The sequence below is a fragment of the Vigna unguiculata genome, chromosome 10 (genome assembly GCF_037176805.1).
Source record: "Vigna unguiculata cultivar grain cowpea cultivar isolate G323 ecotype 2 chromosome 10, ASM3717680v1, whole genome shotgun sequence".
Lineage (NCBI taxonomy): Eukaryota > Viridiplantae > Streptophyta > Magnoliopsida > Fabales > Fabaceae > Vigna > Vigna unguiculata.
Genome location: NC_140801.1, coordinates 31,564,186 through 31,708,364, shown reverse-complemented (window position 1 = coordinate 31,708,364; position 144,179 = coordinate 31,564,186). Strand labels below are relative to the sequence as shown.

The window sequence follows — 144,179 nt, the reverse complement described above, 5'->3', positions numbered from 1 at the left end:
CATTTTTGTAATTTTGCTGACCATAATGGCATTTTTGTAAATATTTTGGTGTGCATGTGACCACGAGTTTTAGGTCTTCTTTTTTATAGACAGCCACCATCATCTTTCACACACTCTATATTTACGTTTCTTTGCTTTGTATGGTGACCATGGAGGCACCTACTAATTTTTAGACGTTTTTGCACTTTAAATCAGCACCCATTTGGGGATTTTGACATTCTTGCACCTTGGAACAACTTGGGTATCATTTTATTGAAGTATTGTTAAGTTTTTCCTCTATTTTTGTTTATAGCTCATTCATTGAAGCATTTTGGTTTTCATTTCTGCCATTTTACGTTTTCATTGCTGCCATTTACATTTTGGTATTGTATTATGCATTGAGAGGATTATTATGTTGTAGCTCCATTTCTATGGAGAACTAATTTTGTGATTTATTCACTAAAGAGAATGCATGAGCTTTGAAGTTCTTTATTCCACAATGTTGATTGGGTTCTGTTTTGGTTCACTTTTCATCTTTTAATCTCCTAGGATAATTCAAAATCTGTATATGCTTAATATGCAGTGATAATTTGGTGTTTAAGTTAATCTGTATTCATGCTTAATGAATGTGGGTTGCTTGTTCAATGGTAAGATTAATTGATGTGTGCATTACTTTAATATATAATGAAGCTTTTATTAATCTTCACTTAGTTGATTATGAATGAGTGGATTAGGAGTTAATCTGACAAAGCTCGAATGCTCGTGACTGATCATAAGTGGAAGTGCATTTAAATCAGGGAATCAACATGTTTTCATTATTGCTTGATTGAATTAAAAGTGTGATTTTGAATCTGACAGCCTTCCCTCCTTTTTTTTATGTTGGATTGCATCTAGAAAGCTTTGAATGAAAGGTTTGGTCACTAGGAGATGACCTTGGGTTAAATCCTTAGTATTGCATTTATATGTTCTATTTGGTTTGGTACGACCTCGATCAAGAGTCCTGGAGTTTCTTTGTCATTTGATGGAGAAGCTTCATCATGATATCTATAGAGCATTTCATTACATCCATCACAGGCATCTTGTTAAGTTAGTTTGCTTAAGAATTAATTCTTAAGACTGAACACAGACGACCAGTTCCTCACAAAATTACTAAAGAAAGGTTCTTGCTATTAATGTTGGACAGTTGACGCCAAGTGCAACCTTTATTTCATTAGTGAAAACATCCAAAGCAAAGAAGTTTATGAGGTATTTCCCTACATGATATATGTATAAAGGATATTTTGCATGCATAGGCCAAAATAGAAAATAAATATCAACCCTAGGCTCAATTTCCACTGTTATGATTGGTAGTTAAGGATAAATAAGAGGTTCTAAGAAATGCATGAGATTGAAATGTACAACCTCTTCACTAAGAGGAGGCAGAATATCATGTATATTTAGCATATGCCAGGTCCTTGGTTTTAATTGTACAAGGGTTGTGCACAAAGGAGGCCATTGTCATCCTTTAATTAGTTTCTGACCAAGGTATATTGTTATAGTTTGTAAGGGTACTATTAGGTCAAGCATCTATAGGGTTAAGATGCCTATTGTGGTCTGATCATTTATTGGTTGGTCTTCTATGATTAGTTGTAGGTCATAAGTGATTTCTACAAGGGATGCTATTGGTGAATTATCCAGAGATGTTATATGGTATTTACAAGCTCTTCTATTGTCTGTACAAGGTTATCTACAAGTGATGAGAAACTAAAAGGTGAGAGGGGGCTGATACCTCTATAGGCTAATCATCATTTGATGATTGCTCTTGTAGGATTAATCTTCTCTTGGGAGTTCTAACTACTAAAGAACATTTGTTTCTTTTGGCTTGTCTTATTATAGGAGTATCTTTCCTTTTGAAAACTATTAAGGCATCCTTAGAGAGATCCTCACAAGTTTTCTTTACTGGAACATTAGTTGTTATCCACTTTTGTTCTTCAATTCTTTAATTCCAGATTAGGTTAAGGAGATAGAGAATAGTCATAACCTTCTTCTTTGATCCATCTTTTGATGATCCTCTTTTAGCTTCCTCGCATGTTCTTTAAGAATTTCAAAACTTCCATAATCACCAATATGAGGATTCTTAAAATTTTCCACTTTACGAAGAATAAATTTTTCTAGGTTCAAAGGTTCAACATTTTTTAGTTGTAAGGGTAGCTTCAAACTACCCGCTTGATATTCTCTATAGTAAGCAGAAGCTGTTCCAGATAGTAAATATCTTTTATTGCTAAATCTGACCCTTTTATTTTGAACACTTTGTCATACACTTCTTTTTTCCACAACAATTTCTTGATCAAGGTTGTGTATCATGTTGGCAACATACCTCTCCCTATATAGATGTGAAGGTTCACCTTTAGAAGCTCAAGAGAAGAAGAGAGGTTAGCTTAACAAGAAAACCAAATAGGAACACAAATACATAACATATTCGAATTGAAATGAACATGAAGGGAAGAAAGATGTTAAAGATTAAAGACAAGAAGAGGGGAGGGGCCTCAATGGTGATGGCACGCCAGTTTAGGGGGCACAAGGCTCACTAAGCTCAAGATTAGTAGTGTATGCCACAACTTGAGGGTAATTCTCAAGATAAGACAAAGAGAAGATGACACTCCTAAGATAGCACTTTCACAAATAGTCAAATAAATAGTGTATAACTTCAAAATATTCAATCCCTAAATCGTCTTGGAAAGCCCCTTTTATATGTGCGGAAAAGGGTCTCCTTGCAAAAATATAAAGCTAAGGATAAATGTGTAATAACATAAAACTAAGCTTATAGAAATTAGGTCTAAAGAAGGTGTGTTCAAAAGGAGACAACCCTAGCTTGGTCTCCAAGCCTTCATATGTGGCATGTTTGACCTTATAGCAGAGAAGGTCAAACTTGCTCTCTAATCTCTCCAAAAATACTCCTAGCATGTGTGGTCCCAAGTGCAAGCTTGTCCCTTACTCCAAGTAGTGTTATCCTCCTCCAAGATGGGTCTAGTTTATTCCTACATAACAAACAACCAAAGCGTAAACATTTCAACTTAAGTCAAGTTTACTAAGGTAAACAAGTCAACCAAAGTCAAGTCAACATAAGTCAACTTTAGGAAAGTCAACATAAAACTAAATTTGAAACATTGTCATGTGCCTCTATCCTTGGTAGAGGTTAAGGGTTCATCACTTATTATCTCCATATTCTAGGTCAAATCATTCGCAATTAGTGTGAAGACAATTTATCTGCTTTTTTCATCAAGTGGCTTTTGGGATTATACCTTGATTCAAGACAACATTGTATCTTAGCACATTTGACATAGTGTTTGTAGTCTTTAGTAATAGTAGAGTTCTTCCAGATTTCCCTAACTAACTTAGGAATAAATTTTTGAGGTTATTAGAACAAACTTCTAATTCCACACTTTTTAGGGTGTTCAGAGAAATTTAATCCATATTTATCAAGCTCTTATGGATACATGACTCATCACCCAGGTCTTACATAGAGCACAATTTTACAGTTTTAAGGTTTTTTATTTTCGAAAATCTTTTGGGGTTTTGAGAAGTATAGATGTTGTATTGTTTAGGAATTTAACTAAATATATCTATCTTAGCTTGTAAGTGAGCAAGTTGCAGTATGAACTAGTGGTTTAGACAATAGCTTCTAAACAAGTTTTAACCCGTTCGAGGTATGTTGGATGTCAATTATAGTGTGGGGCGTAAGTTAAGCATAACTAGATATGCTTGTGTCTTTAGGAGTTGGATCTTATTCTGTGATCGTAGTTGAAGGTATGTATTTAAAGAAATTTATCCCTCACAATTTCTCTATTTTTAGTTTCTTTTTCTATGCTTTTCACATTTTAGAACATTATGCCTTTGATGAATTGTTTAGTTGTGCTGGTGCTTTTGGTTGGGCTCAAGAATAAAAAGGTGTGAAAGTTATGTGTTATGAGTATAGCTAATGTATTATAATATCTAAAAGTTGGACTCATGACAAGTATTATTTAAGGATGAAGCTTTGTGGAACTAAAAATATTTTGAGGTTTTAACAAATTATGAGTTAGGGATGAGAGGTGATGATTTTAATGATACTAGAAGGACAAATTTGGGTTGTGGTGTGGTTACATGAATATTTGAGTATTAGTTTTAAGATATAGTTAAAATTTGTTCATAGGTGTTAATTAATGGTAAAACTGTAGTTATATCATTTTTAGGGTATTATGTAGTGGTGAAATTTTGGAATAATTAAGAAATATTAAATTATTTTATACAATTTTTTAGCGTTTAATTTGAGAAAAATTGGGATAATTTTCATTGTACTTTTGGACTATGATGAAAGGTTGTTATGAAATTTTATGAAGAGATGGATAAATTTATAAACATGTGACGTGAAAGGAAAAATATATTTTTGGGTTACTAGAGATTATGTCTTTATGGCTTGGGTTCAAACTTGATTAAGCTTAAATTGTAATGTTTTGTTTGAAGTCAAAGGTTAATTATATGAGTTAATGATAATTGAGTTTCACTTTGATATAATAATTTATTAATAGAAATTGCCACTTGTGTGTGTGAAGTTTGCTATTTGTAGTTTAAAATTATTATAGTATATAATCTTTAAATGAGTTAAAATACTATTTTATCTTGGCTGGTGGCCTTTTATTTTACTTTTTGTAGCAAACAAAAATTTTAGTTGTTGTGGTTACTGTATAGTGATAGTAGTTAATGTTTCGTTTGACAATTATCGGGTAATGTTTATTAGGTTTTCCGTTGCAAAGCTAATGTAAGAATGCGACAGTTATAATAAGATAAACCAAGGATTTTTTTTTCAAATAGTGTTAATTTAGTAAGATTAAATTCATGAATTGGTATTGTTTTATTTATAAATGTAAGACCCACTTATCTTTCTGCCCCAATGTTTAAGGGTCTGCCCTAATCTATTGGGCCTAAGGCTGACCCATAAGGTATCCAAGACCCCCCTTACAGCCATTTGTTCCCTTCATTCTGCACTTTGCCAAAAAATAGCTCTCTCACTCACTCTCTTTCTCTCCAACAGAGCTCTGCTAGGGTTTGGCTTCATCCCTCTTCAACCTAGCTCAACCCCATTTATACTTCACATAAGTTGGTCTTCAACCCTTATCCCCTCTTCTCTAGTCTTATTTTCGTGATTCCAATAGAGGTTCATCTTGATAACCTCGTTACCTATTTGTGCCATTATTTTACAGCTCACGAATATGCTCCTATAGTTGTTGTGCTCAACTGTTTGGGTGTCTAAGTCTTTTGCTAGCCTTTTCCAGGTAAGGGCAGCTAGGGTTCATGTGCTTTTTACTATATTTTGCCTGTTTCAGCTTATTTCATGTCCATATGAGTTGTATGCTGCTTTGGTTGTATGAAATGCTTGGCAAATGTTGTTTGGTATGAAAAGTCTATTGATGCGTGTTTGAATAGTGGCGAGATCTGATATTTTTGCCCAAGCGAGCATGTCTAGCCTAGGCGAGAATAGTAGAACCTCACCATGGTTCTTACTCGAGCTCTCGCTCAGGCGAAGAGCTTTCGTTTTGAGAGAGGTACTATCTCACTCAGGCGAGAGGGGCTCACCTAAGCGAGAAATCGTGGGAGCCGGACGCATTTCGCTCCAATTGTAGCTCAGTCGAGGAACCAAACCATTGGGTGAGGGGTGGTCTCGCTCAGGTGAGAAAGGCTCGCCTAAGCGAGAACTCGTGAAATCCTGCAGGGCTCTCTGTTGGCAGTCTCACCTAAGCGAGGGCATGTAGCTTGAGCGAAAGACCTTTTTCGCCTTAGCGAGTGTCCATAGCTTGAACGAGACTGGTGTAGGGATTTTCTATGTGACAATTCTTTCCTCTGTTCTTGGTTGATAATCACATGTTTGTTTGAATTACTCTGTTAAAGCTTGATTTGGGTGATTAAGCATGTATTAAATGGTTTATGGGCTGAAATTGATGAGTTTGGTATGATCTCTTGTATGGAACATGATTGGATGGTTAGTTATATATATTGGCATGAGATTGATATGCATGAAAACTCTATAGTTGGTTGGTGAAACATGGATAAGGTATAAGTAGGACATAATTCCATGACCCTCCTAATGAGAGTTCATGGTGGTGCCTCATCTAATGGACGTAATTCCATGAACCTCGTGGTGAAAGTTCATGGTGGTGCCTCATCTAATGGACGTAATTCCATGAACCTCTTGGTGAGAGTCCATGGTGGTACCTCATGTACGAACGTAATTCCATGACTCTCTTAGTGAGAGCTCATGGTGGTGCCTCAGGTAATGGACGTAATTCCATGATTCTTGAACCCTATAAGAATCTTATCCCCAACAATGTAAGAATCCCACTTACAAACCTAGAATCACACCAAGAACAACATAGAAGCACAAGAGCAACCAAACCTGATGGAGGCTCTCCCTAGCCAACCAAACACGTGTTCTTCTAGCTTCAACCAAGAAAAATGCTTTCAAGATCGACCAAGATCTTTAATCAAAAGTTAAACATTATGTAGTCTAGAGAGGGTTTTCCAAATTCGTATTACTATTTTTTACGCTTAGAAATCTTAAACTGTTGCTTATCTCTCTGAAATCCAGCTTATATAACTTGGTCATAAGTGAATCCAATAGGTTGATTTGTCCGTACAATTTGTTGATTTCACTTGAATTAAGTGAAATAAGTCGATTGAATAACAATTCAACTGATTGAATACATTCATACCAAAACTATATGCAGTAAATCTTTTAACCTGTTAAAAAACATTTTAAGAGATTAAAAAAGGCATACCTAAGACAAAATGACATCTAACCTATGTCATATAGTCTACAAATACAATACAAACAACAAGCTCCATGATCTTTACATTAATTACAGATTGATCATCAATGCATCTTCATCAATTCTTCATCAACCTCATATGATCTCATGCACTTAGTTCATCAAATCCATGCACCAAGGTCACTTGTGCTAACAATTCTCTCTCAATTTCTCTGCATTTTCCTTTCATAGAGTGTTCTTGAAGATATGACCACACAATAGATGTGATATCAAGAATCCTCCTTCTATGTGTGATTTCTTCCATTTTCCACTGAATATTATTGTTGTAAGTGTGTGTGTGTAAGAGAGAGAGAGTGTAACTTAAATCAGATTGATTTCTTCTCTACATGATTTCTTCCAATATTAGTTATAAATCTATAACATCTAATGTAAGATTTATAAGCGATTATAGAGAATTACACAAGGTATTTTCATAAGGTTTTGTCTGATAACCCTAACTACATTCAGTTATTCATAACCACAATCAAATTCTATTGAGGCAAATTATTGCTACAAGATACAAGTATTATTTGTACCTAATCATTTTGGCTAAATAAACATGTATTCTTTTGACAAGTTTCACTAACTAAAAGAGATAAACATTGTAAGACATAAATAATATTAAAAGTAAGAACTTTGTAGAAGAATCATAGTAAATTTAACAAAAGTACATTCTCAATTAAATATTACTATGTCATATATGTTTATTCTTTTACCTCTAATATCAATTAGAAAGATAATTAACCAAAATACATTCTTGATTAATTCTTGTTAAATTTTTAACCTATAATCAAAGTACATTATCAATTATTGGCAAAAATCTATCCAATCACATGAAAGTTTCTAAATTTAATCAAAGTACATTCTCAATTAAAATTAAAAACCCTTGGACTTATATGATTAACATGCATATAGATTAAAACATCTCACTAATTAGCTATGATGTAAAACCATTAATTGTTACATGAGTTAGAAATTAAAGACATAGATGAATGAAAACCAAAACAACAATCAAACAAACAAACACATTGTTTTAATCTAACCTCAGAATCCATAATGAAATTATAGTACAACTAATCCTAGAAGTTTAGCCCTCCGTGGAATCAAAATAACATCATAACAAAAAAAGGGTGCAGAGAAAAGACGATATTAGGCCCCCCTAAAAGGTTCCTAAACTTCGATGTTCGAACTTCACTTTTTCTACTTCCCCTTGGACTCCCAATTAGCTTGGTGGTTGTAACATCCCGTCCGGATATTACAAATTTAAATAATAAAACAAAACATAATAATAATACTTCATTTATTATAAATCCTTTCCCAAAAACCGCGGAAATTTAAATCTTTATTACACTGATAGAACCAACTCAAAACCAATTTTATTTAAACACAATACATAATAAAAATTAGTCTCCTTATGAATCAAGTTCTATAATTCAAATGATTACAGTAAAATCCTTAAAACTCATCAATTGATAAAATGCTGCCACAAAGTTTCCCAACTAGCCAACGCTTCGGCTTTAAGCTCCACTAGAACCACCTGCAACATCATTTGCTCCCGTGTATCACGTACACGATCATCGCCAAACACACGTAGATAGGGTGAGCTAAAGGAAAAAAAACACTCATCCATAATCAATTTGTATAACAACCACACACATTAAAGGAACTTCATCCTTTGGTCTCATCACACATGGCACCACCATGTAATCCATGTTCTACATCTTTAGTTGATAATCTCAAGCTATCATTCTTGTTGATGAAGGATTGACCCCAACCAAGGATGGAGGCACATGCTTAAGAAGACTAAGCATGTTTAGAAAGGAAGTTCACTAATTCTTCATCCCTTTCATTTGTGTTTGTTATTTTTGATTCCCTAAGTTGACTTAGTTGAATCAACTTTAGTTGACTTGTTGACCTTTGACTAGGTTTGACTTGTTGACTATAGTTGACTTGACTTAAGCCAACAGGCTAATCTATGTTTATTTGCTTTGTAGGTTAATTAAGAGTAAGAAAACAATACTAGGTGGTGCATGGTGATTGGGGAGCATAAATGATGTGGAGGAGAGAGTAAAGCAAAGGCATAAAGCATAAAGTAAAAGGCATAAAACAAGGGTAGCTATGTACCTTTGGTCTCCTTTGTTTTTTACACACTTTGGCCACTTTTTGGAGACATATGAGACACATTATTTGTCTCCTTTTGTGCTAGAACGAAATTAGCCTTGCACACACCATAGTTAGCTCTTTTGTCTCTCATTTTTGTAACCTTATTTGACCGAGTTTTTAGAAACTAGGGTTAGGTTTTTGTAGAGACATCCTTATATATCTTTTATTTGCTTAGAGACCCCTAAAATCTTCTATATAAGGGGTGCTCTTAGACATGTAAAAGGGTTTACCATTTTGAAGTAAAAACACTCTTGTGTCTCAACCATTTGTGAGATTTTCCTCCCTTGGGAGTGAATACTTTTAAGCCTTATCTTGCATAGCAAGTGGCGGCACACATCCACTCATCTTCAAGGTTGTCATGGCTTCTAGCCTGGCCTTGTAGTGGCGTGCATCTCACATTTTTACCATTCCTTTCCTTTCCATTTTATATTTTCTTCTTCCTTTAATTGTTCTTGGTTTTCTATGGTTTATGTGATTTCCATTTCCTTTTTGTTTTGAATCAATCCATCATCTTCTTCTCTTGAGCTTTGTGAAAGGAACCTTCACATCTAGATAGCTTGCTATCTTAATGTCCAGTGGGGATTTCACTTAGCTTTCTTAATCAACTCACACCATATTCAATAATCTTGAAAAGGAACAAGATAATCCTTCATCATTTGTCCAACGTACAAGCCACACTTGTAGAACACATGCGGTAACACTCGCCATTCCGAGCCACAACTCAAAGAATGCTCGTGTTACCCTTCATCCTGGCCACAACTCCAGGAATACTCCAGCATATAACCTTTGTGATATCGCCCAAAACCTAGTAGATCACGCCCTTCAAATCACAACCGAGAGTTTGCCACTGTATTATCGCCTGGCATTGCTCCTGAGCCGCTAGGAGAAATGCAGCTTCAGACCACCGGGCAGAGACCGCAACCCGCCAGGTGCCACGCGATTACATCTCTCTACCAACATTCACCGTCTGGCGGAGCCTCTCGTGCCGCTAAGCCTCACACGGTTCTAATGACCACGCCACTATTTTCTGCCCCTATCGCTTGACGGCTCGTTACTTAAAACCCTGCATGAAATTTCTAAATAATCACGCCTAAACACAACACGAGCAAACCCACTTGGTGCATATAAATTTCTGGGAAAAACCCAGATTTTCCAGCACCTGCGCACACCTTCTTCTCTGCAATACGCATCATTCCTCTAATTATACACCCAACATGTTGTGGTGAGGTACTTAGGTTCACAACAATAGAATTAAACCACAATTTGATCCCATAAGTTATAATTCATACATATACAGGCTACTCAAAAAGCAATTAAACTTAACACACACAAGTAGCGAGTTCTAGCTCCCCTAACCTGGATTCCTTTGCTTAGTTTTGGAATGTTTTTCAAACTCTTGTGCACCACAAAACAATCCAGCCCTTGTCTCCTTCTGAGCTTGCTTCCAATCCTTGCTATCCACTCCAAAATCCAGAATAGTCTCTCCTTACAACCCATTCCTTTGGCAGCTCCAAAAACCCTCCCTTTCTCCCTCAATTGATCACTTAATTAGGTGTTAATGAATGTTAATGTTCCTAAAACGAATTTTGGCATTTAAATTAGATTAATGGTCATTCAATGGTTGTCTTATGATGGTTTTCCAGCCCCCCGTTGGTTGCTAGGTTTTATGACTTTTCATATTCATGCCAAAACTAATTCTAGCAAAAATAAAGTTTAATGTGAAGCTACCAAGGTTTGAACCCATAACCATGCCAATGTCCAAGCGATGCACAACTATTTAACCAATTCTGTTTTTGTGATAACTCTTATAATTCTAAGGTTTTATTATCACTCAACATGATCATGCATAACAATTAAATAACACATAAATGACATACTTAGGACTCGAACCCAAGTCCTCTCACATAAGCAAGTACTCTCAACTTAACCACTTGAGCTAGTCCTTTTCCACATCATAACAATCTCCATTAAATGCCATAAAGGATCCCCTACCCGTATTTATTAAATAATTATTTAAATTTCATTGGTCTTACATTCCCCTCACCTTATAAAATTTTTGTCCTCGAAAATTTAGCTCACCCAGGAAAAATGCAGATAGGACTGCCTCAACTTCCTTTATCTTGAAATTCTCCCTTCTTGGTCCCTACCCTTTTATTTCAGCCTTCACCTCATACGTTTCCCCACTTTTAACTCTTCCACTCTACCACACACACCTGCGTTGACACCTCTCCTTATTCTAACTTTTAAATTCAATTTCTCTTACCAAACTTGTAGTGTTTAGCCCCAAGAACTTATCCTTTAAAATCCCTCTACCAAACGCGTTGATTCCGAGTTTCGAATTCACTTCTTAGGCTCAAACAAACCAACTTATCTTTCCTTGCCCAGCAAGATATCCTTATGCGTACTCACATCTTTGATCAAGAGATTTTCTCAAAGGTCCTACCTAACCCTTGCAAAACAAACATATCAAGTTTGACCTTGATTCTGTAGTCAGCCACTACAGATAACACACACATATCACAAAAAAACGCAAACCTTACAAGAAAGCTTTAGGAGACAAACTCAACCTATCACTTTTCTCTCTTTTACCAAAACCTTTAGAATTAAGAAAGGAAATTATCTCAGATATAGTCATGAGTGTGCACCCTCATCACTCTATTAAGATAAATTTTGTTCTTAATACTTCCAGTTTTTACATTTTTCTTTCTTATGCACCAACGCATCTTTGGAAAGAATTCCTCCCCTTGCGTACCAACGCATCGTGAGTGAAAAAAAGAAATAACCCTTACCTGCTCACCAAAACCCGGTAAGAGCATTACTTTCCTTAGGTCTTACCAGTAACCACCCTTGCCTACTCGTTAAAACCCAGCAAGAGTACTTCCCTTACCTACTCACCAAAACCTGGTAAGAGCGCTGCTTCCATTAAGACCATCCGCAACAACCCTTGTCTGCTCACCAAAACCTGACAAGAGCACAACCCTTACCTGTTCACCAAAACCCGGTAAGAGCATTGCTTCCCTGAGACTTACAAACAACCACTATTGTCTCCTTAACAAAATTCGATAAGAGCCCACCCCTTACCTGTTCACCAAAACCCGGTAGGAGAGTTGTTTCCCCTAAGCCTCACAAACACGACTCTTGTCTGTTCAACAAAACCCAACAAGAGCCCAACCCTTACTTGTTCACCAAAACTCGGTAAGAGCATAACTTTTCCTTAGGTCTTTTAGGCAACCACCCTTGCATGTTCACCAAAACCCAGCAAGAGTACCAACCTTACCTGCTCACCAAAACTCGATAAGAGCACTACTTCCACTGAGACCCATAAGCAACAACTCTTGCCTGCTCACCAAAACCCAACAAAAGTATCACCCCTACCTGCTCACCAAAACTTGGTAAGGACGTTGCTTATCCTGAGACTCACAACAACCACTCTTGCCTGCTCATCAAAACCCGACAAGAGCCCACTACTTACCTGTTCACCAAAACCTAGTAAGAGTGTTGCTCCCCTTGAGTCTCACAAACATAACTCTTATTTGTTCAATAAAACCCGACAAGAATCCCACCCTTACCGTTCACCAAAACCCGGTAAGAGCTTAATTGTTCCTAAGCCTTACAAGCGACATTCCTTGCCTGCTCAACAAAACCCAGCAAGGACATTGTTACTAAGCTTAGATCAAAGTCTTAAGGTAAACCAAAACTCCCTTTTACCCCACTCCCCCAAGTCTTCTGAGTAAAAGTACAACCTGGTTTTACAGGTGTGAACGAATTTCGAGCATACATCACACCAACGAACATAACATGCTTCACTACCCCAAAAGGCAAAAATTCAATTCGAATTTTACCTTATTGTTGTCGTGGCACTTCAGACTTCCTTCGTTCAAGGCAAGATTTCACGTAATGTGTAACATCCCGACCGGATATTACGGATTTAAATAATAAACATAAAATAAGAAAAATAAAATCTCATTAGTTATAAATCCATTTCCTAAAAATGCGGCAAATTTAAAACTTATTACATCAGTAAAAGCAACCTCAAATGTATAAGTATAACTCCATTACAAGATCAAAGTTTAGTAACGAAACAGTTTACAATTTATTCCATGATATAATAAAAATCTAATAAAAACTCTTCCCAAGTCTATCCCTGCTCTGTTGCTAAGCCTTAACGAATCTACATGTAACATCCTCTACTCACGTATATCGCGTATACGATCATCGCCACACATAAGCAGATAGGGTGAGCTAACAAATTAAACATATATAACACAATCACACCAAAGGAAATTTCATCCTTTGATTTAATAACATATGGCCACAACCATGTTAATCGTGTTCTACTTCTTTTAGTGAGTACCTCCAGATGTCTTGTTGCCAACCGATAGAGCACGTGTGGGAAACCATGCTACGGATCACACACTGTAACGCCAGGTGGAGTTCCCAAATATGAACATAGTTCGTAACGTCCCAAGACTACCAAACTCGTCAGCTAATTACTGAGGAGGGTAATCTACCAAGACCTATTCGTACTAGCCACAACTAGCACACTCACACTGGCAACACTCGCCAACCTTAGCTCAACTCCAGGGTTCCTCATGTTCATTAGCCATCCTGAGCTCATCTCGAGGGATGCCATTCCGAGCCACAACTCAAGAAATACCACGTGTTTCACCCCTATCCCGAGCTCAACTCAAGGGATATGTTCCGAGCCACAACTCAAGGAACACCAGCAAGCCACCTTTGAAGCATCACCAAAGCCTTGTAGATCACGCATACAACGCTAGCAACCCAATGCTACTACAACAAGAATCGCCTGGCGCAGGTCACGAAGTGATAGGCGCTTCCACTTTCAGATCGCTTGGCGGGGGACGCGTACCGCCAGGCGCCACGCGCCTAAAGACTCACTGACCTGCAGACTCTGCCTGGCGGGACCATCCTCATCGCATGACGCCACTTCTCCCTAAAGCCCACTATTTGTCCACTATCGCCTGGCGGGTCAATCACCACCGCAAGGCGCCACACCAGTACTTGCACAATACTGGTTTTTGGTCAGTTTCAGGCTCACTTCACACAGATTTAGATCCTCAATCCAAGCATCAAAACTTACGATGTTTTTCACCAATTTAGTTGAATCGCTTTTCAAGTGACTAACTTAATATCAAGTTTCCTACTTCCATTTAAGTTCAACCATCCAACTTTACAAAATTGGCTTTCTTAAAGTTAACTTTATTCACCCCTACCATACTACAATGCACTCATATTGCTTATTCCTTAACCTCGGTTCTAGTCATTACAGCCATTCTCAACTTATCCCAAGTCCACTCCTCCTAGATAGATCACAATTCACTCTCATTCCAAATATTAGTTTTGGGTTTAATTTCCATTCCCTACTATCTAGATGTTTACCAACAATTCACTCATAAATCTAACCCAAACCCAAATAGGTCAAGTTTCTGGACCCCCTTTTTGCATGACTTGTCCAAATCCACAATTTATATACGTAAGTCTTAGAATAGCTAATATCATCGCATTCTAAGTTAAATCGCCCTCTTTAATTTATGCCTTAGGACTTTATCATCAATTTGTCAAGGACATAACCCAAATCCATTTTTCCAGTTCCAAGTAAGACTGCAACCGAACCCAACTTAGTGCCTGCCATCCCAGCCACGCACTATCACTGCTCCTACGTTGGCGCCTGGTGGCAAGCCCTGTGCCGTCAGGCGTTACATATATTTCTGGCAAATTTCCAGAATTTCAGTAACTGCAAGGCGTCCCTAACACTCCCCAACTGCTCTCCTCTGCTTATCTTAGCGATTTCGCACATGAACATGTTAATAGCGCCACAATTATTACAGTATCAAAATTTCCAACAACAATTTTCAGTGTAACCACGCCTATTACTCCCAATTCATCCAAAATCCCTAATTTTGTCAACTCTCATATTCAAATATAGCTATTTTCACTTAACTCTCACGCGCCACCATGCAATTTCACTATTTATGATCCCATTTCCATTAACTGATAATTGCAACTCCATTTCCACTGAACACAAAGACCCAAAACCCATAAAACAGCCAAAATCTAGCAAATGTGGCTCGCGTCGCCTGGCGTGCAACTACCACTGCCAGGTCGTTCATAGAAAACCCAGAAAACTAGGTGACATGGTCTGTGCCGCCTGGCGGACAGGGATACGTTGGCAGGCGGTTCCTCTGCAAGAACCCAAAAATAAGCACAACTGATGAGTCGCCTGGCAGTGCTTCATCGTCCCCCAGGAAGTTTCTGGGAATTTTCCAGAAACCCAGAATTTGCGATTTAATTCATAGGAAAGCATGTAAATTTATATTATTCATCATGCTATTAACAAAACGCTTAAAGTTTTGGGTTCAAGTCCTCTAACCTGTTTTCCTTAGCTTATTTGGAATTGTTGTGAGTTTCCTCTTGATCACCAATGATCTTCCTTTGACTCTCTCAATGTAGCTCCTTTCCTCACTCTCTAAGCACAATGACAACCTTGCAAAACCATTCATCTAACCTAAACTTGGCCTTTTAATTGTTCCTTAATGCTAGGTAATGACCAAAATATGAAATTTGGTTTTAATAACCCGATAATTTCTATTCAATGGTTGATTATAAACAGTTTTCCAGCCACTTCTTGTTTGTTCCTTGCCAGCTAGGGTTTTCTCAACCCTTTCATATTCACGCCAAAGTAATTTTGGCAAAAAGAAAGTTTAATTTGGGTTCACCAAACCCATACCAAACCAGTTATCAAATCAATGCATAACAAATCAACCAATTCATGTTTCGTTATTATTAATATAATTTTATGATTATATCATCACTCAACAGGATCAAGCATATTGTTTAAAAATAATAATAAATTAAATAACACACAATAGGCATACCTAGGACTTGAACCCAAGTCCTCTCACACAATAATACCTTTCCACGGGCTAATACCTTTCCACGTCACATCAATCAATATTAAATGCCATAAAGACTCCCACTACCCATATTTATTAATTAATTAATTATTTAATTAATTAATTTTCACGGGTCTTACAATCCCCCCACCTTAAAAGTTTTCCTCCTCGAAAATAGAACTTACCAGGGAATAGGTATGGGTATGACTTCTTCATGATATCCTCCATTTCCCATGTCATTTCCTGAGTGGCCTCGTCCCATAGGACCTTTACAATCCGGATCTCCTTCCCTATAAGTTGCTTGACTTGAGAATCCGGGATTCTCACTGGTCCAACTCCGATCATCAAGTCTTCACGCACCTAGACATCATCCTCCTCCAACACATGAGTAGGATCCGCAATGTACTTCCTCAGCTGTGATACATGGAAGACATTGTGTAGGTTTGCCAGGTGAGGTGGCAAAGCAATCTCATACGCCGTTGGTCCAATCCTCCTAGTGATCTGGTATGACCCAATGAATCTAGGAGTCAGCTTCCTTGACTTGAGAGCTCTCCAAATACCTGTCGTCGGGGTAACTCTGAGGAATACATGATCACCAACTTCAAACTCAAGTGGCCTTCTCCTCTTATCTGCATTAGACTTTTTCCGACTCTAAGTTGCACGCATCCGATCCTATATCACCTTCACTTTCTCAGTGGTCTACTGCAAGAACTCTGGCCCAAGCACCATTGATTCTCCATCCTGCTGCCAACACAATGGTGTCCGGCATCTCCTACCATACAACGCCTCGTATGGTGCCATCCCGATGCTGGAATGGTAATTGTTATTATACGTGAACTCCACCAATGGCAACATATCACTCCACGTACCCAGGTGGTCTAACACACAAATCCTCAGCAAATCTTCCAACGATTGTATTGTCCTCTTAGTTTGTCCACCTGTCTGAGGGTGATAGGCTAAGCTCATTCTCAACTCAGTGCCCAGGGCTTTCTGTAGTGATTGTCAGAACCTCGATGTGAATCTCGAATCTCTATCTCATATAATACTCGCAGGCACCCCATGTAGTATGACCACTTCTCTGACATACAACTCTGCCAATTTGTCCATAGACATCTTCTGATTAATTGGCACGAAGTGAGCACACTTCGTCAATTTGTCTACTATTACCCAGATCGAGTCATGCCCCCTCACTGACCTCGGTAGATGTGTAACAAAGTCCATGGAAATGTTGTCCCATTTCCACTAAGGAATGTCAAAAGGCTTCAACGTGCCACCCAACCTCTGGTGTTCAATCTTCACCTTTTGACATATTAGGCATGATGCCACAAAATCTGCTACATCAGTCTTCATACTTGTCCACCAGAAGGTTGCTTTCAAATCTTTATACATCTTAGACATACCTGGATGTATGCTAAGACAACTCTTATGTGTTTTCTCCAAGAGCATCTTTCTCAGTACCGACAGTTAACTCCAAGTCATGCGTCGGATAATTTCTCTCATACACTTTCAACTGTCTCGACGCATAGGCCACAGGTCGTTTATCTTGCATCAGCACACAACCCATAACTTGGTATGAAGCGTCACAACACACTTCAAATGTCTTAGTTGTGTTTGGAATACGCAGTATTGGTGCGATTGTCAACCTCCTTTTCATGTCTTCAAAACAAGTCTCACGCTCATCTGTCCACGAGAAAGGCTGGTCCTTTCTAGTGAGTTGTGTCAATGGACTCACCATCTTAAAGAACCCGTCGACGAATCGCCTGTAATATTCTGCTAAACCCAAAAAACTCTTCACCTCTGTAACTGTTTGTGGTCTCTCCCACTTCACCATTGTTTCAATCTTAGTCAGATCCACTACTATTCCTTGAGATGAGATTACATGGCCCAAGAATTGTACGTCATCCATCCAAAACTCACATTTTGACAGCTTCCCAAAAAACTAATGCTCTCTGAGAATTCTCAACACCACTCTCAAATGCTCCGCGTATTCTTCCTGGCTCTCAGAATATATCAGTATGTCGTCAATGAATACCACGACAAATCCAGATACGACCGAAAAATTTTGTTCATGTAGTCCATGAATATGGTAGGAGCATTTGTCACCCCAAAGGGCATCACAACATACTCATAGTGCCCAAAGCATGACCGAAAAGTTTAACTAGGATCTAAGTGATATCCAGACCTCAAGCCAATTTTAGAAAATACAGTTGCTCCCCTTAGTTGATCCAACAAGTCATCGATTCTTGGCAGTGGGTACTTGTTCTTAATCGTCAACTTGTTCAACTGCCGATAATCAATACACAGTCTAGAGTTGTCATCTTTCTTCTTCACTAAGAGACAAGCGTTCCCCAGGGTGAGGCACTCGGTCGAATGAACTTCTTCTCAAGTAGGTCCTCAATCTGCTTCTTTAGATCAGCTAACTCTGCTAGCGCCATCCTGTATGGTGCCATCAAAACTAGGCCAGCTCCAGGGATGATATCAATAGTGAAATCAACATCCCTACTTGGCAGCAATTCAGGAATCTCGTCTGGAAAGACATCCGCATACTCATCCACCACGGGTATGCTTCTAATCTGCTCGGCTGTATTCTTCTTCTTCCTTTGAGCCACTATCATGAAGCAAGTAGCTCCATCTTCTACTTCCTTCATCGCTTGATTAGATTATATAAGCTCCAATCCTTCTCTATCTGAGAACACTACTTTGCGCCGTCCGCAATCGATGACAATATCGTTTCTTGACAGTTAGTCCATTCCCAGAATCACGTTCAAGCCCTCCATTGGCAAGCATATGAGATTCACCTTGAACCTGTGGCCTGCCACAGAAACAGAGCTGGTGGATACTTCGCCAGATGTCGGCATATCGACTATTAACTCGCACCCTAGCTCTCGCATCACAAGTCTGAGCGTCCTCACACATTCATTGGATACGAATGAATGGGTAGCTCTTGAGTCATACAACACAACCACACTGTTACCAGAAAGCAAACAAGTATTCTACACCAAGTTACCCGACTGGGTTGCCTCGGTGGTCGTCAAGGCAAACACACGTCCTAGTTCTTTGGGCCGCTCTCCAACTGGTTTCTTAGTTGGTGCACCTCCAGCTGGTTTCTTCTTAGGGCAATGTCGTGCATAATGTCCAGTTTGATTACACACGTAACACTTGTCAGTGTTACTACTGCCACTCGAGTTGCCAGAGGGTTTTGGACAGTCCCTCCTAAGATGTTTCCCACGATAGTTAAAACACTGTAGTTTCTTGGACGAAGTTAGTGGTCTGTTGTATGGTTTCTTCTGTAGTATGGAGTCTGAAGTAGTCTTTTTTGGTCGTGCCACCCTGTTGGGTCCTATTTCCAGCTACTCGACCACCTTGGCCTACTCTACTAAGATTGGAAGCTCCCTAATCTAGAGTGGTACTATAAATCGGCACAGCTCATGTTTCAGTTCGCCCTCGTATTTTTTGCACCTCCACTCCTCGGTGACAGCGGGTGAATAGAACCTTGTCAGGTATTCAAACCTATTTATGTATGCCTATACAGTTAGGTTCCCCAACTAGAACGTGAGGAATTCGGCCTCCCTCTCATGCTTGCCACTATACGAGAAATATTTCTCCAGGAATCGTGTCCTGAAGTTAGCCTAGGTTATCGCCTCTACCCGGGTCTGCATCAGCTGCTACATTCCTACCCACTAGTACTCCGCATCAGCCACCAGCAAGAAGGTGACGAAGGTCAGTCTCTGTGCATCAGTCCACTCTATCACTCGATATATTTTCTCGCACTCCCTCATCCATGCATCTGCCTCGTCAGGAGTGGCCTTACTAGAGAATTTTGTTGGCCTGTGCCTCATGAAGTCCTCCATGGTCATAGGGCAAATGCGTGCCACCATGACTCTAGGTTGTGCTGCGATAGGCTGCATCGCATCGACCATTCTATGTATAGCATGAGCGATATCATCAGCTCCAGCAGTATTCCTCCTCCTTCTGTTAGCCATTGCCTGAGCACGCCAGTTCTTCAGTTGTTCACACCAAACAACTTAAGTCATGACTATACAAGCCAAAAATTAACATAAAACGCATCAAACAGTCATGCAAACGTAACACGATAAGCTCAATCCCCAAAGATCGCAAAAATCATTTCAAAAACCTTTGCTCTGATACCAAATTTAACATCCCGACCGGATATTACAAATTTAAATAACAAAACTAAAATCTCATTAATTATAAATCGATTTCCCAAAAACGCGGGAAATTTAAAATTTATTACATCATTAAAAGCAACCTCAAATGTATAAGTATAACTCCATTACAAGGTCAACGTTTAGTAACGAAACAGTTTACAATTTATTCCATGATATAATAAAAATCTGATAAAAACTCTTCCCAAGTCTATCCATGCTCTGTCGGTAAGCCTCACCGGATCCACCTGCAACATCCTCTGCTCACATATACCGCGTATACGATCATCGCCACATAGAAGCATATAGGGTGAGCTAACAAATTAAACATATATACAAAATATTTACATATATAACACAATCACACCAAAAGAAATTCCATCCTTTGATTTAATAACACATGGCCACAACCATGTTAACCGTGTTCTACTTCTTTTAGTGAGTACCTCCAAATGTCTTGTTGTCATACCTATCGGCCACAACCAATAGAGCATGTTTGAGAAACCATGCTACGGATCACATACCTTAACGTCAGGTGGAGTTCCAAAATACAAACATAGTTCATAATGTCCCAAGATTACAAAACTTGTCAGCTAATTACTGAGAATGACAATCTATCTAGACCTATCCGTACTGGCCACAACCAGCACACTCACACCGGCAACACTCGCCAACCTGAGCTCAACTCTAGGGTTCCTCGTTTTCATTCGCCATATCGAGCTCATCTCGAGGGATACGTTCCAAGCCACAACTCAAAGAACACCAGCAAATTGACCTTTGAAGCATCACTAAAGCCTTGTAGATCACGCACACAACGCCAGCAACCCAATATTGTTGCAACAAGAATCGCTTGGCGCAGGTCACGTGGCGACAAGAGCTTCCAGTTTCAGACCGCCTAGCGGGGGATGCGTACCGCTAGACGCCACACACCTAAAGACTCACCGGCCTGCAGACTCCGCCTGGCGGAACCATCCTCACCACCATGCGTCATTTCTACCCAGAGCCCACTATTTGTTCGTTGTCGCCTGGCGTGTCAATCACCACCGCAAGGCGCCGCACCAATACTTGCGTAGTCCTAGTTTTTGGTCAGTTTCAGGCACACTTCGCACAAATTTAGATCCCCAATCCAAGCATTAACACTTACAATGTTTTTCACCAATTTAGTTGAATCGCTTTTCTAGTGACTAACTTAATATCAAGTTTCCTACTTCCATTTAAGTTTAACCACCCAAGTCTACAAAATTGGCTTTCTTAAAGTTAACCTTATTCACCGCTACCATACTACAATGCACTGATATTGCTTATTCTTTAACCTTGGTTCTAGTCATTACAGCCATTCTCAACTCATCCTAAGTCCACGCCTCCTAGATAGATCACAATTCTCTTTCATTCCAAATATTATCATTGGTTTTAATTTCCATTCCCTACTATCTAGATGTTTACCAACACTTCACTCATAAATCAAACCCAATCCCAAATAGGTCAAGTTTCTAGACCCCCTTTTTGCATGACTTGTCCAAATCCACAATTTATATACGCAAGTCTTAGAATAGCTAATAGCATTGCATTCTAAGTTAAATCGTCCTCTTTAATTTAGTGAACAAGTCAAAAATAAGCACAGTTGATTAGTTGCCTAGCAGTAGTTCATCGTCTGCTAGGTGGTTTCTGAGAATTTTCCAGAAACCCAAAATTTGCGATTTAATTCAGAGGAAAGCATGTAAATTTACAATATACATCATGCTATTAAAAAAATGCTTAAAGTTTTGCGTTCATATCCTCTAACCTGTTTTCCTTACCTTATTTGGAATTGTTTTGAGTTCCCCCTTGATCATCAATGATCTTCCTTTGACTCTTTCAATGCAGCTTCTTTCCTCACTTAATCCTCACAAAACTCTAAATCTTCATACTCTATTTTCTAAGCACAATGACAACCTTGCAAAACCCTTATTCTAACCTAAAATTGGCCTTTTAATGGTGCCTTAATGCTAGGTAATGACCAAAAACCGAAAATTGATTTTAATGGGCTGATAATTGACATTCAGTGGTTCATTATGGACAGTTTTCCAACCACTTCTTGGTTATTCCTTGGCCAACTAGGGTTTTCTCAACCCTTTCATATTCATGCCAAATTAATTTTGGCAAAAAGAAAGTTCAATTTGGGTTCCCCAAGCTTCGAACCCATATCAAACCAATTGTTAAATCAATGCATAACCATTCAACCAATTCATGTTTCATGATGATTAATATAATTTTATGATTGTACCATCACTCAACATGATCAAGCATATTGTTTAAAAATAATAATAAATTAAATAACACACAATAGGCATACCTAGGACTACAACCCAAGTCCTTCACACAATAAAGTACTCTCAACCATTTGAGCTAGTACCTTTCCACGTAACATCAATCAATATTAAATGCCATAAAGGTTCCCACTACCCATATTTATTAATTATTTATTTACTTAATTAGTTAATTTTCCCGGGTCTTGCATAATGACCTGGCTTGTGACAAATGTAACACTTCTTCTCATACGGCTTTGCTCCCGAAAGTTCCGGACAAACTTGCCAAAAATGATCTCCCCCACACTCGGAACACTTCACTATCCCTCGTCCTTCACGTTGAGGTCTGGGGTAGGGTTTCTCTTGTCATTTCTCGTTGATGCTACTGTTGTTAGGATGTGCCCTCATGACCTGACTTGGGTCCCTCTCCATTCGTTCCACCATCTTTGCATGTTCCACCAATACAGGGAACTCTAGGATCCTTAGAAGTACGAGGAATCGACGGAGACCGCCCTTAAATTTTATGCAGTGCCATTCTTCGGTGACAGCTTGCGAGTAGAACCTCGCCAAGTACTCGAACTTGTCAGTATATGCTTGTACCCTCATAGTCCCCTGTTGCAAAGTAAGGAATTTCGCCTCCCTTTCATATTTGGCATCCTTTGGTTTCATCACACACATTAAAGGAACTTCATCCTTTGGTCTCATCACACATGGCCACCACCATGTAATCCATGTTCTACATCTTTGGTTGATAATCTCAAGCTATCATTGTTGTCCAACCTAGAAGCCACATTTGTAGAACACATGCGATAACACTCGCCATTCTGAGAACCAACTCAAAGAATGCTCGTGTTACCCTTCATCCTGAGCCACAACTCCAGGAATACTCCAGCATATAACCTTTGTGATATCGCCCAAAACCTAGTAGATCCAACGCCCTTCCAAATCACAATCGAGAGTTTGCCCATTATATTATCGTTTGGCGTTGCTCCTGAGCCGCCAGGCGAAATGCAGCTCCAGACCGCCTATCGGAGACCGCAACCCGCCAGGCGCCACATGAATTACATCTCTCTACCAGCACTCACCGCCTGTCAGAGCCTCCCATGCCTCCAGGCGTCACACGGTTCCAGTGACCACTGCCACTATTTTCTGCCCCTATTGCCTGGTGACTCGTTAAGCGTCACCAGGCTCCACACCAGTAGCGCAATGCTACTAGTTTTTGACACTTTTGCACAAGTCCTAATGAACCTCAATCACACCCAGTAATACAACACACAATACTTGACCCCTTTACGAACATTTAGTCCTAATACTTTAATTAAATATCATGTAACACAATTAAGTATCTTCCTAATTAATGTTATACTCCTATTCACGCCTCATGCAATCCAGTGTATCCTCATTCACATAATAAATGGAACATGCCTCAAACCACTTAACACCACAATTGATGCATAAAACTGTTCGAACAAGCAAGTATCAACACCAGCGTTAGACAATAAACCAACATTTCTTTACATGCATGTTATATCAATTATGGTCTAATCACACATAACATTAATTGTCCTCATGTAAAATTTCCTTCCCACCTTTTATGTTCAATTACTTAAAACCCTACACGAAATTTCCAGATAATCACACCCAAACACAACACGAGCAAACCCACCTAGTTGCCAATGCCTGAAACGTCGCCTAGCGATAGTGCTGGAGCCACCAGGTGGTGCATATAAATTTTTGGGGAAAACCCATATTTTCTAGCACCCACGCACACCTTCTTCTCTGCAATCCGCTTCATTCCTTTAATTATACACCCAAGATGTCGTGGTCAGGTACTTAGGTTCACAATTATAGAATTAACCCACAATTTGATCCCATAAGTTGTAGTTCACTAAGCATTTGTTATAAAAATGCTGAAACTCCCAATTTCACAACCCTAACATTCCTATTTAACCAATTTCATTTGATTCCCTCGTACTACCATGAATTTTCACAATTATTCACTCCAATTACTTAATTAATGGTTTTAACATCCTTCCCACGGATCAAGAATAGCCTAGAAACCCCAAAACATCACAAACGAGTGAAACATGTTTGTGTCGCCTGGCGGGTGTTCATCACCGCCAGGCAGTTCATGCCAAAACCCAAAAACTGGGTTAGTCAAAAAGCGTCGCCTGGCGGACAAGCTCGTGCCGCCAGGTAGATCCATCTTTGGAACCAAAATAACACAAAACAACACAAGCCGCCTAACAGCTTTGAATGCCCGTTAAGCAGTTTCTAGAAAATTTCCAGAAACCCAGAATTTCAATGTGACAGGCACTGATTCATACATATACAGGTTACTCACAAAGCAATTAAACTTAACACACAAAAGTAGCAAGTTCTAGCTCCCCTAACCTGTATTCCTTTGCTTAGTTTTGGAATGTTTTTCAAGCTCTTGTGCACCACAAAACAATCCAGCCCTTGTCTCCTTCCGAGCTTGCTTCCAATCCTTACTATCCACTCCAAAATCCAGAATAGTCTCTCCTTACAACCCTTTCCTTTGGCAGCTCCAAAAACCCTCCCTTTCGCCCTCAATTGATCACTTAATTAGGTGTTAATGAAGGTTAATGTTCCTAAAACGAATTTTGGCATTTAAATTAGATTAATGGTCATTCAATGGTTGTCTTATGATGGTTTTCCAGCCCCCCCTTGGTTGCTAGGTTTTATGACTTTTCATATTCATGCCAAAACTAATTCTAGCAAAAATAAAGTTTAATGTGAAGCTTCCAAGGTTTGAACCCATAACAATGCCAATGTCCAATCGATGCACAAACATTTAACCAATTCATATTTTGTGATAACTCTTATAATTCTAAGGTTTTATTATCACTCAACATGATCATGCATAACAATTAAATAACACATAAATGGCATACTTAGGACTCGAACCAAAGTCCTCTCACATAAGCAAGTACTCTCAACCACTTGAGCTAGTACTTTTCCACATCATAACAATCTCCATTAAAGGCCATGAAGGCTCTCTAACCCGTATTTATTAAATAATTATTTATTTAATTATTTAAATTTCACGGGTTTTACAGTGGCAACAAGGAATGCAGGTGCTTCTGGTGACGCAAGGAACTCACATTTTATAGTTCAATGGTGCGGATGGGTGAACTCGCGATTTGGCTTCATGTCCAACGTGGGTTTGGGTCGCGATGGAGAATGTTGTGGGTGGCTTCACATTTCTGGATTCACACACGTGGATGAAGGTTCATAATGAAGGTGCGATAATGGTGTTGCATTGCGAAGATATGCGGGTGTTGAACAAACTGGTACGTTGTGGTTGAACGACGACGTGCATATCCATTGTGTGTTTGGTTTGGGATTGGTGATTATGGCATTGACACGGACTATTCTTTGTCATTGGTGAGATTGGTTGACAAAGTGGTTTGATGGTGGCCAGTTTTCCTGCCTAGGGTTTTGGCTAGTGAGAGGTTCAAGATTAGGCCACATGCCAATATGTAGTTGGACGGATTTGAAAGTGTTAGATTGTCATATGGCATGATCTAGTTAAGATGATTTAGTGAGTCGTAGGATGGGTGAAAATAGATATTTTAAGTGGTGCGTAATATGTTTTTGGGTGGCTCATCTAAAAAAGGAGAGTGTATAAGTAATGTAAAGGGTGCAAAAATGATTTTTCCATAACTTGTTGATTTTAACATTATTTTGAGGTGTTTTGTAACTCAAACCAATGTATTTTTACACCTTTAATGAACTTAACTTAACTTCATCTGTATGAACAAACTATAGTCTTGAGGTCTTTCCTCCTCTTTCATTCTCCTAATCGTAGTCATGGTTAAAGGTCTAATATGAGTCTTTCCATCAAAGTTTCAAATATAAAGATTAAATACCTAAAAAATATATTCATGGATAAAAAAAAATCAGTAATAACTTCTAATTTTGAATTTAGTGATCCCTAATTATTAATTTTAACTAAACTATTACAGAGAGTTTCTCTAATTAGTAAAGATCTTTAGATATAAACAAGTCCAATTATCAATATAAATATGGTTATTTTTGAAATGGTGATTTAAGCCAAGAAGGTGGAGGTTTGAATTGGCTATTTAAAACTTTTTCGAAAGCATAACTCTTTTCAATTGAACCAAATAGACTAGAAAGTTAAGGTGTAAAAGTTGCAGACCATCACACTTTCAATCGATCAAAAAATAAAACAGCAGACTAATTTGTTCTTGAGCTATGAAACAGTCGATTAAAATGACAAATGAGTCGGCTAAAATACTAGGAATTTATGCAAAATACAGAATTCGCAGATTTAACTCAAACATCAATCTTTTACATACAAGACTTGTTCTAATTAATATTTTTAACTATTATACAGTCTCAGATTACACAAGAAAGCATTAAAACACAACAAATATTGGATTACTTGATTTTCTTAAGATTTTAAAGTGATTCAAAGTGAGTGAGATAAGGGAGAGAGAATTGCACAATTATTTTTATACTGGTTCACTCAATCATAAAACTACATCTAGTTTACCAAGACAACCTGAGCCTGATTTCCACTATATTCAAAAGTTTTACAAATCAAACACCAAGATTAGACTTTTGAACTAAGAACCACACAAGATTTTTGACTCACAAAAATCTAGACAACTACCCTGCGAGAATCACACTTACAGACCTGAAATCACATCAGGCAAACAACTAGAGGCACAAGAACATCCAAACCCAATGGTGGCTCTCCCTAGCCAACCATACATGTGTTCTTCAAGCTACTCACAAGTCAAAATGCCTCTAAGATCAACCAAGATCTTCAAACTTCACGTTGCAGTTGTGTAGTGCAGATAAAGAGTTTTCTAAAGAAGAATAACAAGATTTCACGCTCAAAAACCTCAGAAACTTAACTCTGCTCTAAAAAACACAGCATATATAGTCTGGTTTAAATGAAATCAGTCGATTGAATTTTTTGTGCAATCAGCTAATTTCACTTGACTTAAGTGAAATCAGTCGATTGAAAAATAATTCAACTAACTGAATGCACTCATACTAGAAACTATATACTGCAAGCCTTTTAACTTGTTAAAACTCATTTTAATAGATTAAAAGAGACACACCAAGACTAACAAGACATCTTACCTATGTCATATAGCCTACCAACATGATATAACACCAAAACACTACATTTAACATATTATTTCCAGATTTAACACACTAAAAACTTAATCTTCAAGTGGATCTTCATCAATCTTCATCAACCACATGTGATCTTCATGCAGTTGCCTTTGTCAATTCTTTGCTTCAAGCTTGCTTGTGCCAACAAATTTTTTTTATACCAATTTTCTTTTTAATTTCGTAGGTTAAAGCTTACTTTAGTTTAGAAAAAAATTATTTAAAAATACTCTTAAAAACTAAATTAAAATAATTTATTTAAATTTTATTTTAAAATATTTCAACTTCTTTTATTTTAATTTATCTTAATTTATATAAATTATTTTATTATTTTAATTTTTAAAAGAAAGTGAATATACTTATGTACACACGTCTATATGTATAACTATTAATAAGAAAGATTGCTTTTGCTAACTACTAGGTAACCGTTTTCTGGTACACAAATTTTAGTGTCCATTTTATCGTTATCAATATACATTACATTAGTAATCAAATTAGTAAAATTTTTAATGTTAATAATAATTAGAACATTAGATTTTTATTTAATATCATAAAGTAAAAGTGGACACACGTGCTCGCAGAGCAATGCAGGGAACTAGAAAATAGTTTAAAGTAGTAGTGATTTCAAAAATACACTTGATTATTATATTCATAAAAAGTTTGGCTATAAATAGATTTTATGTTAATTGAGTTTCATTATATAAAAATCATTGTCTCTAGAAACCTTCTCTAAAGTTATTTTTGCCTTCTCTTTAACTTTTTAAACTCGTCTTTTATTTATATGATGATTAGAGGCCACTAATAGATTCATGACAGAGAGATCTACACTTCTGACTGATAAGAATCTAAAACATAGTAAGTTTATTTTTTACTATATTTTTGAGTTAGTTTAACATTTTGTGGCACGTGTGCTTCTAGGATTTATGCATGTGACTCAAAATAGCTCAAAGTGAACCTTTATTTACTCATGATCTATGATATGCTTAGCTCTGTGATCTAATGTCTATATAGGTAGTTAGATTATCCTCTAAGAACTTGAGCTTTAAGAGTAGCCTTGAGATAGGGGTTTTTCTACACTAGGTAACAGAAGCTAGAGATATTATCCTTTTGTTATGCTTGGCTTTGATATGAATGTTTATCTACGATAAGTTTGTATGATGATTCAATTTGATGTATTTTGATTGAAGTTAAATTTTGAAGAACATTGGCTAGTGAACTTTGGACTACGATCTTAGGATAAAATATATTGGATTGATTGTTGATTTGTCTAATAATTGAGAATGGTCATATTGGTTTGAACAATTTCCTTCTAATGGTTATTTTGAATCGATGGGTATCAACTAGGATTTATAAAAGAGATAAAAGACCAATTAGTTGGTCTCTTTCTCCAAGCTAGGTGACGCCAAGTATGAATAAGACCACCATTGGATGGGTTCAAAAGCTACATAGGTGATAGGTTATAAGAGCACATATGGTTAAGGTAGTGTGCTATTTGGGTGCTCTCAAAAAAATTTGGGTCAACTCAAGAGAAAGAGTCGCTAGAAGAACCCCAGAGGAGTCACTAACCTTAGGTGACTTAAGAGACATGTGACAAAAATTGCTGCATAACATTACTAATCTCAAAAGTGCCATTTTATAATGGTGGAGCACTTTTATTTAGCTAAAGAAACCCTACAATTGTCTCCATAAAGTATAAGAAAAGCCTAATTTGGTCTAGCTTGGGGACCAAGGGAGACACATGTGCCAATGGTGTCTTAGATGGTGGCTGTAAGACCCGATAAACATTAGACTAAAGGAAAACACATGGAAAAAATTAATGGCTTGATTAATATATTGTTGATTTATTTAATTTAATTAGGTTATAAAATTATGAAATAATTATTATTTGAGTGATTTAAGTTGATGTTGTATTTATAATAATTATTTAAGTGATGTAAGTTATTGTTTTATTTATTTTTAAATTTTAATATTATACTTAATGTGGACATATGTGTTTATAAACCTCCGGTGCATGTTATATTATAAGAAGGTGTGTAGCCTGATGGTTGTTGGTAACCATTAAAGTGTTCTGGGGTTTGGATTTGAATCTTGATTGTTGCATGTGTGTTTTCTTAATGTTTTTCTTTTCTCTTCCTTCTTTAATGGTGGGGCCCACGAAAGTTATTACACAAAGTTTCATTTTTAATTTTTTTCGTTTTTTCTTTTAGAAACTTGAAAACCAGGAGATTTTTGTTTGTTTTTATTTTTAGTTTTTTAAAATCTTATTTGAAAAGATTTAATTTTAAAATATTAATAGAAAAGATTATTGATGTTAATTATAGATGAAAAAGACAAGATTTTGAGAAAAGGAGATAAAACACTTTAGGGTTTCTAAAAGGTGGGAGAGGAGGTGGATGAGAAGAGAAAACGAGAGTTTAATAGTAGAAAGAGAGGAACCGTGGAAGAGACTACGGGAGAAAGGATTTGAGGTTGCTAACAAGGTAAGGGAAGCTGAGTTTGTTTTTTTGTGTTGTTTGAAGCTTTACCTTATTTGTTCTCTTTGTTTTGTTGATTGGTGCATGAGGTTTTAATGAATATACTTTATATATCCTTCTTCTTTTCCATGGCCTGCATATGTGATTGTTTTCTCTTCATTCACACTGCTGGAGCAAGTTTTTTGCATGAGATTAACTCTTCTACCTCTTCTTTTTTATTTACGTGAATGTGGTGCAAAGTTATTAGCTTCCCTCTTTCTTCTTTTTGATATCATCCATATTGATGTGGGTATAGTACATGATTTTATATTTCAATAAGGCCAAGGATTGATTGAACACTTTCTTATACGAGAGCTATTTATTTTGGTGCAGCCACCTTTCCTTTTCTTTATCTCGTTTTGAGGCGCTACCCATTTTTCTACACTGCACACTTTGTAAAATGAAGGTTCCTACTTCGTTAATCATTGGATCGAGCTAAAATTTTAACAACTGATCCTTAACACATAGTTATTGACTTTGACCAGTCGGATCTTAAATCAGAGCTCTATAATGAGAGCAGTTTGTATCGCAAGGTCCTTGTAGTTTGGTTGTTGACAACATTGACCTTTATTGTTTGTTTGGTGCATAACTTTCTCTATAGTTAATCAATTAAGTTGGTTATTGTTGCATTTGATTCTTGATTCAATCATCTTTAATTTGAATATAAATACATAATTTTTGGAGTTTTACACAAGCTGTGGTTTTATTTCTAAAATCCAAAATCGTTTGCATAATGTGTTGTTAAGTTGGATTGGATAAAAATTATAAGAATTAGTTATTTTCCAAAAATTAGTATGATTGTTTGGATTTGGGGTTTGTGTGTTCACACCAAGAATGGATTGTGATCATAAAGTTTTCGTGTTACTTGAATGCGACGTTGAGTATTATTGAACAAGTTTTATTTATGAATTTATTTTATGAATATCATTGTTTATGGTTAGCTTACCCCTATTGGTTTGTTTGTGTGTTTATTGTATGTGCGATGATCGTATAACGTGTGTGTTATACGGGAGCAGATGATATTGCAGATAATCTTGGCATGGAGTAGATTGACGAGAGGCTGGGTGGACTCGGGAGTTTTTATAATATATTTAGTTGTGTTTTAAATCAGATACCAGAAATTATGTAATTTTCTTTTGGTCACAAATGTTATTGGAAGTTTTTGAGAAAGTGATGTAAGATCCGCGGAATTTAATTAATTAAATAAATAATTAATTAATAAATGCGGGTAGGTAGCTTATTTATGACATTAAATTCTAATGGGTATGACATGGAAAAGTACTAGCTCAAATGGTTGAGAGTACTTTAATTGTGTGAAAGGACTTGAGTTCGAGTCCGATGAGTATTATTGGTGTGTTGGTTGACTTATTTTATTTTAAAACTATACATGGTCGTGTTGGGTGAAAACATGATGGTAAATGTGTGTGAATTGACATGAAACATTAATTGGCTTGGTGGTTTAGCTTTGATTTGGCTTTACTAAGGTCATGGGTTCGAACCTTGATGAGTCAAATTTAACTCTGTTTGCTTAAAAATTTGTTGTGGGTTGAATATGAAAGGGTGGAGGAAACCTAGCAGAAAGGGGCTGAAAAGGAAAACTTTGAGTTGTGGCTTAGGTTGGCGAGTGTTGCCGGTGTGAGTGTGCTGGTTGTGGCCAGTACGGATGGGTCCAGATGGATTTCCCTCCTTAGTGATATGCTGACGAGTTTGGTAGTCCTAGGACGTTACGGACTATGTTCGTAATTGGGAACTCAGTGATCTGTAGCATGGTTTCCGCACGTGCTCTATCGGTTGTGGCCAATAGGTGTGGCAGCAAGGCGCCTAAATTAAAAGTTTTTATTAGTACATTTTCAATGTTAATTCTTTTTCCGCTAAATGCAAAAATTTTCTAACATTCCGTGATGTCCCAAAAATTGGGATGTTACAATGGCAAGAGCATCTGTCTTACAAAAGAGAAGAAATAAAATCTTTGAGACCACTCTTCCTATGTGGCCCACAAACTTCGAGAAAGATTTGGCATACTCAAGATCTCTTTCTCTCCACAATTGGTGCACAAAGCTGAAGCTTGGGAGCATCCTTGGGCACTAAGCTAGGGTAAAAACTCTAAACTCATGTGTCTCCTTAGGCCCTGTCTTCTATTGGCCCAAAACCCTACATTACAAGCCCAAGGTCCAAAGAAAACCCTAGACTACTTCACTCACTATATAAGGCCCAAAAGAAAACTTTATACTACCTGACCCATAATACAAGATCCAAAAGAAACCTATTGTACTACGAGCAAAGATAGGCCCAAAAGATGGGGGCTTGGGCCAACCATCCACAAATGAAACCTATCCATATGTGTGCACTTAGCCATGGCTAAGCGATTTGCCATCATACCGTCCCTCTTGAAAAGGATTTGTCCTTAAATCTTCATGTTCCTTTATGAAAAAAATCCTTCTTTCTCTTAGATATTTTGGCCTTCTCCCTCCTAGATTAAATACCTTCTACAAAAAACACAAGAGAAGGTAAGTATTTTGAAAATACTCATCCAAAACATGTAGCTCTCAAGGGTCATACACCTTTTAAGAGCATTTTTTTAATTAACTTTTAGCCTTGTGTTGAATCCATTTACTTTTGAAGTAACTTCCCTTTTCAACATAGGGTTTTATTTGGTCTTGGTTTTCTTCTCCTTATAGGAGGAATGAAAGATGACCTTCTTAGGCTCTCTACATAAGCCTTTGACCCTTAGTATGAGAACTCTTTCTTTAAGGCACTCATTTGACTTGTGGTTTTTACTTTGACACTGTCAACATTTGATTTCACTTATGTACGTAGAAGTGTCTTTAGTTTTATTTTTATCTTTTTCTTCCACACTTTTATTTTGCTATTCTTGTACCTCTCCCACTTGAGAAGTTGTAATATCAGATATTGATATTATCAACCAACTATATTTGTCAAATAATTTTAAGACTGATTATATCTCTCCAAATATTTTTAATATTCATAATCACTATGAAGATAAATAATATTTATCTTTATCTTTATTTTAAAAGATATTTGAGCAATTTTAACAATAGAAAAGCTTGATCCAAGTCCTATATAAAGGGACCGAGGTGAAGTAGAAAAAGGAGAAGCTCAAAACTTCAAAGTTTAGGAACCCTTAGGGGAGCCTAATTTCTTTCTCTCTTTCCATCCCCTCTTCTTTTATTGTATTTTGATTTCATGGAGTATTAAGCTTTAAGGGTTGGTTCCACTGTAATTTCATTATGGATTCTAAGGTTAGAATGAATAAATTTGTTTCTTCTTTTGATTTTTGTTGTGATTTATTTTCATCTATGTCTTTTGACCTTTTAATCAAGTAAAAGTAATGATTTTTACATTGTAACAAGTTAACACAGTCTTAAATATACGTAACATATCAATCATATGAGTTCAAGGATTTTTAATTTTAATTGAGAATGTACTTCGATTAAACTTAGAAACTTTCATGTGATTGAATGAGTTTTTGTCAATGATTGAGAATGTACTTTGATTACAGGTGAAAACTTTAAGTAGAATTAATCAAGAATATACTTTGGTTAATTAGTTTTTTGCTTGATTTTAGAGGTAAAAGAATGGACATGATTAAGCATAGTAATATTTAATTGAGAATATACTTTGGTTAAATTTAGTATGATTAATCTACAAAGTTCTTGCTTTTGATTGAGAATTCATATTGGTTACTATTGAGAATGCCAACAAATTAATTGAAAATTTACATTAATTAATTTGCAAATCTACAACAGTAATTAATTGAGGATTAATCTTTAGATAACCGATGATGAATCCTATTTTGAAAAATTAATGGAATCAATCTATTTTCTTTATCATTGTTTTATATCTTTTTTCTTTCAACTTTATTTCTTATTTTATATGATTAACCATTTTGTATAGTTTTTATAAAAACTAATTTGTTAGAAATCAATTTCGTCTTTGTTGGAAGACGACTTTGGGTTAGTTTACTCTTTCTATTTTGTTGGTTACTTTCTTAACAATATTGATGTTGTTATATATAAGTAGTATTAATTTGATCACGTTAACGATAATGTTATTACACCGCCACACTCATAGCAATTCACGTCACTCGGAGTAGAGTGTTGAGGTCTATTATACGGCTTCTTCTGCTTCTTGCTTCCAAAAACGTTGGCCTTCTAAGTGTTGATAACACAATTAGGGTCCACCTCAAATTGTTCTATTGTCTTAGCCTGTTCCATCAGAATTGGAAACTCCCTAATCCTTATTGATACACCTTTTCCAGTTCATGCCTTACTCATCTTTCAAAGTTGTGGCACCTCCACTTCTTGATTATATTTTGAGACTAGAATTGGGCTAGATACAAAAAGTTTCGCATAGGCTTGCATAGTCATTTTTCCTTGCTGAAGCGTCAAGAATTCAACCTCCCAATCAAACTTAGCATTGTCAAAGAAGAATTTCTCTATAAACCTCGCCCTGAAAAGGCCCAATTAACCTCTTCACCATAGCCTTCCAACTACACCTAAAATCCGAAATAAACAGTACACATTGGAACCATATTCATTCCATAAATCTTTACCCAAAACCCAATTTAAACTCGCCATGCTAACTGTAAACACAAAACCATTCTTCAAGCCAAAACCCAATTTCCCTCAGCATCACAAAACCGTAATTTATCATGACCAGAAAACAATTCAATATGCTCACCAAACCAAAAAAAAAATCATACCACTAACAACATGACCACAACACAAAAGATAAAAACAAATATATTCCATTTAGACTTTTCACCTCTTTTTCTTTTAACGATAAATTCAAGCCAACAAAAATCTAAAATTATTTCCAACCACTTACCTCGAAATGACATGCACTTCTCAAAACACCATAGGTACATCCATAAAATAAAATCGTTATCAAATTATACTCATCCTCTAAAGCTAATAACCACCTCAAATGACCAATTCCAACCATTTTCTAAACCACAACATCACATAGCAACAAGAAGAAGATTAGTTTCCCCCATACACCAAACTTATCTCAAAAAATCGTCTCACAATTTCCACCATGAATTCATCCAAAATAAATAAATAAAGAATACACAATTCATCCCCAAGATGAGAACGCATATATCAAACTCCAAAATTTTCTCCACACATAAACACAATAATAAGTACATGTTCAGCTACCCTTACTTGGAATTCCTAGAACAAGATCACCTTGTTTTTGCTCCAAGCTTTCTTACTTTTCATGTCCTAACCAAAACTTTTGCTCTCACTCTCTCACCAAACTCATGTTGCCTCACCTTTCTTCACAGACCCGATTTTTAACTTAGTAAAATAGTCCCTTTTTTTCCCCTTAATACAATGAAAAAAATAATAATAAGTGGTTGCCCTAAAAAACTTCTGACTAACCTTTTAGTGTGAATGGCCATCAATTAAAGGTCTTTCTAGATGAACAATGTGCTGGAGAAGAGATAGTTGGAGTAAATTTCGTTGATCCTATCATTGCAAATAACAATTGAAAATTAAGAAATGTTGAGCTCTCTTACCACAAAGGACAAAGTGTATTTTAATTTTCATGTTTCTGGTTGTTGTTAAATTCTTTTTTAGTTCCAATTTTAACTAACTTTTAATTACTCATTGGTTTCAAGATTCTTCTATTTTTGGAGGTATTAGTAATGGATATTGAGAAGTACTTTAGTTTGAAGAAGTTCTGCATTCTGGTTCTTAATTTTATTTCAATTTTTAAATCTTGTTGTAGATCACTAGTACAAATTCTCAAATTACATGGAAATTTTCTTGCAAATTTGTTAAAAAAATTTGCAAGAAAAGGTTTTTTCCTGCTATTTTTTCTAAGAATTTTAATTGGCAGGTAATTCCTTCGTAGGTAATTATTTCCTACAAAATTATAAAATTCGCAAGTATTTCTTACAAAATTTGTTGCGAAAAGTGTTTTATACAAAATATTTTTCAAAAAAATTGGCAGCAATTTCCTGCGAATTTTTTTTTCATAACAAAATTTATAAATATTTCCTACAAAAAAAATTTCAAAACAAAATTGGCAGGAAATATGAGTTTTTTTAGTAGTGATAGAATTAGTTAGTTTTAATTGTACTTTGTTAATTCTTCTTCATAAATAGGTATCTTAGTTTAATTGTACTTGTATCTTGTTTTAAGCTTAGTCTACATAGTTGTTATGTTTTCCTACCATATAATAGGGTTTTAGATGTTTAAAAGTTAGAATTTGCATAGTTTTAGTTTTAGTAGTCTTTTATTATTTTTTAGAACTTAATTAGAAAGTGAATATTAAGTATAGACAGCTGATGAGTTCATATTTATGCCCTCATTTAAGATTTAATTATGAATTTTTAATTGAATTTTGTTCTTAAGAGATTTATTTAATTGGGATTTCATATAGTTGGATTTATTTAGTATGAGATACAAAAATATGTTAAAAATAGTTTTTTAGTTGCATAAATGTTCTATGGATATTTTGAGGTGTGTTAGTACAACTACAACTAAGTTAAGCTCATAGAGGTGTGGAAATAAATTGATTAAAGCTTCATGACACCTTAAAGGTAAATCCAAGAATATAAAATTATCAAAATCACAAAAATCCAAGCCAAGCATTGCATGAAGAAGGTAAGAAAAGCTTGAAAAAGTGAAGAAGTTTGGCTAAGCCAAGAAGAGGAAACTGACAAAAATTGGACTAATGCAGATGGAGAATCTGCTGTTTCAGCTACTACAATAATGTATTCCATTGCTCTGACCACCCTCCACCATATTCAGTGCATTGTCCTTTAGGCTTATCTGTACACCTTTGCGTATGATGATGAAAGGACTTTCTAACTTGTCTAAGTCGGTAGCTTTGCTTTAGGAACTTCCAGTTTCGGCATCAAACTCAACCCTTAATCTCTTTTTGTCCTTACCAATAACATGCCCCTTTGTAGGTACGATCTTCTTCACCGCACTTTGAGGCCGATGAGTATCAGCCATAAGGCCTGTAAGGTTAGGCACTTGGACCATTAAAATTCTTTGATTAGGCTACCACCCGGGGGCTTGGTTTCACTAAGTATGGGATTCGCTACCCAATTAGTCTCCTTACACTATTCTATTAGGCACATTTTGTGTAGGCTTTGCCCCAAAAGTCCACTTTGGATTGAGAACGTCCCATTGTGGATTCATAGATTGAACTTGACAGGTTCCATTACGGAAAACCCTCGAAACACAAGTTGTGTCACTATATTCCTTCAGCCACATCAAGAAGCCTTTTCCTCTTAGTGTTAGTGTTAGCCAAGTTAGCATCAACTTCGCCAAAGCCATCATTTTAAGTTGATGACATTTATGAGTGATCCAACCATCTTGAGTGGTAGTTCTCAAAGGAGAAGGGATCTAAGGTACTAAGTAGTTATGGAATGAAGGGGAACTCAAATGTGTAAACTAGGTTGACTCACTTTGATACCTCTAGTTGAAGGAGAAATGCATATTTAAATTATTCCCGACCTCAACTCATAAATAATGGGGCTATTAGATGTAAAAAAACAAATATGGTAGTATATAACTTTTTCTCTAAAATATGAAATTTATATCAAAATCACATCGTTTTATAAAAATAAAGAAATAAATATCAATTTAATTTTTTAAAAGTTTTTTCATGATATATTGAAACATTTTAAATATATAACAACAACTAGATTTTACATTTAAAATATAAATGTTATGAAAGAAATTACTTAGATATGTTTTTAAATTTAAAATATCAGTTATATAAGATCATAAGTACAAATTGCAATAGGACTGGACATGGACGAATTTCATTATTCCATACTCATCTCTAAAATAATCTCAATCTTATCCCCATCCACATACCCAACGAATATAATATTTTCTCTCATCCCTATCCTTATCATGTAACTGGTATACATATGTATGCTCATACATGTTTTCTTAGTGTTTCAATATCAATTAATTATTTTTTATAAAAAAAGTAAAAATCGTATAAAAGGAAACCTAATATTATCAAATATTCAATTTTAACAATGTATATTCTTATATCTTCAATGCCAAATATTTAGAAAGAAATTATAATAGTATATATTATGTTGCTCAATAAACTATGAGTACTTTAATAATTTAAAGGAAGATGGATATATAATGGCACGAGTATGTACATCACGTACCCATATCTAATTAAAAAAATTGGATATTATACATACTCATACCCCATATCAAGTTCATGAGAATTTCTGTCAAAACGAGACAAGTTTAGACACAATAACTAGAGGGACAAATTCATTTGTCATCTTTGATCATAAATATTAAATTTTTAATATATTAATAAGATAAAATTCTTTATTGTCAAATTTTAAATTTAAATACATTATTATTGAACAAATTTTATAATATTTAACCTTTTATACGAAGATTATTTTAAAATTAAAACTTATGTAACATAACAACATCTATTAATAAAATAAGATCATAAATTACTATAAGATCTTCTATGCTATCAATAAATATTTGCACATTGATTTATTGATTTATAAAATGCATTAAAGTTATAATATCATAATAAAATGAAAAAATATATAAATAATAATGGAGTAAACATATAATTAATTATTTGTAATACTTGAAAACAAAAGGATTAATACAAAGGTTGTCATTATGTACAAAGATTAATATGATTTGATATGATAAGAGGAAAAAAAAAGTAAAATTGTACTAAAAGAGATAGTATAGCATCAGTTGATGGGACGGTTTGGGGTCACCAGCTGACTACAAGCGTGATCGCATTCCTTTCGCTGATAAATTATGGCACATCAATTATTTTCCACTGCGAGTGTGAGCCACGCGCCTCATGCGGACAATGGAGTGCGTCACTGTCTTGCAATCGATGAGGGAACACACACAACTTCATCATTAAACCACCCTCAATTAAACAACTGCACTTCATTCTCATTATATTACATCTTACCGTGCTTCCAAAATTTTCATACTCATAATATTACATATCACCTTAAGTCAAACACTTCTGTATTAACAACACCTAATAAATGTAACAAATCTAAAGTAATAATGATTAGCTTAATTACATAATTATTAAATTAAGCACTATAAATCATTAAGGTATAGTAGTTATAGATCAGATTAAAACTTTAAACCATCTGCATTGGTCTAAGAACAAATTCTATATTGTTATAATTATATAATTATATATATACTCTAATTTATTGAGATGTGATAAAATTGTAACGGATTGATTAAACTTTAAAATAAACTACTTTTAATGTAATTAATATTTGTCCAAACTAGTATTAATTAAATACAGGCACATAATTTTATGGATCTTGGAGAAATTTGCTTCCGATAAAAAGGAAATTATTAATTGGGATGTTCAACTCGGCAAATAATTAAATTATTGACTCAGATTTGGATCTGAGTATGGGCTCGGAAGGACAACTAAGCAACATGTTCTTCTCAATGTTGACTATGGTTAAAATTGGAAGCTAAATAAGTCTAAGTTGAATTGAAGCTTTTATTTTGTGTGCTTTCTTATGGGATGAAATGAAAGAGAAAGAGAAAATAAAAAACTAAAATAATTAAAGTAAATATTGAATTTCTCTTTTAATAACTCGGAAGAGATTAAAAACTAGTAGAAAATAAAATAATTTATTTATTGTAATTTATTTGTTATTATTTAATATTATAATTAAACAAAAGAAAAACTCTTATAATGGACTCTAGTGGTCCGTAATAAATTATGAGTGTAAACATATAGAAAACTATTTTTTAACAACATAATTCACTATTTCTCGTCTTTGTTTCTTTTTAAAGAAGACGAAAGAGGTTTATATAATGATCCACTCAAACTTCCGTTTACAAATAAGAGACACATAAAACTCTTGTTTGTGAAAGAAAAATTGCATTAATTTTATTGAAACTACTTCTTTTTAAATGAGTTAAAATTAAAGTTTGAGATAAGTTATTTGAAAATGTAAAATTTATTCATTTTTAATTAAAGCATTCCAGCATATTATTTATAGATAAAAGGTAATATCTTACATTCTTAGAGATGTTGAGTATACATGATGCATGTATTCAACAATATTTTGTCAATGATTTTATCATTTCTTCAAAAATAATTTTATTAATAAATTAATAATAATAATATTAACAATAACAACATCGACGACAACAAATAATAATAATAATAATAATAATAATAATAATAATAATAATAATAATAATAATAATAATAATAATAAATAATGAGTAAAAGGGCACGGTGTTAAATCATTTGCAAATTACTTGGTGTGTTCTTGCAGTTATTGTATACCAAATTGATTTTTAAAACTAATTTTGATGTGATGTGGTTTATGTTAAAATATTTTTTTAGTATAATTTTTCATTCAATATAAAACCGCTTAAACATATTTTAATTTTAAATGCATATAATTCATCTCTCAACAAGAAATCACATATAAATATTTACTAATTTCAACTTTTATTCAAAATAAAATAACTCCGACTACCTATATAGTTGATAAATAAATGAAATCAATTCAAAAGTAATCAAAGAAAGAAAAATTAATTAATTAGCTTAATTTGGGCTGCATTTGTTTCAATAGTGATTCAAGTATCCATGCCTTTAAAATTATGGATTTATTTGGATAAATTATCAATAAAGACGACTATTTGAAGATAGAAATAAGAAGAGAAAAATATAATTAGAGCATACAAAAGAACTTTTTATTTATCTTATGTAGATAATTTTAATTTAATAAGATAGTTATGTGTAGAGAAAAGTATATAAACAATCCTAATTGTTTTCATCAAAATTAAAGTACACCCAATAAAATATGATCTCTCTTCAAATGGTGCACATGACATAGCAACCATCGATTAATAGACCTAAGTTTCTTATTTCTAAAGATAGATATATAACGTCAAGTTTAATTCGCCTGTTAAATTGGTATAATTAGCAGTCGTTACTCTTATGTTAGAAGCTTAGGTTTTCCTTTTCAAACACCTATTTTGACCATAAAAGACTACTTTATTCTATCTAGGTAAATTAATATTAGAGTTATGATAGATTAACAAACTTTTTAACAAAGTTTTTGACAAAGTTTCCTATTCAAGTAAAAAAACATTATTTTATTATTTTATTTTAATTAAAAAATAAAAATTTAATCTGTTTTAATTCTATTTTTAGAAACTTTGTTAAATTTGTCAAAAGTTTCTTTGTCAAGAGGTAATTTTCCTTAATATTATACATACATACACATATAGCAAGATGAAAAGTTAGTTAATCATAAGTTCGAATAACCTTTTTTAAATATCACGGTCAGTTCTCAGAACAAGAAAATAAACTTCTACAAAAGTTCGAAATAAATCTTTTAAAAAATTTCCTGATTTTTTTTTATATAATGCTTGTCGAGAATTTGTGACTTTACATGTGTTCTTTCTCTTCTTTCTCAATTTATATTGAAGAACTGTAAGTACACGAAAAGAGTCCAGAATATATAAAAATAAAACAAAACAAGAAATGAGATCTAAACAAGATGATCAAGTGGGCTAAAATAATTTTTAATTACTAATTTAAATAAAAATTTATTATCTTAGCCGTTGAAACTGCTTTTTTGAGGGTGTTTATGGCATTACATCTTCAGTCACTGCAATTCTCACTGATCAGAACAATGTCTCAGTCCCTTTGATTTTCGAAATACTATGTCATCACCACCAAGAATCGAATCAGAATTTGGAACAATCAGTGAATTGAGTTTTCATCCCTCTAATCTCTAACTTTCTCCGTTGAGTATAGAAAGAGAAAAAAAGACAGCCTCAAAAAGCAACACGAGCATTATTACACAGTACTTGCTTGGTTGCTTCACACTTTCACAGTCTGCTTTTTCTTTTGGCTAGATATTATAAAAACAAAAACACCCTCTTCACCATATATATACATACATACTTATATTTATTTATTTATTTATATATTATATATTATATATCTGATTGAATAGTTACGAAAAGGATCTTTTATATAGTTCATTCTGAGTCTCTGAAGCAAAAACAAAAACCACCAACTTTGTAACTCTGCCGAGTTTTCTCTTCTCTCCCTTCTGCTTTGGCAGACTCTGGGGATTTTGCTTTGCATTTTTTTGTGTGTCAATTGGTGGCGGCTTTATAACGGTGGCTATTATTGTGCAGAGTTTTCAATTTTTTGGCAAGCTCCATAGAGTATGGTCAGATTATGAAGTTCTAAATTTTCTTACATTTAAAGTTTGGTTTAAAGTTTTCTCTGCCACAACCTATGAACAAGAGATTCATAGTCATCATCACTACCCATCGCTGGCAGCGAACTAAGCACAATTGAGAACTAAGAAAAAAAGTGGGAGCAAGAAAGAAAATAAATAAAAAGGTACTAGGAGCCAAGGCATTCAGAAGAAGGAGGATCTGTCATCTGAATTATCTTCCTTCAAGCTTTAGGAGAAAGAGACATCTCGACCAAGGTTACTAGAAAGCGATTAATATTATTGTTATTATTGGATTTTCTTCAGCTTTTGCTCTCTTATTAGTGAGTAAAACGTATGTAAACAGTTTGTGCCCACTTGGTTTTTCTTTTTTTGTTTCCTTTTTCTCTCTTCCCCGCATCTCTTTTGTTTTTGGATTTGTGTGGGGGGGAGAAACCTGAAGTTGTTCTATTTTTGTTATTATTTTTTATTTGGAATTCTGCAAAGGAATTTTGAGTTATGTGGATCTGGGGTCTTTCTTGGCTTTCGTTTTCTGGGGCTGCGTTTTATATCATGATTTTTGTCTCATTTAGTGTCCTTTTTATGTATTTCAGATCTAGACAGTGGTTTTGTGGATAAGGGAGACAATGTTGTCTCAGAAGCAAGCAGAGGAAGCAATAGTCACAAACCTCAACGAGACAGAACATGAAGTGGGAAGCACAAGGGAAGAAGAGAGGGAGCAAGAGCACTCCATGTTCAGTCTGAAGAGCATCCTTTGGCATGGTGGTTCTGTTTGGGATGCATGGTTCAGCTGTGCCTCAAATCAAGTAAATCACAACTTCCATTTGAGCCAAGAATAAAGAACCTCATAAAGTAACTCTCTTGGTCCCTTTCAGTCCATGTTTAACACACAAATTTTCCATTTTATAGGTGGCTCAAGTGCTCTTGACACTCCCATACTCCTTCTCTCAACTTGGCATGCTATCAGGCATCTTGTTTCAGGTGTTCTATGGAATTATCGGAAGCTGGACTGCATATCTAATCAGTGTCCTCTACGTTGAGTACCGCACCAGAAAGGAAAAGGAAAACGTCAACTTCAAGAACCATGTCATTCAGGTTCGTCTCTTGTGTTTTTCTTTCCATCTTCACTGCTTCTTAATCTGTATAAAGAGAAACAACAGTGACTAAATGGAATTGCACTGTTCTGAATTGCAGTGGTTCGAAGTCCTTGATGGGTTACTTGGTCCATATTGGAAAGCAGTGGGGCTAGCCTTCAACTGTACTTTCCTACTCTTTGGATCTGTGATACAGCTTATAGCATGTGCAAGGTAACACCTTTGCTTCGATTTTTAAGGCAACTAGAACTAATATAAAGTGGGTCTAAACTTTTCCTCTATTTACAACATTGTTTTCTTTTTCTTTTCTCATACAAACAGTAACATCTATTACATAAATGACAAATTGGATAAACGGACTTGGACTTATATTTTTGGAGCTTGCTGTGCCACCACTGTGTTCATACCTTCCTTCCACAATTACCGAATCTGGTCATTTTTGGGTCTTGGAATGACCACTTACACGGCTTGGTACCTTGCTGTTGCAGCTATCCTTCATGGCCAGGTGATAATTCACCAATCAGTTTTCATCACAAACACTTTCGTTCCATTGAAACAATTGGTCAATTTGTATGTGACATGGTATATATACTCAAAACCTCTTGCAAATCATGTTTTGTAGGTGGAAAATGTCACACACTCGGGTCCATCAAAGCTAGTGCTATACTTCACTGGAGCCACTAACATACTCTACACGTTTGGAGGACATGCGGTGACTGTGTAAGTTCACCTTTTTCTCATCACCATCATCACGATCTACCTTCTGTCCTCTTTCACCCGTTTATCTCTGTTTTTTTCACACTGCTTCTCTTTGCAGCTTTTGCCGGTTATCTTGGTTTTCGAGATCTCTGGCCAAAAACAAAAAATCATGCAAAATCTGCTTTCTTTTCTCTTAGTTTTTTTTTTTTTTTTCGCTTCAAAAGTGTTACAACCTCTGTCTCTCCTTATCTCTAGGAAGATTCCACAAATTGAATGGCCATTATTTCCAAAATCTGATTGAATGAATGTATCCACTTTCTAAATTAATTAAACTTTGAACAATGAAAAATTACAGTTTTACTGGGTCGTTTTGGTCGGTTCCTACTTCACAAAGTTCTAGTTGTAGTTAAGTTCTTGGCAAAAAAGGTACAATAAAGTGAAGAAAAAAAACATACGAACGATCACATTTAACAAAAGAAAGTGTGTATTTTTAATTCTTATTTATTCTATTAATTTTGATTTTGACCCTCGATGTCTAAATCAATTAATTAAATCTCCTAATTTTTTAATATATTATATATATATAATAAAAATGATTTATTGTCACAAAATTAGAAGAAGAAAAAAACTAATCTTTATAAATTTAGAGTTTAAAGACAAATTTATCGATTTAAAAAATGCAGACTAAAATCAACATTAACATTTAGCGAAAAATATATTTTTCAATATTTAATTTTAAAAATACGCCTTTAACAACTTTGAATGTCATCTCATGATTATTATATTATGGAAGATTTGATGATGTAATTTTTATTTAACAGTTTAAAAAACTATTAATAAGATTATATGAAACCAGTTTATATTATTTAATGAGAGTCTCCATTTTGAGAAATTTGATTGTGGAATTTCATTGTGATTATATATAAATATTCATGGTAGATCTTCTGTTGATAAAGTGATAATGGTGACAAATGTTGCAGAGAGATTATGCATGCCATGTGGAAGCCCCAAAAGTTCAAGTACATCTACCTGCTGGCCACTTTGTACGTTTACACACTAACGATTCCCTCCGCCGTCGCCGTCTATTGGGCTTTTGGTGATATGCTTCTTAACCACGCCAACGCCTTCTCTCTCCTCCCCAAGTCTGGCTTCCGTGACGCCGCCGTCATCCTCATGCTCATTCACCAGGTAACTCACTTCTTAAAACATTTTTTTTTTAGAAAATAATAACAGTAAATAACAAGCAAAAGCAAAAAAACCAGGTTCGGAACAAACAAGTGACCCTAACATCAACTTTTGGATTGCGATTAAGCATGTTAAAATTACTCTATTTTGACTTTATAAAAAGAAAAATTTAAATAATTATTTATTTAAGAAATTGATGGGATGGATTTATTAATAGATTAGACAAACACATACAAAGTATACATTTATTTATTTTATTAAATGAATATTTTCTTACACACAAGCAAGCTTCTTCACTATTATTACAATCATTTTCGTATTCTAATAACTTATTATTTTGCAACAAATTCATATCCTTCCCTTTATTAATATTTTCATTTTGATGTACACCAAAGTCAAATATTTTCATTTTGTTGTACTTTGATCGTTAGAGGGCATGTGCGTAATTTTATAACTATTTTTACGGGCAATTTTCGTAATTTATTCTCTACCACTTTTTTATCATTTTTTTTTCTATCCCTATCTCTCTTAATTGCAAAAAAAAATAATATAAAAATATCCCTAAAATATGTTTTTCTGTTGTCACGAACAAGACTTTTTGTTCATGTTATTTTTATTAAATTTGTGTATAAACATTATTTTAGTAGTGTTCCAATATCAAGTGAAATGAGATGGTCCTCTGAAATATTGTAGCCTTGAAAAGAGTGGAATTTTGTAAAATTATTTAAACTTTTTTAGTTTTAATATATAAATGATGTGAAATGATTGAATATTAAGTTTTGATATTGTTTGTTGATGTTATTTTGCAAAAAGGAATTAATTTAATTTTGTTTGACATGAATGCAGTTCATCACATTTGGGTTTGCGTGCACTCCATTGTATTTTGTGTGGGAGAAGGTGATTGGGATGCATGACACAAAGAGCATCTGTTTGAGGGCACTTGCACGATTGCCGGTGGTGATACCGATATGGTTTTTGGCCATAATCTTCCCTTTCTTTGGTCCCATAAATTCAGCTGTTGGATCTCTGCTCGTTAGTTTCACTGTCTACATCATCCCTTCCTTAGCCCATATGCTCACTTACACAAAAGCTTCTGCCAGACAGGTAAATCTTCATACGTCTTAACTATCTCTTTGCCTGCCCCCCCCATCTAATTAATGTCAAATATTCATGCTTTCTTCTTCTTATTATATCAAAACTATAAGATTAAAACATCTAGAAAGAGAGTGGGGTGGGGGAGTGGTACTACCAACAAATGTACAAACGCATTTAAGGCTTGGATTTGGAAATTATACGAGAAGTATAGAAGCTGGTGGTGGGTCATTTTCGTACAGTTGTTTACAATACTTTCATTATGCACTGTCCTACACCACACCTTCCTATGGAATTCACTCATCCCTATTCCTAATACCTCACATTATAAGAACTAAATTATTCATGCCAAAATTACCCATTCATATTTAATAACAATTTTATATATATACTTAATGTTTTTTAATTGAAGAATGAATATGAAAATGAGGAAAGTGACAAAAATCCCAATGGGTTTGGGCATGGCAATTTGGGGGGGCCTCCCTAAGATATCTTAGTTTATCTTCGTACTATATTTGAAAATCTTGATAAATCTCCTCGTTTGCATTATTGTTGGCTCCTTTTTGGGATTTTTGTGAGTGTTACAACAATGGTAGTGTGGGGGCACCATAACAAATATCTAAGTTTTTTTCACCCTAATTTTACAGAATGCTGCAGAGAAGCCTCCTTTCTTCATGCCAAGTTGGACTGCAATGTATGTGTTGAATGCATTCATTGTTGTATGGGTTTTTGTTGTTGGATTTGGGCTTGGAGGATGGGCCAGCATGACAAACTTCGTAAGGCAAATTGACACATTTGGGCTTTTTGCTAAGTGCTACCAGTGTCCTCCACCAGCACCACATCTTGTGGCAGCACCACCCCCTCATGTTCATCATTAGAGTAAAAACTTACTCATTCACCTCAAGAGTTCAGCAACAATCACATTTCCCTCAATACTTTGTATTATACATGCGGGAAAATGGTGAACATATACTTCCCCTTTTTTATAATGTGTGTTGGCTGGGTTTCGCATTGTTTTTGTCCTTTTTCTTTGTTATATAGTATTTTGTCCCTCCCTTCTTGTAAGATTATTAGTTGATTACAAATAGTGTGTCAAATGTTATGATTCCTTTGCTATGAAATGCACAGGCTAATTAAATTAAATTAAACACTATGCTTTGGTATCTTTCTTTTACATTTTATCCCCTTAGGATGTTGAAGCCCTATAAGACTTTGTTTTCCATTTCCTTTTATGTTCATAGTTTGCAAACTCATTATTAAATTTCATGTGTCTGGAATATTTCCATCGGAATAAGAGTAACTATCTGCAATATTTATTATCTAAAAAAGGTAACATTGCTTGACTTCAGAAAGGTGACTTGTTCAATGTTTCTATTATGGAAAATGATATTTTAACCCACTTTTTTTGACTCACTTTTAACTCATTATACTATAATGTTACATCTGGTATAGTGTAAAGAAATATAAAAAACAAATTGAATGAAAAAGAAAGAAAAAAAAGGAAATAATTAGAAAAGGTTATTACCTGATTAAAAAAGTAATTAAAAGAAAACGTTTTTACTTATTATTAGTTTTATTTATTGATATCAACATTATTGATTATTTGGGGAAATGGAAGTCATTGAATTAGACATGTCCTTTTCCGTAACCAGAATTATATTTTGATGGGATGTGACTACCAACTAATGTAGTCAAACTAAAATAAAGTTAATATATAGATATTTATAACATGGCTTAAATAATGGTTTCGTCTTAGTTTTTGTTTGGTCTTTTTAATATAGTCTTTGTTTTCCTTTTTAATTTAGTCATAATATTCATCAATTTTATTTAATTTGGTCCTTTTTATTAACACCGTTAAAATAATTAACAAATGTGAATAATAACCGTCACGTGTCATTTTGTGATTTTTAAAAAAAAATTTAAATTTTTTTTAAATTTTTTTATTTAAAGAAAATGTACATATGTCAAGCTCGTATCATACCTCGTGTCATTTTGTGATTTTTAATTTTTTTTTAATTTTTTAAAATTTAATCTTTTTTCTTAATTTAAAAAAATTCACGTGTCAAGCTAATATCATGCCACATGTCAGAATCAATTTTTATATTCAATTTGATCCTAATATTCGTTATTTATTTTCAATTTGGTCCTAATTTTTTTTAAAATTTAGCATTTTTGTTCCTCTCCAAAGACAAAATATAATTTGTATATAAATGTTATATGCATATTCTTATTAAAATGCATATTTTTATTAAATATTTTTAATTTAGAATTAGAGTTGATTTAAAATTAAATATTTTTAACCTCTTAAAATTTTAAATTAATGGTGTTATTATTTTTTCGTTTTAATTTTAAACTAATTCTAATTCTAAATTAAAATTATTTAATAAAAAAATGCATTTTAATAAGAATATTCATATAACATTTATATACAAATTAAATTTTGTCTCAATTTAGAGAGGAACAAAAATGCTAAATTTAAAAAAAAAAAATAGGACCAAATTGAAAACAAATAATGAATATTGGAAACAAATTGAATATAAAAAACTAACTCTCACACGTGGTATGATATTTGCTCGACACGTGACTTTTTTTTTAATTAAAAAAAATTTTAAAAAAAAATTAAATCACAAAATGACGCGTGTCATGATATGAGCTTGACACGTGTACATTTTTTTTAAAATAATTTTTTAAAAAAGAATTTAAAAAAAATAACAAAATAACACATCCGTTAGCGAAAAGGACCAAATTGAATAAAATTGACGAATATTAGAACCAAATTGAAAAAGAAAACAAAAGTAAGACCACATTGAAAAAACCAAACGAAAACTAGGACCAAACCATTATTTAAGCCTTATAATATTGATACTGTATACATACTCAAAATGGGGATAAAGGGTGTATCTCACAGTTCATTTGATGTTTTCAAGACATTATCAAAGGGTGTCTTGGACTATGTAGGTTGGCTAATAATCACATGTGCAGTATGCAACTAATGCAGCTAAATGAACTGAGAATGGATGTATAACATGCTTGATCCTTCAAGGAGATTTAGAGAAGAGTTCATTATTGGTGTCCATGAATTTTTTTCAACCGCAATGAACCAAGCGTGTTATACTTTAGATGGAGGGATAAAGTGTCCTTGCGTACGGTGTATTTGTGAGAAAACTCTTAAACCATCACATGTTAGGGCTCATTTGCTACAATATGGATTTAAACCCAACTACAAGGTATGGACTGATCATGGAAAAGAAAGACAAAATGAGGACAACTTCGGTTATGCATCTACTAACCATGGGAATATGAATGTTGTTGACATGTGAAGCCAAGGTGGTTTGCTTTTTGAAGATTTGATGAAGACTTAATGAAGCTTTTGAACTATCTTGAAGCCATTACCATTGGAATGATGCCTACATTGATGAAGGAAAAGTGATTTGATGATAACCATGTTGATCAAGGCTGGAATGTGTGCTCTCCATGTAGTTACATCATTTAGAAAGTGTATTTTAAGTTTGTAATTCATGTTGTAGACCTTATAGCATTAATTAGATGTTTTTGGTCTTAGGTGTGTCTTTTCATCTGTTGAATGGTTTTTCAACAGGTTAAAATGTCTCTTTTAGTCTGTTGAATGGTTTTTCAACAGGTTAAAAGGTTGGCTGCAGTAGTCTTAAACTGCAACAAATTCAATCAGTTGATTTAGTTTTTAATCGACTGATTTCACTTAAGTCAAGTGAAATCAACCGATTGATTTAAAAATCAACCTATTTGACTTTCGTAACAGTTTGACTATAAAAGCTGTGATTTTCTCACTAAAATAGGCTATGGGGTGTCCCTCTTGGAGAAGCACGACCCCAATACCTACATTGGATGCATCACACTCAATCTCAAAAGTTTTGGAGAAGTTAGGAAGGGCTAAGAGTGGTGCATTGATAAATTTTTGTTTTAATGTTTCAAAAGTCTTCTCTTGATCTTTGCCCCACTTATAGACCACACCTTTCTTGACCAATTCATTTAGAGGGGCGGCTATGGTGCTAAAATTTGGCATAAATCTCCTATAAAAACTAGCCAACCCATGGAAGGACCTAAGCTCACTCACATTCTTTGGGGGAGGCCAATCCTTGATGGCCATCACCTTTTCTTGGTCCACATGGACCCCATGTTGATTTATCTTGAAGCCTAGGAAGATCACATGATCCATTCCAAACACACATTTTTCCATGTTGGCATATAAGGATGTCTTCCTTAATGTCTCTAACACACTCCTCAAATGATGCAAGTGGTCATCTTGAGACAAACTGTAAATGAGAATGTCATCAAAGTACACCACAACAAACTTCCCTAAGAACTCTCTAAGAACATGATGCATGAGTCTCATGAATGTACTAGGTGCATTGGTCAAGCCAAAAGGCATGACTAACTACTCATATAATCCAAACTTAGTCTTGAAAGAGGTTTTCCATTCATCACCTTCTTTAATTCTAATTTGATTATACCCACTCTTCAAGTCTATTTTGGAAAATATGGTTGCACCATGTAACTCATCAATTAAGTCATCTAACCTAGGAATGGGATGGCTATACTTGATGGTGATGTTGTTGATAACCCTACAATCTATGCACATTCTCCATGTTCCATCTTTTTTGGGGACAAGAATCATGGGCATTGCACAAGGACTCATGTTATGTTGCACTCACCCTTTTTCTAACAACCCATTCACCTGTTTTTTGGATTTCCTTAGCCTCCTCGGGACTAGTCCTATAGGCAGGCCTATTAGGCAAAGATGAGCCTTGTATAAAATCAATTTGGTGTTCTATACCTCTTAGGGGTGGGAGGCCCTTTGGAGGTTCTTGAAAAACATCTTGGAACTCATCTAAGACTAATGATAAGTCTTGGGGACATCTAGAGTGAGGACTTTGGAAAGAGGGGGAAGGTTCACTAGAATAGGCTAAGAAAATAGGTTTTTGGGCAAGCATTACCTTTTTCACCCCTTTGAGGGAGATCATGCTCTTCTTGGCCTCTTTGCCATGCCCTTGCACCTTCTTTTGCGCCTTCTCTTCCTTTATTTTCTTTAACATTTGAATTTGGTCCTCATTAACTTCTCTTGGTGAGAGAGGTAATAATGTAATCTTTTTGCCTTTGAAGTTAAAGGAAAACTTGTTGGAATGGCCATCATGAAAAGCTTTTTTATCAAATTTCCATGGCCTTCCTAGTAAACTATGAGTTGCTTCCATGGACACTAAGTCACATAATACCTCATCTTTGTAATTTCCAATGGAGAATTTGATAAGAACTTGTTTGTCAACTTTGATCTCACCTTCCTCACTAAGCCAAGATAGCTTATAGGGCTTGGCATGAGGGATGGTTTTCAAGCCAAGCTTGTCCACAACCCTTGTGATAACCACATTGACACAACTTCCACTATCAATTATGAGGGAGCAAGTTTTGTTGTTGATTTGGCACCTTAAGTGAAAAATATTTTCTCTTTGGTTTTCAAATTCTTTGGGCACTTGGCCTAACATGCGCCTAACCACCAACAAACCTCCTTCATTAGGTTTGATTTCATCCTCACTTGAAGATTGGGAAGAAGTGTGGGAGGAAGAACTTTTAGGGGAGGGGGAGAAGAATGCTCACTTTCAACTTCTCCCTTTGGGTTCAAGATCATGTTCCTTTTTGTTGGACAATTTGAAGCAATAGGACCATATCCCAAACATTTAAAACATTTGATGGAACTAGTTCTTGAACCTTGGGAAGAGTTTGAATTCTCATGGGGAACTCTAGGCGCACTTGACCTAGGTGGGTGGTCCTTGGAAGATGGTTTCTCATCCTTTTTTTCTTTTCCTTTCCAAGTCCTAGAGTAGTAGTCATTGTAAGGAGTACTCTTATTGGCATCTTGTTTCTTTTTCAATTGACTTTCAACTTTTAGGGCCAAGTGTAAAATTTTATCAAGAGTAGAGTACTCTTACAATTCAACTACATCTTGAACTTCTCTTCTAAGACCATTCACAAATCTAGCTACCTTTTTCTCTTCAATTTCAAATTGGAGTCCTACTTTGAGAAGCATGGACTCCATCATTTTGTAATATTCATCCACACACATGGACCCTTGTTGAAGCCTTTGGAGCTTCAATAGAGTCTCCCTCCTATAGTAGGAAGGAACAAATCTAGCGCGCATTAAATTGTTAATGTCCATCCAAGAGGCCGCAAGTGGCTCTTGGTTAATATTGTTCATACAAAATTGATGCCACCATGTCATGGCATAATCCTTAAATTCTAAGACTACTAAATCTACTTGCTCTTGATCACTAACTAAATGAATGTTAAAAATTTGGTCCACTTTTTGCTCCCATTCAATGTAGATGTTTGGATCATTCTCTCCCTTGAACTTTGGAATTTTGATTTGTGGAGGTGGCCTTTGTGGAAGTTGATTGCGCCTTTCCCCACCATCATGGTCGTGCCTTCTTCTTCTTCCACTATGGCTTGAATCCTCGAAAAAAGATCTCCTTCTTCTCCTTTCATCTTCTCTAAGTTCAAGCCTTTGAATGTGTTCTTGAAGGAAAATCTCACTTTGTCTCCTATCCACCCTTAATTAGTCAAAAGTTTCCCTCCTACTAACTTCCATTTCACGTAGGATGTTGGCAAGGGTGATTTGTTCGCTTTCTTGGGCCATAGGAGTCACCATGGAAGGAGAATAAGGTGAAGCTGATTCCTCCTCCTCTTCTACCTCCAAGATTGGATCCATATTCATGTTCCTACACCAAAACTCACAAAAACCGAGACAAGAAAGAGGTTAGTGAAGAAAAACAAGCTAAACCTGAGACCAAGTGTGGTCTTCAAAAGCACCAAAGTGTTTTTGGTCACACTCGCAAAGCACACAAGCAAGGCTAACACTCAAATCCTTCCAAACAAGTGAAAAACTCCTTAAAATTGATGAAAACCTTTCAAAAGCAAGACAAGTGGCTCGACCACAACACTCTAGGAAAGCAAGAAAATGGAAATAACTAAGACAAAACAAAGATTACCTAAGATAAGCAAGTAAAGCTTAAAACACACGAAAGTTTAACTTCTAAAGAAATTTATTTTAAACATAAAACTTGAACACGACTAAAGCAAGGAAAAGCACTTTTAAAGACTCCATGGAAAACATTTGAACAAGCTAAGATTATACCTCGAATCATGCATACACCAAGAAATATCACAACTCATGTCAAGAGGTGGAACTAATTTGCCAATATCACTCAAAATCCAAGCATAAAATTTGGTAGCATAACACCTAGTAAATATTGCCAAATGGAATCACCAAACAACACAAAAGCTCTCGGCCAAATAGGTTTTTGCCATGGAAACACTTTTTATTTTCAAAACTAGGTGCTTAAGATGACGAGAAAGATACTTTAGGGTGTCTTGAACACTTAGTTCCTTAAAAATTAGGTCAAAATCAATTTCAAGGAGCATACAACAACACAAGGCATAGATCTCATGCAATAGCTCAAATACTTAGAAATAAGAAAAAGAAAACTCAAATAAGTATATGACAAGAGACTCAAAAGTAGCTAGGAACATTTTAAGAAGACTTTCAACATGTGATGAAAATTTTTTAGAATGGTAACAACTAGCAAGCTCTCGGTTTTCAAGTAAGGAAAATCATACACTTCATATTCTCACTTCAAACAAGAACATACATCAAGAGATGGGTTTTTGGATACATAACCTCTTGTAGAGTGGGAAGAAAATGTGCACACCACTTGAACAAGCCAAAACTGAGAGGTCTCCAAGCCAAGAAAGCCACCAAAACAAAAGTTAACACAAGAAAAATACAATATTCAAGATAACCTAGGCTCTAGATACCAAATGACGAAGGATTATGTTGTTTTCTTTTAGATTTACGTAAGTTGTTTAAGAAAGCTTTTTGAAAATTCTCACTGGACATTAAGATAGCAAGTTTTCTAGATGTGAAGGTTCATTTCTCAAGCTCATGAAAGGAAGAAGAGAGTTGGATTCAAGTTCAAGTAGTCACGGTTTTTAACACAATTTAGAGAACAAAAATGAAAGAAGAAACAAATAAAATGGAAAGCATGGAAGATGGTGCAATGGAGGAAGCACGCCACTCATAGGGGGGATCTAAGTCAATCAAACCCTAGAGATGAGTGATGGTGCCACCACTTGCAAGCAAAATAAGGAAAAGGTGAGTTTCACTTCAAGGAAAGAGAGCTCACAAAATTTGAATGGTTGAAACACAAGGTTTATAACATCAAATAATCAATCCTTTTACAAGACAAGGAGCCCCCTTTAAATAGAAGTCCATAGGGGTCCTTTAGCAAAAACATAAACATCAAATGGATCAACTAAAAAACCCTTAACTCCTATGCTAGAATGCCACACGGCCAAAATGAGAGGTCTTGGTTGGTGGATGCATTTCCATGAGGATTCTAGGCCAAAAGAGGAAGGAGACCAAGTAGCCTTCAAAGGAATCAACCAAAAAGGCAAAAGGAGACAAGGTACATGTCTACTTTTGCTTTTACTTTATGCTTTTTGCTTTTCCCTCTCTCCTGCACATCATTCACATGCTCCAATCACCATGCACCACCTAGCATGCTCTACTTTCTTTAATTACCTACAAAAACAAGACAAACAATGATTAACATATTGGTTTAAGTTAAGCTAATCTTGGTCAATGGTCAACTTTGGTAAAAGTCAACAAGTCAACCAAAATAAGTTAACTAGAAACCAACTTAGGAAATTTTAAACTAAAGTAATGGAAAACAAAGATAAAGGTGATGGCATAGAAGGCTCCCCTCTAGACATGCTTCTAGTGATCCTTCTATAGAGGTCTCATAGTTGGTCACACCTTCATCAGAACCCAAATCCATCCATAATGACTAACAAATGTACAACCAATAAGCCAAATTGTGTTTCTTGTTATTTTGAGCACCTACACACTTATCAATATACTTCGCACGTTCATGCGTAAATGGAAAATAATTAATTATTAATTAAATTATCATATTAATGGCATAGGACTTGAACTCAAGTCCTCTCATCACAACTAAGTACTCTCAACCACATGAGCTAGTATTATTTATTGTTTTCTCTCTCCACATTAATTAACTTAGAGGTTCTCACCCTCGCATTAATTAAATAACATATATTTATTTATTTAATTTTTCCAGGTCTTACAATGTGGGACTTTAAATTTCTTTGTATTCCCTTTAGACAAATATATGCTATTTGGTGCTATTTATTTAGCATATTGTAATATGGACAGTAACATGTTCCTAATTTTCAAGAATGAGAAAAGGGTGACTATTAGACAAAAAAAAAAAGAACTAAAGAAAAATTTAATAATAAAGATTAAGAATGGTTAAAAGCTTTACCAACAACATAGAGGAAAAAATGCAAGTCATGGCTTTCATGAGCCAATACCATAATCCAGAAAGTATTATAGTAACATAATTTGAGTATTCATCAATTATATGTTTTTCACTAAATGTATTTTTTAATTATTCTAGCACATTCAATAAATAATATATAGTGTTGTTTCTCATTGCATATGTATGTATAAAATTTTAACTACAACTTTAGTATATTTGGAGATGAATGTATAAAATTCTTAGATAGGAATAAAGAGAGAAGAAAAATGTTTTATTTTTAATGCTTTTAGTTATAGAAAGATGAAAGAAACAGTGAGGAAGTTACTCACTTCCTTTTTTTTTTTTGTGTATGTGAATAAAATTCAACTATTTAAATCAACTAACTTTTAGACGCAGCGTTCATCTATATCACCTACATTTATTTTTATTTAAAAAATTTATGATTTAGTGACAGTTACATCTGTCACTAAATAATTTTTTTTTAAATATGATTTTATTGGCAGTTATAACCGTTGCTAAATGTTAAAAATATTTTTTTAAATTATAATTTTACTAACCGTCACATCAATCGTTAATCATTGAGTGATAATTTTTTAAAATTAATTTAGTGGCAGTTAAAAATGACTCTAATAATTTTATCGACAGTTATTGTGTTGTATAAAATCAACGTTGTTATACCTTTATGACACCAAATTCTATGTCGACTGGATAATTGACGGGAATAGGAATAGTAGCAGTTACAACCGCCATTAAGCGATATATATATATATATATAACCGACATTAAAAATTGAAATTTTAGTTGTGTTTGTGTCAAACTTTTAACGAGGACTACAACAACGATTCAAAAATTATTGTCAGATGATTGTATTAACCCTCGTAGAAATTTCTACAGTAGTGTGAACATTCTAATAAAGTAATTATAAAATATAATTGATTATATTATATTAAAACTCATAATTAATTATGTCTATTTAAATAATGTGATAATACTAGAATAATATAATATTTTATCAAGTTTTGTTTGTGTTGGCTTTTAGGATTTTAATTTTTTAAATCAATGTCTACTATGTTTTAATAGAGGTTAAAATTTGACATAATATTTTGATTTATTTTTCTGAAATATATGTATTTTTTTTCTATTATTAAGTCCTTATATTGATTTTGTTTCATTTTAATTTAAAGTTTATTTTAAGTTTAACTTATATTTAAAAAAAATATGTTTTATGTTAAGTTCTTTTACAAAATTATAAACATTGGTCGATATTAAATAATTAATAATTATTTTATAACATTCTTTTCCTTATTCAGAATTACAAAAACAAATACAACAAAGAATTTTCATCCCGATTATTTAATTTTATCACCACCATTCACCTGCACAACCATTAAAGATCCATCCCATCAACCAAAAATCAAAGATTCAATCATCTACATTTATCAATCTTCACTTCTAAATAAACACAGAATAAACCAGAAAGAGATCATAAACTTTTACTCTGCACCAAATTGCAGTATTGCTTCTTCACCAAAGGCCTGTAATTGGAGATACTCGTTATCTCATTCACGAACTCAATCACCTTGCTCACGTTTTCGCCCTCCATTGTTGCGCGTCTCAGAGCCTTGTATATCCCACTCTACAACGTTATTTAGTTGAAAACCCTCGTTGATTGCCAAAGATCGAAGTCGCTGAGTTGAGGAGAACGAAACAACAACGTGGATGTTGTTCGTCGAAGAGAGAAACCAACTAGGGAGCAAATTCTCGAAGAGAGATGAAGGTGGCCAAGAATTTGTGGTCAATTTCTCTCAAAGAGATGGAGGATAATGAGTCCAAAGATGGAAGAAAGTGCTAAGGGATGATGGACTTTTTTTGGAGGAGTTTCTTCACCTTCCTTCTTTCACTTGGTTGTGTAAGAAGTGCAAAAGAGATGTATTTCCACTCTAATCAATTGGTGACTTGTGTTTCTCACACAAAGGGTCACACTAAAGTCATATAGCCCAAAATGGAGACGAGAATAAAATAAAAGGAAAATGATTTTTTGACTACTAAATTTTGACAATTTTCTCTTACAACCTTAGGTGGCATCTTCTAAATGGTTCTTCATTTATCCATTTTCTCATTTTCAATATTCCAAGACCACTTAGAAGATGACATGTCATGTTGTAAGAGAAAGTTGTCAAAATTTAGTAGTCAAAATATCATTATCCAAAATAAAATGTATTTATTTTGCTGCATTGAGAATTTCTTGACTCTCGCTACTCTAGTAATACGAGCTAACATTTGATTAAGCAAATGTTCTTCAAATTATGCTTGACAAGATGTTTTTTTCTTTTCTTCTTGTACTATTTGCATGGTTGTTGGTCATCCCTTCTATTGCCTCTTAGCGTAGAAAAATCTCAACCAACCCTAATCTAACTTTACTAATTACACCTCCAGATTTAAATAAAATCTAAAAATTACAAATTTATGATATACAAAATAAAATAGAAAGAATGATAATTTTGTTGAATAAAAACAGTTTTGTCTTGTTATATTTTTTGTGATTTTTTCTATTCTTACTTATTTTTTATCTTAGTCATTCATTCACTCATCATCATCCACTTCTCGAAAAGAATTCATCTACGGATTTGTATGACTTGTATTAAAAGGAGTGTAAAATCACCCAGATTAAAGATTGAACTCACATTGTAATTACCTGGTAAATCTAAAGGAAAATGATAGAATGACTATCCATTTTTACTACTTCCTTACTCCCTTACGTGGAAAATGGTTTTTAATTCTTTTTACTTTCAAAAGAGCCACTGGCACGTGAGTGAATGAAGGTTAAAAAAGTTAATCTAACCTACCATTAACTTTATCATTTGGCCGTCACAATAAAAAAAGAAGCGGTGCCATTAACTTACCATTTTGTTGTCACCGTGAAAAAAAATCTTCGCAGAACCTTGGATACCATTCACACGGCGCCAGAATACTTCTTTCTTCTCCACCGTGCCTGCGAAGTTCAACATGTCAATCGTCTCATATGCACACATTTTTATTCACCTAATCCACAGTCACTGATAAAACCTTACTGTATATGATATTTCTAGACAGAATATCTGGTGACCATAAAATTAATAACTGGTGACCTTCCTTGAATTTTTTACACAATTTTTTCACCCCTAATATGTTGTTAAGAAGTCCACAACTACAACCTTCTTAGTGTCCTAGAATACATCGATGACATTTATAAAATGTATATTTACTAATTGTTAGTTGTGGACATCCTTACAACATGGTAGGGGTGGAAAAGTTGTGCAAAAAGTTCAAGGAAGGTCAGCAATTATTAATTTCATGATCACCAGATATTTCATCTAGACTTAATTTATATGTGTGGTGGATTTTGTGGACCAATTATCTCGCAACAATATTTAGTAAGTTCAACATACCTTGCAAACATGCTTTTAGGGTCATGGGTGTGACTGTTAGTGGGGAAAAATTGAGTACCCAAACACCAGACCCTAATTGATATTTTTGTCCAAAAAGTTATGGGTAGGTCACCAGGTAATATATCATGGGTCACCAGTTAATACAGTCACTGTTATGATGTGTTTGATCAAGTGCTTGTGGGCTAATTATTCCTCACAAAAATCTTTAACCAGTAAATATACCTTTTATAAATGCCATCGATGCATTCTAGGACACTAAAAAGGTTTTAGTTGTGGACTTCCTAACAACATATCAGGGGTGAAAAATTTGTGTAAAAAGTTCAAGGAAGGTCACCAGTTATTAATTCTGTGGTCACCAGATATTCTGTGTAGAAATATTATATACAACGGTTTTATCAGTGATTGTGTATTAGGTGAATAAAAATGTGTGCATATGAGACGATTGACACGGTGAATTTCGCAAGCACGGTGGAGAAGAAAGAAGTATTCCGGCGTCGGTGTGAATGGTATGCAAGGTCCTGCGAGAATTTTTTTCACGGTGACGACAAAATGGTAAGTTAATGGCATCGCTTCTTTTTTCACTGTGACAACAAAATGATAAAGTTAATGATAGGTTAGGTTAACATTCTATAACCTTCATTCAATCACGTGCCAGTGGCTCTTTTGAAAGTAAAAAAAAAAAATTAAAAATCATTTTCCACGTAAGGAAGTAAGGAAGTAGTAAAAAGGGGTAGTCATTCTATGATTTTCCAAATCTAAATCTTATTGGTTATTCTTTATTTTGTTTAAGACTTGGAAAGGTCTGTTACTCCTTTGTTGATGTTTGGAGCTTCTTTGCGTGAAGATCTTTCGTTTCTCAAGTAACATCGAACTGAATCTCTAAAGTGAAGGATATCTTCCATTTTATTGATTTGCATGTTGGATTTTGAGGTTTTTTTCCCAAACTGGTGCAATTTAATTATGTATTTCCCGAAATGGTGCAATTTTTTTTTAAATTCCAGCGAAGGGTAAGTCGTGCCAAGGTGGTGCGATTTCAGTATGAAAAAGTCGTGCCAAAATGAGGCGATATTAATTAAAATGAGTTGAAGTCGTGCCAACATGGAGAGATTTATGTGTTATGAAGAAGTCGTGCCATATTCAGACGACTTTAATTAACATTTTAAGCAAAGTCATGCCAATATGGGAAGACTTCAGTATTAAATTGTTAATGAATAAGTCGTCCCATATTGGAGAGACTTCAGTGTTGTATTGATAATGAAGAAGTCGTACCATATTGGGACGACTTTAGTTCGAATAAAAATTAAATATTTTTTAGTCATATTAATTAGTTAAAGATAATGATGATGTTGTTGTCTTTGGTTTATATTTCGTTATATCAACCAAAGATAATGATGATGACGATCCAGTTCAGAGCCCTCAATTAAGACCTAGACGACACAGAAGAAGACCTCCTTGTGGCACAAGCTCTCATAGATAACTTTCATGCCTTATTATAACAAACCAAAACATCATGAAATTTTTAATTACTTATATGCATTATTATTTAACTAATTAATATGACTAAAAAATATTTAATTTTTATTCGAACTAAAGTCGTCCCAATATGGTACGACTTCTTCATTATCAACACAGCACTGAAGTCTCTCCAATATGGGACGACTTATTCATTAACAATTTAATATTGAAGTCTTTCCATATTGGCACGACTTTGCTTAAAATGTTAATTAAAGTCGTCTGAAGATGGCACGACTTCTTCATAACACAGAAGTCTCTCCATGTTGGCACGACTTCAACTCATTTTAATTAATATCGTCTCATTTTGGCACGACTTCTTCATACTGAAATCGCACCACCTTGGCACGACTTACCCTTCGCTGGAATTTAAAAAAAAAATTGCACCATTTCGGAAAATACATAATTAAATTGCACCAGTTTGGGAAAAAAACCGGATTTTGATCATCCTTCTTCTCAAATTCAACTTAGAGGCTAACATGTTTTACACTGTATGTAATATTGTTAGACATCAAAATTTAATAATATTATTTATTTTATCAAAATCATAGGTATAATCATAAAAATTAGTTTATGTATATGGTGAATATCATAAAACATGGAAGTACAAGAATAATTACAATACAACAAGTGTTGCTACTGTTGTCTAAAGAGATTGCAACTTTTATTTTGGTCAAATAGTAAAGATTATTATGGTAAAACTTCAGTTATGGGAGGAGTAGAACCGGGTGCTGCACTAGTAGTGGATAATTTTTTAGTCTGTGTCAGTACTATGGTCTTTGGACTCTATCTCAATGGTACTTTCGGAAACGAAATCCGCATTTGCCCCCGTGAATTCTTCAACTTCTTGATCATCTTGGGGACATACTTCTTTGTACGCATATCTGAAGGAGTAGTAAAAAAAAACCAGAAGAAACGCAGCGTTCAATATTCCCAACATCAGATAGAACTTATCCAAACGACTTGAGTTCAAAGTATCACTGAACCAACTAGGGATACTCAAGACCAGTGGTATGATCATGAGTTTTCCACTACCGATCACCAATTCCTTGTATGAATCATCAAAACTCCACATTGATTTCGCCACGTTCCCATGGAACAAACTCGTGATTCCACCTTCAACAAGCCCGTTTGTGACTCCCAACACTGAAAATTGCGGAATCAATGCCACTGTGGAGTTTCTACCATCCTCATACTCCATCTGCTTGCTTATCTTCAACCTACCAACCTCAACTTGCCATGCTATGAGGCTACAAATTACTGCACAAACCATGCCAAAACCAATCCTTGCAATGGCTGCTTTCTTGTTGCACACGTTGTCGATACAACTGAATTTTGTGAAGTGTCGAAAGGCACGACCAATGAGAAACCAGATGAATCGTGACACATCACTCGTGGCCTCCATGATCAAAACGAGAATAGAGATATCATTGCCATTGGTTGTAATATTTGAGGTCATGTTGCTTGCTTGTGCAACAAAGAAAGTGCTCTCCGTGGCCACGAGTAAACTGTAGCCAAAGAATGCAAAGCACAGGTAAAACATGGGAACAAGGCTTTTCACATCCCTCACTTCCTCTACTGTGCAAAGCTTCTCATTCTTTTCTTGCAACTCCAGACTCACTGTGGAAGCTTCTGCTTCAAGTATAGCTGCTTTGTCCAACCACCTGAACAGACGTGGAACTCGTGGAAGTAACCTTACTCCTTCACCGTATTTATAAAAATGATCTCGCTTACTATCTTTCCAATAATAGCGACCAGGCGAGGTTGGATATTTTGCATGTCGTTTCCCTAAAGCTGCTTTCAAGATTCTGTAAATCTTGTGCAGATTGCTTTCAATGGGCAATTGTTCGTGGCTGTACCACGCCGAACCAGCGAGGAACAGCATGTAAGTCCCACACATGATAAGTGCCGTGAATTGGAACCAGTGCTCGTACGTTGTATCGATGCTGATGAAGGCCAAACAAATTGTTATGATATATCCAACAACAAACGGAGCGCACAACCAGCTTTTAATTAGCACTTTATCCGTGAAATCTTCCTCCTTTTGGTTTTCTGTGGTTCCACTACGTACTGCTTCACTCTCATGTCTGGCTTTAATTTTCTCCTCCAATTGGTATTCAAGAAAATTTTCTATAAGCTTTTGACCACTGCTTCCTAGTGCTAGGAAGAATATGGCTGCATAGACCGCACGGAATGTGGAAGGTTTGGTTGATGATGCAGATGTCCATAGTAGCATTAAACCCTGCAATAGAATGGATATATTTGGTCATAGTAAATTTTATTCTTGACTCTCTAAAACAAAATTAATGATTCCCTTTCTTAAAAGTAATTTGTTTTTTAATAATAAGTAGTTATTAATAAACTGTGATTCATTAATTATCTTTGAGCTGCACAAAAGCTTGATTCAAATTCAATAGACAGTCATCAGTACTATAATGCATATAATGCATATAAGCATATAACACTTGTAAAATGTAGCGTGGATTACTGAAAAAATTAATTTATATAGATAAAAATGAATGATGTTTCAAAGCATATAAAAACTAAAACCCAATTTGAAAAGGCTGAAAACAATAGCTTTTTTATTTTTAAAAAATGAAATAGAATAAAAGTGTGAGAATTAAATAAGAATTTAACTCTCGTTTACATATATATATCTAATTCACTACAATCATCCTTCAGTTATCAATTTTTATTTCTTTAGTAGTGTGATACGATAATTTAAGGATAAAATAAGAATTGGATCAAAATATTATTATCTATATAAATAAATTTACCTCTATTGAAGCTGCAGTGCAAATCGTTATCATAGTGTAATAACCGGTATATGCTTCTGAGATTAGAGAAACAATAACTACGAATAGCGATGATAGACCATCTTGAAGATTTGTAACAATGGCTGCTAATCGTTGATTCTCCTCCTCCATTGAATCGTTGAAGTAATCCATCAATATAGACACCACTGCGATTTCTACATATTTGTAGGTTACAACCAAAGCTGAAAACACAAGCATAAGAAAGCTAAGTTATATTTAGTTCCCATAAATAACATAATTAGTTCCATTCTTAATGATTACCGCTAACGAAAGGTAAGGTATTAAAGTTGACGAATAGATAGCGGAGTGAAGCTATTGTGAAGTGCCAGAATTTCTTCCAAACACCACTTGAATTGGTTTTTTCTGAACTGTTATTTTCTTGCAGCGCCATGATGAAGTTTGAGCGCAACAGCACAATCAATGACTGTGGCTTCAAAGTTGAAACAAGTTTCTTAAAGAGGTAATGTTTGGTGGGTCCAGACAGCAAACAAAGAAAAAGAAAAGGGAATGTTTTCCAACATTGAAGATAAGAATAAAAAATCAACGTTAAAAGAAGAAAATAAAAAAAATATATTATTCTAATCATATTTATTTCTCTACTTTTTTCTGAAAAGCAAAGAGAAAAGGATATAAACGAAATCAAAGGAAGCCGAGAAATATAATTATGTAGATGAAACTTTATTATAATTATTTTATCTATATATAGTTGGTATGATAACTTTTCTAATAGCCTTTAGTTTAGTTTATTCGTATTGACCTTTCAAAATAATATCTGTAGATGACAATATAAACATAAATCTTTTAATCTTTCTTATTAAGAGAAAGAGTTTGATACAAACATTGATAAATTTTTGTGATTGAAAGTTAAAGGTTGTGATAAACGCAAATGAGTATCTGATGGATCTATTATATAACTAAGAAAATAATTTACTAGGGAATATGTCCAATTACCCCTATCATTAGAGTTGTCCTTAAACTCGGTTTTAGTCATTTTCGATTTTACTTTTTCGTTAATGAACATCTTCTTATTGCAACACTTGTCCGTTGTCTTAGTTTTTTTGGTTATTTTCAGTTTTGTTGTTTCTTTTGGAAATGTCATTCTTTATTGGTTTTTAGTCTTTGCGTAACCCTTTAGATCTTAGTATACGTTGTCTTTTATTATGGCGCGAACATTGTAGTTGAAACACGTGATGAAGGTTTATTGATTTCAAATGTTTACCCATTTCAGAGAATCATTTTCCAAGCTCTCTCCAACAAATCCTTTTTCTTTCTCTTATTGTCTCAAACCCTACGGAGCATAAATTGGGTTACAATTTGTAATGGTTGTCTTTCTTCGTTTAATTTCTACTGAGCTTTGATCAGGTAAGATTTTAGTCATAATGTTTGATTGGAGTGCTTGATTACTATGTTCTATCATTTTCTGTTTTAAATGTTGGATTGTCGTTGTTTTCTTAAAGTTGTCTCCAAGAAATATGTTTGCGTTCTCTGCTGGTGGAGCTCCAAAGACACATGTAGAAGTCCACAGTGCAGCGAAAATTGGATGAGTGAGTGGAGGCACTTGCAAGTTATGGTAGGTGAAGAAGGTGATAGGATTTCCTAGCCAATGCTAGCCTAAGGAAGGTGGCTAGAGATAGAGAGAGGAAATCTCTAGAAAGAGTATGACTCTCAAAGGAAATAGAGGGAGGAGTGATCTCAACTCAATTAACATCTATTGCATAAAATTCAAGAGTGAGTACAATGCTGAAAAATTAAGGCTTTTATACTCAAGCCATTACACATAAGGAATCTCGGCCCTTGGACGAGAAGGAGAAAGCATTTTGGCCTTTGATGCTAGCTTGGAGAAGAAAGCTTGATCTTGACCATTGGATGATGTCTTGGAAAAGGAGGAAGCATTCCTAATCCTTGGATACTTTGGTACTAATATTTGAGGTTTGTATTTTGATTAACTAGGGTACTATGATTAGAGGTTAATATTTTGGTTCACCTTTGATGATGTAAAGTTTTAGGATTAAGGTTTTTTGGAATGCTTCATATGTATGATATTTCATCACCATCTTACACCTTGGTTTGTTGTTCTATTGTGATGTTCCTATTTAATGCATATTTCTTAAAACGGTTTTTATGTACAGTTTGTGAACTTTGGTTATTAGTTTAATTATTATTACCATATTTTTATTCATTTTTAATGGAAGGTTTCATTTGTTAGTTCTAAAAATTGTACCAAATGGTAAAGAGAATAGATATGATTAATGATATTAACGGTAAGAGGGAGACCTCCAAGCTTGCAGTTAGAATAATTGTTCTATGTTTTTTCCCAAAATCGTGATTCTAATATGCATATGATTATTGGTGCAATCTGGCTTGAGAATGGCGTTTGAATAGAGTTGGTAGACATTTGGTAATCTTTTCGTCAACCATATTATAATATACACACAATTATAATGGAGAGTATGGTGGAGAAGAATGTACACGAGAAATTATATGGGTTCATCTTCACTTAAGGTTAAGTCCAAACTCTTAAGCCACTTTGTTAGCACTCCATTTTTCATGTTTCTTTCTTTCTAACAATTCTTTTTTAGTTTAAATAAATATTTTTTTATGTTTAATTATGTAGTTTTTGTTGTTTATCTAGGAAAATAGAGTTTTCTTAAAATTATGGTAAAAAGGTGGTTTTTAGTAGACTTTTGTTGCAAATAAATTTTGTTCTTTTTAGAACTTTTTTTTAATAAAGGAGCTTTGCATGGAAACCCTTTAATTGTGCTGAATTGGATTTCACCCCTTGATTTAACTTTCCTTTTTATATTGTAGAAAGACCCTTGCACCACAACGTTGAATCAAAGATGTTGGACTTGAATAAGTGGAATTGTGTTGTGGAAAGGGCCAGCACTAGATCAGTTGGGCCTGAAGATGTTGTGCGAGAGAGCAGCCATCGCTTCAGTAAGTGTTGACCAAGTCCTTCTCTGTAGCACACTGTTTAATTAAATAATGAATCCTTGCTACCAATGTTGAATCATGAGAGAGAAATGTACCAGGAAGAGAAGCTCCAGCCCTTGATGAAACAATCCCAGCAGCGCGAATGGTTGATCCAAAAACCTGATGCACGTGAACAATTTTGATCCAAGAGGGGGTGGCCATGAACCAAGAACTTTATGTGTAACACCTCAAATTTAGAATGTCACGAGAAGCTATTATTATTATTTTTATTTAAAAGTGAAATAATTATATCACAAAAAGGCATTTAAAAACACATTATAATTTAAATATAAATAGGCAGTCCAAAACTTCCATTGATAATAGTAATATTAAAAAAAACAAATTTCCCATTAAATAATAGAAAACAAAAGAAATTTTCATAATCTTCACTGTTTGATTGAAATCAACTAAAGAAATAATAAACCCCTGAGTCTATTCCATTCTCTCCGTAATCTACTTCATGTCAGAAACATCTGCATTACCATCTGCTCTCGTATAATACACACGTTATACGATCATCGCACATGCAACAAACACACAAACAAACAAATAGGGGCAAGCTAACATAAACAATGATGTTCATAAAAGACATTCGTAAATAAAACCTCTTCCATAATACTCAACGTCACATTTAAGTAACACTTAATCATTATGATCACAATCCATCCTTGGTTTGAACACACAAATCCCAAATCCAAACAATCATACTAAACCAAACATAGCATCACATTCATCTAGAATCTTCATTAAATTCCACCAAGAGCTTCCAAGCAAGGCAAAGCGCTCTCAACATGCAACACATGAAAATTTCATATTGCCAACAAAGTACTCACCATCACCTCATGAATGGTAAATAAAATTCCATAGCATAAACTCATCAACTTTTCAAATAATACATTCATACAACGAATCCAACGAGTGACATTCATTCAAACACAGTATAACATCACACACAAGTAATTATCCTCAAACCACCACTTAAACTACATAACCATGCAACCCATACAAACCAAGAAAAATCACCAATCACATAACCCATTTATTCACGACACTCTCCCACCGTGAATCACAACCTTGCACACCTTCATGCCTCAACATCCTCACTTACATCTCTCTCTCTTGGAAAATAACTAATTCTTATAATTTTTATCCAGTCCAACTTAACAACACATTTTGCAAACGATTTGGGATTTTAGAAATAAAACTCCAGCTTGTGTAAAACTCCAAAAATTATGTATTTATATTCAAATTAAAGATGATTGAATCAATAATCAAATGCAACAATAACCAACTTAATTGATTAACTATAGAGAAAGTTATGCACCAAACATGCAACAAAGGTCAATGTTGTCAACAACCAAACTACAAGAACCTTGCGATAGAAACTACTCTCACTACAGAGCTTCGATTCATGATCCGACGGGTCAAAGTCAAGAACTATGTGTTAAGGATAAACTGTTAAAATTTCAGCTCGATCGAACGGTTAAAGAAATAGGAACCTTCATTTTACGAAAAATGTGCAGTGTAGGAAAATGGGTAGCGCCACACCATATGCTTCTTTGTTGTGAGATTTTGACTTGTTTCACTGCACAATTTGGTATCTTACACTTTTATCTTCTCAAACTTATTTCAAAGTGGTTTATAGATGATACCAAACTGAACAATTGCAACAATTAATATCTCTCATTCCAATTGCATTTTAAACTACCTAAAATTCTCTAACCCATATATACCCAAACATGAAATTCATCCCCATTCAATGCAATCATCAATCAAACATGCTCAACACATTCCATAACGAAAATAAATACACTCTATTTATGAAAAAAAAGGAGTTCTAGCTTCCCTTACACATGCATGCTTTTCTCGTTTCATCTATCAAACAAATAACATGAAAAACAAGAGAAGAAAGTCAGGTTGGCTTCCCCTACTTGGATTACTTCTTTTCCCTCTCTAGTAGCCTTCAACTCTTAATTTCTCTACTCTTGTTTCTCTCCCTCTCCTCTTTCTAAAACCCTAACTTTTAACCTATATACCCCTCTCACTCCAAATCTTTTATGTTAATATCCTTTGCTTTAAATTTAATTTTTCTTGGCTATTATCATATTTTTTTAAAATCACAATTCCAAAAGATAAAAAGAAAAAAAATAAAATAAAAGATTGAAGTATGGTGCAGCGTGAAATAAGAACATTGCACCATTGCATCATTGTAAATGAGGAGAGAGAAACTTGATTGGAAAAGTTTCGCGGGTCCCCCACTTTAAATGAGTAAACAAAAAAATGATTTTAAACCAACATAACCAAAACTAGGCCAGCCAACATCGAACAAACATCCTTGCACACATACCAGATACCATAAGCATTAAGCTGTACCCTTATTTATGATTCCATGCGCGCTTATTATGTTATAAACACTCATTTTTAAGAAATCATAATTAGATTAAAATTTAAAATAAAAAAATAATAACTTACCTCACTTAAATAATTATTATAAATACAACAATAACTTAAATCACTTAAATAATTATTATAATAATTATTTTATATTTCATAAATTAATAACCTAATTAAATTAAATAAATTAACAATCTTTATGAAGTCATTAATTTTTCCATGTGTTTTCCTTTAGTCTAATTTTTCCCGGGTCTTACATAATGCATGAGAGAATCCGATGGGTGGTGATTCGAGAGGGACGAACAAGGAAGATCAAGGGCATCGAAAAGGGGTTCGAGGATCGCGACTCTGGTTCGGGGCAAAAAGGAATCAGGTTAGGTTATTTTTTTCGCAGTTTCTGATTTTGTTTTCAGGGGATTTTTAAGAGAAAATTAGGTTTTGGTTGAGGGGGGGCCCTTATTGCGCGAAAGTGAAAAATGTTGTGAGAACTAGGGTTCTCGTGTTTCGGTTTTGGTGAGCGAGGGAGAAAGAGTGAATTGTAAGGGGTTCCACTTCTTGGATGAGCACAAAGTGGCCTTTAGAGATTGGGGTTTTCCCTAATGTGTTAGGTAACTCTACTTAGTTCACCCACTTAGAAATAGAAAGCAGGATTGGACCATGAGACCTTCCTTTCACCATTTGAGTTCCTAGCACTTACTTGAACTTGTTTAGTTTGTCTCTGATTTTCAATGAAATACAGTACTTTAGTTTTCATTCTGCTTTATTCAGTTTACGATTTTGCGCTCATTTAATTTTTCTTGCAACTCTATGTTTTCCAGCCTTTAATTTCTCATTGCTTTAAGTTTCCTTTATTGGCTTCTGTTATCATTCTGTTTGCCTTTAAGTTTTTGCACTAATTTACTTTTCCTATCTGTATTTTTAAGTTTTCTATAGTAGATAGTTTGGATTCTTGCTTAACATTTCATCTCCATGCATTTTAGAAAATTCATCCATGATTTAATTTTCTCCCTTTGTTTTCTTTTATTTTAATTTCAACGAGATTTAATTATGCAAGCGAGACTTGGCATGTACCATTTCCTTGGATTTGATACCCAGGGTTTCCCTATACTTCAATTGGGGGATTTTGGTTTTTGTTACTCTAAGCATGACTTAAAAAATTGAGTTAACAAAATGGTGTCATTGTTAAGGAAATAGTGATTTAAGTTTTAGCTTGGATAGTTTAGGCTTGCATTGGTATGTATAGTTGTTTGCTTTCTTCTATTTATTTTTCTATCTATTGAGTACCTTAAATGTTTTCACTTGGTTTCACTTCTTTTTTGCAATATCACATTTTTGTTGGATATAACCCCTCGTTTGAGAATTTGGTTAAGATAGTAGGGCTTTGCAATGGAAATATCAAGAAGATAGCTAGGTAACTATGACATGTGCTGCCAACTTCCTTGCATTCAAATGCAGCAATTTCATGGGACACCAAGCTTTGAGTTGAAGCCCAAATTAGTAAAGTTGCTCCTAAAGTACCATGGGCTGGCTCATGAAGATCCTTATAAGCACATCAAAGAGTTCAACTAGGTATGTTCCTCCATGAAGCTTGCTAGAGTTCCAAAGGAAGTAGTGATGATGAGGGCCTTCCCAATGTCCTTACAAGGTGGAGGAAGAGGCTGGTTTATCTAGTAGCAGTACCTATTTGGTGGTTGGCATGAAATGCAGCAAAGGTTCCTAAACAAGTTTTTCCCAGCCACAAAACAACCTCTATAAGGAAGGAAATTAGTGCATTAGACAATTGCAAGGAGAGACTTTAAGAGAGTATTGGATAGATTCAACACGTGCTCCTCATGCCTACATCATCAAATCAGTGAGCACCTTTTGATTCTTTATTTTTGTGATGGATTGAGCATGATGGACAAAATGAGGTTGGATGCAACTAGTTGTGGTTCTATTATGGACAAGACAATTTCTACAACAAGGTTAGTAATAGCTAAATTGAGTAGGTGATAAGTGCAAAAAATCAGTAATTTTCATATGAAATGTTGGCACTTTTGTTTGTAATTTGTGTTTATATCATATTGATTCTCCCTAAATCTAGGAAAAATGAGCTTCAATCACATGCTTCCAAGTTTTTACTTAAAGAAATCATTTTATCCCTATTTTGTGTATTTTTCAGGTAAATTAAAGTAGAGGAGGAAAGAACTTAAGAAGAACAAAAGAGAAATCAAGAAACAGAGAAGAAATGGAAGAATTTGTGCAACAAGTCGCTCAAATCAAAGGAGTCTTGCTCAAGCCAAAACATTCTCGCTCAAGCCAAAGTCAAATCGCCTAAGTAAGACACTTGTCGCCATTCTCGCTCAAGCAATCCTGCTCTTGCTTAAACGAGAGTTCGTGAAGAAGCCCAGGTATTTTGCAATTCTCGCCCAAGCGAGAATATGGTCGCACAAGCGAGACCCTTTCTTGAGCATGAAGTACTCTATCTCGCCCAAGCGAGATTTAGCTAGCCTAAGCGAGACCTCGTGCAATATATATAGTCTGGAAGTTCATAAAGGAAACCAGCAGGGAGAAAAACTGGAAAAACGGATCTGGAGAGTTGGACCACGAAGTAGAGCACATAGTTCCTCATTTTCTTCTTCTTCTTCTTTAGCTCTTCGAATTTTGATGGCTAATCTCTTTCCTTGGGATTGAATGTAATACACTCAAACTTTGATGTAATTTGGTGATATTTATATATAGCATTTATGTTTCTACTCAATATTGGTATTATTGTTCTGTTCTTAATGCTTGGTTCTCTCTAATCAATAGATGTCCTGATTTTGCTTTTTAGATTTGACTGGAAAGTATTTCTGGATATCTGATTTGAACAATGATACTTGATATATTGTGATGCTTAGAATAAATCTCAATATATCAATTGCTTATAACACTTGACCATAATGCTGGATAGTTTGCTGAATATGTGAGGAATCAATTTTATACGCGAGGGATCAGTATAAATGATTTTTGGGTGTTGCATCAATATTGGTATTTTCAAATGTTTTGTATTATATACTACCAGATTACAAACAAGGGGGATAGATGAAATTCAATCCCAGTTTCTTATACTGAATTTTTCTAAACTTTTACGCTTTTACTGTATTAATTTTATGCAATAGTCAATGATAAATCAAATTAAAATCTTTGTGTATATGCTGATTGAGATAATTATTTACACTTTTACTTAAAATCATTAAACTACTGCTAATTTTTGGTACTCTTGCTAGGAGATCAACAAGTATTTTTGGCGCCGTTGTCGGGGAACGATGTTCTTTTGAATTCTTAGTTATCTCATCCAGCTTTGTACTAATCCTGGCTTGAGCTATTTTAATTTATGTTCTTATGAGGTCAGGTTCCTAAAGATCAATTAGCATTTAAGCCGGATATAGAAAGATAACTAGAAGGAACAAAGGTAAAAGCAAAAAACAAAAGCAAGGAAAAACAAAGGAAGAATCTTCCAGTACTCTTACCACACATCAAGAAGCAAAAAATATGGAGAATCAAGGACCAGCTCCCCCTAGAAAGACACGTGGAGACTATGCTATGCAACAAGGGCCAAGATATTTTTCTAGCATAGCAATACATTGGAGATGAAGCCAGCTTTCCTCAGTTAATCATTTCTCATCAATTCACTAGAATGGATAATGAAGATCCATATACTCATCTCTCTACGTTCTATGAATTGATATTAACCATGGGTTTTCAAGAAGGAGATCTTAAGCATGTATACATGTGTTTGTTTCCTTTTTCATTAGCAGGCAAAGCAAAGGAATGGCTTAAGTCACATTCAAATCATAGTTTGAACAACTGGAAGGATGTAGAGGAGAAATTCTTGAACAGATTCTTTCCACCATCTCGCTACATCAAAGAAAAAGCTGATATTTCCACATTTAGGCAAGGACCAGATGAGACATTCTGTGAAGCTTGGGAGCAGTTCAATTCTTTATTGAGGAAATGCCCAAATCACGGATTTGAAGATATTACTCAACTGAATATATTCTGCAACGGTCTAAGGCCTAATACTAAAATGATATTAGATGCAGCAGCTAGTGGAACAATGATGAGTGTAGATGCAGAACAAGCAACAAGAATCATTGAGGCATTAGCATCCACAAATCATCGAGCTCAACATAAAAGGCAAAGTGTTCAGAGGAAAGGAGTGCTTGATCTTAGTACTATAGATGCAATCTTAGTTTAGAATAAAATTTTGACTAAACAGATTGAAGCACTGATGAAGCAAATGTCTAAATTACCTGAGCAGTTGCAATTTGTGCAATCTTCTCCCAATCAACAACCCATGAGGTGTGACTTTTGTGGGGTGATCATCCAAATGGTCATTGTTCTTATCAAAGTAACTCACAAGCAGAAGTTCAGTATGTGAGTAATCAAGGAAGACCAGGTAATTTCTCCAACAGTAATAAATTTTCACAAGGGTGGAGAAATAATCAAAATCAGAATTTTGGATGGAAATCAGATTCTGGTCCTTCAAACAGACAACCTCCTTATCAATAGCAACAATAACATTATCCTTCTATGCATGATAGAACAACCAAATTGGAGGATACTCTAGAAAAATTTATGCAAGCTTCTTTGACCAATCAAAAAAATATAGAAACTTCAATAAGAAATCTTGAAATACAGGTTGGACAGTTGGCTAAACAATTATCATATCAGCAAGCAGGTCAATTTTCAGCCAACACTTAGACTAATTCGAAGGAGCATTGTAATTCAATTACTACCAAGAGTGGTAAAATTTTGGGAAAAGGGATAAGAGACAACCTGGTTGTGGAGGAAGAAGTCTTGGAGGAGATAGAAAGTGAAAGAAAAAGAAATGAGTGTGAGGGAGAGGAAGAGTAATATAAAGACGAGTATGTAAATAAAATAGTGAATAAAAGAGAAGAAAAAGGAGAAAAAAATAAAAATAAGGAGAAAAAAAGGGAGAAGGGTGAGAAACAGGTACCACAGTTGAAGAACCTTCCATACCCTTAGAATCCTTCCAAAAAGAACAAGGAAAGGAAGTTTGCAAGGTTCATGGATATTATCAAGCAACTGCAAATTAATATTCCTTTTTTGGATGCTATGTAGCAGATGCCAACTTATGCAAAATTCATGAAAGAGCTCCTAACAAAGAAAAGAAAATTTTCTGAAGAAACAGTGGAGCTTGAAGCAGGGTGTAGTTCCATCATTCAAAAATCTTTACCTCAGAAGTCAAAGGACCCTGGGAGCTTCACTATTCTAGTCACAATTGGAATATTGCCAGTAGATAAAGCATTGCTCGACTTGGGTGCAAGTATAAATTTGATGCCTTTGTCTACACTATGAAGAATAACCGATCTGAGTTGCTGTGATGGTGGTCGTGGACGGTGGTAGAAGAATGCGTTGCAGGTGTAGGTATGATGGAGGTGTTGTTGCATTACAAGGTGTTTTCCGGTTGCATGGCTGACGGTGGAAGAGCGGTGGCTGCCGGCATGGGTGGTCATGGTGGCGCAGTGGCTGAAATTAGGGTTAGGGTTTCATGTGTGAGATGGAGGAGATGATGACGTGACAATGTATAATTGGTGCAGATGTGTTTGTAAGGATAATGACACGTGTCAACATATGGTTGGCCTAATTTGAAAGGTGGGGATTGCCACATGGCATAATCTGGTTGAGTGGAGTTTAAGTGGTAGGAGTGGTGCAACTTAGTAAAAACTAGGGGTGCAAAATAGGTTTTTGTGGACCACTTGCAGGAGGAGTGTGTAAAATAAAACTGGGGGTGCATTTAGCTCCTGAATTATTCTTTTCCAAAATTTCCTGATTTTGGACTTATTTTGTCCATTCTTCACCACAGGAGTTGCACCGCACATGACACCGGCCACCGCATGCAACTCCAGCAACCTGTTCAAGCATCAAACCTGCAATAGCAGCAAAAACGCAATTCAGCCCACTACCTGCACCTACGAGCTAGTAGTACCGTCAACCACCTACAACGTTGAATCCGAGCCACTACACCAGAACAGATTCGCGCAGCCATTGCAACGTCTCCAAGCACCTTGCAGAACCACAAATCAGCAGCAGAAACGCACCAGAACCTCGCGGCACCGTGAACGATGCAACATCAGTCTCCTTGCTGCTATAACAATTGCATCACACATCAGAAGCTGCACGCGTGAGGCGAGCCAGAACCATCTTTTGCATTGCCAGTCCACGTGAGTGCAACACGAGTCCCTCCAGCCACAACACCTACATCCAACACAGACCCATGGCAGCAGAAGCACCTGCACAAGTCACGACAGCCATTGAAGCAAGTAGCGTTGCCGAACCTTCAAGCAGCAGCCACCGCGAGTTGGATTTGGAGCAACCAGCGAAAACCCTAATTCTGGAGGGAGAAAGTGCACTTTGCCACGTGTCAGTTTTCTATTGCACAATCAAACTGGTCAACAAGTCAACTAGTCAAAGCACCAGTCAACACTAGTCAAAATCTGGTCAATATTGTAAAAATGGTTAAACAAGAGGGGCACAATTGGAAATTGGACAAAAATTAAGTTGCTAATTAATTAAATAAAGATAAAAGATTTTAGCAACTGAACAGATAAAGTCCAAGTCCAATTGAAGTATATATAAAGAGGCCTAAGGGAGCAGAAGAAGGACACTTAGCAACTCTCTGGTTTTTGTAGATACCGTCATCCACCACATCTCTCATTCTTCCTTTCCTTTTATTTTCTTTCCTTCATCATATTATCATATATTCCATCCAAGCCATGGAGGGCTAAGCTTTTAGGGTTAATTCCACTGTAATTTCTTAATTGAATTCTGAGGTTAGATGAATTAATTTATTTGTTCTTTTGATTATTGTTGTCGTTTTTGTTTATTTATGTCCTTTGCTTCTTAATTGAATAGAAAATAATGATTTTAAATATACACGCATGCTAATCATATGAGTTAAAAGGTTTTTAAATTCAATTGAGACTTTACTTTGAGTTTATTTAGAAACTTTCATTTGATTAAATAAGTTTTGCCAATAATTGAGATTGTACTTTGATTAAAGTTAATCACTTTAACTAAAATTAGTCAAAACTTTACTTTGATTAATTAAGTTTTCTATTTGGTGAGGAAACAAAGGAATAGACATGATTAGGCATAGTAAAATTTAATTGAGACTGTACTTTGGTTGAATTTACTATGGATAATCTAAAAATTCTCACTTTTAATTGAGACTATACTTTGATTAAAAGTGAGAATGCCAACAAATAAATTAAGACTTTACATTAATTGATTTGTAAATCAACAACAATAATTAATTTAAAAATAATCTCTAGATAACCGATGAAGAATCCTATTTTGAAAAAGCAGTGGAATTGACCTATTTACTATTACTGTGTTTACAATCTTTTATTTGTGTGACATTCATTCTTTGTATATCAAAACCCCGTATTTTTACTGTTACTAGTTTTAATTGGATTTTTATAAGAATCAAATATTTGAAATCAATTTCGTATTCATTGAGAGACGACTCAGGGTTATCTTAAGCCTAACTAGTTTGTTCACTACTAACCTAGCAGTACTGAAGTTGCTAAAGTTAAGCAATGGTAATTTGATCGCTTAACAATAACGTTATCAAGAAGAAATGGAAGAATTTGTGCAACAGATCGTTCAAATCAAAGGAGTCTCGCTCAAGCCAAAGTCATCTCGCCTAAGCGAGACACTTGCCGCCATTCTCGCTCAAGCGATCATGCTCTTGTCAAAGCGAGAGTTCATGAAGAAGCCCAAGTATTTTGCAATTCTCGCCCAAGCGAGAATATGGTCGCCCAAGCGAGACCCTTTCTTGAGCATGAAGTACTCTATCTCGCCCAAGCGAGATTCAACTAGCCTAAGCGAGACCTCGTGCAGTATATATAGTCTGGAAGTTCAGAAAGGAAACCAGCAGGGAGAAAAACTAGAAAAATGGATCTGGAGAGTTGGACCACGAAGTAGAGCATACAGTTCCTCATTTCTTTTTCTTCTTCTTCTTTAGCTCTTCGAATTTTAGTGGCTACCATGAGTGGCTAATCTTCTTCTTCTTCGTTTTCTTTAACATTTATGTTTCTACTCAATATTAGTATTATTGTTCTGTTCTTACTGCTTCATTCTCTCTAATCAATAGAGGTCCTGATTTTGATTTTTAGATCTAAATGGAAAGTATTTCTTAATAACTGATTTGAACAATGATACTTGATATACTGTGATGCTAGGAATAAATATCAATATATCATTTGCTTATAACACTCGACCATATGCTGGATAGTTTGTTGAATATGTGAGGAATCAATATTCAGGGAACTAATCTTATGAATTTTATACGCTAGGGATCGGTATAAATGATTTTTGGGTGTTGCATCAATATTGGTATTTTTAAATGTTATGTATTATATTCAACCAGATTACAAACAATGGAGATAAATGAAATTCAATCCCAGTTTCTTTTACTGAATTTTTCTAAACTTTTCTTCTTTTACTGTATTAATTTTATGCAATAGTCAATCATAAATGAAATTAAAATCTTTGTACATATGCTGATTGAGATAATTATCTATTTTCACTAAATCCGTTCCATGTGGGTTCGACACTCTTACTTAAAATCATTAAACTACTGTTGGTTTTTTATACGCTTGCCAGGAGATCAACAGTGAGTGTCCAAATGAAGCCATTAATTCTGCTTGGATCACTAGTTTTGACTTAGAACTAGTACAAGTTTTCTCTTAACTTAATATCTCTATTAACATCCCTGAGGTTCAATCAGATTTTAATGCTTTTGAGTTTGAAAAAATTTAACCCATAAATCATGCTATTGACACTGGTGTTGTGATGCCTAATCCTTCTCATATTCTTAATCCAGAAGTCTCTATTGAACATGTCCATACCCTTGCTGCATGTACTAATGATATCTGTCAAATTTTTGATGTACCCTTTATTGATAGAAATGCTTTCAATTACATAAGTGACATGTTTGCAATGTTTGATGATTCCAAGGTTGATGTCACTAATTTGAAGGCAGTTGGAGTTGCCAATCTTTACATTTATGCTGATTTCAAAGTTTATAAGGCAACCAATACTTATAACATGAATGATACCGCTAATGCATTTTTTGCTGACATGGAATTAGGAGTTTTTGATTTTGTTGTTGTTAGGCCTACAAAGGCACTCATTCCATCTTCACCCACCCAGTTGCAAGTGAATGAGGAGTTGCTACAACAAAAATTGTGGAAAATGAAAAGAGTAACAACTAGCTTTGGATGTAGAGCTGTTAGTGTTGTAGTACAGGGCTGAGAAGGAGAAATTCAATGTAGTCGTGAAAACACACCTTAGCTGAAGGAAAGGGATGCAAGCTGATAAGCCATTTCTTACCATTTCTTTTTAAAATTAGTTACATGTCTTTGATAATATCTAGCATAGTTTTGGGTAGTGTAGTGAATAATATGATAAAAAATAGGTTGTTTTCATAAAAATAAAGAAAATAAATTTTGATTTGTGGCCCATTTGGATAAAATCTTTTCTGTAAAATAAATTTTGTTGAAGCTCACTTTTTCTCTCTCACACATTGAAGACAATGTGCCTCTTAAGTTTGGGGGTAGGAGATTGAGTTAGGCAACACCCTGTGGCTTTGCTAGATGTTTTATTCCAAAAAAAAATGCTTTTTGTTTTCTTTTATTTTTCTGTTTTAGTTATGTTTCTGTGTTTATTTTTGTTGTTATCTTTCTACTTTTTTTATTGCTTTTCTATTTCTAATGTTTGTTGTTTCTATTTATCTTTTATGGTTTACTATTTTTTATTTCAATTATTTGTTCTATTTTCTATTTTTGGTTATTGTTTTGTCATTTGTCTTTAATTTCAACTCAGTTTCTGTTGTTGTTAAACATTTTCTATTTTTGTGCATGTTTCGGTTCTGTTTTCAGTTTTTGTTTTAGTCCTAAAATAAGTTTGAAAATGCACGAGTTAGTGTTCAATACTTGAGTTCTTAGTTGAGGTCTGGCAGTAGAAAGTAATTTGAGATGATTAGATTTAGTTTGTTGTTGCATAGTTCTTCCATTCATTTGCTGAATCAAATTTTTGTATTGCATTCCAGTTTTGACAAGCAATTCTTGAGTGAGTTTTGAGCATAATTCGTATTCTTATGTGATTCATGCATGTATGTTAGGGCTTCAAAACTTGTGTTGACTCTTTTTGAATTAATTGGTTGGATTTACACTCATAAAAGGACATAGGCCATTTACATGATTAACCCATAGCCAAATACACCTACCTTATACACATGATTCCAGCGAACCTTATTTTGAGCCTGATATATCCTTTTTCTAGATGATTTCATCTCAATATAAGCCATACACATGAAAAATAGTTAAGGTACCTAATTCCTGAAGTGTGAGGTGTCTTAGGACATGTTAAAATGAAGTAAAACTCAAGTGTGGGGGTGGTAAGGCTGTTTGGTGAATTGGCACATGATTTGGAAATATGGATGCAAAGTGGTATAGTCAATGTTGAAAATTTCTGTGTTGAGAAAAAAAGAAAAGAAAATAGAAAATCAAGAAGAGAAAAGGAAAAGAAAATGATGAGGGAAGGTGCAAAAAATAAATTGAGCTGCAGTATTGAACTTACACTTGAGTTTTTACTTCACACCTAATTTCACATCAATTTTCTTGAATCTAACCTAATGACCAGAACTTGCACATTTTTTTGTCATAATTCTAGTCTAGGAAGTGTTTTGTGTTTGGTTGCTTGGAGGTATTTTTCTCGTATTTTTTCTATTTTGTTTTGTTTCCCCCTGCCTAGGAGGGCAGTGTTCTAAGTGTGGGGGTGTGTTAGCACTCCATTTTTCATGTTTTTTTCTTTCTAAAAATTTCCTTTTAGTTTAAATAAATATATGTTTATGTTTAATTAAATAGTTTTTGTTGTTTATCTAAGAAAATAGAGTTTTCTTAAAATTGTGGTAAAAGGTGGTTTTTAGTAGACTTTTGTTGCAAATAAATTTTTGTTGGAACAAATAGCCTGGATGATTTGGTGCTTGAAGATTTGATGAAGGTTTGATGAAGGTACTTGAAGTCAATGCCTTGGAACATGTTGGAACCATGCTTACATTGCTGAAGATTTGATGTTCCACATGTTGATCAAGCCTTCTGTACGTGCTCTCTATCAAGATTAATTAAGGGGAAAAATAAGCTTGTAATTCATGTTGTGACCATTTTCCATTAATTAGATGTATAGGGTTTTTGTTGTGTCTTTTAATTTGTTTAAATGTTTTTCAATAGGTTAAATGGTGTCTTTTATTTTGTTTAGTGGATTTTTAACATAAGGTTAGTTGCAATAGTCTTACTAATATTTATTCAATTAGTTGATTTATTTTGTAATTACTGATTTCACTTAAGTTAAATGAAATCAACTTGTTGAATTTCTTAACAGTTTGACTATTAAAGCTTATTTTTCGAAAGAGAGGTGTGAAAACCATTTTTGAGCGCGAAATCTTTCTAGAATTAGTGGAACTCTTTCTCTTTCGTGATCATACAGTGTGCAACAGATGAGGATTGATTTTGGATCATTCTTGGAGCATTTGGCTTGGAGAAGGTGGTTGTGGTAGGCAAGGTTGTGCTAACATTGAGGTTTGGTCTTTCTCAAGCTTTTAGGTTGTGCTTGGTGGTTTTCCAGGTCTGCAAGAGGTGTCTCGCTGTGCTAATTTAATTCTTGTGTGATTCATGAGTCATTGTGTGGTGTTCTTGCATATTTTAAAAGTGTAATATTGTGAACTTTTTGAATCTTTTGAAATAGTGCAAAGTTAGGATCGGGTTGCCTTGACTAACAGGATGTAGCTCAGGTTTGAGTGAACCAGTATAAAAATCTTATGCATTGATCTTTTCTCTAACCCTTCTCTCTTATATTACACTTTAAAGTTTAAATAATTGTGATTTAAATCATCTTTTTGACATTCTTGTGTGATCTGGTGTTATCTGCAGCATTGCTCATGTTTGTATAACTCATTTGAACCTATCTTGACTGATCTTTCATATTGATCTTGCTTTAAATCACAAATTCGCATTTCTGCACTTTTCCCAGTTTTTTAGGCGATTATTTTTGTGATTTAACCTCTTGATTCTATCAGTATTAGTTCTGTTTGTATCTGTTTAAAGAAATCAATCGACTAACTCTATTTTTGATCGATTGAAAGTGTCTAGTCCATAAGTGTTTGAAAACAATTTTGTTCTTTCAGAACCTCTCTTTTAATAAAGAAGCTTTGCCAAGAAACCCTTTTAACTGTGCTGAATTGGATTTCACCCCTTGATTTAACTTTCTTTTTTTTTTATTGTAGGAACAACCTTGCACCACAATGTTGAATCAAAGATGATGGGCTTGAATCAGTGGAATTGGGTTGTGGAAAGGGCCAACACTGGATCAGTTGAGCCTAAAGGCATTGTGCGAGAGAACATCCATTGCTTAAGTAAATTGAAGTTTTGACCAAGTCCTTCTCTACAACACACTGTTTCATTAAAGAATGATCCTTTGCTATTGAATCATGAGAAATGTAGCACAAAGAGAGGCTCGAGCAATCCCAACAGTGGTAATGGTTGATGCAAACACCTGATGCAGGTGAACAAATGATGAACGATTATCTTGTTCCTTTTTAAGATTATTGAATATGGTGTGAGTTGATTAAGAAAGCTAAGTGAAATCCCCACTGGACATTAAGATAGCAAGCTATCTAGATGTGAAGGTTCCTTTCACAAAGCTCAAGAGAAGAAGATGATGGATTGATTCAAAATGAAAAGGAAATGGAAAGCACATAAATCATAGAAAACCAAGAACAATTAAAGGAAGAAGAAAACATAAAATGGAAAGGAAAGAAATGGTAAAAATGTGAGAAGCACGCAACTACAAGGCTAGGCTAGAAGCCATGGCAACCTTGAAGATGAGTGGATGTGTGTCGCCACTTGCTATGCAAGATAAGGCTTAAAAGTATTCACTCCCAAGCGAGGAAACTCTCACAAATGGTTGAGACACAAGAGTGTTTTTACTTCAAAATGTTCAACCCTTTTACATGTCTAGGAGCACCCCTTATATAGAAGAGTTTAGGGGCCTTTAAGCAAATAAAAGATACCTAAGGATGTCTCTACAAAAACCTTACCCTAGCTTCTAGAAACTAGGTCAAATAAGGTTACAAAAAAGGAGAGACAAAAGAGCTAACTATGGTGTGTGCAAGGCTAATTTCGTTCTAGCACAAAAGGAGACAAAGAATGTGTCTCATATGTCTCCAAAAGTGGCCAAAGTGTGCTAAAAACAAAGGAGACCAAAGGTACCTAGGTACACTTGCTTCATGCCTTTTACTTTATGCTTTATGCCTTTGCTTTACTCTCTCCTCCACATCATTTATGCTCCCCAATCACAATGCGCCACCTAGCATTGCTTTCTTACTCCTAATTAACCTACAAAGCAAATAAACATAGATTAGCATGTTGGCTTAAGTCAAGTCAACTATAGTCAACAAGTCAAACCTTGTCAAAGGTCAACAAGTCAACTAAAGTTGATTCAACTAAGTCAACTTAGGGAATCAAAAATAACAAACACAAATGAAAGGAATGAAGGATTAGTGAACTTCCTTTCTAATCATGCTTAGTCTTCTTAAGCATGTGCCTCCATCCTTGGTTGGGGTCAATCCTTCATCAACAATTTTGATCCATGGGGGTTACGAACCAAGAACCCAATGCACGAGAGAATTCGATGTATGGTGATTCAAGATGGACGAGCAAGGTAAGATTAAAGGCATCAAAAATAGTTAGAAGATGATGAATCTAGTTCAGGGCAAAAAGGAATTGGGTTAGGTTATTTTTTTCTTAGTTTTTGTTTTGTTTTTGGGGGCTTTTTAAGAGAAAATTAGGTTTTGGTTGAGGGAGAACCACAATTGCGCGAGAGTGAAAAATGTTGTGAGAGCTAGGGTTCTCGTGTTCTAGTGTTGGTGAGCGAGGGAGAGAGACTGAGTTATAATGGGTTCCTCTTCTTTGATGAGCACAAAGTGGCCTTCAAAGATTGGGGTTTTCCCTAGTGTGTTGGGTAGCTCTACTTAGTTCACCCACTTAGAAATAGAAATCGGGATTTTACCAAGAGACCTTCCTTTCACCATTTGAGTTCCTAGCACTTTCCTGAACTTGTGTAGTTTGTCTTTGATTTTCAATGAAATATACTGCTTTAGTTTTGATTCTGCTTTATTCAGTTTACTATTTTGTGCTTGTTTAATTTTTCTTGCAACTCTATGTTTTTCAAACTTTAATTTCTCATTGCTTTAAGTTTCCTTTATTGGTTTCTATTGTCATTCTTTTTGCCTTTAAGTTTCTGCACTAATTTACTTTTCCTATCTCTATTTTTAAGTTTCCAACAGTACATAGTTAGGATTCTTGCTTAACATTTTGTCTCCATGCATTTTAGAAAATTCATCATGTTAGCTTATTCTTTACCGTTGTCTTAATTTGAATTGTCCTGTTGTTGTTATACTGTGTTAATTCATTGTTGGCATATTCTATTCTACTGTCATGTGTTGTTCTCTATTGCCACAGGATTTGATGCACACTCTCATCTAGTCCCATTAGTTTTAATGGGTCTCATTGCATGTAATTGCATTATATTTGGAGAAACTTTAATTGGGTTGGTTGTTATAAATTGAATACCAAATATGCCTTTGCATTCAATTCTTTTTCTTGATACAATTTGAATTCTGGTATGATGTTGTAATGCTCTCATTCGCTGGTGTTATGTGTTGCTTTTAAGTGATTTATAATGCTGAATGCATGTGATGTGGAGACCTAAGCTCATTTTGTATTACATCTCAAGTTTCTGCAGTTGTTACAAGTTGGCCTAATTATTCTGCCACCTAGTTTCATGCACATTAAAATGATCTTGCTACTTATATGTGCTATTTCACTACTCTCACTGTCGAAATCTCTACTGCCATATGATTTCTTTATTAAAAATACATAATCTGAATTAGGCATTTGTTGTGATTCAATCTTTAACTTTGTTCAAGGAAGTGTGTGGTATTCATGACTCATGACAAGTGAAGATTGCTTAAGCATTCTGCATTTACATGTGTGCATTATTCTCATGTAGAAGACTGCATTCATTCATGTTAGAATTAACTATTGTCATATAAGTTAATTAATCACACATCATTCATTAGCTCTGTAGTAGTATTTCTTCATGATAAATTTCAGTCAATTTGTCATGTGCTCATGGCGATAGGAACATTTAGCATTGGTTACATACTTAAGTAGGTTTTGCATATGCATAGCAGTTTCGCAATTACATTGCAGTATGGCATATCTTCATTTAACTCACTCATGCATTTAGTCAAGTTTTAAGTGAATAATTGATGCACTTTTTTTTAGTTTCTTTTAATTGATTTAATTTTTCCCATTTCCTTTCTTTTATTTTAATTTTAGCGAGATTTAATTATGCAAGCGAGACTTGATACACACCATTTACTTGGATTTGATACCTAGGGTTTCCCTATATTTCATTACGGGGATTTTGGTTTTAATTACTCTAAGCGAGACTGAAAAAATTGAGTTAACACACATGCTTAAGAAATTCACTAATCGACACCTTTGACTAACAATGATTATCAACCTCTCCAGGTTCCAATGAGTCCATCCTCTTCAAGTTCATGAGTTTATCCTCTTCAAGAATACGAGTATTAACTTCTCTAGGTATCACATCTCAATCTCCTTTTAAAATCAAGAACTTGTAATTACAAAAATCAAATGATCTCTCATGTAGAGTTACAATCACAGTCATAGGATTCACTACACACAATGAAAGATTTACAATGGTTTTGCTCAACCCAATATCATTCTCTAACAAAATAAATATGATATCTTCAACAATATTTGGCTTTTCTTCAAATATGTCATCAACAATATCTTCAACTATTTTTTGCTTCTCTAATCAGAAATTTGAAATACGTTGAGCCTTGCTACTATATCTTGCTCATATGAAATTCTCTTAATTGACTTAATCACCCATTTCAACATTCAAATGCATTTGATCAATTTGCAATTGATTTTCATAACCTTATGATTCGATAGATTTTTTTCACGCCATTTTGAATATTATTTTTGTTTGATCAAGTTGATATTCGTTAGATCTTTGACTTTTTTTACTCATATAATCCACCTTTTGGAGTATTCTAATAAAAGCTCTTGTCTAATAGGTGTATTCAACATTCAGATCATTTCGTTAACTTTGACTCGTCAAACAAATTTGCTTGTACTCGACCGACATAGATACTCATCTAATACCTAAATTTACCTACAACTTAAAATATTACTTCTCAAAACCTCAAAAACTCTACTAAAAAGGTCAATATTTGCAATTATACTGAACTAGCCTAAGAAATTGACCTAGCAAGTTTAAAATGGTAAAGTGTAACTAAGAAAAAGCTAACATTACAAAAACTATCTAAAACTCAAAATATGAATACCTAAAAGCTAAAAGTAACAACTAGAATAGGCTAAAACTACAAAACATGAAAATTGAACCAATATAATATTTAGAATTGCTAAACCAACTATCTAGACATCATTTGAATGGTAAAAGAAAGATAAAAAGCAAAACACAATTCAAAAATAATAAAAAACTATAAAATTTGGCTATTGAGATGATGAATTCATATTTTTGCCCTTATATAATGTCTAATTCTGGGTATTTGATTGAATTTTTGTGCTTAAAGAGTGATTTAATTGATAGTTCTAATAATTAGGCTCTTTGAGCTTGTATGATAAAAGTGTCTTAAAAAGTGATTTTTAGTTGAATAAATTATTTTTTGGTATTCTAACGTTTGTTGATACAGCTGAATACAACTGAATTTAAGATTAAGTTCATTTAAGGTATGAAAATAAATTGATTAAAGTTACAAAACACCTTCAAATAAGGCTAAAATCACCAAGTTCCAGAAAAATCACTTTTGCACCCCCTATATTACTTATACCCTCCCCTATTTCCAAAAGGGTCACACAAAACCTACTTCTATACCCCTACCTTTGTTTATTTTCACTCCTCTTTTCACTCATAAACTAAGATGCACTCAGATCATGACATGTGGCAATCCTCCACTAATTAAACTGAGCAATCAAATCATGACACGTGGCAGCATCCAAGCACTCAAAATTCAACCAACCAAATGCTACCATGTCATCAACTTCTTATCTCCCCCACAAACCATAAACCCTAGCCCAAATCAACCACCCATCACGGCAGCCACCATGGAACCATCCCCCATGCCTGCACCTTGCCAAATCAACATTGCAATTGCGACAGCACCACCACGAGTTTTCAGAAACAACTCAATCACATTTGTACTGCGCCACCACCAACAATCTATAGAAATTGTGCAATGGATTCCTCCACGAAGTAGCAATGCAACACGCGAGATTACGAGTTCACACTTCCTATATGCAACTCACGAGGCCCTAGATCACGCAAACACAACCACGCGAACGCATGAACAAATCTGCAACTTTTCCATTCCAGCACCTTCTTTGACGTTGACCACCTACACCTTGGAGCCACCATGACGCTGTAGAAGAGAAGATCACCATTGTAGAACCTTCAGAATGAAGCCATTAGTAGCGTTGCGTACATCGTCAAGGGATGCGAGTAACCAAGACAATATGCATTTTCAAATCTCCAGAGCCAACTAGTCAGTGACGACGCAGATCTCCTCGTGAAACCTGTTGAAACTATTCGTAAAGAGTAAAAGTAGAATGGAAAAAATGCACTGTATTATTCAAGAAGGTACTTGGCTAGTTTATAGCCTTACATCATGAAAAAGAAACTGACAAAAATGACTATGCGTATAAGGCGCACTACCTCCTAAAAATAAGATAGACTTATTGGATACGTAACTGAACTTGAAAACGTGAACAAACTAACTGAACTTGAAAACGTAAAATACTAACAAATCCTCCCTTAAACTGAAAAATAGCAATCAGTTTATATCACATTCAGCACAAACTCCGAGTGACTTTCGTAAAGTTAGAAAAGTATCCAATTTGAGAGGTTTGGTCATAATATCAGCCATTTGTTCTTGTGTCCTGCAATGTATCATCTTGATAGTTCCACTCTTTGTAAGATTCCGAAGGAAATGAAATCAGACATCAATATGTTTGCAACAACCATGCATTACTGGATTTTTTGACAGCTTAATAGCAGAACTACTATCACAATGAATTACAATAGTTTGGCTTTGCATTCTACATAATGTTTCCAACACCCTTTTCAGCCAAATGGCTTGGCAGGCACATGATGTTGCTCCTATAAATTCTGCCTCAGTAGTTGATAGACTCACAATTGGTTGTTTTTTTTATGACCAAGAAACGACAGTTGAACATAATAAGAACACATAACCTGAAGTGCTTTTTCTGTCATCTAAGTCCCCTGCATAATCACTGTTAGTGTAAGCAAGAAGTTCATTGTTTCCTCCCCTTTTGTAGAAAATTCCAAAATCACTTGTTCCTTTTAAATATCTCAACACTCTTTTAGCTGCCAGTAAGTGTAGCTTAGTAGGATTCTCCATGTACCTGCTAATTAAGCTTGTCACAAACATCATATCAGGTCGAGTGGAGGTTAGATACATAAAACTTCCTACAATTTGTTTGTAATAAGTCTTATCTACCTTTACACCAGGATCGTCTTTTGACAGTTTAGCACCAGGAACAATTGGATTTTGAACTAGATTGCTTTTATCCATTCCAAATCGTTGTAGCATTGCTAATGCATATTTTTTTTGACATAAGAAAATGCCATCTATTCATTGAATAACTTCAAGACCCAAAAAAATATCTCATTTTACCAAGATCTATCATGGCAAATTCATGTTCCATGGAGCTTTTGAAATTTGCAAACATTAACTCATCATTGCTAGTAAAGATAAGGTCATCAACATATAGGCTAACAATTAATATTATACCTTCTTTTGCTTTCTTCACAAAGAGAGTATACTCATAGTCACACTTCTCAAATCCTTCCTTCAAAAAATATGCTTATATGCGGCTATACCAAGCATGTGGTGCTTGCTTAAGTCCGTAAAGAGCTTTCTTCAACTTGTACACTTTATGCTCAACTCCTTTTTGTTCATAACCACAAGGTTGGTCTACATACACCGTTTCATCTAGTTCTCCATGTAAAAAGGCGGACTTCACATCTAATTGATAGAGTGTCCATCCTTTTTGAGCAGCAAGTGCTACTACCAAGCGAATGGTCTCCATGCGGGCTACTGGTGCAAATACTCAAGTGTAGTCTACCCTATACTCTTGTGCATACCCCTTCACTACTAGTCTCGCTTTATATTTATCCACCTCACCATTCTCTTTGAATTTTTTTTTTATAAATCCACTTTACACCAACCTTCTTGGCACCATCTGGTAAGTCCACCAATTCCCATGTGTCATTTTTGTTTATTGCTTCCATTTCCTCATCCATTGCTTTCCTCTATTTTGAAATCTGTACGGCAACAACAAATTGGGTAGGATCATTGTCACTAGCTAAAGATAGAGCCATATTTTCTTCTGGACTATCTTCAAAAAATTCGGCACCAGTTTTGTAGTCTGCCAACCATAGAGGAGGTCTTTGAGATCACTGTAAAGCGGGATTATCTTCTGCTGTCAAGGAATCAGAGGAGGAGGAAATATTATATTCACTTGCATTTGTATCAAGATCATGATGTACCTGTTGTGTTGCATCTGGCGTTGTGGCTTCAACCTCATCCTCATGTTCTTCATTTTCAACAGCATCTTCTTTATCGCCCCATTCTAACTCGCATGAGATGGATGCAGCATATTGTTTATCCCAATCCCAACATTTATCTTCATCAAAGACAACGTCTCTGCTGATGATAATTTTTTTTGAAATCCAATTATACAATTTATAAGCTTTTGAGACTTCACTGACTCCCAACAAAACACAACTTTAACTTTTATCATCTAACTTGGTACCCATAGCATCTGGCACATGAACATGTGAAAGGCAACCAAAGATGCCAAAATACTTTATTGAACGTGTGACTCCACTCCAGGCTTCTTCTGGAGTTTGATTTTTCACTGCTAATGTGGGACTTCGATTTAAGATATGTACAAACCAAGCGACAACTTCAGCCCAAAAAGTTTTGGCCATCTTCTTCTCTGAGAGCATGCTTCAAACCATGTTCATAATAGTCTGGTTCTTGCGTTCTGCAATCGCATTTTGCTGTGGAGTGTATGCAGTTGTGAGTTGTCTACGAATACCATTGTTAGAGCATAATGTAGTGAAGTCTTGAGAGGTAAATTCTCCCCCACGATCGGTGCGTAACCCTTTTATGGAGGAGCCAACTTCTTTTTCAACATATACTTTAAAATTCTTGAAGATAGACAAAGCTTCTGATTTTTCGGTCAAGAAGTAGATCCAAGTTTTCCTGCTAAAGTCGTCAATGAAGGTGAGCAAATACCTCTTTTTGCTATTGGAGGTTGGTGTAATTGGTCCACAAATATCTGCATGAATTAATTGCAAAATCTGTGTAGCTCACTAAGTAGTTGTTTTTGGAAAAGAATCACGTGACTGCTTCCCAATTAAATAGTCGTTGCACGGTTTGGTAGATGCCTTGATTAGTGGTAGAACATATACCATATTCTGCTGATAAAGTGTGTTCAGACCCCGGAAATTTAAATGACCATATCGACGATGCCAAAGATTCATGTTGTCCTCTACAGCTATGTGGAAGCAAGTGGTTTTGGTAGGAGAAGAAATGGCATGCAGTAGAAACATTCGATTAGAAGACATATGGGTTTCCATGAGTAAACCATTTTCTAGATGATACACTTTGCATTTGCCGTGTTGGAAGAGAATGTTGAGGCCTTTTTCTTGTAGTTGCCCGAGACTAAGAAGGTTGTTTCTTAAGTCTGGCACGAAGAAAACATCGGTAATTGTATAGGTGTTGCCATGCACATGGAGTCTAACATTGCCTTTTCCTGTGACAACCATACTGGAGTTATTGCCGAGTTTGATTGTGTCTTTGTAATGTTCTTCAAGATTGCAGAAGTATTCTTTTCTCCCACACATGTGATTACTACATCCAGAATCAAGGAACCACACAATATCTTCATTTGGCTTTATTGTTACTGTTTGAGCCATCAGTAATATTTCTTCATCATTCTTGACACAGTTTGCTTCCCTTCGTTGGGTTGCACACTCCCAGCTGAAATGTCCAAGTTGATGACATGTGTAGCATTCTACGATAGATTTGTCAAAACTTTGTCAACCTCGCCCACGACCGCGTCCTCTTTCACGACGTCCGAAACTTCCTCCCCGCCCTACATGTCCTCGGCCTTGGGCTGTATGATGACCTGCATAGGAAACTTGTAGGGCTTGCTCTTCTTCCACATGAGATGACATCTGAAGTTCATGTAAAAGAAGACTACTTTGTAGTTCGTCAACCGTTAGCGTCTCGGTATTCTTAGATTCCTCAATGGAACACACAATGTAATCAAACTTAAGAGTCATGAACCTTAGAATTTTCTCAACAACTGCAACATCACCTTTGTTTTCACCATTAGCCTTCATCTTGTTTGTGATGGTGAGTATCCGGGCAAAGTATTCATTAACAGATTCTCCCTGCTTCATGTGGAGAATTTCAAATTCTCTTCGGAGAGCTTGTAACTGTGCTCACTTGACCCTTGAAGTTCCATGGTATTTCTATTTTAAGGAGTCCCATATATCCTTTGTTGTATGCTTATTGAGGATTGTCTCCAAAACTGAACGATCAAGCGCTTGAAATAAGTAATTCTTTGCTTTCAAGTCTTTTAACTTTTGATCATCAACATGTTTCCTCTGTACTTCGGTAAAAGGTGTGTCTATTGCAGGTTCTGGGATGCCATCTTGCACCAGCCCCCAATACTCCTTGGATTATCACGTGAGAGAAGAAGCACATCGTGAAACCTCCTTGCAAGGAACGAATTGGACCACCACGCAACCCACTTTGTGAACTAGGAGCAACCACGAGAAACTATAGTAGAAACCCTAGTAGTGGGATCCTTTAGGGCATTTAATATTGACATGTATGATGTGGAAAAGTACTAACTTAAATGGTTGAGAGTACTTGGTTATGTTGAGAAGATTTGGGTTCAAGTCATATGTATGCCATTTGTGTGTTATTTAATTTATTCTTATTTTAATAATATGCTAGATCATGATGAGTGATAATATAATCTTAGAATTATAGGAATTATCACGAAACATGAATTGGTTGAATGGTTGTGCATTGATTTGACATTGGCATGGTTATGGGTTCAAACCTTGATAGATCCAAATTAAGCTTTCTTTTTGCTAAAATTAGTTTTGGCATGAATGTGAAAGGATCCAGAAACCCTAACTACTAGAGGAGCAGATGGAAAGACTGGAAAACCATTTCATAATGGTTTATGAATGGCAATTAAAGTCATTTCAATTCCAATCTAGTTTTTTTGCCATAAACCACAATTAAGCCTTAGTAAAGTGCCTAATTGAGTTTGCCATTATTAAGCATTGTGAGGAGTGAGATTTCAGAGAAAAATCGTGAGGATTGAGTGAAGCAAAGGAACTGAATTTGGAGAGAACTAAAGGGAGGCCATTGGTGATCATGGAGGAACTCTCATATTCTCAATTTTAAGCAAGGAATCCAGGTTAGGGGAGCTGGACTCCGTGTATTCAATTGTATTATTAATTGTTGCATGATGTATGATGAATATACTGCCTAAGTTGTGTTAATTCTGTTCAAATTCATATTTCTGGAATATTTCCAGAAACCACTTAACGGGTGATGAACTACCGTCAAGCGACTCCTCCCCTCTGTGTTGAAAATTGGGTTCCTAAAAAGAACCGCCTAGGGTGCGAGCTAGCCGCCAGGCGACGCATGTGCGCCAACCAAATTTTTCAGGTTTTCTGTGAAGGGTCTGGCGATGATGAACACCCGCTAGGTGACGCGAGCCAATTTTGGCTCGATTTTGATTTTTTGTATGTTATGGGTTGATTATGAACGGGAAAGAAAGGAGCCTTATCGTTGAATTGATTATTGGACATTAGAAAATTGGGAAATTATGTTGCCAATTGAAGTTAATTGATGAAATTGCCATGAACACTCTTTTAGGGTTGAAAATTTGGGGTTTTGATGTCACGAGAATAATTGGCGGTTGAATTGTACTGGAAATTGTTAATAAATGTGTGTAGGTTGTGAACTACTGTGACTGTAAGTGAAATCGTGTGAGAATTGAGAGAAATAGGCAGGCAAAGGAGAAATATGGGAAAATTGGGAGTGTTCACAAGTATGGAGCCATTTTAGGTTTCCCAGAAATGCATGCACCACTTGCCGGCATAGGGTCTGCCGCTAGGTGCCAACATAGTGAAAAATGGAACTGTGTGGCTGTGAGGTGCAGTTGAGGGGTTCAGTGCTATTGTAGTCCAAATTGGAGCACGAAGAATGGATTGGTGATACATTTGGATAAGGCATGATAAAAGTAATTATTGCATGAATGAACATTATTTGATTAACACTTAGGTGGATTGGGATTGGAGGAAAAGTGATGCAAGAAAGGTACCTATGAGGTTAGTTGAACCAGGATTAGGAATAAATGGGTACATAACTGATGAAGGATTATCTTGTTCCTTTTTAACATTATTGAATATGGTGTGAGTTGTTTAAGAAAGCTAAGTGAAATCTCCACTGGACATTAAGATAGCAAGCTATCTAGATGTGAAGGTTCCTTTCACAAAGCTCAAGAGAAAAAGATGATGGATTGATTCAAAACAAAAAGGAAATGGAAAGCACATAAACCATAGAAAACCAAAAACAATTAAAGGAAGAAGAAAACATAAAATGGAGAGAAAAGGAATGGTAAAAATGTGAGAAGCACGCCACTACAAGGCTAGGCTAGAAGCCATGGCAACCTTGAAGATGAGTGGATGTGTGCCGCCACTTGCTATGCAAGATAAGGCTTAAAAGTATTCACTCCCTAGGGAGGAAACTCTCACAAATGGTTGAGACACAAGAGTGTTTTTACTTCAAAATCTTCAACCCTTTTACATGTCTAGGAGCACCCCTTATATAGAAGAGTTTAGGGGCCTCTAAGCAAATAAAAGATACCTAAGGATGTCTCTACAAAATCCTAACCCTAGCTTCTAGAAACTAGGTCAAATAAGGTTACAAAAAATGAGAGACAAAAGAGCTAGCTATGGTGTGTGCAAGGCTAATTTCGTTCTAGCACAAAAGGAGACAAAGAATGTGTCTCATATGTCTCCAAAAAGTGGCCAAAGAGTACTAAAAACAAAGGAGACCAAAGGTACATAGGTACACTTGCTTCATGCCTTTTACTTTATGCTTTATGTCTTTGCTTTACTCTCTCTTCCACATCATTTATGTTCCCCAATCACCATGCGCCACCTAGCATTGCTTTCTTACTCCTAATTAACCTACAAAGCAAATAAACATAGATTAGCATGTTGGCTTAAGTCAAGTCAACTATAGTCAATAAGTCAAACCTAGTCAAAGGTCAACAAGTCAACTAAAGTTGATTCAACTAAGTCAACTTTGGGAATCAAAAATAATAAACACAAATGAAAAGGGATGAAGGATTAGTGAACTTCCTTTCTAATCATGCTTAGTCTTCTTAAGCATGTTCCTTCATCCTTGGTTGGGGTCAATCCTTCATCATCCTCCCCTTCTTGGAGAGAATTTGACCACAAATTCTTGAAGCCTTTGTGGATGGAACTTGACTTGATTTGGGGGAGGATTTGCACCTCCCTTTTATGAGCTTTTGTTCCATCCTTTCTAAGGGTATTACCCCTAGCTTTGGTTAGGCCATCTTTATTTTCTAGACTACTCTTCCTCTCTTGCTTATGCTTTGGGCCTTCCTTTTTGGCTTGGGAAGAGAAGGAAGAGTGATGCACATCTTGCTTTGGAAGAATTTTTTTGTAGGCAAGTAAAACATTGGTGAAAGCTTGCCCCTTTTCTTTTTCTTCTTTATCTTTTCTTATTATATTTCTATCCTTATTAACTTCTTGAGGTGATAGAGGTAGTAAAGTTGTCTTTTTCCCATTTTTGAAGAAAATGTATTGGTTGGTATAGCCATCATGTAAAGTTTGTTTATCAAATTGCCATGGCCTACCTAGTAAGATATGTGTGACTTCCATGGGAACAACATCACATAGCACCTCATCTTTGTAGCTTCCTATAGAGAAGTTAATTAGGACTTGTTTATTGACATCTATTTCTCCCTCTTTACTTATCCAAGCAAGCTTGTAGGGCTTAGCATGAGGAATGGTCTCTAAGCTAAGCTTTTCCACCAACCTTGTGCTAGCTACATTGGTACTACTTCCTCCATCAATAATTAGAGAGCAAACCCATTTGTTAATTTTGCATCTAGATTGAAAAATGTTTTCTCTTTGAGTTGGCTCAAGCTCACTTTGATCTTGACATATCATGGGCCTTAATAACATAGGGTCTTTCTCAAAAATTTTAGTTTTACTAGAGGAAGAAGATTCTTTTGAAAGAGAATAGGGAGATGAGTGTTCACTTTCAACATCATTACTCTTCTTTAAGATCATGGTCCTTTTGGTTGGGCAATTTAAAGCAATGTGATTATAACCCAAACATTTAAAACATTTAATGGAACTTGATCTTTGAGAAGTGGAATGGTGAATGTGATCACTTGGTGACTTACTTTTACTTGGTGGTTCTTGATGAGAGTTAGAAGGGAACTTATCATGTTTCTTTTTATCCTTTCCCTTCCATGAGTGACTAAAGTAGTGGTTGGGTGAGTAACTCTTCCTTGCCCTTCTTTATCTTTTCAATTGAATTTCAATCCCAAGGGCAAGTGTGAAAACATTTTCAAGAGTGGAGTACTCATACAACTCTACTTGGTCTTGTATGTCTCTCCTAAGACCACTCACAAATCTTTTTATTTTCTCTTTGTTAGTTTCTTTTATTTCAACCCTACGCATTTGAGACTCTAATTCTTTAAAGTACTCACTCACACTCATAGAACCTTGGTGAAGCCTTTGGAGCTTCAAAAGAATTTCCTTCCTATAGGAGGGAGGAACAAATCTAGCGCGCATAAGAGTTTTAATGTCCATCCAAGAAGCCGCGGGTGGCCCTTGGTCATAATTCTTACAAACTTTATGCCACCAAGTATTGGCATACTCCAAAAATCCTAAAACTACTAGATCAACTTGTGCTTGATCCTTTACATGATTTTCATTGAAAATTTGCTCAACTTTAGCTTCCCAATCAAGGAAGATTTTGGGATCACTTCCACCATAGAACTTAGGAATCTTTGGAGTTTGCTTCTCTTGTGATGAGTTGCACCTAGAATGCCCTCTTTTCCTAGCTTCTCTTTCTTGCTCTTTAGCTTCAAGCCTTTGAATGTGCTCTTGGATTCTTAGGTCACTTTGCTCCTTGTCTTTTCTCCATTGTTCAAAGGACTCCTTCCTAGACAACTTCAAATCCCGAAACAATCTCATCAATGTATTATTTTTGTTTGGAGTAGGTGCATTTGATGAACTTGCCATGATTCCTACAATAAAACACTTAAAGCCAAGACAAAATAAATGAATTAGGAGTTAGACAACATGAAAACCGAGACCAATTCCAACCCAAAATGTAACCCAAGTGTTTAGATCACTCTCCCAAAGTAATAAGGCAAGGCTACACTCAAAGCTCCTCCAAAGGAGTGAAGCAAACACTTTTAAAAACTTGTTCAAAACCTTTCAAATGCAAGGCAAGTGATTCGGCCACAACATCCCAAGAGTTTCAAGAAAAGAAAACTACTAAGACAAAACAAAGAACACCTAGTGACAAGCAAGAAAAGCACAAAAACAAGGAAAGCTAAACTCTAAAGAAGAAAAGTTTGAGACAAAACTTTTAACAAGACTAAAACAAGAAAAGCACATTTTAAAGACTCTATGGAAAGCACTTAACAAGCATCTTCAAGTCTTAAATCATGCATACACCAAGAAAGATCATAACCAAGTTAAAGCATGGAACTAATTAGCCAATATCACCCAATTCTCAAGTATGAAAACTAGTAGCATAACACCTAGTGAAAAACACACTTTTAGTTCACCAAGGAGCAAGGTTGCTCTCGGTTTTTAGGCAAAAATTGGTGCAAATTTTTCTTCTTTCACAACTAGTTTCATAAAATGGTGAGAAAGAGTTTTAGGTGGCTTGGACACTTAGTTCCTCAAGTTTTAGGCCAAAATCAATTTCATGGAGCATACATCAAGCAAGACATAAAGTGAAAGCAAGATTCAAATACTTGGGAAAACAAGAATAAGAAAACTTCAATCTAACATATGACATATGACTCAAGCAAAAGTTAGGCACATTTAAAGACTCAAACATGTAGCTATCATGCATTTAAACTTTTGGAAATGAAGGTCAATGATTAAGCACACAAAGACATGTTATCCAACAACATTTAGGAGTAAGAAGAGTAACAAAAACAGTAGCCAAAACTGTCCAACATAACCTGAAAAACGTTGATTCGCGGTGATCTCGGCAGCTCTGACCTTTCCTCACTATTTCAATCATAACTCTCTCCACAGAACTCCAAATGCATTGGTTCTTTTTTTGTTAAAAACTAGACTAACAGAGCTTTCTTTGGACATCAAGAACGTAATTTTTGGACCATTGAGCAGGTGCAGTTTAATCTTTTAAAATCGTGAACAGTTTCTGCCAGCATTGTTTTTATGTGAACCATTAAAAGATAGCTACACAAGACAAGGTTAGAACATGAAAACACCATATTCAAGGACAACCTGGCTCTGATACCAAATGATGAAGGATTATCTTGTTCCTTTTTAACATTATTGAATATGGTGTGAGTTGTTTAAGAAAGCTAAGTGAAATCTCCACTGGACATTAAGATAGCAAGCTATCTAGATGTGAAGGTTCCTTTCACAAAGCTCAAGAGAAAAAGATGATGGATTGATTCAAAACAAAAAGGAAATGGAAAGCACATAAACCATAGAAAACCAAAAACAATTAAAGGAAGAAGAAAACATAAAATGGAGAGAAAAGGAATGGTAAAAATGTGAGAAGCACGCCACTACAAGGCTAGGCTAGAAGCCATGGCAACCTTGAAGATGAGTGGATGTGTGCCGCCACTTGCTATGCAAGATAAGGCTTAAAAGTATTCACTCCCTAGGGAGGAAACTCTCACAAATGGTTGAGACACAAGAGTGTTTTTACTTCAAAATCTTCAACCCTTTTACATGTCTAGGAGCACCCCTTATATAGAAGAGTTTAGGGGCCTCTAAGCAAATAAAAGATACCTAAGGATGTCTCTACAAAATCCTAACCCTAGCTTCTAGAAACTAGGTCAAATAAGGTTACAAAAAATGAGAGACAAAAGAGCTAGCTATGGTGTGTGCAAGGCTAATTTCGTTCTAGCACAAAAGGAGACAAAGAATGTGTCTCATATGTCTCCAAAAAGTGGCCAAAGAGTGCTAAAAACAAAGGAGACCAAAGGTACATAGGTACACTTGCTTCATGCCTTTTACTTTATGCTTTATGCCTTTGCTTTACTCTCTCTTCCACATCATTTATGTTCCCCAATCACCATGCGCCACCTAGCATTGCTTTCTTACTCCTAATTAACCTACAAAGCAAATAAACATAGATTAGCATGTTGGCTTAAGTCAAGTCAACTATAGTCAATAAGTCAAACCTAGTCAAAGGTTAACAAGTCAACTAAAGCTGATTCAACTAAGTCAACTTTGGGAATCAAAAATAATAAACACAAATGAAAAGGGATGAAGGATTAGTGAACTTCCTTTCTAAACATGCTTAGTCTTCTTAAGCATGTGCCTTCATCCTTGGTTGGGGTCAATCCTTCATCAATAACCTAATGTGGTATTAGTTACTTCTTAAATGCGTGTAAGTTTACAGTATGGTTAAGGGATATGGCGTAGGGGTCATAGTACATAAGATGATACCAATACTTGACCAATTGATGCATAGTAGGTCTGATTTAATTATTAGAAACAACTTGGACTGTATCTAACTAGACCGGTATTATTATGGATCAATGTGGGATTCATAGTTAGGTAGGGGTGTAATGAAGGTGAATTATGGGTTATAGTGCATGATTGGATTACTCAACTTAGAAAGCTAAGTTGAGAGGGAAACAGGTTAGAAAGTGGGAAATATGATGTAAGCTGCAAACCAGTAATCTCGTTGTACTGGTGTATAGCCTAACGGTGAGATATCAACCATCAGGCGATAGCTACGAAAACATGCGAAGTCTGGAATGCGTGGCGCTTGGCATTAAGGGTTGTCCGTCAGGCGATACCTACAGGAACAGTGGCATCAGAGGCGCTTGGCACCTGACGGCACGTGTCCCCCGCTAGGCGGTCTGGAAGTACATTTTGCCTGGAGGCTCAAGAGTAGCGCCAGGCGATAATGCAAAGGCAGGGCTTGTGTTTTGCTTGCTTTGGATGTGCGTGGTCTACAAGGCTTTAGTGATATCTCGAAGATTGACTTGCTGAAGTGTTCCTTGAGTTGTGGCTTGAAACATTATCCCTTGAGTTGTGGCTCGAGATAGAGGGTATACACGTGGCATTCCTTGAGTTGTGGCTCGGGATGGCCGAAGATTTTGGTAGTCTTGGGACATTACGAACTATGCTTTGTATTGGGAATTCCACCTTGTGTTACAAAGTGTGGTCCGTAACAGGTTTCTTGCACGTGTTCTACAAGTTGTGGCTTGTAGGTGTGGCAGCAAAGGGGATCTTGAGGTATTCATCTAAAGACGTAGAACATGGATAACATGGTAGTGACCATGTGGTATGAAATCAAAGGATGGAGTTCCTTGATGTGTGTGTGCATATACTTGAATTATATATATATATATATATATATATATATATATATATATATATATATATATGTGTGTGTGTGTGTGTGTGTTATTATGTTAGATCACCTTATCTGCTTATGTTTGGCAATGATCGTGCAATGCGTTACATGAGAGCAGATGATGTTGTAGGTGGTTCTGGTGAGGCATAGAGCCGGACCGAGGCTAGCGTGGGAAAAGCTTTTTTCAGAATTTTCTTATCGCATGGATTTTCTTTATGATTTTGTAAACTATATTTTATTAGACATTGAGTTTTGTAATGGTTGTTGAAATTTATGGATTTTATAGCAATGACGATGAAATGAACGATTTTAAATTTTCCGTGGTTTGGGAAGATAATTTATAATAAATGCGAATTTGTATTTATTTCTATTTTATTTTATTAAAATTCGTAATATTCGATCAGGATGTTACATTCTCACCTTTAGCGAAAGTACAACCTCAATTAAAAATGAGAACTTTTAGATTATATTCATACTAAATTCAACCAAACTATATTCTCAATTAAATTTTACTATGCCTAATCATGTCTATTCCTTTGCCTCCGCACCAAGTAAAAAGTTAATTAATCAAAGTAAAGGCTTGACTAATTTTATTTAAAGTTATTACCTTTAATCAAAGTAAAGCGTCATATATTGGTAAAAATTCATTTAATCGCATTAAAGTTTATAAATTAAATTAATGTATAGTCTCCATTAAATTTAAAAACCATTTGACTCATATGATCAATATGTATATAGATTAAAACACCTCGCTAATTAGCTAGATTGTAAAATTCTTTTTACTTGATTCAGAAACAAAAGACATAAATATACGAAAACCATAACAATAAAGAAAAACAAAGAAATTATTTTATTCTAACCTTAGAATCCAATATGAAATTACACTAGAATCAACTCTATAAGCTTAAACTTCCATTGATGAGGTGATATATATCCTGAATGTAAGAAAAAGTAAAAAAGGGGAGTCGAAAGAAGGTGAGAGATGTTGTGGATGATAGTTCAACAAAATTAGAGTTACTAATACTCTTCTTTCTCTTCCCCTAGGTCTCTTTAAAAGAACATGGATTATGCATTTCTTTTGTTGAAATATTTTTTATGGTAATGTAATATCTCTTAAATAATATAAAAGATTTGACCACTTTAAAAATATTTGACAAATATTATCTATTGATATTTTCCGATATAATTAAATTAATTAATTAAAAATATCTAATCACTTATCAACAATTCAATTTTGCCAATTTTCCCATTCAGTCATTGCAATCACGTCCAAATTTCTGCCAAGTCACCATTCGCAGGAATGAGTATACCTAAAACGAAGTTGTTGTGAGACGCAATATGTGTGGTAGATGTCCAATTTGTCGCGTTGTTGTAGGTGTGCATGGATGCTCGTTCCACTGTTTCGTGCAGCTAAGGTTGGTGCACGTCAATGAGGTCCAAGAACGTTTCTAGCAAGTTGAAGGCTCGCACGATTACTCGTGGTTCATCCAACTGCTCTATAGGTTGCACGCAGTGATTGACATTGTATATCTACGTTTTTGCAGGTGTTGGTTGTAATATCCAAAAACATTTATGCAAATAAAAAGTTATTTTTAATACATTTTTCACTCACAAGCTCAATAATTCTAATTATTACAAATCCTAATTAAATTAATCTTTTAAGCATACAATTCAATTAAAAGCCCAAGATTAAAGGTTAAATGGGACCATAAATATGCATTCACAAAACCCAGCCAAACGACCAATCCACCTACAAAATCAAAGTCGACCACAATAGTTCAACAAAACGGCCCATCCAATTGCAAACATAAAGTCAATTACAATTCGATCAAAGGGCCAATTACATTCACAATAAACATTCCATTTACGCTAATCAAACTTTCGAGCTTGGGGGGCTTATGTACGTACCTGACCCAACAAATGTACTAAGTAGCATGACCCAACAAGGCCTATTTAATATTATTAATGTAAGTGTTTAAATAATATTCTAAGAGATATTTGTTGGTGCAATGATCATATATTAAAAGAATTTGTGACTAAATCTCGGTAGTTTGATTATGTTATAATATCTTTTAATACCATATATCAATAGAACAAAAAATATGGTTAACCAGGTAAAATATTGATTTTTTTTATTATCTTGCTAATTTAATATATAAACGGTAAGTTGTTATATATTGTTGATATTATCTTATATTAACTAGATATTTTCTATTTTTATAGCTTAATTCACAAGGTCTAGAAACCTTATAAATACACATAGTATTTGACCAGGATATACTCATTACTATACTTATAGATCCTAAGCTCTAGAGAGTTTTTTGCAAGTGGATCTCCCCCATTTGGAGGAGCAATAGTAAATTCACTTCCTACCATCAACAACATTCAAGTCACGACTTGGATCTTGTTGTTGGACTGATGAAAATAATATGTCTTGAAAAGTCCTACATTGCCTTGGATAACATAGGGAGTGGGTGTTAGTGACTATATAATGGGTTCTAAGTCCATGATGTTTCTTGCTCCAAGTCAAAGACACTTTGAGTTAGTGTTTGACTTTTCTTATTCTCTTGCAATAGAGGGTTGTGAGGTGTAGCTAAATTCTTGCTCTGGAAAGTGTGGGTGTACTTGGGGCCAAAGGGTTGAGAGTGTTTTTTGGGTGTTGTACAAATTTGTACATAGTGTGGTCGTGGTTTTTCTCCATATTTGGAATTTCCACATTATATTATTGTGTTCTCTATGTTAATCTTATTTCTCTATTAATAGGGTGATTCTTTTAGGAGTAAAGACAATAATGTTCTTAATTGATGATGTATTTTTCCCAACACTTGTTACCTATCCAAAGGTCAACGCTCTAAATTCCGGTAAAAAAAATAGTCTTTATTAATGATAAGTATTATTTTGAATGGTCGTAATTTTTAGTTTATAATATAGTTTTAATTTAGCTAAAATAATGATTGTTCTTGTAGAGACAATAACAGATTATTAAGGGACTCAAATCTCATCTTACCATAATCTTTCAACCTCTCAAATGGATGCTCTTCGACCCTATTTGTCATGTCTTCATCCCTTGACGCTTGGTGGAGCATTTGAGAATTACATGTAGAAAGGGCTCCAACAATTAAGTCAGTAATAACTCTCGAAGTCAAATCTTAATTCTTGCATTAATGAAATGCGTACATTTAATTGTTGAGGTTCACTCTTATTTATAGAAGATTAATCATTTTTTTCTCGGTTTAGGTTATGGGTTGGGCCTTGATTATTTCTTTAATGGTCTAGTCCTTTATTCGGCCCGTATGGGCTTAGTTAGGCCTAGGCTTCAAGTTCAATACTTTGTCCTAATGTTTTAACTGTTTTATTCCAAGTTAGGGTGGGCGACATCACTGGTTACGAGAAGGTCGTGCAGTTAGCGAACATTATGTAGATTTTGTTTCACCGTGTAGTATTCTTTCAAGTTCGATGAGTATTTATTAGTTAGCGGCCTTTAGAGTTAGCAATTTTACTAAGTTAGCGGTCCAATCCGACTATTACAACATAGCAGCTAGTTTAGCCATTGGTTCATAGCGATCAATCCGACCATTATGGTACAATGATTAATTTTTTTCCTTTAAATTAGATTATATTTAATAAATTTTTAGTAGAAGATGAGAGAAGACATGCCTAAGTAGGGAAAGCTACTCTAAGTTGAACCACGAAAAAAAAGTCAAATAAAGAAAGCATACGTGGAGACAATTGGGGCAGTTAGTGGTGAGACAGATAATTACAATAATTACCCAAAAGGCAATTTAAAGAAATAAGAAATAGAATCAGTGTTAGTGTGCACATCATTAATTTCATTATATTTTGTTATATTTTATATGAATTGATGTGTCCAAAAATAATTGTAGTATAACAAGAGAAAACACAAAGAATGAGGCAAATGATTTTAATTATAAAAAATATACCGAAGTTGTAATATAATTGGACACGAGCACGCGTCCATCCTCCTGATAGACAAAATAACTAAAGTATAAAGCTAAAATCTCAATTTCTTTTCATAAATCTTATTGTTAAAAAATAACACCAAATGAGTAGCAAGTTAGTTAGGTAAAAACACATCCATTATCATTATAGAGAAAATGATGTGATCCCAACAAGGCTTATAGCTTGGGTTAACGCCTAGGCCCAAATCATGCTCAAGGCCCAATACATGGCCCACATGCACCTTCAAGCCCAAGCCCATCAAGAGGCCCAATAACAAGGGGCATGCTAAAAAAAGATCAAATTGGGCTTCATTCAAGATGGCCCAAACCCACATGGGCTTCTCATACTCTTCACATGGGCCAAAGAAGATGTGAAGATTTGAAGAGGTGTCTCAAAGAGCAATAGAATAGCAATAATATTGGCCTATTGTTTAGGCTTTGCTTTCTAGAATAATAAGTCAAACAATGAGTAGTTCAATTGATAAAATTGGACTTGACTAAGCCCAATAGGAGATTTGGCCATGAGCTATCAAAAGAGCCAAGGTGGACTAAGTGGAAGTCAACACTTCTTCCTACACCTCATGGATCCAAAGCATCCAAGGGTTAGGAATGCTTCCTCTTTTTCCAAGGCATCATCCAATGGCCAAGATCAAGCCTCCTTCTCCAAGCTTGATCTAAGGGCCAAGATCAAGGTCCACTCCATCCAATGGCTCTCCTTTCTCATGTGTAAATGGCTTCATATAAAAGCCAAAATTTCACTCATTTATAGACACTCTTGAATTTTGCAATAAAAGCATAGTGTTGAGAGTACTCCACCCTATTGCATTTGAGAGTCTCCTTTGCTAGAGGATTGAATCATGTCCTCTAGCCACCTTCCCTTAGCTTTCTCTTAAGCTAAACCTTCAAACACCTTAGTCCAAACCAATGCTTAGCAAGAGCCTTAAACACTTGCTTCCACTCCCTTCCATGGATCACGTCTACTTCATGGAGCTTTCATCCATTCCGCACCAAGAGCTCCACCATTTTGGTATCTGACCTCATATCAGAAAATAACCAAGCTAATGCAATGTACATGTTCAAAGAAGTTAATTATATGAGTTAAAAAGGAGCTCATGACTAATAATAACAAGTAGCCAGGATGCATCATCAATGAAGATATCGAAAATCAAACAGAGATTCAGAATACAAAATAGTACCACATGATGGTTTTCTTCATCTTGTTCTTCAAAATTTCTTCAAAAATTTGTTCCTTTTCGTTATCTTAAACTAGTTCTTCAACAATTGCTTCAACTTGAACTTTATTTTCTTCAACATTTGCTCCAACTTGGTCTTGATCGTTTTCTTCAACATTTGCTTCAACTTCGTCTTCACTGTGTTTTTCAACATCTGCTTCAACATTACCTTTTTCATTGATCGTTTGCCAAAAAAAAAAAAAGAAAAGAAATATGATAACTATTATTTTTCAAAATGATAAGGAAATTGATGTAAATTAATCCAGCAACAAAAATCTACATTTTTTTAGCACTCAATATTTACCAATAACTAACATTTATAGCCAAATTATATTAGTAGGCAGCGGCGGAGCATAGCAGGAGTAGGGAGGGGTCATGGCCGCCCCAATTTTTTGATTTTTTTAAAATTATATATATTTGAAATTTTTAAAATTATAAATAGTATAATTTGAAAATTGATCCAAATTAAATTTTGTTATTTATTTATTTTTATAAAATACAACATGTTAATAAATAATAAAACATAAAATTAAATATAATAAAAAATAAAATAGTTAGGTATAATTATTCTTTTAGTCTTTATTCTTGTCTAAAAATATCAAATTGTGATTCAAACATTGGAACTAAATCGAGACTAAAAAAATTGAATGACCAACTTGACATTTTTTAAAAATAGTAACAACAAACAAAAAAATAATTAAACTAAACATTTATTAAGATATTTTTATTTTCTTCTCACATTGTCTTTTTAATTTTTTTCACAAAATTGTATTCATCTCTCGCTTTCATGTTTATTTATTTTTTGTTTTTGAAGAAAAGATTGAAATTAGACACATATTCATTATTTTTGCTCTCATTTCTCATTTGTTTACTTTATTTCTCGGAAAAAAAAATATATAATTCTCTCTCGTCTCATTTGATGATAAAATATTAGTTTAATAGTTTTTAAAATTATTTTTTATCTCATCAGCCTTTTGTATACTCATTTTCTATGATTATAGAAAAAAATGATGTATTATATGTTTTTTTATAACTAATTTTTAATTGTGACTTAATTATAATATTTTTTTCTTTCTAATAATTATGTCTCTTAATATTTTATTAAATTATGATAAATTATTTTTTAATATATTAAAAAAAAGTATATCGACGAAGAATAAAATAATAAATTCATTTTGTAAAAGTGATAAAAGGAAAGCTAAACATGAAGATGAAAACAACACCAATTATACTTCTTCACCTTCACATCTTTTAAAATATTATATTAATGATCAAATCTAACAATCCAATTATTTGATAGAAGAGTCATTTTTTAAAATAGTAGACTAATAATCTTATCAAATAATTAAATAATTATATTATTTTTGTCCTAGCAAAACTTTTGAACAATATCTACCACGGTTAGTTGTTAGTAAGACAAGAAAGGTCGGTATGCCATGTTCCTACTGGATAAGCCAAATTAGTTTATACAATACTTTCAAAAAACCAGGCCTTTTTATTCTTGTCGTGAAATGAATTTCTAATATATCACTGTAACGTAAAAAGGTATTTCAGAATTACTACCTTTTGCTAAAGAATTTGTAAAGTCTAATTTTTCTACAATGAATTAATGGTTTTGAATAGGGGTAAATAAAAATACAAATTGTCAAATTTAATTCTTAATTATCTAAATTTATATTATTTTACGTTCATTTAAATTGATTGACTCAAATTTAACTCTATATTTTTGATCTTAGGTTCAATCCATTTAATTGGATATAGATTAGATATATATTGGATATTTTTTTAGATTTTGATAATAAAAAATCTAAAATATGTATCCATCAAATCAATTAAAACAAAATAAGAATAACATAAAATAAAAATCTGAATTCGGCCATTTTTTTCACATTAATCGGCCTATTAATTGTTCTGACTTCATGCTCCAAACCACTTAAAACTAAAACACTCAACATTGGCCTATCACATCCATACACATTAAACATCATAAATATATAAGAATGACGCACATGACCTCCAACTTATAACACCGCTCTAACTAACAATGGTTCACTTTAGTTTTCATCTTAATTCATATAAATTAATTTAAATGGTATTATGCACGCTCATTCATGTTCTTGAAATTTTATTTGTTATTTTTGGGTCTAATGCCAGGTCAAGCTCAATTAATTTAGTAAGCCTCAACGGTGTTCATTGTTTAACTAAAACAAAATCAAAACTAGTATGGCTACGGACTAATCTCATAAAAACTAATATCATTTAACATAATTTAACATAAATAGAGACCAAGAACAACTAATATCATTTTATTATAAATTATCACTCAACTCAACTGAGGTTAATCTTAAAACAACTAAGATCAATTTACAAAAACTTACTACTCAACTCCATTAAAGCTTGACCTTAGAACAACTAAGATTTTTCTATTATAAATTATCACTCAACTTAGTTAAAGGTTGATCATAGAATAACTAAGATTGGTTTGCCAACAAAATGTCAAAGTGTGACTCATCTCGATTGGGGGTTGTTCTTAAAACAACTAAGATCAGCTATATATGTTCTGGGAACAAGCTTCAGAATGTTAAAGTTTTCTCGTCAAAATTCCCCCTAGTATGTGTTAAGACTAAAATTGTTTGAGTGTGTATTATTGTTTTGTTGTTGAACGCTCTCCAAACTCATTAAAGAAGTGCATTAATGAGTTTACAAACACACCATGGGATGAAAAAGCATCTTTTCTTTTACCAACACTTTTATCTAGTGACCAAGACTGATGAGTCACTCATCATAAGGATGGATAGGCTCTTCTTTGGTGGTTTACTAAAAGTATTACTAGAAGGAAGACTAATAATTGACATTATCATGTTTTTATTTAATTTTATTTTTATGTTTAGTTGTTATTTTATTTTTTGATTTTATTTGATATTTTAAGTTTTATTCAATAAAAGTGAAAAAGATAAATGTGTGGATTATATTTTGTAAATAAGTGAAAATCTCATAGATTTGAAAAAATTATCAATAGATTATCAAAGTTGGTTACTCAAATTACAGGTCAGAATAATTGAAAAATAATTCAAAGATATGGAATATCCACTAATTAATATATATATATATATATATATATATATATATATATATATATATATATGGATTAAGTACTAAATTGTTCAATTTATTCAAGTACTAAATTAAGTCCAAATCCAATTATGAAAGTATATAAATTGAGGGCCTAACATAGGTCAAAAACACACACTTAGAGAGAAAGAAACTTGATCTAACTACTTTTGACAGTATAAGGGCATTCCGAAGACTGGATGCAATTAATTTCATCATCAGTGCAATGTTTAGTATGTTTAGGAGTATCTGACTCCCTCATTCATGGGGTTGGGTGTAATGTATTCTTAATTATCCATGAATTCTTCATTCAATATATTTATTTTCATACTCTTATGTTTTGTTCTTGATTTAATTGCATGATAATTATTGATTCCATATTTGTTGGTATCTAATCATTGGACACGATTTTAGAACCCTAGAATAAACAACTAAATGATTGTGTATCTAGACATAAAGTATATCATTGGTCATTATTAACATCTGAATTGAGGGCTTAATGCAAACTCCTAATAAGAAAAGGTCTAAGACATTAGTTCTTATTAAAGTTTAGACTTATTGCTAAGACATTAGGGCTTGTTACATAGTGGCGTGAATGCTAGAGTCAGGGATTAGAAATATATTGTTTGTTGTTTTTAATTGGAATAGATTCATGAAATCCAATCCCAATGAAGCTTTTATCACATATTTTTCTAAATCAAGCTATTTATTTTCATTGTGCCAATTTCTATTTATTCTTTACATTTATTTCTAAGTTTAATTTTTAATCTAAACCCAAAATGTTTTGTTCTTTGTTAAATTATTTGTAAACAATCCATTAAATTTAAATTACATTAGTCTCCAATGGAACTATATCTAGACTTGTCCACTCTATTACTTATGCAATTTGGTACACTTTCCAATCACGTAACAAGTTTTTGGAGCCGTTGCGGCGGATTAAAGTTGGTTTAGTTAATTGTGTTTGTTTACTGATTTAGATTTTTTTATTATTTATTTCAAGAAATAGAAAATTAGGAAAAAATCTATCTTTATTGTTCTACACTGTTTAATGTGTTCCTTCTAGTTTCCTTTACTGTACATGAGACCAGTGTTTTGGCTGATCAATTACTCTACGATTTGTAGACTAAAAGAACAACTCGAAGAAATAACAATATCAGAAGAAGGCTAATCCACAAAGCACTTGAAGCTTCCTCTACAACCGCAGAAAGTACAACTAATTTATTTGATCACGCACATAAGCAACCAATAAATCAGGAAGAAAAGGTGGATATGGTTGAAGAACAACATACTTTGGGAGATTATGCCACTTTCACAAGCCCACTCAATTTCATCAACATAGCCAGGCCAACATAGCTACAACAAACATTGAGATGAAGCCTGCCCTTATACATTTGGTGCAGAACATACAATTTCATGGGTTATCATATGAAAACCCATATAATTACTTGGCCACGTTCCTAGAAATTTTAAACATGGTGAAAATAAACTAGGTACTTGACAATGCTATTTGCTTGAGTTTGTTTCCTTTTTCTTCGGTAGGAAGTGCAAAGGTATTGCACTCTTTCCTTGAAAATAGCATGACTGAATGAGATGTCCAAAAATTTCTTCAAAAATTCTTTCCTCAGTCTAAAGTTAATCAAGTTGATAATTGAAATTCTTATAATAAATTTTAAAAGATTATTAATTATGTCAATTCTTGGATTTGTGTAATAATTAAATTTTTTTTTCATGTCTAGTCTTAAATCTACTTGATAATTCTTAAGGAAAGAGTTGCGGGGTTTTGATGCCTTTCTCACATATAATTGACTCCCGAACCCAAATTTAACTTTTTCTTTTTAAAATTTTTCTATAGTTTTTTACAATAAACTATGGTACAACTACTTTATAATTTTATTTTGCCATCTTGTCACTATTTGGGTTGCTTCATGATAGTTGGATGGGATGCATGGCCCAAGGCATGGAGTGCTCTTAACACCCCTAGTTTGAAAAAGGCACCCTTATCTTTCAATGAGAGGAAGAGTTAGGTTTTACCGAAACCAATTTAGAGACTATTTATAATTTTTTATTTATAATAATGACTATTTTAGTAACCAATAAATTTTTATTTTATAAATTGATATCTATATTAGTCTCTACAATCACTAACCACTTTAATTACTAAAATTAGTTGCTAATGAATAATTTTTATTGTAGTAAATGTCTAACATAGTTCCTTTATGCCTAAATCAACTCAAGATTGGAGTACTATGTAATATCGGAGTTTTAGAGAGCTACGAGATACTAAGCTAAGAGATTTGTGATCCCATACGATATTCGCCGATCATAATTGAATTTAGGGAAAGTGGAGTTCAAAGCCTTATGTCTCTTAAAGTCACCTTGAGATCGATTTATGGTAGTAGATAGATTAAAAAGATTTCCTATAATCATACATATAAAAGAAAAAAATTGTTAATGTTTAAAAAGAAAAGATAAAAATATTTTGCCAATATTTCATGTCTTAAACATATGTATAGAGATTTAAGTTATTGTTAATGTGTAACCCTGATTATAAAGAGAAAGATAGTTCATAGCCTAGACATTTGAACTTTCTACTTAAATGCACCCAAACTTTAAACCAAATATGAAATAAAAAAGATCGAAAAGAATGAAAAGACTATATATATTTACCTTGTTCATTGAAAGCCTCTGTATCAGGTTGATGATCATCGTCATCCTCATAACATATCCCCTTGTATGAGTATTTGAAGGAGGAGTATATAAAAACAAGGAGGAAGGCTGCGTTCAATATTCCCAACATCAGATAGAACCTGTCTAAATGGGTAGTGTCTATACTCTCCTTGAACCAGCTGCCACCGAAAGTTAAGACGAGTGGAATAAGGAAGAGTTTGCCAATACTATGCACCAATTCACTATAGGAATCCACAAAACTCTGCATTGATTTTGCGACGTGGGCAAGAAATAAACTCTCTAAACCGCCCTCAACAAGTGCCTCCGTCATTCCCAAAAGTATAAACTGCGGAACTAAGGCTGTGATTCTTACTGGACGTATCCGTTCTCCGTTATTCTCATCTATCATCACAGGCAAAGACAATCTCTGAAACTCCACTTTCCGTGCTACCAAGCAGCAAATTACGGCACAGAACATGCCAAAAACAATCCTTATAATCGAAGTCCCGACTGCAAATCTTTTCGACGTAAAATCTGTAGTTCTCATACAACGCAAGCATGCCATGATCAAAAAGCAGATGAATTGCGACACTTTTCCCACGCCGGTTTTGATCAAAAAGAGTTTAGAGATATCAAAACCTTTGGTTGTTAGCATGGTGCTAGCTTGTGCAACAAAATATGTGTTCCCAGTAGCCACGAGTAAACTGTAAGCAAAGAAGGCAAAGCAGAGGCGGAACATAGGAACAAGGCTCTTCACATCCCTCACGTCCTTTACCGTGCAAACTCTCCCATCCCCTTCTTGCGTGTCGGGACTTACTTCAAGATGTCTTGAATCTTGTTGTTGAATTATAGAGGCTGGAAAATCTGACTTTTTTCTCCCACAAGTTGCTTTGCAGATTCTGAAGATCCTCCCTAGATTGCTTTCAACAGCTACTTTTTCGTGCCTATACTTCGTACTTCCAAAGAGGAATAGAAGATAACCCCCTCCCATGGAAACTGCTAAATATCTGAATAGTTCCTCGTAAGATTCAATGAAAAAACTTGTAAATACTATTGCCAGGAATCCAACAAAAAACAATAGTTCCTCATTTTTCTTTATTGTGCTTCCATATTCTATTTCGCATTTTTTTGTTGCTTCAATAAGTGTCGCTTCCTCCTGATGTTCTAGAAAATTTTCTAAAAGCTTTTGACCACTTTTCCCTAGTGCAAGGAACAACATGGCTGCATAGACTGCACGGAATGCTGAAGAAGCTGATATCCATAGTAGCATCAAACCCTGCCATCAGAATGAGAGTTTTTTGTTTTGTCAAGTTGACTTCAAGGTTGGCATAAAAATTTATATATATGTATGTTACCTGGATGGAAGCTGCAGAGCAAACGGTGATCATATTGAAAGGACCCGTATATGCTTCTGAGATCAGAGAAACAAAAATGAAAAGGAGAGACGATAGACTATCTTGTAGATTGTTTAAAGCAGCAGTTATTCGTAGATCCTTCACCTTCCCTGAATCCGACAAGTAATCCACCAAAGTAGACACCACCAACAACTCCATAACGGTGTAGCATGCAATCAAAGCTGAAAACAGTTCAAGGTGAAAGAGTTCATTTAAATTTTACTTCCTATAAATAACACAATTAGTTGCATACTTTAATGATTACCAATGACGGGTATGGTCTTAAGGTTGAACGGTGAAGGGAGTCGGTTAACTAAATTCTTCATTCCAGCAAATGAGAAGTTTATTTCTGAACCGTTTTCTAGCTGCGCCATGGATATCAAAGTTTGACGGGAATTGAACAATCAGTGATCAGACCACGAAACAAGTTACACGACAAAGCTAATAACAGAATAAATAAGCTTTTAGCTCAAGTTTTCAGAGAAAAAAAAAACACATAGATAGTCTTTAAAACTTTTTACACCTGGAAAAGAAAATAAATAAATAAGATTAAATAGAGATTTTAAATAAAAAATAAAATGTTTTATTAAATATTTAATTTAAAAGACTTATTTTACTTAAAAAATTATAAAATGATCTAATTTAAAAACTTATACACTCTTTTCTTTCGTTTTGCTGGCCTTTTTCTTCAAACAAAATTATGCCTACTTGCCTTTTAATTATTAATAAATTAGTGTCTAAATTAATCTCTAATTTAAAATTAGAGTCCAACTTAGAATTAATAATAGTATATAATTAAAATTTATGTAACTAATGTCAAAGACTAATTTAGATTATGATTTACAAATCAATTATAATTTTTTATTCTAGATATATTTTTAGATACCAATAATTTTTATTTTATACCATGATATCTAACTTAGTCAATATTTTGGATTTTAAATTTGGTTGTTATTTAATGATTTTCGTGTAGTGTGATGATCAAAACATGTTTTTTTTTTTATTGAAGTGTCAAAATAAAATTTTGAATTTTTGCTTGATGAATGTGTAGTAAGGATGCATTGCGTTTTTGTCAAAAAAAACTTTGGTTATTAGGGAAGCTCAATATTATTTGTTTTTGCTTAATTAATGTTAAAATCATGTTTTTTTTGGCAAGTTTATGCAATGGATCCCTAGGTGTGTGTATGTAAAATTTTAGAAATAAACACTAAGCAAATGTATAGGTTTCGATTCTTTGTAAAATTGAAACCTATAGTCTGACACTCAAAAAATCATTTTAAAAATAGCATTGACATTTTTTAAATTATTGAGACAATATTTGTAAAGTAATCGAAGCCTATTCTATTACTCTTTTAGTAAAGACTTCACTTCTTTTAGTGATGCCCAACAATAGTCATGACCGAAAAATAACACCACAAAAAACTCATTAAAATATAGGTAAATTTAGAGATAAAAAATAATTAGTCATTTTATTAAGATTAAAATACCTTTTTGGTCCCAATTTTTGTCAAGTTTTTTCAAATAAGTCCTAATTTTGGTTTTGTGTTCAAATATGTCCCAATTTTCGTCAATTTTGTTAAATTGGATCCCTTTTTGCTAACATCGTTTAAATCATTAACGACCATGAACAATGACTGCCACGTGTCACTTCGTGGTTTTTTTGAATTTTTTTATTTTTATTTATTTTTATTTTTATTTTTTTTTAAACTTTTTTAATATTTTTTTAAATGTACACATGTCAACCCAGGAGCGTGCCACGTGTCACTTCATGGTTTTTTTGAATTTTTTATTTTATTATTTTTTTGAATTTTTTTTAAATGTTCACGTGTCAACCCAGTAGTGTGCCACGTGTCAAAGTCAATATTCTATATTCAATTTGGTCCCTATATTTGTTATTTTTGTTAAATTAGGTCCCAATTTTTGTTAACATTAACCAATTTGGTCCCTATCGAAGATGTGACCAAATTTAATTTTTAATATATTATATAAAAATATTTAATAAAAAATGTGAATGTTAATATAAAAATTAAATTTGGTTTTAATTTGGAGAGGGACCAAATTGGTTAATGTTAACAAAAATTGGGACCTAATTGAAAAAAAAATAATAAATATAGGGACCAAATTGAATTTAGAACATTGACTTTGACACTTGACACGCTAATAGGTTGACACATGGACATTTAAAAAAAATTTAAAAAAATAAAAAAAATTCAAAAAAACCACGAAGTGACATGTGGTAGTCACTGTTTGTTAATGATTTAAATAGTATTAGCAAAAAAGGGCCCAATTGAACAAAATTGACGAAAATTGGGACCTATTTGAACACAAAACCAAAATTAGGACTTATTTGAAAAAACTTGACGAAAATTGAGACCAAAAAGGTATTTTAACCTTTTATTAATTAGAGACCATTTTATAAATTAACAATTATTGGTATCTAAAATATTTTCTATTATTAATAAAAATTTATAATTGATTTATGAATTAGAGTATTAATTGGTATTTAACATTAACTATTAAAATGTTTAACTACTTACTATCCATCATTGATGCTAATTAGTCTATAATTTAGAATGAATAATATATAGTAAGATGTAAAACCTTGATAAGTGATATCAGAGACTAATTTGTATTCTAATTCATAAATCAATTATAATTTTTTATCAATAATATATATATTTTAGATACTAGTAATTTTTGGTTTATAAACCGGTCTCTACCTTAATAAATATAATGGCTAATAGTTTTTATCTCTAATTTAATTGTTTCTTAATAACTTTTTTATACATGATTTAAAGTCTTTTGTTTTGCATTTATTTTAAGTTTTTTTAATAAGAAATTTCTATTTTAAGGATTCAAAGAAAGTCTAAATAATTTTTTGTTTTTCATGACGAGGTTTGTCGTGTTCGTAGTTACTTCTTGGTAGATGTTGAGAAAAAGTACTATTGGGTTGATCATAACTGCCCCTCTACTTTGTACTTATTTCTTAAATGAAATAATAAATTCGAACAGCCTTACCCGACAGACGTACAAGGTTAAATTGTTGGGGAAAATTCGTAATAGGGAGACCCGTCAACGAAGGATACATAGAGCATTAATGAAGCTGCTATTCAGTGACCAAAATTTTCACTGTTATAGTAGTCATCAAAGAAACAAAGAAAGAGGGGAAACGAAATCCAACTGCGAACTAATTAGTTAACAAAATATTTCATATTTACATTAGTCACGAAGGAGAAATGAGAAACCAAAGTAAAAGAAAATAGCTTTGAATAAGCAGTGTATTTTAGAATAATATTTTTGATCAAACAAATTATTTTATTAGCAACTGTTGGAAAAACATTTTGCCCGAGAATCACTTTACTAATAGAGAACACATAGATAACTCTCTCACGTTTTTTGATTTCGAGTCAAAGACACTTCAAGCTTGTATTTATTGTTGCAGTGTGACATCAATTGTCCGTGACAGAGGCCAAGTGGGTCGGGTCACAATCGAATTGTGACGTTTGGGCTAATACACTCTTAAATAAAAAGAGTTGCACCCTGACTAATAGTTATAACTTTCGACCTAGTGGTCCAGGTGAGTCAAGTCACAATCCAAGTGGGATTCTTAAATAGTAGGACAATTGCTAAGGGAAAGATTGTTGTAGGTGAATCAATTGTCGCGTGTAATAAAATAGTTAATAGTGTTCCATCGCGTAATAAGACACAAGTATACCTAAGAACACTAACACAAAAAAGCCTTTTAACGTCCGACATTTTCGACCTTTGACGTCTACCCAAACACCGACGTCGTATCGCATGACGTCAAAATAACGTCGGAAAAATAGCAGACGTCACTTGACGTTGGTCTTTTAGGAGTCCGACGTTATCCAACGTCGGGGCTAGTAACACAGACGTCAATTTTCGCGCTAAAATGAGGGAAAAACCTGAGCAGTTTAACGTCTGTCAGAGCCCGTCAGACGTTAAATAACGTCGGCCCTAGTACGATCAGACGTTAAATAATGTCTGTCAGGGCACACCAGACGTCAAACTGCTCCATTTTTTTAAAAAAAAATTGACTGTCTTTACAACATCCATACACCTGAAAATCAGAAAATTATCAGAACAATTTCATAATACTTTCAGCACAATTCTGGAGTTACAGTTATATATAATAGAACTTAAGTTTCAACATATATTATAAACTAATATAAATAACAACAAACTAAAAATTTCAACATGAAATTCTTGTACAATAAAGTTTTTGAAAGGAGTTCTAATTCATGTGGTATCAACTCCATCTCTCCAATAGATATGTCGCCCATTCCTATCTTAGTGTGTGGATAATGTCATCTGGCAGAGGTGATGGATTCTTGAATCGCTGAAAAAGTAATACAATTTCATTATGTATGAATATCATTCTTTAAAGTTTGATATGATTTATAATATGTGAAAGATATATATAATTACCTCTATCCATTCATCTTTAACTGCAGCTCGAATGATTGTTCTTATCCAAGACATGACATAATATCCACATTCCCATGAATCTTCTTGCTTGTTACACTGAACATTACAAATAAAATAAACACATCAAAGTCATAAGTTGACATACAGAAATTAATAACTTTAAAATGAATGAGTTCTAACCTTTGGATATATGACTTTAAGTTGTGGCCTCTAGGCTTACCCACAATTCTAATGAAATTTTGGAAACATAAAACATTTGTAAGTTTTTATAACTAAGTAGATACATAAGTTAGGATTGAAAAAAAAATACTTACTCTTGTAACATGTTTTTAAAAGCTGGTGGAATCTTCCTATGGCATGAACAAAACCATACAACTAGGCATTGTCTTGGAATGATGAGACAAAGTTGCCAATGATACCTACCATCAATCACAAGTACTTAGCCAAAATAATTAATAATACTTCACAAAATATTATTAGCAAAAACACTTACGAATCAATGTATGGTGCAAAGTAGATCTCTCTATTTGACTCAACCATCCATGTTTGCAAATAAAGTTTGATTTGGTCAAGTGAGTTTCCCGAAGGTTGAATTGTTTGAGGTTCAATGAATCCATAGACGGAAGATCGACCTTGGTCCACAATGACTTTGTCCATGTACCTACAAGAAGACAGTTGGGTATAATATTAAAAGGTACCAATTCCTTGTTTTAAATATGAAATACAATAAAAAAAATCTTACATGCACCATAGTTGTATGACTGAAATATTTAACATCTTGTCTCCTGTAATGATCTCTAGTGCATCATTCAGGTTTATGTACAATGGGACATGACAATGGAGGCCAAATACTCTTAACTCCCACTCTAGCTCTACCGGTCCTCTTTTCAACTTGTGTAATTTCAGAAGCAGCTTTCCTAGAGGATCATCTTCTGCTTCTGCCATTTCATCATCTTCACGTATAACACGTGGACGTCGGATCGACTGTTTTTCAGGACGAGTGGACTGAAATAAAGATTTAGAAAGGTTTGACGTTAAAAGTTTTATAAATTGTAAGATTGAACTACTAAAAACATGATGTCATAATACCTTTGGTGGGCTAAAGTATGGCATGATCAATGCTTTAGGCCAAGCAATAAATGTGCCTAAAGCTTCCCCAACAAATTGGATTTCTGAAGTTGGCACAGGCACTTGGGCATGGGGATCTCGAACTTCATCAATCATCACACGCGCATGATGGGGCAATAGAGGAACACCATGGATAGTCTCCCCACCCTGAAGTTGTCGTCCTATGGCCACTACGCGCGGGGGGTCTTCATCAACCAATAGCTCATACTGACTTGTGTAGTCAGTATGATCTACACCAGAGCATGAGCCTTTTGTACTCACACGTTGTCCTGTTGGAGCTTGAGTGGGTAATTCCATGTTCTATTGCTGCATGTTTGAAGCTTTTGTTCAAGTGTTCTTGGTATTTGTTGTTGCTGTTGAAGTTGTTCCATAAAACGTTGCTCCATAATTCCCATGCGTTAGTTGAATCTTTCCTCCATTTGTTGCTCCATCTTCCTCAAGGCCTCTTGACTCAACGATTCATTACTTCTTTGTGGAGGACCAAAGTAATCTCGAAGACCAATGGCACCTCCAACACCACGCACACGTCCTGGGTGCTCTGGCCTTCCAATTGTCGTTGTGAGTATATCGTCCCAACCATGGCCAACAAACGAACCCTGAGTCTCTTGCTCAATTAATTCATCCTACACCATAAAAGAAAGTTTAATCAAAAGGAGAAACATATGAACTATGATAGTCAAATAAGGTTTGTACTTACTATTTTTTGAGATATGATTTGAGCTGATTGTGATGTCATTTGCCCATCGGACTTAGTCCGAGCAGCCTTCCACATCTCGTACCTAGGAATTGCATCCACTAGGTCAGGGGACTCAAGTCCCAGAGACTGTGCATGAGACTTTTTCAATTTTTTCTCCAATAATGCATAACCACCTCGAGAGAGTACATGTGGTGTATCATTAAGCCTTTGTCTTTGTTGGGCTGCTGTCCTTTTTTCCTGTCACACATAACATTATTTAATAGTTTGAATACAGAAATGTATGACTAGTGTCACTATAAACAAATTTAACAAACAAACCTGCCAGTCTCCAGACTCTCTACATGCACGAAATTGCATCCACTCCTCCTCCGAGATTTTGTACTTCTCACAAGGAGTGTCATGTTGTCTATCTCCAAACACATATAAACGTGTGAGCCTTGCCTTGAAGTCCCTCCATCTGGTGGCTATGTGAGATAAGACTTTCTTTCTAATTCGCTCAGTGTTCGGAGTAATCTCAAATTTGTGCTGTTTAAAACATAAAATATGTTATGTTAACAGTAACATAAAAAAATACTATAGTTGGTTTAAGTAAACATACCACAAGATCCTGCCATAGGAGGTTCTTCTCGACCTCCGCGACGTCATCCCAACATGCAATTGCAATAGAAACTTTCGTTTTGACCAACATTCCTATGTAGCTACGGTACTTTTTTTCCCAAGGGCCACTGGGTTCACCCGATCGAGGATCAATGTGGACCGGTATCCTCTCTCGTCGGTTTGTAACATCCGGCAACCGAGTCACAGATCTATCAGGTCCCTCCTGGTCTGATCCGGAGCTTGTCATACCTGAAACATATCATTAGGAAATGTTAACAATGAAAATATACTCAATTAACCTCTATTATATTAAAACAGGAAGAAAAATAAAAAATTATAAATGTGACAATATTATTAAATAAACACCTATCAAGAAATTGTGTTCTCCCATATGCCTTCATTGTGATCACTTCGAATAGCATGGATGTCATTAGTTACATCATCAACTTTGTCTTGAATGGTTCTTGATGAGAAAGACGTTGTCTCAAGTATGTCTAGACAATCTTCATCATCATTTACGTGCATGTTTCTTCCTTCTAATACAACTGACAATTTCTGATTGGCTGGATCAATGACATAAAAAAATTGTCTTGCTTGACTAGCCATAATAAATGGTTCATTTGTATCACTCATCTTGTTAAGATCCACCAAAGTAAAGCCAAAGTCATCTGTGCTAACACCCGAATTACTATCAACCCATTTACACTTGAAAACTGGCACTCTAAAAGTCACATAATCAACTTCCCATATTTCGTGTATTATTCCAAAGTAACTCATGGATGCTGTAATTGGATTCTTGTCCTTAGAACTGGCAAAATGTACAGATTCATCTTGAAGTGTAACTCCACTATTTTGAACTTTACTTTTGTCATCTTCCATCTTTGAATAGAAACAATGATTGTTTATGTAGTACCCGCCATATGTAATGACATCATTGTTCGGTCCACGAGCTAGCCTCAATAGAGTTTCAGAAACATTTGGAGTCGCGTAAACCTTTTTCTTAAACCATGATAAGAATGTTTTGTTATGTTCATTAAGTGCCCATTTTTCACTCATTCGTGGATGTGCTGATTTCGTTTCATCAATGTGTTGCGTTATGTAAGGAATGACCTCTACAGTGTTGTTTAAGATGTACAAATGGGCTTGATCAACTAATTTTCTACTAACACTTTGAATCTTCACTCCACGCACACCCTTACCTTCACATTTACCTTCATGTCTAGTCTTAGGAACTCCAATTGGTTCATAACTTGGCATATAAATTGAGCAGAATTCAATGGCTTCTTCTGCAATGTACCGCTCTATAATAGAAGCTTCTGGTCAATACTGATTCTTGACATATCCCTTTAAGATCTTCATGTATCTTTCCACTGGGTACATCCATCTCAAGAAAACTGGCCCACATAATCGAATTTCCCTCACAAGATGAACTATCAAATGAACCATGATATCGAAAAATGAAGGTGGAAAATACATTTCCAATTGACACAATAGTCTAATGGCCTCATTTTCCAAATCGTCTAACACTCGAGGGTCAATAACTTTCTTGCATATGGCATTGAAGAACATACACAAACGTGTTAGAATACCTCTGACAGAAGTAGGTAAGATGGCTCGAAAACCTACTGGTAAAAGTTGTTGCATCAACACATGACAATCGTGAGACTTTAAACCGACTAACTTTAAATCTTGCATAGAAACAAGGCTACTAATATTTGAAGAGTAACCTTGCGGAACCTTCACACTTCTTAAACACTCACAAAAAATTTGCTTCTCTTTTCTAGAAAGAGTGTGACAAGCTGGAGGCAGGTAGGTTCGTCTTCCAATTGATTGTGCATGTAACTCAGAACGGATGCCTATTTCAGCCAAATCTTGTCGTGCTTTAACTCCATCTTTAGTATTTCCTTTTACATTTAGTAAAGTCCCGATGATGCTATCACATACATTTTTTTCAACGTGCATCACGTCTATACAATGTCGTACATCAAGTTTACACCAATATGGAAGATTAAAGAAGATTGATCGTTTCTTCCAAATACTTTTCTCCGTGGTCTTTTTCTTTGGATGTTTCCCAAACACAATGTCAATGTTTTCCACTTGGTTGTATATTTCTTCACCATTACGGGGTCTCGCTACAACTTCATCCTCAGGACTTCCATTAAATGCTTTTTTCATTCTACGATAAGGATGATTTCGAGGAAGAAACTTTTGATGTCTTGTATACACAATTTTCTGACCGTGCTTCAATTGAATATAACTTGTGTTTTTTTCACAAATGGGACATGCAAAATGACCTTTAACACTGTAACCGCTCAAGTTTCCATATGCTGGAAAATCATTTATGGTGCAAAACAACATTGCACGCAAACAAAACAATTCTTGAGAATATGAATCATACACATCGACACCTTCTTCCCATAATAGTTTCAAATCATCGATCAACGGCTTTAGGTACACATCAATGTCATTTCCAGGTTGTCTAGGACCCGATATCATCATAGACAACATCATATATTTCCTATTCATGCACAACAAAGGAGATAAATTGTAAATCATCAGCAAAACTGGCCATGAACTATGTTTGCTACTTAAGTTCCCATAAGGATTCATACCATCTGTAGCAAGTCCAAGTCTTAAGTTTCTTGGCTCAGCACCAAATTCTGGAAATGTTTCATCAATCTTCTTCCATTGTGGAGAATCAGCTGGGTGTCGAAGAAGATTATCACACTTTCTTCCACCAACGTGCCATTTCAGGTTTTTTGCATCTTCTTTAATGGAAAATAGTCGTTTGAATCTAGGAATTATAGGAAGGTACCACATCACCTTAGCAGGTGGACCATCTTTGTCTTCATCGCCACTATTTCCATCAATTTTCTTTTTAAACCGCGATAAACCACATGTTGGACACGCCTTCATTGAAGCAAACTCGTCTCTGTATAAAACACAATCATTTGGGCATGCATGTATCTTTTGATATTCCAAACCCATTGGACATAAAACTTTCTTCGCTTCGTAATTACGGATAGGTAACGTGTTATTTTCTGGAAGCATCTCCTTTAACAACTCCAACAATTCTGTGAAACTTGTATCCGTCCATCCATGCCTTGCTTTTAAACTGAATAATTTCAAAGTTGCTGACAGTCGCGTAAATTTAGTGCATCCTGGGTACAATTGTTCCTCTGAATCGGACTTAAGAGAATCATATAAATGAACTTTTCCAAAATTCTCCTCCCCAACATCACGTACCATATCTTCTAAATGATCATTCATCCAGTCGTCTACATAATCTGTTCCTCGTGACGTTGTAGGCTTGTCTAATACTTCTCCATGCCAAGTCCAAAGTGTATAACTTCTCATTATACCAAAGATGAATAGATGATCACGCATTGTTCCTAAGTCATGACGTATTTGATTAAGACAACGAACACAAGGACAAAAATATGTCCCGTTACTTGAGATTGCGTGTTCTTTAACATATTGCAAAAACTCAGAAACCCCCTTTTCATACTCTTCACTTATGCGACGCTCATTCATCCAGCTTCGATCCATACTATGTTCGTAAAAAACTCAATCAATCTCAAACTTTTAACTCTCACAAGGTGAAGCCCTACCCATTCGAAAAAATTATTTTTCATAATTTGCTAACACATGTACAAATAAGTCAAACATCATAAATTTCACAAAATTTCGACAGCATTTCGCATTGGTCTCTGAAGTACACGAAATGAAAGTGATTAATCATGATCACAATCAAGTATACATCCAGAGAACAACACAAATTAGCCTCAATCGAAATTTTATGAAATTTATGCGTAAACCTCAATGTACACATTGTAGCAAATTATGAAAAATAATTTTTTCAAACTGTCCAATCGGACAATTCAAGATTTAATACAAACGATTAAAAATTTAATCATTTGTATTAAATCTCAAACGGGAACTAAGTTTCGCTCACTGTAAGTATAATAAATCTACATATATAAAATAACACTACAACAATAATATTCAAAAATAAAATGCAATGAGAATTATTTAAACATGCATATATCTAATAATAAATATAATTTTATTTACTAATTTTACAAATATTATTATAAAATTTTAAATAAAATAAAAAAATAGGCCAAAAAAATTAACAAAAAAATAGTCTAAGACTAAAACTATAATGACATTTATAAATTAATATAAGTAATTCTATACATACAATGAACAAATATATACATACAACGAAAAACTAACCTCTTCTAATTGAAAGACAAACTTTGAGAGGAAGTCTAGGGTCTCCGCACACTGCTGGCCAAATGGGAACGAAGAGCAAGTGGGACGAATCTCAAAACGCTGCAAATGGGGATGAAAACGGAAAATAATCAGTTCAAAACGCGTAAAATCAACCCATAATCAAACCCCAACAAGTTTGATGGCGAAAACCTTTCGAAACTCACCTGGAAGGGGTCGGAAATGGCGTCGCTGGCGGGAACTCTCGCGGAAACGATGAACAGCGCGAGGGTTTCTCCGTTTCACGCAAAGATAAACTGAAACTTAACGTCAGGGGTGTTATGTCCGACGTTAAGTGACGTCGGGGGTGGGAGGGGCCGACGTAAAGGGACGTCTGGCACGCGCTGGTCCGACGTCAAGGGACGTCTGTCGAGCTGGGGGTCGACGTCCTTTTTTGAGTGACGTCGGGGTATTTTTTAACAGACGTTAAGTAACGTCTGCCCGCTCCATGTCAGACGTTAAAAATGTCTCGTTATTTACAAAAATGCCACCGCTCATTTTTAACGTTGGGCTTTTTTTAGGCAGACGCTATTGGGGTGACGTTAAAGGCCTTTTTTGTGTTAGTGGAAGTAGGCCTTGTCCAAGTTTCTTGATAGAATGCTTACACGCAAAATTGCATGATAATATTGTTCTCATAGATTTTAGACACTAATTCAAATTTGTATTTTAATTTTAAGTACGTAGTGCAGGCTTTGACTGCACGAAAATATTAGCCTTTAAAAATGCAATGGAACTTTTGAAATTATTAGCAAAGCAAAGGTTCTGGTTTTTTCTTAATCGAAGCCTATATTTTGTCTATCTAAGTATAAGCTTCGATTCTTTGAATAAACCGGAGACTATATTCAAATAGTTATAGTATAGATTCCGGTTTTACAAAAAAATGAAGGTTATACCCATTTATATACACTACAAGAAAATTCTTAATTATTTACGAAAATTTATCTACGAAATATTTTTCGTAAATAAATTAATTTTATCTACCAAAATTTGGCGTAGATAAAATTAAAATTCATAGATAACAAAAAAAAAGTTATATACAAAAATTTTGTCGGTAAACATAATAAGCTTTAACAGAATTTTTTCATACGAAATTTTACCTACAAAATTTGACGTAGAAAGTAAATTTTATAAAAAACAATATAAAAATTATTTAAAAAGTAGTTACTTACGAAAGATTTTTGTATGTAAAAATTATATATATTTTTATTAATTTTCTTTTTAAGTTATAGTTTAACACTTGAAATAAGCAAACATGACCTTGAATTGCAAAAACTATTTTTCTAAGTTAGCCTTCGCTGCAAACTTGACCTTCACTGCAACTTCCTCCGCTGGAAATGTGACCATTAGTGAAACGCTCACCTCGACCTTCAACTTCGAAGCTCACTATATCGTACACTGTCGGCAAGAACACAACTGAGGTTTGTCGAAGGCAAAGTGTCCTAACGAGGTTAAGTTCGTTGGCAGTTAAGCAAAGCAAAGCATCCTATGTCCGACTATAACTAGGTTGACATCCACGAAACAGAACCCCCTTCACAAACTAGAAAGAAGCACAATGGGGAAGGATTCATAAACCCTTCGTGAATTGGTTTTTTTGGTCGTAAGTGATGATTTACGGTTTTACAATTTGGGTTTTTTTGGATAGTTTTCTCGAATCCCCACCTTTTCCAATCTAATTAATCTTCTATTTTCAACCATCTAATACATGAGGATGCATGATGATGGAGAAATTGGTGATCGAGCTTGATGATGGAGAAATTGGTGACCGAGCTTGATATGTGTAAGTTGGTCTCTATTCGGATGTATATATGTATTAATGTTTTTTTAGGGCTTTCCTTTATTTGTAGCTTTGTTTTAAAGTAGATTGATATTAATGTCAATTTAGAGTGAATGTGATAGGCGAACCTCAGCGAATCTTCGGTGGAAACTCCTTGCAAGGTCGTCAGTCGTCAAACGTTCGGTGAAAATCCACCAAATCGGCAGTGGAAGACGGAGTTCCAGTGGGGAACTCTCACTGAAATGGTAACTCGACGAGGTTAAAAACCTATTCTAGGGTTAGGGTTGAGCTGAGACGAAAGGGGAAATAACACTCTCATTCATCAAAGCTATCGATTACAACTAGCAGCCTGCCTTTTATAGATGAAGGCAACGGTAAAACAGAAAAGAAGAAAAGAGAATGTCGTCTAACATAAATCCTAATGATAAAGGTGAGAAAATGCTTGAGGCTAACAAACGTGAAGCTGATGGAAGAAACACGTGAATGAAACGAGCTAAGGGAAGAAACATGTGAATGAAGAAAGCTCGCGTGAAGGAAGAGAGCTTGCGCACAATCAAGAGGGTTTGAATGAAACCCTAGCAGAGGGTTGGCCTTCGTAAAAGAGGAAGGCTAGGGCTGCACGTTGGGTGTGTTGGCGACAAAGGGTTGTTGTGCGTGAGAACCCTAGCAGATCACTTGTGTGGCTCGCGTCCCTTCAATCAACACTTGGGCTGGACTTATTTGATGGCCTGAAGTACACGTGCTGGTGCTGAAACATTGGAGGTGTACGAAGGAACCCTAGCAACAGCTCTCCACGCGTGGTGTGTAGAAAACAAGAATTAGAAAGAATTGGGCTGCACACGAGGCCCATTCAGGAGATGTTGGACACGTGTATGAAGGAATTGGCGGCCCAAATAAAATGCTGCTACGTAGTTGGTCTAACACGTTCCCATTCCACACTTCATCAAATGCTTCAATTTGAATAGTTTGGCTGCAATTAGTAAACCAACCCAATTAGACAACTTTTATTTAATTAAAAGAAAAATAAAAGAAAATAAAAGAATAGCCTAGGCATTGGCTAATGCTATGAAAAGCCTCTTAGGGTGATATTCATCAGAATGAGTGTGGTAGACTTGTAAGGTTTGAATATGGTGAATATTGCATAGTGTTGGTGATGTGATCCCAACAAGGCTTATAGCTTGAGCAACGCCTAGGCCCAAATCATGCTCAAGGCCCAATCCATGGCCTACATGCATATCAAGCCCAAGCCCATCAAGAGGCCCAATAAAAAAGGGGCATACTTAAAATGATCCAATTGGGCTTCATCCAAGATGGCCCAAATCCACATGGGCTTCTCACACTCTTCACATGGGCCAAAGAAGATGTGAAGATTTGAAGAGGTGTATGGAAGAGCAATAGAATAGCAATAAGATTGGCTTATTGTTTAGGCCTTGTTTTCTAGAATAATAAGTCAAACAATGTGTAGTTGAATTGATAAAATTGGGCTTGACTAAGCCCAATAGGAGATTTGGCCATGAGCTATCAAAAGAGCCAAGGTGGACTAAGTGGAAGTCAACACTTCTTCCTACACCTCATGGATCCAAAGCATCCAAGGGTTAGGAATGCTTCCTCCTTTTCCAAGGCATCATCCAATGGCCAAGATCAAGCCTTCTTCTCCAAGCTACCATCAAAGGCCAAGATGCTTTCTCCTTCTCATCCAAGGGTCAAGATTCCTCATGTGTAATGGCTTGAGTATAAAAGCCTTAATTTTTCAGCATTGTACTCACTCTTGAACTTTTGTGCAATAGACACTTTGAGTTGAGAATACTCCTCACTATTGCCACTTGAGAGTCATCTTTAGAGAACTTACTCTTTTTACCTCTAGCCCCCTTCCTAATCTAGAGCTACCTCTAAATCGCTCACCCTTTCACCTATCCATTGCAAGCAAGAGCCTACAAACTTGCCTTCCATTCTTCCATGCTTCCTTCATCATTTCCACTGCACTTGGAGCTTTATGTCTCCACCAAGCTCCATCAGTTGGTTTCTGTTTTCAAACGATGTTATATTTATGATCCTTCCCATGTTGTTCTTGTTGTAATACTATCCATCTTGAATGAAAATAACAAAAGAAAAGAGAAAAAGTAAGGAAAAATAACGCTGAAGCTTCTGTTTTGTTGTAGAATATTTTTTGAGAATATACAGAGTACAACATTTGAAAGACCACTTACTAGTGGTGTTGGTTATGCTTTGAAAGTTCTTCATTCTGATAGGACTTTTGAAATTATTAGCAAAGTATAGGTTCTGGTTTTTTCTTAATTGAAGCCTATATTTTGACTATCTAAGTATAAGTTTCGATTCTTTGTATAAATTGGAGACTATATTCAAACAGTCATAGTATAGATTCCGATTTTACATAAAACTGAAGGCTATACCAATTTATATAGGGTAATTTGTGAATTTTACTTCTTCGCGAAAAATTTTATTGCATTGCACAACTAAAAAACTTGATGTTCTTCTTCTTTGCAGCTACACAACTCACATATTCCTCCATAATTTACTTCGTTGCTGTAGAACTCGTCGCAAAATCTTCATCACCATAGTTGCAAGGTCCGTCATTGAGGTTGGTTTATCTTTTCCCTCTTTTTATTGAAGTTTTTATTTATCTCTGCCATTATATAACTCTAAAATGTGACCTGTGGTGCTGCCATTGGAATCTAGGTTTCCTTCCATTGTCACTGTGACACATTTAGAGCGCTATGTGGTGACCTATTGTTGCATAAGGGCTTTCACTCTTGCTTCTAGGTTCCTCTTCGCCACTATTTTGGCCTTAAAAATTTTGTATGATTTTTATTTATTATTTGAAATATTTCTTTTTTAATATATTTTTATGTTCAATATGTTAACTTATTTATTAATTTATTATTATTTTGAAAACACTATATATATATTTTAAATGGTTGAGAGTACTAGCTCAAATGGTTAAGAGTACTTTGAATGTGTGAAAGGACTTGGGTTCGAGTCCTATGTGTGTCCATGTTGTGTGTTATTTTAAATGTGTACAATTATTTTATTGATATATTTGAGAGTGAAATGTGACAATGAAATCCTAAAATATTGGGGATTATCACAAATGTGTTTTAGTTGAATTAGTTGTGCAATTGCCTTGTGATTGAGGGGTTGTGGGTTCAACCCTTGTTGAGAACAAATTAGCCCTTTATTTTTGTTAAAATGCTTGTGGTCTGAATGTGAAAGGGTGGGAAAAACCCTAGAACTCTTGGGCAGCCAAGGGAGGGGAAAGACAACAGCCATAATGAGATATGAAAGACAATTATACTTAATTAAAAGCCTTTTTCGTTTTTTTAACCATAATTAAGAACCATATAAAAAGGGAAATTTGAGTAATTAGAAGGGTTTTGGTGAAGTCTGAAACCTAGAGTGAAAGAGGAGCACGAGTTTGGGGTGCCAAGGGGAGTCAGAGAGAACCAAGAAATCTGAGTTTTGGAGAGCAAAAGGGAATTATTGGTGGTAGTGCAAAGTTAAGGTTAAAAGACCCAATTGAGCAAGGAATTTCAGGTTAGGGGAGTTCTCTTGCTTGTTTTTATGATAGTGAATTTCGTATACTTTGAGATGCATGTATAAACTGTGTTTGATCATGAATTTTCGTGCTTCTCCTGGTATGAATCAGTGGTGAAATTGTTGCTATGTGGTTGGGGTCCATTTGTTATCCATTGTATGGGAATTTTGGGGTAATTGTTGTACTGTTGGTGTTAAGGGTCTGTTTTCGCAATTGGAGTGACTAATTTGATGTTCAAATGATGCACAAAATGTTGAACCTGTTGTGTATTGCTAGACATATTTGAATGGGGTTCTGGGTTTTTGGGTAAAGGTTTCTGCGTGTATGATAGGGAGAGTATTTGTTATTCTCGCTCGAGCTAAACAGGCTCGCCTAGGCGAGAATAGCAGAAACGAAATTTTGGGTATGTTTGCACATCTCGCTCAAGCGAGAGCTGCTCGCCTAGGCGAGGATTCGTGAAAACGTGAGGTTATGCTCGAGGGTCTCGCTCAGGCGAGGAGCCCAAGTTTTGAGTGACAGAGTACCTCGCTCAAGCGAGAGGTACTCGCCTAAGCGAGAAATCGGGGTTGATGCATGTGTGTTCTGATGTCTCGCCGCCTAGGCGAGTGTTGTTGTGTTGAGCGAAGGGGGATCTCGCCCAAGTGAGATGAGCTCGCCTAAGCGAGCCTTCACACGTGAACCCTGGTAGCACGCTCGGTCAAGCGAGGAAGCTTAGCTTAAGCGAGACAGGCCTGGTCGCTTAAGCTAAGGCTTTTAGCCCAAGCGAGTTTAGTGCAGTTTATGTGTAATGATTGTACTCTTTGATGAAACGTGGATCAGGAGATGCTGTGCCATGAGCGGGTAGGTTCATGGATGGTGGATAACATGTGATGGTATGAGCGGGGAGGTTCATACTCGATTACTCTCCTGTGGGGATACGAGCGAGGTAGGTTCGTATGTTTCGTGCTCACAGTTGAGAGATGCTGCGTGCGGGAAGGTACGTAGCTTGAGGATCACATGTGTTGGACTACGGGCGAGTAGGTCCGTAGAGTAGGACTACGAACGGGAAGGTTCGTAGAGGCAGGACCACGAGCGGGCAGGTTCGTTTGAGCATCATGAAATCCTGAGTCCATGGCTAACCTTGTTGTATGTTAGAGGTTGAAAAGCCTTGGGGTGTGTTGTGAATGTAACCACGGTCTATCTGTGATAATAGGATTGGGTGTTTTGAATGGGGTTTTGGGTTTTTGGGTAAAGGTTTCTGCGTGTACGATAGGGAGAGTATTTGTTATTCTTGCTCGAGCTAAACAGGCTCGCCTAGGCGAGAATAGCAGAAACGAAATTTTGGGTTATGTTTGCACATCTCGCTCAAGCGAGAGCTGCTTGCCTAGGCGAGGATTCGTGAAAACGTGAGGTTATGCTCGAGGGTCTCGCTCAGGCGAGGAGCCCAAGTTTTGAGCGACAGAGTACCTCGCTTAGGCGAGAGGTACTCGCCTAGGCGAGAAATCGGGGTTGATGCATGTGTGTTCTGATGTCTCGCCGCCTAGGCGAGTGTTGTTGTGTTGAGCGAAGGAGGATCTCGCCCAAGTGAGATGAGCTCGCCTAAGCGAGCCTTCACACGTGAACCCTGGTAGCACGCTCGGTCAAGCGAGGAAGCTTAGCTTAAGCGAGACAGGCCTAGTCGCTTAAGCTAAGGCTTTTAGCCCAAGCGAGTTTAGTGCAGTTTATGTGTAATGATTGTACTCTTTGATGAAACGTGGATCAGGAGATGCTGTGCCATGAGCGGTTAGGTTCATGGATGGTGGATAACATGTGATGGTATGAGCGGGGAGGTTCATACTCGATTACTCTCCTGTGGGGATACGAGCGAGGTAGGTTCGTATGTTCCGTGCTCACAGTTGAGAGATGCTGCGTGCGGGGAGGTACGTAGCTTGAGGATCACATGTGTTGGACTACGGGCGAGTAGGTCCGTAGAGTAGGACTACGAGCGGGAAGGTTCGTAGAGGCAGGACCACGAGCGGGCAGGTTCGTTTGAGCATCATGAAATCCTGAGTCCATGGCTAACCTTGTTGTATGTTAGAGGTTGAAAAGCCTTGGGGTGTGTTGTGAATGTAACCACGGTCTATCTATGATAATAGGATTGGGTGTTTTATATTATTTAATTTATGTGATTTCTTATATTATTGAACTCACCCTTTCTGGTTGTGTTTGGCGATGATCGTGTAACTCGTTACACGGAAGCAGATGATAATACAGATGATGCTTATGGGTGCTTAAACTTGTAAAATATGCTTTACTAGTGTAGCGCTTGGCGACGAGGATAGTACCGCCAAGCGAGAGCTATAAATAGACAGGTCCCAGGAGCGCTTGGTGCTTGGCGACGTGGGAGTACCGCCAAGCGGTCTGGAGCAAAGTTTCGCTTGGCTATGCTAGGCGATAATGTAGGGGCAGAGGCTCTTTATGAAGGGTTTTGCATATAGTGGTTGTAATGGTTTGGTATGGGATATGCTTGGATTAAATAACCAGTAGGGAGGTTGGCAATGGAGTTGGAAATAGGTGATCAATGCGGGTGAGGAGGTCTGTATTAGTTGTACTCTTGTGTGGGGAGGTTCGTATGTTCCATGCTCACACTTGAGGCTATTATGAGCGGGGAGGTTCACAGAAGGTGTTCATGAATGTTGGACTACGAGCAAGGAGGTTCGTAGAGTTTGACTACGAGCACAGATGTTCATAGAGTTGGACCATGAGTGAGCAGTTCGTGGAAGCATGATAATCCCTAAGACCAAAGTTGGGTGCACATTCTTCTCATATAGGTTATGAGATAGGGATGACATGATACAAAGGAATCTATGAATAAGAAAATGGCTAAATTACTTTGGGGTGGGTGTAATTATCATTATTTATGTATGATTATTTATTTTAGCTCACCCTTTCTGTTTGTGTTTGGCGATGATCGTATGACTTGTCACACGGGAGCAAATGTGAATCTAGGTGAGGACATTGATGCTTAGTGGCGGAACTGGGCTAGTTATGGTGATTACTTTATGACTTGTTTTCAAAAAATTTGTAATTTTCCTTTATTTGGCTTTTGAATTATGGAAGGTAATAAGGCCTTTGAGGTGTATTTCTATTTCTCACGATATAGTTTTAAAATTTTCCAGCGCTTGGGAACCATATGCACTATTGAATTCCACATTTTAAATAAAAGTTGCTTTATCAAGTAATATCCGCCTAGAGTGTTACATTTGGTATCAGAGCATATGATATCAAAATGATTTTTAGGGCTTTAGGGAGTTAGCTTATTGTGTTATGGTAGTGAGCTTGTGTAAATCTATTTGGGTGTAGAGTCTCCTTGAATGAGTTATTTGTTATTTGTGTTGTTAATGTTTTGCTTGAGATGGAATGTAACGGTGTTTGGTACACTATCTCCCGTGATGCGAACTAGTTGGCGTCACGATGAAAATGTGTGATGTGAACCCAATAAGCCTAGTATCAAGACAAGGTACACCTTCAAGCCCATCAAGAGGCCCAATAACAAGGGGCATGCTCAAAAAGATTCAATTGGGCTTCATCCAAGATGACCCAAATCCACATGGGTTTCTCACACTCTCCACATGGGCAAAAGAAGATGTGACGATTTGCAGAGGTGTATCAAAGAGCAGTAGAATAGCAATAAGATTGGCTCATTGTTTAGGCCTTGTTTTTTAGAATAATAACTCAAACAATGTGTAGTTGAATTGCTAAAATTGGGCTTGACTAAGCCCAATAGGAGATTTGGTCATGAGCTACCAAAGGTCCAAGGTGGACTAAGTGGAAGTCAACATTCCTTCCTACACCTCACAGATCCAAAGGCTAGGAATGTTTCCTCCTTTTCCAAAGCATCATCCAATGGCCATGAGCATTGCTCCTTCTCCAAGCCATCTTCCACGACCAAGATTGAATGTCTTTCTCATCCAAGGGCTAAGAGTGCTTATGTGTATTTACCTTCATATAAAAGCCTAAATTTTAGGCTATGGTAATCACTCTTGAATTTTAAGCAATAGATGCCTAGTGTTGAGAGTACTCCACTCCTATTGCCTTTTGAGAGTCACTTGAGCTAGAGGATTGAATCATCTCCTCTAGCCACCTTCCTCTATCTTCTCTAAGATAGAGTTCATTACTCACCTTTCACTTCAATTCCAAGAACAACCTTCATCCTTCACCTTGCTTCCGCCAACCCACACTCTTCAATGGAGCTCTCTTCTTCACCTTCATCCAAGGAGTTCCACCATAATGGTATCTAGAGCCACTCAAGTCATTGTTCACCATTTGTGTTGATTTGAGTAAAGTTTCCTTCCATATCTTGTGCTTTTCTTTTCATTTTCGTATTGTTCATCTTTTTTTTGTTCCAGCACTTGTTCTTTGATTCCTTATTGTTTTTTATCATTTTAATCGGGGCATCTTTTAATTTTTAGTTCATCATCTTGTGTTTTTTCTTAAGTCATGTTTAAGCATTTTGTTTCATCTTCATTTTCGTTCTTATTGTTAAATTTTGTACTTGCTTGATGAGAACCAAGTCCTACATCACACCTTTGAGCTATGAACTTCACGTGATGCTTGTGGATATGTAAGGCAAAGGTCTCACTGTTTTTCTTCCATTTCACCGATTGGATTATGCTTTTAGAGTGTCCTAGATGTTCATCTTGATCTATGCTTGATTTTAGATCATAATCAAGCTCCAAATCGAATTGATTTGTCCATTGAACATCTTCCACTTTCAATATTTTTTTGCTTCAGTTTTCAATTTTTTTCCACTACACACCTTCTGTTTGAGAAGTGTCCCGAGTGACACAGTGCCCTAAATGGTAATCTGATTTTTGCTTCGAAAAGCTAAGTCATAGACGGAAATTCTCTAACAAGAATCATTCAATTATGTTGAGAATTGAATTCTATACAAATTTTTGAAGTAGAAGCAACTTTCTGCGTTTTTCAGTGTAAATCTACTGCGGTTTCTACTTGTGTCCTGACACACTTTTCTTGTTTGATTTAACTGGAACGATTCATAGCACCGAATCATATTCTGATTTTTTTCCCAATTTTCTCAACATGTGGATGAAAAATTAGCAAAAAGAATCATTCAAGTATGTACAGTACAAAAAATATGATAAATGTTCAAAGTTGAGCCATCTGTCAGTGTTTTTTGGTGCTGTGTTTTCGGGAAAATCACTGTTTAGTGCGTTTTTGGTGTGTTTTGCTTCAGAATTTCAGTGCTCTTGCTCTATACATTTGCTTGTTTATGTGTGTATTCCATATTGCCATCATTTGATTTCAATTGGAGTGGATTAGATCCCTCAAATTGGCCCAAATGCAATGAATACCATAAGCATCTTATGAGCACTGTAGTTTCTGTTTTCAGTTTTTAATCCATTCTAGTTCCATTCTAGGATTCCTTTTGATGTGCTTTCCTTTCTTTCAAGCCTTAATTTCTTGATTGTCCTTTTTGACTATTCAATTCAGTCTTGTTTCATGAATTCCACTTTGGTTTAGCATTTCTAATTGGCTTTTCTTGCTTTATTTGTTGTTTCCTTTCAATTACAATGCTCTCGGTTTTTGTGGTTTGATTTGGTGATGCAATGCTTTCTTATTGATACACTACAAAAAAAGTATTTTTTACTGGCCATTTCTTTCTAGCGGTTAAATAAACTGTTAGAAATATTTTCATTTTTGTGAGTTATTTTTAACTGCCACAACTTTTTGTTATTTTAAATTTAATTCTATTAACTTAATTAGTAAATTTATTTCAGTTGGTTCAATCTCTCCATTTGTGTGCTCGTGTTCTCTTCTGTATTTCCTACTCATACTCATCTCTTCTCATGCTCATATGTGTGTTTGCGTAGAACATGAGATTCTCGAAAGCTTCTCCAAGTAATTTCCTCATGTGAGATTTCTCTTTTGCCGGGAGTAATATGCCCTAAACCTGCATCCATCATTGAGGAAAAATTGAGAGAGAAGGAATAATTTAGCACTAACCTCGTTGTCGTCGTGCTCTATATGTTTATGGAGTGCAAGATCAAAGTGCGGAAGATTGATGAAGCATTGGATGTTCTAGACTAAAGGAGTACGAGTGGCCACTGTTGAAGGCCAGATTAACCTTTACAATGACAACCACAATATTGTACATGAACTGTTCGACGAAATGTTGAAGAAAGACGAAGTACATCTTCGTTTTTACTACTTCCACCTCTGATTCTGGCGATAATGTGTATTGTAGTGCCAAGGAGGTTGCAATACTCATCATTGGGGCCAATGAGAAAGAGAGTGGTTCGTCACGACATTGTTGACGTGCCACGGTGGGGAACCTAGCTGTGATGAGGCACACAAGAGGTATTATAATTATTAATTATGCATTTCCTAGTAGAAAAGTTCTTATAAGATTTTAATTTTAGTCCCATAAGATATCTTGTTTGTCATTAATCTTTAAGTACATATTTAGTGTGTATCTGTGTGCCATGGATTTCATAAATTTATGGTTTCACGGTTTAAATGATAGAAAGTCAAGAAGGACTTTGATTTTGTTATTTTCTCAATGTTGGGGTGAGGGATTTGTGACATTGATACTTATAATTTGAGTTCCTGATATATTTGGTTGGGTTTTGACAAATTAAGTTAAAATCATTTTAATTTGATTGTTCAATTACATGTTTATGCCTTCTTTACAATGTATTTACGTTCATGCTTTTGTGGCCAATGAAAGACTAAAATGCGAAATGACATGCGGAAACTGATAATGTGTCGTGGGTTTGTGGTGATTTTACAAGGTCTTTTTGTGATATGTCATGTTTGTCAATGGTAGAACTTTTCATTTTTCAGTTGTCCTTGCTATTGATTCGGGAAGAATATGCGGCTAGCTAGTTTTGGTTCTTGCTATCTCCAGGTATAATTAAATCTCTTGGAAATTAAAAGTGCATATGTTGGTTAGATTGGCCAAGTTACAACTTCAACAACTGACGTGAAACACTTTTAAAATTGCCAAATTCTTTGTGAAACTTTCTTTTACTTTTGGCAATGTTGTTCGCTGAATTTTAAATTTTTGTGTTTTGGATCGCTAGCTATTGTTTATTTTGTCCTTGTCCTTGGTTCCCTCGTTACTTTCATTGCCTATATTGTGTGGAGGACTCATTACTTCCTATACCTAGTGGTTGCATTCACCATTGCTGTTGGAGTATACTTAGGATTTAGGACCACAATCACATGTGGTGGTGGTGAGAAATAACTTATATTTTTGTTGTATATCGTCTTAAAAGTTGTTACGTTGAAAGCTATCAGTATGAAAGGCATGATGATCGCTTAAAATATTATATTTTAATTTTGAAAATGGTAAGTGTTTCTCTGGAAACAATGGTAATTATAGCTTTCTAGAGACACTTCAGTTCATGGTTGCCATCAACACCACCAAAGGAGTTTATGTATTTGTCCAAGCTCGTCGACTCTGGTAACAAATATCCCATTCTATGTCTTTTTTTTTCTCAGTTTTCTTATGTTTTGTTACAATTATGTGTATATAGTTAGGTTTTTACAATGATATATAATCACAGATATCATTAGATAATTTAGAAGAGGTGGGTGGTGTGTGAGTGTCAGGTATGGAAATTGCTTCAAGACAAAGTTATTCCAAAAAATGCACGCTTTCATATCAGGCACGGAGTCAACAAAAGTGATTCTAAACAATAAGGAGAAATTCTCAAAGAAGTATATGAAGTCAATCGTTGAGCTTGTTGGACGTGATAACTTGCTTTGTGCTGGACACCAACATCACAAACTTATTTGCAGTTCTCTTTGTTTTCTCTGTTCTCGGCCTTCCTTTGTTGAACTCTTTGATTCACTTCTTCTTGAAGCTACAAGTAGTTGGAAATGTGGACTAGTTCTCGTTATTCAAGATGAAACACTCAAGGTATTTCAACTAAACAAAAATAAATGAAGCTTATTCTTTATGTAAAAACTACCTCTTAACACCATTATTTATATTCCAAAATAACTAATTTTTTAAACTAAAAATAATTATCAAAATAACTAAGAATTTAAGTATAACTTAAAGTTTCATATTGAATGAAAATAAAAATGAAAGAAGTTGAGTGCTGAGTAGAAAAAATATTAACACTAAGTTTTCATTCTCAATGTTCTAATGTAGTTAAGCTGATATGCATGGTTGATAAAGTTTTTCTAAAGCAAAGTTGATAATGTTTTTCTTATTGGTTATTAGTTAGATTCAATCACAACTTGAGTTTTATCTTAAAACTCAATTTATAAATTTGTATTAATGTAGTTATTAGGTAACAAGTCAAAGAGTTGTGTATGGTTTCCAAACTTCTTTTTACTGTATTCTTCTGTTATAAATGATTATTGTATTCACACATTAGTATTATTATTTATAATGAATAATAATCGAGAATAAAATTAATATTTAAATATGGAAAATATTTGGTAAATTGGTAAGATATTTTACTATCTACTATATTATATCTTTCTTTAATGTTATATTTAAATCATATTTCTAACAATTATGGAAAATCACTCTTTCAACTTCAAGCTAAGAGGATTCTGTTTGCCCAGAGACTAGCGGCTCAAGCTACAAATGAGAGTAAGTTCCACTTGTCTTGCTTCAGGTTTTCATGCATTCTTCTGCTACATTCTCATCAGTTTATGTATTGTAGATTCAGCTTCTTCAGTACAAATACACTAGTACTTAATGACTAGTCCATTCAATGACGTGGCAACACGCAAATCCTTTGAAAGTCATAAATATTTAGGTCTCAAGGCTGAACAGGTAAGATGTCTAAACCATTTTCTAGCACTATATTTATAGAATTTTACTAATAGGTGTTGTTTCTTGTCTATGTAGCCAAACTGGAAATGTATACAAGAATGTGAAGAGGAAGATTGAGAGAGGAGTTTTTCCAACATGTATATCAGGAAACAACTTAGTATATCATTTCTCTCTACTAGCCAGTGATGAGAAATTGTGCTATTTCATGGCATGAAAGAAGACCATGTTCGTTTCGGGATTTTTTTCTTCTAGTATATCAATTGAGTTTCTTGATATGATGTATATCGGGATTTATGCTTTGGGATTTTTACTTTATTCTTTCCATATCAAGGTTACTTTGAAAGATTAGGAAAGGAGAGTTAGTAGCATAAACAGAGAAGATTTGCATATGAATGTTGTGTAATGATCAAATCAGATGATGTGACGATTGCAATGGCAGAAGACCTAGAATGGAACGAGCAGACTTGTTAGACATAAATGGACAAATTTATGCAGCGCAGGTCAAATTTTATTTATTTTAAAACCAGTTTTATTCCTTTCTACTAAAGCACAATTAATTATGCTGACATTTACCTTATTACAACAAGGAAGAGCATTGGATGTATATTTTGTGTATATTTTGCGGCTGCAAACCATGTCCTAGGATTTCAATCACAAACTATTGTACTTTTCTCTGTAAGTAAGGGATGATGGAAGTGTTTATGATAAATATGTTATGTAGACCATGGAATAGTGTCTATGTGTGAATGGTTGGATTAAATACTTTGATTCACTCTATTTTAATGGTTTAAAAAATATTTCAAATATTTTTTTAGCAGTTTTTAATGTGAATATGTGATATATTTTTTGCAGTTTTTAATTGTCAAAAAATGATATATTTGTGCCGGTCTTTAACCGTCAAAACATAATGTAATTTGTGGCGGTTTTTAACTGTCAAAATATGATATTTTGTGGCGGTTTTTAACGTCAAAATATGATAAAATATAATTAAATTAGACTACATTTTGTAGCGGTTTCTAACCGCTATTATTTTTTTTTCTTTTTTGACAGCAATACCAGCGGTTAGAATATTTTTGTCACAAACAGTTTTTGACATGTGTAATTTTGACGGTTATTTTAACCGTAAAAAATTTCATTTGTGACGGTTTTTAACCGCTAAAATTTGTAATTTTAACCGTCACAAATGTCAATATTTTTTGTAGTGATAGATAGTGGTAGCATCTTAGGTGGTGGATGTGATTCCATGCTTTAGCTTAATGCTTTCAATTGGCAATTACCTTCCCTCCCACACGTAGTCCGGTTTGAGCTACAAATTTTTGTTGAGAGTGTTGAGTGCTAACCATTTGTATTTGGCAAAGTTTTCTTTGTTTTTGTTTGCTGTTTTGTGCAGTTTCTTGTTGTTGTTTGGCTACTTGGTGCAGCAATTTTCTTATCCACAAAGTGCCCAAGGGCGTTCAAATGGGTGTGTGCACATAAGCCATCAACTAAGGCTTTCTTTACTAGTGATCAAAGGAGCTCATTGAACCATCATTTTGATAACTTTTGATTGGCCATTGTGGCTTGCAATTGTTGCATCTTATAGTTTCCATCTTTCTCTACAATGTGGTCACTTCTTTTGGTATATTTGGAGCTTCCTTAGTGCCTAATTTTTTTACCCAAAGTTGACTAATATATAGTGCTCTCGGGTTGCTCCTAAAAGTGCCAATTTTGTGTTCCAAATTTGGTTGCTTATTACTTGTAATTCTTGGCCTACTTAGGTGTCTTGGGGAACCACAAGGTGTTCAATCCCATCTCCTAAGTAGAACCTTTGCATACTACATAGTGATTCGCTTTAGTTGTAAGTGTGTTGAAAGTTCTAAGTGCTTTCTCACCTTACATTAGGTCGCATAGCTTATATTCATGTTTTCTTGCAATTTGTTTTAGAGGCTTAAGTTGTGAGACCAAAGTCTCTCATATTTTTGTCATTTAGGGGTCCACATTTAGTGTGCTAGCTTTTCCTTTTTGAGTCTTGTTTGTGTGTTTTGTGCTTTGTGCCTCAAGTGATTCTATTTACTTAGCACTTAGAGAATTGTGTGCTCTTTGAAACCTTTTGCAAGTGTATCTTGGCAAAGATTGGCCTTGGTACTTAAGAAGTCTTAAAGACTTACCTCGCCTAACCTGGAGGTCCACTTGTGATTGATTTCATCTTCCACACTTTGTTCAAGTTTCTAAGTTCTTTAGAAATTTCTCTCATTTTTTTTTTTTTGAGAAACTTGTTTTTCAAAATTGTTTCCAAGATGACTGTGTATCACTATTATACTTTGCATGATAATTTTTGGGATCAAAATAGTTTGCATTCTAAATATAGTGAGCATTACTTGCATCATAGGGCTATGCATGACATTCCCCAGTTTGGTAGCAGAGTAGATCCAATGTCATACTTAGCTTGGGAGAATACTCGTTAATTACTTAGTTCAATAGCAATCCTTGGCCAACAAATGGAATTTCAGCACAAGAACAGATGCAATCAAGGCAGCAAAGACTTAATAGAAGCACCAAACACGACTGGAAACAATAACCTTTGGACTAAAGTAAACAAGAAAGCAAAAATTCAGCCTAAGTATGGTCCAAAACCAATGAAATTACCAGACAAACAATCTGAATAGAGCCAGATGTATTATCAAAGTAGTGGAAACATCATAGTTTGGTCATCACAATCATTGGCGAGCAATTTTAATCTCAGAAACAGTAACAAATTCAACCAGAACATGGAAACATAAGCAATTTACGTAGAAGTGAACAAGAACAATATCAATTGGCATTGCAGACAATTTGCTAATGATCTAATAGCAAATTCAGAACAAAACATACCACATGAATTTACTTACACGAATGAAAATAGAACATGGAATATGCGCAACACCGAACAACTTGACTACAACAGAAAATAGCACACAAAACTCTACTGGAATCAGCAATAGAGAAAAAAAATAACACAAAGTGTAAGACAAAACTGAGATGTTAAAACGGAAAGCTAGGTAATCAAATTAAAATTAAAATATAATTAACATGCATTGAGCGACAGATTAGAAGCCTGTGACATTTGATAATCAGTTATTGATCCAGGAAAATGTAGAACAAATATTTTGGAATCAATATCAGCGAAAAAAAACACAATAGCATAGATTCAGCAAAGAAAAAAAAATCAGACTCAAGCATAGCATTAATAAGACAGATTCAAGACAAAAATTAAAGAAGAACAAAGATAAGATGAAGAACACTTATCTTTGAAGACCTCCAAGAACCGAGTGGCTTTGAATACCACTTGATGAGGCTACTCCGTCGGGGGACTCATCAGAAAACCTCTCCAATCGGTGTTCTACCGATTGAAACTCACGGAATGCAAGGGATACTTCGAAAATGGTGTTTTAAGCTCGGATCTCACTAGTTCCTCACTGATTTTGGTAACCCTAGGAGGAGAAATCCTCATCTAAGGTGAAGGGTGATCTGACGAATAGGGGAGTGATCTCAACCGATTTTAACATTCATCAAAGTTGATTCAATACAAAGCATGGTTGGCCTTTTATAGTAAGAAGAAGGCCACCGTGAGATTGAACAAAAGAAAGAAAGGAGAAAGGTCGTTCTAACAACATCTTAACGTCATGAAAACTGGCTGCCTAAACAGAACCCTAACGGCTACAACGGAGGGCATGAACCAAGCGTGAATCGAAAACCCTAGCTAAGGATAACTGAGGATTGGCACGTGTGACAAAGGCAAAGAACCCTTGCAGAAGCTCATCTCCCACGCAATGGATTGGCTGATTGTGAAATGAGAAGCTTGCTTATTGATATTGGGTTGTTGGAAGACGCAGGAGTCTTGGCCCAATAAAGAGAAAACTCGCGTGACTCAGCTGAAAATTGGACGCGTGTTGACTTGAGTCACTCTTGGCCGTAAACGTTGAATCCATAATGTTGGAAAGGTGTTGTGAAGAATTGGGCCTTCCAATACGTGAAACTTCAGCCCAAAATGAAGGCTGAAAAACAATGTGCCTTCCATGTGAGAACGATGATGTTGGAAGATATTGCATTTGGCATAAAGAAGAATTGGGTCGCAGGCCCAATGCCAACACTTTCAATAATTGGCAGTTTGGAAAGATAGGCTGTAATTAGCAAAACAAACCCAATTATAACACATTTATTTAATTAAAAATAAAAGAAAATGAAAGGAATGGGCCTAGGCGTTGGCCTATTGCTATAAGCCTTGTTGGGGTCATATCAATGCGGCTAATTGAATCTACATTGGTGAAGTCTGTTAAATGACGATGGTGGCGGCGGAGTGGCTACTGGCATCAAGGTGCAAGAGGCAGAAATTTTCTAGGGTTTCAGTTTGAGATGGAAGGTTGAAGAAGATGATGATGTGGTGAGTTCTCATTGGTCAACTTGTGAGTGTGAGGATAATGACACGTGGCAACATCTGGTTGGACAAATTTGGAAAGTGAGGATTATGACATGTGTCTCTTTCTGGTTGTTAAAATTTTAAGAGTTAGGGTGCCACATGGTATAATCTGATTAAGCTGATTTAGTGAGTAGGATGAGGGGGAAAATAGATGTTTTAGGGGGTGCATAATAGGTTTTTTATTAGCCCACCTGAAAAATGAGAGTCTATAAATAATGTAAGGGGTGCAAGAGTGATTTTTTCGGAACTTGTTGGTTTTTTCCTTATTTGAAGGTATTTTGTAACTTTAATCAATTTATTTTCATACCTTAAACCAGCTTAATCTTAATTTCAATTGCATGAACAAACATTAGAATATCCAGAAATAATTTATCCAACTAAAAATCACTTTTTAAGATATTTTTATCTTCCAATCTCAATAAGTCCAATTATCACAAAATCCTATTTAAATCAATCCATTAACCACTAAAATTCAATTAAATACCCAAAATTAAACATTGAATGGGGGCATAAATATGCACTCATCAGGTTGTCAACGTTGTTAAGGATGATGAATTTAAAGGCAACCATTGGGTGGACTGATAAGTGTTTCACAAAATTGCTCATTTTATTGAATGAAATACTCCCATATGGAAATACACTACTTCATAATTATGAGACCAAGAAAATTCTTTGTCTAATGGGTATGAAGTATAAAAGGATACATGCATGTCCTATTCATTGCATACTATACAGGAACAAATTTGAAGGATTGAAAAAATGTTCGATGTCTGGGTTATCATGATATAAGAAAAAAGAGAACAATGAAGAGAGTTAAGAGATAGAAAGGATTTGCCATTTTGAAGGTTGTTTGGTATCTTCAAATGGTACCCAGACTTAAGCACTTGTTTGTGAACCCAAAAGACACTAAAAACCTTAGATGACAAGTAAAGAGATGTGTAGGATTGCTTCGTCATCTAGCTAATTCGGTGTAGAGAAAAAATATTGTTCAAGAATTCCCTTAGTTCGATCAAGAATGTAGAAATATTCAGCTTGGTTAGGTACGAATTAAAAGAATCCATTTCTTAATTTAAGTATTAACAATAATTGATGGATGTTATTATTTATTTACAATTTATCTCCTAGATTGTGCATGTAGAGAAAGTACATGATGTTGTCTATGATGATATCTAGTCCAAGACAACCTAGAAATGACATTGGTTAATGGCACTAGTTGAAGATTTGAAGTTCTTGTGGGTTGATGGGTTTAAAATATTTCATGCTTTTACTTATGAAACTTTCATAATGCTTGTGATGTTGTTTTACACCATCAATGACTTTCCAACTTACAACAATTTGTTAGGGTACAACGTTAAAGGCCATAACTCATGTTCTATATGTGAAGAAAACACTACAACTCATCAATCGAAACATGGAAGGAAGAAAATATATCTTCGTCATCGGAGATTTTTACAATGTAATCATCCTTACTAAAGCTTCAAAAAAAGCATTTAATGGACATCAAGAGAATGACGACTCACTAATTCCATTGATTAACATTCAAATTTATGTAAAAGTTAATAAAGTACATCATATATTTGGGAAGGCATTTAAGAAGTCAAGCCTTGGAAGAAAAAAAGGAATCTTCTTTGATCTTCCATATTAATCAAAGTTAGAAATTAGATATTGTATAGATGTAATACATGTAGACAAGCACGTGTGTGATATCTTGATTGTCACACTTCTTTACATTTAGGGAAGACAAAAGATGGGGTGAATGCTTATTTGGATTTACTTGAAATAAAGATCCAAGAAGATGTGGCACCGAGGGAGGTTAGTAAGCGTGCTTTTTCTCCACCCCCATGTTACATTATGTCCAAACAAAAGAGGATAAGTTTTTGCTAATGTCTAAAGAGTATCAAGGTGCCACAAGGATACTCTTCAAATATTAAAAGTTTAGAGTCAATGCAGGACTTGAAGCTTGTTGGCCTGAAGTCTCACGATTGTCACATCTTAATGCAACAATTGTTATCGGTGGCTATCCATGGAATTTTACCCAAAAATATTAAATAAACTATAACTCGTTTGTGTTCATCCTTCCATTCAATTTGTAAATCTATTGATCCAGTAAAGTTAGATGAACTTCAAGAACATATTGTTATCGTGTTGAGTCAGTTGGAGATGTTTATCCCTCCATCCTTTTTTGACATCATGGTACATTACTTATTCATTTGGTAAGAGAAATAAAGTTTTTTTTTTTTACAATATATACTTAAGATGGATGAATCTTATTGAACATTATATGAATTTTTTGAAAGGGTACGTGAAAAATTAATGTCATCTAGAAAGGAAAATAACCCAAGACTATGACAAAATGGTTGTTGATAGAGCTTAATAGAACATTCATGCCTTGGTTTAAATCTAAGTTGTAGAAAGATTCAAAAGCTTATGAGACTTTGATGTTATTGGAAAATGGATTGAAGCTTGATGTCCTATGTTGTACATGTTACAAAATTAACAATTGTGCATTCCATACAAATTCTTTGGTTGATAAAAGTACAATACAAAATAGTGGAGTTAGTCTTGAAGACGAGTTACTACAATTTTCCATATCAAAAGATAAAAATATATTTGTATCTATGAGGTACTATGGTGTAATATAAGAGATTTGAGAAGTTGATTATACTAAGCTTTGTACTCCATTATTCAAGTGTAAGTGGGTTGACAATAAAAGTCGTGTCAAAATGGACGAATCAAGAATGTTTCTAGTTGATTTTTGAAAGGTGGGTTATCGAGATGAACCATTTATCATGGCACATCAACCATCTAAGGTTTTGATGTAAAAGATCGTACCTTTGAACATTAGTTTGTTGTTCTTCATGGATAACAATTTTAGGTTAATAAAGATAATTTGAGTAATTTTCATATTGTTGACACCTGTCCATTTAAAATGATGATGAATATTGATAAAGACCCTCCAGTTGACCATGTATATGTAACTTGCCAACCATTGTATAACTTGTGTATGAATTTCATATTGTTGTATAAATTTATGTGTTTGTTAAATGTTATGTTATTTTCTATATTTGTATTAATGTTTTGTATTTTTTTCTGTTAACATAGATATGACTAACGATCAAAATACATCAATAGATTATGTGCTTTCTAAGAGACCTAGTTGAGGAGCAACCAGACACTACACGAAAAATCTTAAATAATGACCAATTTTAGTGACCAAAAACACATTTAAAGACCAATTTATAGGCCAACTTCCAAATTAGAGAACAATTCTTTTGGTAGTCAAAACCTTGGTTGCTAATGTTAGTGCCCAATTTAGAGACCAATTCATAATAGAACTATTTTAGTTACCAATTTAGAGACCAATTATCCTTTTTTTAAA

At 35.0% G+C, this 144,179-nt stretch overlaps 8 protein-coding genes and 1 non-coding gene across 23 annotated transcripts; 2 read left to right on the top strand and 7 right to left on the bottom strand.

Moving 5' to 3' along the window:
- The first annotated feature begins 42,035 nt into the window (after positions 1-42,035).
- Positions 42,036-47,499, top strand: LOC114167065 (auxin transporter-like protein 4). Of its 3 annotated transcripts, XM_085668047.1 has the most exons (10): positions 42,080-42,252; positions 42,371-42,524; positions 42,860-43,072; positions 43,176-43,361; positions 43,461-43,573; positions 43,682-43,865; positions 43,983-44,080; positions 45,040-45,247; positions 46,091-46,348; positions 46,984-47,499. In XM_085668047.1, the coding sequence occupies exons 3-10, from the start codon at positions 42,893-42,895 to the stop codon at positions 47,212-47,214; spliced, it is 1,458 nt and encodes a 485-aa protein (XP_085524173.1). In that variant the 5' UTR covers positions 42,080-42,252; positions 42,371-42,524; positions 42,860-42,892; the 3' UTR covers positions 47,215-47,499. The 3 variants fall into 3 exon arrangements, with proteins under 3 accessions (XP_027907790.1, XP_085524173.1, XP_085524174.1); XM_028051989.2 differs by lacking the exon at positions 42,371-42,524 and having other exon boundaries at positions 42,036-42,252; XM_085668048.1 differs by lacking the exons at positions 42,080-42,252; positions 42,371-42,524 and adding an exon at positions 42,743-42,761.
- A 1,464-nt stretch (positions 47,500-48,963) lies between these two features.
- Positions 48,964-56,451, bottom strand: LOC146882384 (uncharacterized). Its single transcript, XM_085667382.1, has 3 exons — positions 56,380-56,451; positions 52,076-52,229; positions 48,964-51,959 (listed from the first exon to the last, which is right to left on the bottom strand). The coding sequence occupies exons 1-3, from the start codon at positions 56,449-56,451 to the stop codon at positions 51,013-51,015; spliced, it is 1,173 nt and encodes a 390-aa protein (XP_085523508.1). The 3' UTR covers positions 48,964-51,012.
- A 4,779-nt stretch (positions 56,452-61,230) lies between these two features.
- LOC114165364 (protein NRT1/ PTR FAMILY 5.7-like) lies at positions 61,231-64,818 on the bottom strand. Its single transcript, XM_085668014.1, has one exon. The coding sequence runs from the start codon at positions 62,875-62,877 to the stop codon at positions 61,396-61,398; it is 1,482 nt and encodes a 493-aa protein (XP_085524140.1). The 5' UTR covers positions 62,878-64,818; the 3' UTR covers positions 61,231-61,395.
- A 7,892-nt stretch (positions 64,819-72,710) lies between these two features.
- On the bottom strand, positions 72,711-72,817 carry LOC114167983 (small nucleolar RNA R71). Its single transcript, XR_003600582.1, has one exon. It is a non-coding gene; the product is annotated as a small nucleolar RNA R71 (small nucleolar RNA).
- A 29,767-nt stretch (positions 72,818-102,584) lies between these two features.
- LOC114167655 (protein NRT1/ PTR FAMILY 5.14-like) lies at positions 102,585-111,549 on the bottom strand. Of its 4 annotated transcripts, XR_014985250.1 has the most exons (6): positions 111,379-111,517; positions 111,219-111,295; positions 111,075-111,130; positions 109,720-110,995; positions 103,906-104,110; positions 102,590-103,767 (listed from the first exon to the last, which is right to left on the bottom strand). XR_014985250.1 is itself a non-coding variant. In XM_028052767.2 (4 exons), the coding sequence occupies exons 1-4, from the start codon at positions 111,485-111,487 to the stop codon at positions 103,971-103,973; spliced, it is 1,746 nt and encodes a 581-aa protein (XP_027908568.1). In that variant the 5' UTR covers positions 111,488-111,549; the 3' UTR covers positions 102,585-103,970. The 4 variants fall into 4 exon arrangements, 1 of the variants encoding a protein (XP_027908568.1); XR_014985249.1 differs by having other exon boundaries at positions 102,591-103,767; positions 103,906-104,095; positions 111,075-111,295; positions 111,379-111,549; XR_014985248.1 differs by having other exon boundaries at positions 102,592-103,767; positions 111,075-111,295; positions 111,379-111,549.
- Positions 111,550-116,300: 4,751 nt separating this feature from the next.
- Positions 116,301-121,533, bottom strand: LOC114165363 (uncharacterized). The gene is made up of 3 exons (XM_028050008.2): positions 120,024-121,533; positions 116,652-116,920; positions 116,301-116,567 (listed from the first exon to the last, which is right to left on the bottom strand). The coding sequence occupies exons 1-3, from the start codon at positions 121,531-121,533 to the stop codon at positions 116,301-116,303; spliced, it is 2,046 nt and encodes a 681-aa protein (XP_027905809.2).
- Positions 117,367-118,231, bottom strand: LOC146882383 (uncharacterized). Its single transcript, XM_085668109.1, has 3 exons — positions 117,986-118,231; positions 117,706-117,912; positions 117,367-117,624 (listed from the first exon to the last, which is right to left on the bottom strand). Exons 1-3 carry the CDS (start codon positions 118,229-118,231, stop codon positions 117,367-117,369), a joined length of 711 nt encoding a protein of 236 aa, XP_085524235.1.
- Positions 118,354-119,208, bottom strand: LOC146882382 (uncharacterized). The gene has a single exon (XM_085668289.1). The coding sequence runs from the start codon at positions 119,038-119,040 to the stop codon at positions 118,354-118,356; it is 687 nt and encodes a 228-aa protein (XP_085524415.1). The 5' UTR covers positions 119,041-119,208.
- Positions 121,534-123,598: 2,065 nt separating the features above from the next.
- Positions 123,599-137,090, top strand: LOC114166503 (uncharacterized). Of its 10 annotated transcripts, XM_085667860.1 has the most exons (8): positions 123,599-123,856; positions 123,967-124,036; positions 126,539-126,632; positions 133,439-135,033; positions 135,183-135,492; positions 136,152-136,179; positions 136,253-136,365; positions 136,441-137,090. In XM_085667860.1, the coding sequence occupies exons 4-7, from the start codon at positions 134,975-134,977 to the stop codon at positions 136,279-136,281; spliced, it is 426 nt and encodes a 141-aa protein (XP_085523986.1). In that variant the 5' UTR covers positions 123,599-123,856; positions 123,967-124,036; positions 126,539-126,632; positions 133,439-134,974; the 3' UTR covers positions 136,282-136,365; positions 136,441-137,090. The 10 variants fall into 10 exon arrangements, 4 of the variants coding, with proteins under 4 accessions (XP_085523986.1, XP_085523987.1, XP_085523988.1 ...); XM_085667861.1 differs by lacking the exons at positions 123,599-123,856; positions 123,967-124,036; positions 126,539-126,632 and adding an exon at positions 133,250-133,267; XM_085667862.1 differs by lacking the exons at positions 123,599-123,856; positions 123,967-124,036; positions 126,539-126,632 and having other exon boundaries at positions 133,337-133,925; positions 134,412-135,033.
- Positions 137,091-144,179: the final 7,089 nt, after the last annotated feature.

Bases quoted from the DNA above. Each gene is read 5' to 3' on its own strand.
- LOC114167065 (XM_028051989.2), top strand. From the start codon at position 42,893: ATGTTGTCTCAGAAGCAAGCAGAGGAAGCAATAGTCACAAACCTCAAC. The intron at 43,574-43,681 runs GTAACACCTTTG...TCATACAAACAG, and splicing joins CAGCTTATAGCATGTGCAAG to TAACATCTATTACATAAATG. The intron at 43,866-43,982 runs GTGATAATTCAC...CATGTTTTGTAG, and splicing joins CAGCTATCCTTCATGGCCAG to GTGGAAAATGTCACACACTC.
- LOC146882384 (XM_085667382.1), bottom strand. From the start codon at position 56,451: ATGGCGGTTGTAACTGCTACTATTCCTATTCCCGTCAATTATCCAGTC. The intron at 52,230-56,379 runs GTATAACAACGT...CAATTGAAAAAG, and splicing joins TAGAATTTGGTGTCATAAAG to AAACAAGATGCCAATAAGAG. The intron at 51,960-52,075 runs GTTCAAGAACTA...GTTGAAAGTGAG, and splicing joins GAATTCAAACTCTTCCCAAG to CATTCTTCTCCCCCTCCCCT.
- LOC114165364 (XM_085668014.1), bottom strand. From the start codon at position 62,877: ATGCTACTATGGACATCTGCATCATCAACCAAACCTTCCACATTCCGT.
- LOC114167655 (XM_028052767.2), bottom strand. From the start codon at position 111,487: ATGGCGCAGCTAGAAAACGGTTCAGAAATAAACTTCTCATTTGCTGGA. The intron at 111,296-111,378 runs GTAATCATTAAA...AACTGTTTTCAG, and splicing joins TAAGACCATACCCGTCATTG to CTTTGATTGCATGCTACACC. The intron at 104,111-109,719 runs GTAAATATATAT...TCAATGAAAAAG, and splicing joins AGAGGCTTTCAATGAACAAG to GTAATGTTGAAGCAGATGTT.
- LOC146882383 (XM_085668109.1), bottom strand. From the start codon at position 118,231: ATGACAAGCTCCGGATCAGACCAGGAGGGACCTGATAGATCTGTGACT. The intron at 117,913-117,985 runs GTATGTTTACTT...TGTTTTAAACAG, and splicing joins TCCTATGGCAGGATCTTGTG to CACAAATTTGAGATTACTCC. The intron at 117,625-117,705 runs GTTTGTTTGTTA...TATGTGTGACAG, and splicing joins GAGAGTCTGGAGACTGGCAG to GAAAAAAGGACAGCAGCCCA.
- LOC146882382 (XM_085668289.1), bottom strand. From the start codon at position 119,040: ATGAGTGAAAAATGGGCACTTAATGAACATAACAAAACATTCTTATCA.
- LOC114165363 (XM_028050008.2), bottom strand. From the start codon at position 121,533: ATGGATCGAAGCTGGATGAATGAGCGTCGCATAAGTGAAGAGTATGAA. The intron at 116,921-120,023 runs GTATTTGGAAGA...GCTCTGGTGTAG, and splicing joins GAAAAAGACCACGGAGAAAA to ATCATACTGACTACACAAGT. The intron at 116,568-116,651 runs GTATTATGACAT...TCTTTATTTCAG, and splicing joins CATACTTTAGCCCACCAAAG to TCCACTCGTCCTGAAAAACA.
- LOC114166503 (XM_085667860.1), top strand. From the start codon at position 134,975: ATGGTTGCCATCAACACCACCAAAGGAGTTTATGTATTTGTCCAAGCT. The intron at 135,493-136,151 runs GTATTTCAACTA...CTGTTTGCCCAG, and splicing joins TTCAAGATGAAACACTCAAG to AGACTAGCGGCTCAAGCTAC. The intron at 136,180-136,252 runs GTAAGTTCCACT...TATGTATTGTAG, and splicing joins GGCTCAAGCTACAAATGAGA to ATTCAGCTTCTTCAGTACAA.